The sequence below is a fragment of the Hordeum vulgare genome, chromosome 6H, assembly GCF_904849725.1.
Source record: "Hordeum vulgare subsp. vulgare chromosome 6H, MorexV3_pseudomolecules_assembly, whole genome shotgun sequence".
Lineage (NCBI taxonomy): Eukaryota > Viridiplantae > Streptophyta > Magnoliopsida > Poales > Poaceae > Hordeum > Hordeum vulgare.
Window position 1 is genome coordinate 166,898,262 of NC_058523.1, and position 144,179 is coordinate 167,042,440.

The following is a 144,179-nucleotide window of genomic DNA, read 5'->3' on the forward strand; positions in this document are numbered from 1 at the left end:
GCTAATGAATTCTCCATGAATGATCAAGGTGTTATGTTCTTCCAGAATGGTCTAGTGGTTCCTAAGAATCTACATCTAAGGCAGTTAATCCTTAAGGAAGCTCATGATTCTCCTCTCACCATTCATCCTGGTAGTACTAAGATGTATCAGGACCTACGCTAGAGGTTTTGGTGGACTAGGATGAAGAGAGAAATTGCTGAGTTCGTTGCTAACTGTGACGTTTGTCGTCGAGTTAAGGAAGAACATCAAAGGCCTACTGGCACCCTTCAACCCTTAGTTATTCCTGAATGGAAATGGGATAAATTCATTATGGATTTCATCACCGGATTTCCCAAGACCAAGAAAGGAAACAATGATATCTTTGTGGTCATTGACCGTCTTTCCAAAGTAGCTCATTTTCTTCCAGTTCGTGAGAGTATAACAGCTAGCCAGCTAGCAGAGTTTTATATCTCTCGAATAGTGTCTCTTCATGGTGTTCTTGTGGAGATTAACTCAGACCGTGGAAGTATCTTTACTTCTCGCTTCTGGGAAAGTTTTTAGAATGCTATGGGGACTCACTTATCTTTTAGCACTGCTTTCCATCCTCAATCAAGTGGTCAAGTAGAAAGAGTGAATCAAGTCCTAGAAGATATGCTCCGAGCTTGTGTTATATCGTTCGGTATGAATTGGGAGAAGTGCCTTCCATTCGCTGAATTTGCTTATAACAATAGTTATCAATCAAGCTTGGGCAAAGCTCCTTTTGAAGTTCTCTATGGACGAAGATGTCGAACACCTCTTAATTGGTCAGAAACCGGAGAGAGGCAACTCTTTGGCCCGGATATGATCCAGGATGCAGAAGAGCAGGTTCGCATTATTCGTGAAAAGTTGAAAACAGCCCAGTCTCGTCAAAAGAGCCAATATGATCGTCATTATGAGGCTGTGACCTTTGAAGTTGACGAGAAGGCTTACCTTCGGGTTACACCTTTGAAGGATACCCATCGATTCGGTGTCAAGGGCAAGTTGGCTCCTCGTTACATTGGTCCTTTTCGCATTCTTGCCAAACGAGGATAAGTTGCCTACCAGTTGGAACTTCCTCCACATCTTTCCAAGGTTCATGATGTTTTCCACGTCTCGCTACTCAGGCGTTGCTTTTCGGATCCTATCCGTGAAGTGGACCACGAAACGCTTGATCTCCAAGATAACCTTTCATACCGAGAATACCCTGTGCGTATTCTTGATCAAGCTGAGCGTACCACTCAACGTCGAAACCTCAAGTTTCTTAAAGTTCAATGGTCAAATCATTCCTAAAAGGAGGCAACATGGGAAAGAGAGGATCGTATCCGACTTGAGTATCCCGCGTTATTCCCGACGACTTCCAAATCTCGGGACAAGATTCTTTTGAGTGGGGGTGAGTTTTCACATCCCTTGATCCCTAACTAGGGTTTAGTATTTGTGCTCATGTCTTCTTCCATTGCATTCAAGAAGTTGAAACAAAATCAAAGGAAGTGGTGAAACTCAAACCAAAAACCCTAGCCACTTCTTATTCAAAGGAAATTCAAATCTTGCCAAAATCAATGAACCCAAAATGGCCTTCTTAAAGTTCAATATTTCTGATAAATATTGAAAACAAATTATCGGGGGAGAAAACTATTTTCAAAACACCCTTGGCATTTATTTTAATTCAGAAAGCCCCTGAATTCAAACTTAAATTTGAATTCAAAAACTTTCAAGTTTTCAAAAATGTTGCAAACTTTAGGAGTCGTTGGGAATATTCCAACTAACACTCAGGGCTATTCAAACTAATTTTTGAATTGATTTTTGAAACCCCACATGAACTATTTTTTCCAACTAACACTCAGGGCTAATCAAAGTTGTCAAAACTATTTAAAAATGCAAGTTGTCTAACCATGACTCAAATGCTCGCTTTCCGCATGAAACCCCACAATTCTTTATTGATACATTGCATGAGTAGATAGTTTATCCTAATGTCTTGCTGAGTACTTTTGTACTCACTTTGCTTAATAAATTGTTGTAGAGGTTGTTAATGACCCTAATGGGGAGTTCTACCTAGACATCGACGACGACGAGTAGCTGGTATCCCAGCTACGATCTGGCCCTAGGATGGGTCTGTAGATAGTCAGGCCATGTGCCTTTATCTTTCCATTTGTCTGTACTCAGACAGTTTTAAATCTTCCGCTGGCTTGTATGAATTGTGTGTATGACTTGTGATGATGGGTCGAGAGACCCCTACCTTTTGTAATATTATGTGTGTGGCTCTTCCGAGCCTTCTAAATAAAGTTTGAATGTTTATGGTTATGTTGTGATGCCATCGATGTATCTATACATATCGGTATGCCATGCGTATGTGTGTTGTACTTGATATGTATGGGGTTCGAATACCTAGCCGTAGACTTTAGTAGCACTCCTTACAGGGAAATGCCCCTTTGTGATTCCAATGAGCCATGGTAGTTCGCTACTGCTCCGGACACATTGGTTGACCGGCATGTGTCCTTCTTAGCTGTTATGTGTGTCCCGTTGGGGAAATGTCACGCGATGTAATGGATTCCTTGTAGCTTGCCACGACTCGTCTACATGCGCTGGTGACCGACAGCTGCTTTGTTGGGTCATGTATGTCTGTCCCTGTGCGGAACTGCCGCTTTGGTTTATGACTAGACATGTCGATACGGGTTCTTTGTCATTGGATTGCTAGCGACACAATTGCATACGCGAGTCAAAAGGCGCAAAAGGTCCCGGCTAAGGTAAGGCTGCAGCCGTGGGGATAACCGTGCGTGAGACTGCAAAGAGATGCGATGTGTTACAGGCTGGATTCCTATGGCTTAGGATCGGGGTCCCGACAGCATGGGTAGGAGAGATTGATTTGCTGGAAAGCGGTTTGGGGAGGCTAGAGATCAAGTTTCAAATGGTTCGATTGGAATATCTTGGTCTCAACACATGACTAGGCAGTTCTCTCGCAGAAAATGGATCTGGCAATGAAGTGTGTGTTCTGATTGCTATTCCCATGAGTGAGAGGTGGGTGAAGGGGTATATATAGGAAGCACACAAAATCCAACCGTTACACCTAAAGTGGCAAACTTGGTGATAGGGAAGTTACAAACTCGGTGTTACCAATTAGCACAAAAGGCAGAACTTTTGAATCTCGGTGGGACCGATATACACAACTCGGTGGCACCAAAAAGGTGGCTAACGGTCACATGGCCAAACTCAGTGGCACCGATACTCAAACTCATAAATTCGGATTTTGTATACCAAGGCAAGAGAATGTTGGTCACAGTAAACTCGGTAGCACCGATTTGGTAGGAATGGCTAGAGTTTCCGTATGAGGTCAAACTCGGTGGGTCCGAAATATGGAAGTTGGTGACACCGAATTTGAGTATGTGTAATTGGACAAAATTGTTACGTCGGAAAAATGACTGAGAATTTTGGTGGCTAACTTTGAGCAATTTTAGCAATGAGTTCATTTTACTACCTCACCCCCTTTTAATAGTATTGGCTTTCCTATGGACTCAAAAGTGATTTCTCACAAACATAAAATGAAGAGTCTTCTAGATTAAACCTTGGGCCAATCATATTCCTTTATTGCATCAATGGGCATCTCCACATAAACCTTTAGCCAAAGCTCTCCATGGACTATTGTAACACCCACAATTTTTAAATTTGATTTCTTGACTTTTGATTTGTTTCAAAATCGATTTAAGAAATTGGCTTTGATAAAAAGCTCTTGAAGTTCTTTGAAAACCTCTTTAAGAAAATCTTTGGAGGTTTCTTTTCTTTGACATGTCTAGTTTTAAAAGGATTCTTTTAGCCTCTTCTCAAAATGAATCGGTTTGGGAGAACCTTTTCTTTATTTTGCAAAACCTTGGGATTAATTTCCATAGGTTCATTTCTCAATCTCCTTCAATATTTATTTTCCTCCATCCTCTCTGATTTATAACTTATTGGTTTCTCAAAGTTTTAGAAGGGCTTGACATCCCTTCATATTTTATTTCTTCAAAAGTATTTTCTGTAATAACATTTGACCCCAGCAAATTTTCAAAGGAACTCATAGATTCCTTTGGTATTTGAGACCCAAACTCCTACCCTTAGAAGACCTTAGTAGCCTCAAACCATTTCACCAAAAACCTTGGGGTCACAAGTTTGAAAAATTCAAAGTTCATTTAACTCAAGTTTGACCAAAATAGTGTGTTTTTATTAAAAACCTGACTAAAACATTTTCAAAAATTCTGAAAATTTGTAGACAGTCTCTATACTCAATGAGAGACCATCCCACAAATTTGCAGCTCAAAATATTTTGTCCATGTGCCATTTTCATTTACTCGCACACCTAGCATGCACTATAGCACGTGTCTGTGAAACTGATTCAGTCAAGGTTTAGAGTCTTCAGTGGTTCGTCGTTTCAGTCTCTGCCGGTTCGTCAATTACCATAGTATCATCACGAGGAGCTCGTTCCTGTGCCTCGAGCTTATCCGCGCACCGCACGGTCCCTTGGAAGCTTGCTCGCGTCGGTGGTGAGCTGGCCCGAGCCAGCGAGCTCTGGCAGCAACACCTACAGCGGCTGCCGTGGCCACCGGGGCCCCCTTGCTGCAGCCCCGCGCCGTTCGGCACCGCCCCTTGCACCTGTAGGCGCCGCGTGTCCCTGTCCCTAGTGCGTGCCACGTTTGCCGTCGCCACGCCTTGGGCAGCGCACAACACGAACTCTGCTGCCTCCGTGCACAGGGAGAACCGAACCAGCTAGCCGCGTCGTGCGCCGATGGCTAGTCGATCTTTGACCGAAAATGGAACCCCCGTGCTGAGTAGGTACCGACCCAACCACCTAACCACCTGATTAAGCCCCTGGATCACCGGAATTGCTCACCAGAGTTAAGACCCACGGCACCCCTCTCTGGTCGATATAAATAGAGCCACCTCCGTGTTGCCGAACCCATCACCCACTCCCCTCCTTCCCTCCTCACTCCGAAGCATTGCCCAAGCCAGAGAAGGGCCTCGAAGAGGCCTTCCTCTCCGACTCCCGCCACTTCGATCCGCCACTGTTCTCGACGGTGTTCGAGGGAGGTGAGCGGACAAGTGAGCTCGAGCAACCCTCAAAAGCTTCCTAGTGATCCCTCCTTCTAAGCCCCCTCCAATTTGGTCGCACGCGAGCCCCTCGGTGAGATCCGGTGGTTCCCGAAGCCGTCGTCCGTCGAAGAAAGGTCGCCATCGATGTAGAGCCTCCCCCTCGACCCAATCCACCTCTCACCGACGCGCGGGAACTCGGTGAGTGCGTGCATGCCCTCGGTTTGCTCTCCCCCTTCGTCAGTCGCTGCCGACGACCACCGCACGCCTCTGGCGCCGGTGAGGTTCGAACCTGACACGGTGGGACTGCCTCGTCAATGTTTTTTTGGAACATTTTACTCGAAGGCGCTTTCGCTAGAAGTCGTCTTTGCTGCGGTTTGGCGTATTTTCTTTCGGACACTTTGAGTTTTCTCAAACTAGCCCGTGGCCAGATTCTGTTTTATTACAAAATGGTCCTTGGTTTTATTTTGCTAATTAATTTTGATCTATAAATGCTTTTTAAAAGATTCTTTTTGCAAAATATTATCTGAAGGTCTAGTTTATTTTCAAATTTATTTAAAAATTGATTGGGGACAGTAGCTAGGCCTTAGCTCTTACAATGGTATGTGTTGTGTGGTGTAGATTCCGACGAGGGAAACACTGACGTTTACTTCACCGAGCTCGATCCCGACTATGTGGAACCAGGCAAGCATGTTTGGACTTTTGATGTGTTGTTTGCTCACTAACAACATTAATATCCATCCATTGCAGTACTTAAGCATATTGCATCTTATTCAAACAAAGTTAATATATGTCTATGATGAGTTATGGTTGTGAGAGGCCATGGATAACCTAGTCACGTGGAACGTGATAGGTTGTGGCCTGGTCATGACAACTGCATAACAGTGACGGAAATAAATTGGATAACTTGAGTATCGACCTAGATCGAGTGTTGTCAGTGTCTACCTTTAGTATCGTGTTGCCACAGTTTCTTGAAAAGGATTCGGTATAGTCGGTCGTAGGCCTATTATCACTTACAGATCAAGTAGAGGGGTTGGGATGACGGTATCCATGGCCCTCGGCTAAATCCAGTCATCCGATTAGGGGCATGGGTTTTTCCGGTCTGGGACCGAGAGGGAGGGCACTCCCTTGTAGCGCGCGGTATAAATTTGATCCCATGCTAGTCGAGGTCGAAGCCTCCACGTTTTATGGTTTTTTCCTGGCAGCGTGGCCCGGGTGAAGCCAGTCTTCGCGGGGTAAAAACGGGTATGTACTCATTCTAAGCGTCTACTTGTAAATTGTCGTACACGGGATTAGTCCTAGTGACTATCTGAACCCGTGGGCTATGGGTAAAGAGTACACCCTCTGTAGAATCAAAACTATTCGACTAGCCGTGTCCATGGTCAAGGACGGTTGGTTGACAGGTCACGTCTCGGTCCCTGAAGCACAAGTGTGGTTAATAAAATGGTGTGGACCTCTAACGGTGTTGTGGAAAATTACTTATAAATAACCTGTTTCTAAGATTATCTTGAAGGTTGGTTGTACCACCCGGATAATCCTTTACTTTATTTATGCCCTTTCCGTAGTGTCGCTAAGACGCCAGACTGCGGCTTGTTATTTATTTTATGCCCTTTATGTGGTGTCACTAAGACGCCCGACTTCAGCTTGTTATTTATTTTATGCCCTTTCTATGGTGTCGCTAAGACGCCTGACTGCAGCCTATTATTTATTTTATGCCCTTTCTGTGGTGTCACTAAGATGCTTGACTGTGGCTTTTTTGATTACTTGATGTTGTGTATGAGGTGTTCCTTAGACGCCCGACGGTGGTGATTTATTTTCTTGTTAACCTTTCGAGGCGTCGCTTCAGACGCCCGATCGGTGCTCTTTATTTTCTATTTGGGTATTTCGAGAGGACTACCGCCCGACTTACCTACTAGCCTAAGTGTTACTAATATCTCTATCATGATCATTTATGACCCGAACCATGCATATTAAAAGTTTGCTGCGTGCATCTCATCTTTTGTGCAAACTAATTGTGAGTACTTTCTGAAGTACTCACTGGCTTGTTGATGTGGCCAGATATGGATGAAGGAGACCTCATGATGAAGAGTTCGATAGGGAGTCCGACGTCTAGAGGAGTCTCAATCAGTCTTGCGAACTTGGAGTCCACTGTTGTATTATTCCACCGCTTCCACCAAAATGAATAAATCGTCAAGCCTCAGTCTGATGCTTGGTGCATAGTAGTACTTGTCATGTCACATTACTCTGATGTGATGTGCCCCATTTGTTACGAGCAGTAGAGTTATCTCATGACCACTATAACATATCCGTCCATGTGAGACTTTGGACATGTTGTAATAATTTGTAGAGCGACCTCCTCTCTATTATGTTTAATATTAAGTATTACTGGTTTTCTGTATCAAGATGAGTCTATCGATGGGAGATACTTTTCTACGTTGGTGACATTCAGGGATGATGTACAATAAATCATTTTATTTGGAAACCGGTCGTGACAACCTTGGTATCACAGCCAGGTTGACTATAGGAAACCACAAGGTGCAATCACTAACTCGATTAGCTATTTTTATTATTCTAGTATTGTATATATTTTTCTATTGGTCAACATATATTTATGTTATGACTATATGGAAATTTTGTCTACTGTGTAGCTGGCTGGCAACGGTTGCCCGTCGCAGGTGTTCGCCAATGAGCCGGCGGGATTTTCGCGACTCCTCTCAGTCATTGCCAGGATCACGATTGGACTGACAACTCGCACCGATTACATGTTCTACCGTCACAAGATTAGCGACTCCGTGACTATGCATCAGGCGTCGGTGCATTTTATTGGAGGGCGAGCTAAGGCCGCTGTGTTTGCTTCGTCAGGAGAGCCATGCCGACGGAGGGGCTGGCTATTCAGATGTTAGTCAGGGAGGTGATTGGCAGTCTCCGGGACACCCTCCCAGTGATGAAGACTCGTCCTTATCACTACCTGTCGTTGCACACCAGTCACTATGCTTTTGCCTTCCCTAAAGGAGAGGAAGACGAGGCTATTGGGATGCTCGTGCAGTACCTCATGGCCTTGGAGTTAGCTTTCAGCGGTTTAGTGCATGACTTGGTGGCTGCTCGCATGGAGGCTCTTATTCGTCCTCACAGCAAGACTCAGCTCCTCCGTCCCACACCACCTCGTTCATGCCCATCTTCCTCCGCTTTGTGCACTCCGGCAGCCCAGCTTTGCCGACAGCTGCCTACGATCGAGGAGTTCAATCATGTTATTGCTCCTGCCCCCATTAGAGACGTATGCCTTCTAGTACATTTCATGCTTCGTCGTCTCGTGCACTCCGCCTAGAGCCCGTGCAGGAGGAAGTGGACTCCCCAGCCCCTCATCTGGGGCTTACCCTGGGCCAGTCGATCCATGTCCCTTCCGACTCCATCTAGAGATGGTGCAGCAGAACGTCTGTGCGTTTGTATGATATGTACGATTGTGTGCTCTTAGACTGAAGGGAAGTAGTCGTGTTGCGTCATGTAAGACCAGGAGAAGTGCACTAGCTTAAATAACAAGTCAGGCATACTAGAGTACGACCTGAGTGATATGTATAATTATGCACGATGTAAGATGCACCGTAGTCCTTCTCCAAACATGACGATTGTTTTATGGAAACTTTTCGGTGTGTTCCTTGGTAAGAATTTTTTTTACTTTTTATTTTATTCGGATTTCCCATTTGGTTTTTGTGACATTAACCCAGCCTTGAGAAATGAGCCTTCCCTAGACACGCTCCATGCCGAAACAGCAGGGAGGAAACAATTCTGTTGAGAGAGGAAATGATTTTGCTCAAGGACAGTCAAGCCAACACGAAAGCGACACAACATTTTCAGAAGTGTATCATCTTTATGACAAAAGCCGGCAAGAGCACCAAGAAATGATGAACTAGCGCATGAATATGGGAAATCAGCAAGGGCCACACCCATAGCACTCGAGACTAGCTGAGTTACATAAGACAAGTCCGCCAACTTTCTCGCACACTGATAAACATATGGAAGCCAATGATTGGCAACGTGATATTGAGAGAAAGCTTATTATTGCACAATGTTCCTCCATGCACCTCACTATCTGACTGGAGTCGCAGCCTCGTTGTGGGAAAATATCCTCCGCGTACATCCTGACGAGAGGAACATCACGTGGGCTGAATTCAAAGAGAGCTTTCGTGGGGCGCACATTCCAAATAGCGTTATGAAAATCAAGAAAAAGGAATTTGAAGACCTCAAACAAAGGAGTTCCACTGTAATGGAATACTTGGACCAATATAATCAGTTATCCCGTTATGCAAGTGAAGACTACAAGACAGAAGAGAAAGGAATGGAGAAATTCCTTGACGGACTCGCACCAGCATTAAAATGCCAGTTGGTTGTTCACACCTTTCGAGACTTAAATCACTGGTAGACAAGACCAACATGCTCGAGGCCGAACATCCTAGCCTGGACGAAATTTGCAAACGTCATCATAACAACTCAGCACCGACTCGCAACACCAAACCCAAGACCAAGGACACAAAGAATCCAGCTTCTCGTGCCCCAACCTCAATCAATCGGGTCAACAACCACTTTTACGCAAGGAACAAGGATTTTACTCCCTGTCCCGGTATTATCTGTTTCGCCTGCGGAGAAGTGGACACTTTGCCCAGAAGTGGACACTTTGCCCAGAACTGTCCAAACACCGGGAACGGTACAACTAAAACAAACCACCCCAGCAATGACTCAGCACCGAAGCGCAAGAACTTCAATCCCAACAACAATCACCAGAAGGGTCACATGAATCTTGTAGCCAAAGAAGATGCTATGAATGCACCACAGATAGTACTCGGTAAGTTCCCTGTCAACAAAATTCCTGCCATGGTATTTTTTGATTTTGGAGCTTCCCATTCGTTCATTTAGGAAAAATTTGCGTTGAAACATAACTTTTCAACCCTCCCCTTGGAAAATTCGATGACCATCAAGTCCGCGGGAGTACAACAGGTTACCCAAAAATATTGCAAGGATGTTACCATTGAGATTGAAGGTTTGAAATTTTGAGCAAATCTCATCGTGATCGAGAGCAATAATTTGGATGTTATTTTGGGTATGGATTGGCTAAATACCAACAAGGGATTTATTGACTGCTTCAATCGAACGGTCACACTCACCCATCAACATAGAAAAAGAGTGAAGGCTACATCCTTAGAAAGGAATAAACCAACTCAAGCGCGACTAAATAAAATAGAAGCCATTGAGATGAAGGATGTTCCAGTGGTCTGTGAATTTCCGGATGTGTTCCCTGAAGAACTACCAGGTATGCCACCAGACCGAGAAATAGAATTAGTTACTCATCTTGCACCTGGTACAACCCCAATATACAACAAACCATACCGCATTGCACCTACTGAATTGGTTGAGCTAAATAAACAAATCAAAGAACTGTTGGACAAAGGATATATCAGACCTAGCTCTTCACTGTGGGGATCGCCCGTATTATTTGCCAAAAAGAGAGATGGGACACTAAGTCTCTGTGTCGATTATCGAGCCCTCAAAATGGCCACCATCGAAAACAAGTATCCTTTGCCCACGATAAATGACATGTTTGACCAGTTAGCACAAGCAAAGGTATTCTCAAAAATTGATTTGCGGTCAGGATATCATCAGCTTAAGATACGTTCAGAAGACATTCCCAAAACATCATTTACGTCACGATACGGATTGTATGAGTTTACTCTGATGCCTTATGGACTGATAAATGCACCGGCTTATTTCGTGCATTTAATGAATAAGGTATTCATGAAGTACATGGATAAGTTTGTCGTAGTCTTCATCTACAACATACTGGTCTACTCCAAGAACCCTGATCAGCATTCAGAACACCTAAGGATTGTATTAGGCAAACTGCGTAAACATCAGTTGTATGCAAAATTCACAAATGTGAGTTCTGGCTAAAGAAAGTCGGATTTTTGGGCCACGTAATAACGCAAGGAGGCATAGCCGTGGATCCTGAAAAGGTCAAAGCTGTAAGTGAATGGCCGCAACCGGCTAACGTGACAGATATACGAAGTTTCCTCGGAATGGCGGGATACTACCGAAGAATTATTGAAAGTTTTTCCACTATTGCCAAGCCCATGACCCAGCTACTCAAAAAGGACAAGAAGCTTGAATGGACTGAAGCCTCTGAGAATAGCTTCCAAGAGTTGAAGAAGAGACTGACCACAACACCACTTTAATCATTCCAGACTTAAATAAAGATTTTGCGGTATATTATGACACCTCGAGGAAAGGCCTCAGATGCGTACTCATGTAGGAAGGGAAGGTCATGGCTTATGCCTCGAGACAATTACGTCAACACGAAGAAAATTATCTCACTCGTGATTTGGAATTGGCCGCCGTGATACACGCTCTCAAGGAATGGAGGCATTTTCTGCTTGGAAATTGATGTGAGATATACATCGATCATAAGAGTCTCAAATATACCTTCACGCAACCAGATCTCAACCTATGATCATGACGTTGGTTGGAATTGATCAAAAATTATGACGTGGGTATTCATTACCATCCTGGTAAGGCTAACGTGGTAGCTGATGCTCTCAGCATGAACCCCACCTCGGACAAAAGGCCATGTACCAAAGCTAAGACCCGAAATTGCCAAAGAGTTCGCTCTCCTAAACCTGCTTCTCGTTCCAGAAGGCACCGGGGCACAACTAGAGGTACATCACACTCTAGATGAGAATATCAAGAAGGCTCAGAAAGAGCACCCCAACATTGAAGGCATAAATAAAAAGGTGAACCTTGTAAAGGCCCCTAATTTATTATTGATGAACAAGCAAGATTATGGTACGGAGATCGACTATGCGTACCAGACCAAGAGGACCTCAAAGTTCAAATTTTGGAAGAAGATCCCAATGTGCCATACTCAATCCATCCTCGAGGTACAAAAATGTTCAAGGATCTACACGCAAAATATTGGTGGCACGGGATGAAAAGGGATATTGCTTCTTTCATTACCCGTTGAGCACAACATTTCACCCCCAAACTGGACGACAGACCAAGCGTGTGAAGCAAATTCTCGAGGACATGCTAAGGGCATGTGTACTAACCTATGGGAACAGTTGGGAGGACAGTTTGACTTATGCCAAGTTCTCATACAACAACAACTATCAGGCAAGTCTGTGAATGTCACCTTTTGAAGCTTTATATGTGCGAAGGTGACGTACACCCCTAAATTGGTCAGAGACCAGAGATAGCCATATCTTTGGACCGCAAATGCTTCAAGAGGCCGAGGACAAGGTAAGACTCATTAGAGACAGACTCAAGACAGCCCAAAGCCGTCAGAAGAGCTATTACGATCAAAAGCACCGTGACGTCAGTTTTGAGCTGAATGACCATGTTTATCTCAAGGTATCACCAATGAGAGGATTACAAAGGTTCAAGGTCAAGGGAAAGCTTGCACCCCGCTTCATTGGACCATTCCGGGTAATCCCTCGGAGCGGCCAAGTTGCCTATTAGCTCGACCTACCTGCAGAACTATCAGATGTACACAACGTGTTCCATATTTCTCAATGAAGAAAGTGTGTGAGGAATCCAGATCAATAGGTACCCCATGATAGTATAGAAGTGCAACCAAACCTCTCTTATCAGGAACACCCTGTAAGAATACTAGAGGAAGCACAAAGAAGGATACGACAAAAGGTCACCAAGCTATTCAAGATACAGTGGAGCAACCACTCAGAGGATGAGGCCACCTGGGAAAGGGAAGATTTTCTGTAGAAAGAACAACCATAACTTCTTGAAGACTGGCTGAAATCTCGGGGATGAGATTTTTCTTAAGGGGGTAGGTGTTGTAACACCCACAATTTTTAAATTTGATTTCTTGACTTTTGAGTTGTTTCAAATGGATTTAAAAAATTTGGCTTTGATAAAAATCTCTTGAAGTTCTTTGAAAAACTCTTTAAGAAAATATTTGGAGCTTTCTTTTCTCAACATATATGGTTTAAAAAGGATTCTTTTAGCCTCTTCTCAAAATGAATCGGTTTGGGAGGACCTTTTATTTTTTTTGCAAAACCTATATGTGGTAGACTTGAAGACTCCATTGTATGATGGTTGCGACCCTGATGTGACCCGCTTGAGTTGCACGCTCCAACTTCTAAAGACAAAGGCTAAAAAACAAATCGTCTGATAGAAGCCTTGACGAGCATCTCAAGTATCTAAAGAAGGTTCTTCCCATGGGGAATTTGTGTCCTACTAGTGTCGATGAGGCCAAGAAGATCGTGTGCCCTCTTGATCTTCCGCACATTAGATACCATGCATGCATCAACGATTGCATCATTTACCAGAACGAGTATGCAGAAAAAAGAGTTGCCGCCTATAGGTGTATTTTCAAAATGGTGCATGACATGAGATGAGTTGCTTATGTTTTGCCAAAAGGTCGATTTATTTACGTTTTGACGAACTTCGGGTAAATTGTGTGTGTCCTATTTTTAGGAAGGTCATGTCGAATCTTTGTATGACGCTGATGCATGCATGCATGCGTTTATAATCATTGTTCTTATTATACTGCATAGGCCATCATGAAGGTCAGTGGAATGATGGTGGAAATATGGTTGCCATCCGCAAAGTATGACATGAATGAAAATAACCGTAAGGATATTTTTTGTCGGTTTAAAGGCTCGCTTGCTCATGAATGGATTCATGGATGGCTATACTTGGTGGATAAGGGAAGATGATGATGATGAGTCAACCAATGACGACATGGGGCCAGACGAAGAGATGATCGATGATGGCACGGGAGAAGAGGCATGACATGGCGGCGGAGAAGAGGAAGGACATGGGGGTGGAGAAGAGGCTTGATATGATGGAGAAGACACGTACACATTGGAGCCTTCGTCGGTACTAAGTTTCATCATGCGCGACCCTCATGTTCTAGACCTGCTTTCCAAGAAGACAACTAGCAACGTAGTTTCTTCTAGAGAGGAGGCCAAGCTGGAGCAACAAGAGGTAGACTTGAAGACTCTATTGTATGATGGTTGCGATCCTGATGTGACCTGCTTGAGTTGCATGCTCCAACTTCTAAAGACAATGGCTAAAAAAGAAATCTTTTGATAGAAGCCTTGACGAGCATCTCAAGTATCTAAAGAATGTTCTTCCCATGGGGAATTTGTGTCCTACTAGTGTCGATGAAGCCAAGAAGATTGTGTGCCCTCTTGATCTTCCGCGCATTAGATACCATGCATGCATCAACGATTGCATCATTTATCGGAACGAGTATGCAGAAAAAAGAGATGTGTGATGTGCAATGCTTTTCTATACAAGGACAAAAAGAAATCTCCTTGGAAATTTGTATGGTACTTACCGATCACTCCCCCATGTGTAGCTCTATTTCGTAGATCCTAAGGAAGCAAAGCTCATCTGGTGGCACGCGGAGTGAGTGAAGCCCAACGATGCAGATGATCCTAAGCTAAGATACCTTTGAAAGCACAATTACTCCCTAAGGTGGTTCTCGTAATTAATAACAACATATGTATCATTAAAATGGTCTTACCCAAGTATATTTTAGAAAAGTTCAAAGATGCATTGGGTAAAGGATTGTGAGGAGAAACCCCTTGATGCAAGGAAAGGAATAGGATTGTCTCAATCTTCAAGCAAGGGGACCCTACATTTTCCATTTGTGGGAAATCACTTTTGAGCCCATAGGAAAGCTAATACTATTAAAAGGGGGTGCAATATTATGATGAATTGGTTTCTCAAGTGCTTAGATATAGCCACCAAAAATACTCAACATTTCTCTCACAAAAAATCTCCATCCCAAGCCAAAGTACCAGAATCGGTGCCACCAAGTTTTCCCACTCGGCACTACCGATTTTCCCAGTGACAGATCCTTTGCCAAACCCTAATATCTTGGTACCACCAAGTTTCACATCAGTGCTACCGAAGACAGTGACCAACTTTCTAGTATCTCTATTTCAAGAATAGGAATTTCCGAGATTTAAATTGGTTCCACCAAGATTGTAAACTTCCCTAGGTCATTGTATCGGTACCACCGGGATTCATATATCGGTCTCATCGACAATTCAAAAGTTGCCACATTTAGTGCAACTCGATACTATTGAGATTCAATTTGGTGTCACCGAGTTGGCAAATAATGTTGCAATGATTAGATTTTTGGGGATGCATATATATACCCCACCACCTCTTCTCTTTCGTAGAGGAAGAACTCAGAACACACACACACACTTGCCAGATCCATTTTTCTGAGAGAGAGACACCTACTCATGTGTTGAGATCAAAAGATTCCAATCCATCCATTTGAAACTTGATCTCTAGCCTCCCTGAGTTGCTTTCCACAAAATCAATCTCTCCTACCCATGCCAAATCTATGAGAGAGTGATTGAGTGTTGAGGAGACTATATTTTGAAGCACAAGAGCAAGGAGTTCATCGTTCTACCACATCTATTACCTTTTGGAGGGTGGTGCCTCCTAGATTGGTTAGGTGTCACTTGGCAGCCTCCTACTTCATGTTCTGGAGTTGAACCAAATAGTTCATACAGGCAAGGAGATCGCCTACTTCATGAAGATCTACCGTGAGTGAGGCTAGTCCTGTGTGGACGTAAGCCGTGGTGGAATACACAAGGTTGCTTCTTTGTGGACCCCTTGTGGGTGGAGCCCTCCATGGACTCTTGCATCTATTACCCTTCGTGGGTTGAAGTATCCACTAACGTGGACGTACGATAGTGCCACCTATCGGAACCATGCCAAAAATCGTCGTGTCAACCTTTGCGTTTTATCTTCCTTCCCTACCCTCTACATTACATTTGTGTGTCTTTACTTTCTGCTACTATACTCTTAGATATGCATGTGTACGGTGCACTTGACTAGTCATAATTGCTAAAACTGGCCCACAACTAAAATTTGGAAAAGGCTAAGTTTTTGTTTGGTCAAGTAGTGTAATCACCCCCGAGTAGGCATACTTTAGATCCTACAACCTCATAGATGCAAGCCAATGGAGAGCGTTCAATGCCGAATATCAATTTTTCGCAGGTGATCCAAGCAACATCGTGCTTCGCTTGAGTACCGATGGCATGAATCCGTTTGGCAACCAGAACACCAACCATTGCACATGGCCCTTGTTTGTATAGATGTACAAGCACCCCTAGAAGTGCATAAAGACAAAGTACGTAAAAATGGGCATTCTGATTCAAGGGCTGATACAACTCAAAAATAATATTAATCTATATCCGGGCTATTAAAAGAGAAGATAGATACGTTATGGACATTGGAAAGTGGCCAATGTAACATTGGCAAACCCTACAAATAAACATAAATAAATATGCATAGATCCACCTCGGCTAAATTGTTCTCAATTATGCATCACGTGGTGTGGATGAAAGATTTGAGTATTGGAACATGTCCACAACATTTGAGCACAAATGGATACACCTGGCAATGTAAGCTTGTTCAAATTTGAATCTCAACAGAATGGCTTTTGGGACACTTTTTGAACCACAACTATTTGGATTGAAATGAAACTCGGCAAGATCATCACATGAGTCATATGTGACTTGCTGGAAGTTGCCTTGACTTATTTGACATTATTTTCTATAAAGATACTTCAAATACTTTAAATATTGAAAGAGGGTTTTGGAGGATTTTGTCCAATAATTTGGTGATGACCATGTGTTGAAACTCATATATATGGAAAATATATGTCCACTGAGTTTCTCTAAATATCTCAAATATTTTTGGAACATAAAAATATTTTTCCTTATAAAAGACCATTTCTGGCCACCAAAAAAGGTATATAATTAAAATACAAAAATAACTTTTAAACTAATATTTTTTGATTTTGGGAAGTCTTATATATACTAGTTTTTAAATAAAATATTTGAAGAAAAATATTTTCCCTAATTTGAGGACTTGTAGTAAAACCTCAAGTCAGGGGGTTTTGAAAACCTAAATTAAATAAATGTTTTTTGGACAAAATATTTGTGTACCTAAATAGTTTTATAAACTATGCACATGGCATGGTCATTGGGCAAGGATTTGGATCAAGGAGATAAGTTTTGAGAGTACGAGGATTTTTATCAGTTAGGAGCACACTAAGACAAGCAATCAAATAGCAATCAAGTCAAGCACCACAAGCGAATAAAAAGTTTTTTGTTGGTCCTATATTTTTGAGCTCTATCAGCTTAGTCCTTTGAGGTAAAACATAGGATGTGATAGACCTACCCCACTTACAAGAATATTGTCCCCAAGATTCTGAGGCTAGGCGCTAAAGGGGTAATGAAATCTGGTCTGAGGTAGTCTTCGCGTTCCCATGTTGCTTCTTCTCTCATGTGGTTGCTCCATTAGATCTTGAAGTGCTTGATGATATAGCTTCGAGTGCATCGTTTAACTTTGTCCGAGATGTGAAGATAATATAGCAGTAAGTTAGGCCTGACTAAAGGTGAAGGGCTCGATGAATGAGGTTTGGGTAAGGATTTGACTTGTCTGTGTATTTCAAAGTCGTAATACATGAAAAATCCTTGTGTGTAAGTGATGGCCCTGGACCTACCCATGCTGGTTAGCGACATCATGATGTGTTGCATTAGTCTAGAAGGGTCATTGTCTTGGTGTAGCCTTCCGTCGAAGGGGGAATCATTGATTTCCTTTAACCAGATGATCTTCGATCGCACGTGGTCTTCATTTATGTGAGTGTTGAAGCTTGTCCATGTGGGCTTCTCATTGAGATCTTCTGCTTGACTAAGCTATCGTAGGACATTCTTCAGTCATACTTGGTCATTTTGTCTTTGTAGCCATAGACGCACATACTCAGTATGTCTCTGAGTGTTTGGTTCACTTGTTTTGTATCCCTTGGTCGCAAGGTTTGGGTTGAGTCTCGTCCCTAAGTTTTAACTTAGAGGTTTGGTAACAAAAACGGGTTCCTTTACCTAAGAAGATTCTTCAGGGGTTCTGAGTAAGATAAATATCGAAAAGTGTAAATTAGCCAACTACTCTTCATGGTCTGATGTTTGTACAGGTGGGGGAAGACTATCTTTGGCACGTGTCTCCATGATCTAGTTAGGGTTACATCCATGATTGGACGAAAAAAGGCTAGTAACAAAGTCATGATAAATACCCTCCTCCATTCCAGATTTTGAAGAGAGTAGGGAAGTCATGCACATCTTACTCCATCCAGGTGTGCGAGTCAGGGGGTGCTAGTAACTTCTCAGCTCCTCCCTAGTGAGGAACTAGAAAGTCACCCTTAAAACAAATAACTCTTTAATCTCTCTTGATGTCCGAGGGTTTCATTGTGCTTGAACATCAGGGCTGCTAAGTTAGCCGACAAGGTGGTAGTGGTTGACTTCTCAAGGTTTTTCATCTTCGTCGTGGTTTCCCAACTATAGTGGTTCTTCATATAGCTTTGGTAAGAATGTCTTCTGCAGTAGGGAGAGCACTCTAAGGATTCCAAGTTCATCAAGGTAAAACTTTACACTTGACATACTTGGCAATCAATGCTTTGTGTCTTATCCAGGGTAAGACTAGGGTGTTCCTTACTATCCTTGGATAAATAAGTATGTCATACGTGAGGGAAACGATGTATTTCTCCAAATATCACATAAGCGCTTTGCTTATGGGACATGTGACAGGAACGGACAGTTGTTCTGGGTGGTTACTAGTCCATGGGTTTGTGGTCCTTCATAATCTAGTTCTTTGTGTCCACCTTCCTTACACACAAGATAGGTGGTGGTCGAGGTGGAGTATTGTCCATAGCCTTTCAACTTAGAGCCAAAGCCTATGGTTATAATCCGATCATGTTAAGGCCCCACAAAGCTTAGAAGTTTCAAGGATTCTATGATGTGACTCATAGTTTATCATCTCATTCTTGAGCACAATTCTTCGATGCCAATAGTCTTACCTATCTCTATAACCAAAATCATCTTATTTCACAGAAACATCACTCTACATAAGTCAACTCCAAACATAACTCATGCTATTCATATATTTATGGCTCTTGAGATAACGACTAAACAAAATAAGTTGTGTCATCTATAACTTACCTGACATGTATCCCTATGCAAAAAAAATCCCCGGGTGGAGTCTACTTGAGTAAAACACTATAAATCCAAGTCCTTAGCTAACCTATCCAAGGACCAAGGTAACGCATCTCTACGATAAAGAACCATGTAATATACCAATCTAGGATCATGTTTCCTTCCTACGAATCTAATTCACCAGCCTACTAATCTTATCAACCAACTCATGATTCATAAATTCTACAAATCCAATCTTTCTTGTATTCCACGTAATCTTCTAGAGTTCCTATAATTCCATGCAGGGAAGTTGTGGCCATTTAGGGCAAGCTCCTCAAACTCTTTGGCAATCATCTTTGCCTACATGGGATAATTAATTTGCGGGTGGTAAACTAAAAACCATCATGGTCGTGTAATAAGAATGCAAAAAAATTATAGTCAATGAAAACATGAAAAATTCTTAACCTTAATTGTGTGAACATAACACAACGAAGATCACTTAGATCTCACACTAATGGACTACAATGACATTACCTTGTGTATGCTCCAATTCAGATATAGGAAATACACTTTGGAGGTAACCGCTTGTCGAGATTGAGAAAATGTAGACCTCATAGTAAGAGAGGATAGTCTGCAAATGAGCAGTAGATCCTAAATCATTACCTTGTGATTCCAAATATAATAAGGAAGAAAATATTAACAAATTTGATACACGAGAGAAGTTGATCTCAATCGCAAAAACATGTTAAAGAAGTAGTGGTAAACACATGGAACATGTCATTCTTCCCGGATGAAATCTGGTACTTTATTTATATTATCAAGCCATTGCACAATATAAACACAATAAAAATTACACAAGTCCTAACATAGAATAATTCAAGAACAGGACTAAATATAAGTAGCATTCAAACTATGTACGAAATAGTACTAAACAGAGTCTAAAACTGCAATATACAATAATTAGTACTACACTAATAATTAATAAAACAGAGACACTCCTCAGGTCGGCGCATAGCCGAGCGAACGAGGCCACCGAGTGCCTCAGCCTTTGGCCAACCCACTCCAGTCGCCGCATAACGGAGAGGGGAGGAATGACCGGCTATGGGATAAGACTACCCCACACCACCGACGACCACAAGTCTCACGACCACCTCGATGCGGTTGATTGGAGAATAAGCCGCATACGCCTCCTTGCTCCACTCCGGTCCGTCACCGACGAGCCACACGGGATTCTTCCTTGTCGGAGGAAGAGGCGACCACGACAGGGTCAAGGCACACGCCTCGCGGCAGTGCAGGGGCGAGGCTGAGACCCGCCAGATCCCACGAGACGGTGCGGCATCCGAGACGATGGTCCATGGTGGTGAAGGCGCGCTCAAAGAGGCAGCCAAAACGCCTCTCCAAGCAGATGCTGGAGCCCTTGGCCATCACTGGTGAGGCGGAGTGGCGGTGTCGATGCCCTCCATCCTGGCACCAACACAGACGATGCCAGAGGCGCTCGTCGGTGGTGATACAAAGGCGAGCACCTCCTCCATGTCCACGAAAGCGCGCATAGGCACAGGGACGTAGCCGGGCGGGTCGCGAATGGGGTCGAAGGCCTCAGCTGCGGGCGTTGGCGTCTGCAGCGGCAACCAGTGCGCTGGCGGAGGAGGGGCGGAGGCGTCTGCGGTGGCATCCATCGCACCGGTGGAGGAGGTGGCAGAGGTGGGTCTCCGGCTGCGGGTGCGGCAGCATCCGCATGCAGCATCGATGTGGCAAGGCCGGCGAGAAGCCACGGGTCAAGACCGACAGTGGTATACGCGGTGGCACCAAGGCCAATGGGAGCACCCTGAGTGGCGTCCACTGCGGCGTGCTGGCCACCCGTGCCATATCCAGGAATGCGGTAAGCACCCGTGGCAGCGTTACCAGTGGCATGCTGGTCTCGTTCAGTGGCACCCCGGCAGCCTCTAGTGGCACCCCCGGCCGGGTGCAGCGACACTCAGGCCGCAACCAGCGACGCCGAGGCATGTCTAGTAGCAGCACATCGGTGACGGCAATGAAACGGCTCCGATGGTTATCCTCACTCCTAAGGCGGAGGAAGAAGGAAGTGAGGGGCGACATCTCACCCGAGGCGAGTGCTCCTTCCCTTCTTCTCTTTCTCTGCTGCTTTTTTCTCTCATTGGTAGACTACGTGCATGATAACATGTTTAAAATCAACAATGATAGAGTTTCTTTCATCGATAATTACAAGGAGTATATATATCCCCTAGAGAGACGCGGTGATCTATAAGAGGCGCCTGTTCTAGGGGATAGAGGCGTCCGTGCGGGTGTAACCGCACGATGGTTGGTCAAGAGGGGATTTCCCCCTAATTACAATATGCAAATAATCCTAACACTCCCCCGAATCTATGCTTGACCATGTAGAATCATCCCTCAATTCTCCGTATAGTGCTATCAGCTCAAAAGGGTTCTCCCCCAAACAGTTCTTCATGAAAACTTGATGAGTACGTGAAACATAAACTCACAAAGAGATAGCACAAGGTGATGTCATCGAACAAGGATATCTCAAGAAAATACTCCCCCTGATACCTGCAAGTCCCTAAGTCGCCGCATACCAATTCCATAGACACATTTCTGGAATTTTGAGTTTGGTAGAGACTTAGTAAATAAATCAGCAGGGTTGTCGCATGATTTGACTTGCAAGATGCTTACTTCCCTGCTTCTCTGAAGATTTTGGGGGTGGACCACTTAGGAGAAATATGCTTAGTGATATTGCTCTTGATATATCGTGTTTGCATCTCTGCAACACACGCTGCATTATCCTCATAGATAATGGTGGGTGATCGTATCAAACCAATTCCACATGACTATTGTATGTGGTATATCATTCTACAAAGACATACACATTCACATGATAGTTGTTCAAATAATGAAATTATTTCAAAATGATTTGTAGATGTTGCCTTCAGATTCTATTTTGAAAATTCCATGATATAGTAGTACCACCATGTAGGAACACAAAGCTGGTCTGTTATCTCGCATTATGGGGATCAGACAAATAGCCGGCATCTGCATATCCAATCATATCAGAGTCCATATTTATATCGAACTGGAAAAATAGAGCAACATACTTTGTGCCTTAGATATATCGAAAGATATTCTTTACTCCAGACCAATGACGTTTGGTGGGAGTTGCGATGTGTTAAGCAAGTCGATTCACTGCAAATGCAATATCATGTCTCGTGCAATTTGTAAGATACATAAGCGCTCCAACGGCACTGAGGTATGAAACTTCAGGTCCCAACACCTCTTCTCCATCATCCCTTGTCCTGAACGGATCTTTCTTTAACCCTAGAGATCGAACCACCATAGGAGTCATAGATGGATAGGATTTGTCCATATTGAATTTCTCCAAAAAAAATGGATATACACAACTTGGTGTACCATGATTCCCGAGGGAAGGTGCTCAAGTTGGATACTGATACGTCTCCAACGTATCTACAATTTTTTATAGTTCCATGCTATATATTATCTGTTCTGGATGTTTTATATGCATTAATATGTTGTTTTATATTATTCTTGGCACTAACCTACTAATCTACTACGTAGAGCCAGTTTCTATTTTTCCTTGTTTTTGGATATTGCAGATACAGAATATTAAACGGAGTCCAAAAAGAATAAAATGTCTGGAATGTTTTTTCTTGGACCAGAAAAAACCCACCAAGCTTGGAGAGGGGACAGGACACCTGCCGGGAGGCCACAAGTCTGCAAGGCGCGCCATAGGGGGGACGCTTCACTGCCTTGTGGCCCCCCTGCAGATCTCCTAACCCTAATCTTTGTCCTATAAATTCCCAAATATTCCCCATTATTATAACGACACCAAAAAATACTTTTCCACCACCAGAAGCCTCAGTTTCCGTGAGATCCAATATGGGAGCCGTTTCTGGTAATCTACCAGAGGGGGATTCATCACGGAGGGCATCTACATCAACTCCATTGCTCCTCCAATGATGCTTGAGTAGTTTACCATAGACCTACGGGTCCATAGCTAGTAGCTAGATGGCTTCTTCTCTCTCTTTGATCTTCAATACCATGTTCTCTATGATCTTCATGGAGAACTATCCGATGTAATACTCTTCTGCGGTGTGTTTGTCGAGAACCAATGAATTGTGGGTTTATGTTCAGATTATCTATGAACATTATTTGAATCTTCTCTGAATTCTTAAATGCATGATTTCATATATTTGCAAGTCTCTTTGAGTTATTTGTTTGGTTTGGCCAACTAGATTAGTAATTCTTGCAATGGGAGAAGTGCTTAGTTTTGGGTTCAATATTGGAGTGTCCTCATCTAGTGACAAAGTAGGGGTAGCGAGGCACGTATTGCATTGTTTCCATCAAGGATAAAAAGATGGGGTTCTCATCATATTGTTTGAGTTTATCCCTCAAAATCATGTCATCTTACTTAATGTGTTACCCTATTCTTCATGAACTTAATACTCTAGATGCGTGTAGGAGTCGGTCGACGTGTGGAGTAATAGTAGTAGATGGAGAATCATTTCGGTCTACTTGACACGGATATGATGCCTATATGCATAATCATTTCCTTAGATATCTTCATGATTATTTGCATTTCTATCAATTGCTCGACAGTAATTTGTTCACCCACCGTATTATTTTCCTTCATGAGAGAAGCCTCTAGTGAAACCTATGGCCCCCGAGTCTATTTTCCCTATTATATGTTCAGATTTATTTTCCATCTATAAAGAAAAAATACCAAAAATATATTTTTGTTATTTATTTACTTTTAGTTCTATCTCTATCATATCTCATCCTTGCAAATAATCGTGAAGGGATTGACAACACCTTTGTTGCGTTGGGTGCAAGAGTTTGATTGTTTGTGTGGGTACTACCATTGGGGCGTTGCTTGTACCTCCTACTAGATTGATACCTTGGTTCTCAACAAACTAGGGAAAATACTTATCTACTTTTCTTCATCACCCTTTCCTATTCAAGGGGAAACCAACGCAAGCTCAAGAAGTACCAAGAAGGATTTCTAGTGTCGTTGCCGGGGAGGATACATAGCAAGACAAGACAAGAACGTTCTCGTCAACTTGCTAATTTCTGGCGCCGTTGCCGCGGAGGATACATAGCAAGATCCAGCTTACCAAGTACCCATCACAAACTCATCTCTTACATTTACATTATTTGCCTCTCGTTTCCTTCTCCCCCACCTCTAAAAAGATTTTTCAGAAAAACCAAAAACAAATTCAGATTTACTCGACTTTTTCTCGCCGAATCTCTTCTTGTCTGCTTGTGTTACCATGTGCCTTTTATTTATTTGCAAATTTTCTTGCTAAAAATCTATTGATATGGATCCTCATCCACTTGCTAATCTTTCCAAGAGATCCAATTATGATGAATCAATTGCTAATGAGCTGAGTGTACTTGAATATCTCTATGAAGTTTTGCTTGAGATTTGTGAATTTGAAAATTGTGATGAAGTGATTCACGATGTTTCCTTGAACGAAAAGCATGATTGCAATGATATTATTATAATTTCTATTAATATCAGTTGTGCTAATGATATCCAAACCCACAATCTTGGGGATGGTGTATTTGATGAGTTTGCCATGACCACTACTTATTGCAATGATCATGATTGGGGTGATAATGCTTCGTATGATCTTGATAATTTATTTAATACTCTTGATGAATATGATATTAAAACTGGGTTTGGAAGAGTGTCAACTTTAGGCATTATTGATCCCATTATTTTGGAGAGTGTTCAACCTTATGAAATTTTTGATAGAAGTGGGTTTCAAAAGGTCATGACTTTAGTTAATGATAATCTCACTATTTTGGAAGAGTGTCATCTTTCCATGCATGTGGACCATGAAGAGAAAATTTTATATGATAGTTATATTGTTGAATTACTTCATGATGCTACTGAAATTTATCATGAAGGAGGAACATATGCTTGTAGGGATTCCAATAATATCAAGGTTCCTCTCTATCTGTTTAAAGTTTTGAAGTTATGCTTGTTTTGCCTTCCTATGCTAGTTGATTCTTGTTCCCATAAATTGTTTGCTCAAAAAATACCTATGCATAGGAAGTGAGTTAGACATAAATGTGTTTTCCATTCTATTCATGATGCTCTTTTGCATATCTGAATTACTACTTTATGTGAGCATCACTGAATCGTTATGCCTAGCTAGGGGCGTTAAACAATAATGCTTGTTGGGAGGCAACCCAATTTTTTTTTGCTTCTGTTTTTTGAGTGTTGAACACATTATTACCTCTGTAATAATTGTGTTTTATTGTTTTAATTAGTGTTTGAGCCAAGTAAGACCTTTGGGATGGTCTACGGTGCTTGTGATTTCATTCTACTGAAAAACAGAAACTTTCACCCTCAGTCCAGGAATTTTTTAAATTTACTAGAACGTGATTTTGATCTGAATTTTTTACGCAAGATTGATTTACAAATTTCACAGATCTTACTATTGTTTCAGAAGTTTGGAGTTACAGAAGTATTCTAAGTATACAAATTTCTACAGACTGTTTCGTTTTTAACAGATTTTGTTTTCTTTGTGTTTTTGTTTATTTCGATGTATCTATGGGTTGTATAGGGGGGTATAAACCATGGAGAAGTTGGATTACAGTAAACATTACACCGATATAAATAAAGAATGACTTCACAACAGTACCTACGTCATGATTTATTTTTCTTATACTAACGGATCTCATGAGTTTTCTATTGAGTTTTGTGTTGTGAAGTTTTCAAGTTTTGGGTAAAGATTTGTTGAACTATGGAATAAGGAGTGGAAAGATCCTAAGCTTGGGGATGCCCAAGACACCCCAAGCCATATTCAACGATACCAAAGAGCCTAAGCCTTCAATCCATCGATAAATTTACTTGAGGCTATTTTTTTATTCATCACCTGATATGTGTTTTGCTTGGAGCGTCTTGTATGATAAGAGTATTTGCTTTTTAGTTTGCCACAATCATCCTTGCTGAACACATCTTTTGAGAGAGACATGCTGAATCATTAATTTATTAGAATACTCTATGTGCTTCACTTATATCTTTTGAGGTAGGCAATGTTGCTCTAGTGCTTCACTTATATATTTTTAGAGCACGCCAGTGTTTTATTTTGTAGAAATTATTGGACTCTCGTACCTCACTTATATTATTTTGAGAATCTTAAAACAACATAGTAATTGGTTTAGGTTATGAATTTAGTCATATTATAATAAGAATCCAAGAGGAATATAGTAAAAACATTCATATTAAGTGCATTCAATACGATGAAAAGTTTGATTCCTTGCATATAGTTATGAGATGTGAAGATGGTAATACGAGAGTCATGCTAGTATGTAATTGTGAATTGTAAGAAATACTAATGTTAAAGTTTGTGATTCCCATAGCATGCACGTATGGTGAACCGTTATGTGATGAAGTCGGAGCATGATTTGTTCAATGATTGTCAACCATTATGTGAGAGTCGGGATCGTGCGATGGTTAACTCCTACCAACCCTTCCCCTAGGAGCATGCGTCTAATACTTTGCTTCGATAACTAATAAACTTTTTCAATAAGTATGTGAGTTCTTTATGATTAATGTTGAGTCCATGGATTATACACACTCTCACCCTTCCACCATTGCTAGCCTCTCTAGTACCGTGCAACTTTCGTCACTGCATTAAACCCACCTTTCTCAAAACAGCCACCATATGTTTTCCTCAAAACAACCACCATACCTACCTATTATGACATTTCCATAGCCATTCCGAGATATATTGCCATGCAACTTGCACTGTTCCGTTTTTTTATGACACGCACGATCATTGTCATATTGCTTTTCATGATCGTAATATACCTAGCATGATATTTTCATGGTTTGTCCATTTTTTGATGTCATTGCTATACTAGATCATTGCACATCCCGGTACACCACCGGAGGCATGCATATAGAGTCATATTTATTCTAGGAATTGAGTTGTAATTTTTGAGTTGTAAGTAAATAAAAGTGTGATAATTTCATTATTAGAGCATTGTCCCATGTGATAAAAAGGATGATGGAAGCTATGACTCCCTCACAAGTTGGGATGAGTATCTGTAGTTTACAAAAAATAAAAGAGGCCAGTGAAGCCCATAAAAAATAAAAGAGGCCAAAGATGCCCACATAAAAAAAGAAAAAAAATTAAAAAAAAATGAGAGAAATTGAGAAGGGACAATGCTACTATCTTTTTCCACACTTGTGCTTCAAAGTAGCACCATGGTCTTCATAATAGAGAGACTCCTATTTTGTTAGTTTCATATACTAGTGGGAATTTTGCATTATAGAACTTGGATTGTATATTCCAATGATGGGCTTCCTCAAATTGCCCTTGGTCTTCATGAGCAAGCAAGTTGGATGCACACCCACTTAGTTTCTTTTTGAGCTTCCATACAATTATAGCTCTAGTGCATCCATTGCATGGCAATCCCTTCTCACTCACATTGATATCTATTGATTGGCATCTCCATAGCCCGTTGATACGCCTAGTTGATGTGAGACCATATTCTCCTTTTTCTTTGCAACCTCCACCATATTCTATTCCACCTATCGTGTTATATCCATGGCTCATGCTCATGTATTGCGTGAGAGTTGAAAAGTTTTGAGAACATAAAAGTGTGAAACAATTGCTTGACTTTCATCGGAGTTGTGAATGATTTAGATAATTTGTGTGGTGAAGATGGAGCATAGCCATACTATATGATTTTGTAGGGATAACTTTCTAAGGCCATGTTATTTCAAAAAGACACAAATGCACTATTAAGTATGCTTGAAGTATTACTGTTTTTATGTCAATATTAGATTTTTGTTTTGAATCTTATGGATCCGAATATTCATGCCACAATAAAGTATATTACATGGATAAATATGATAGGTAGCATTCCACATCAAAAATTCTGTTTTTATCACTTACCTACTCGAGGGCGAGAAGGAATTAAGCTTGGGGATGCTTGATACGTCTCCAATGTATCTATAATTTTTGATTGTTCCATGCTATTATATTATCTGTTTTGGGTATTTTATATGCATTAATATGTTGTCTTATATTATTTTTGGGACTAACCTATTAATCTAATGCCTAGAGCTAGTTTTTGTTTTTTCCTTGTTTTTGGATTTTGCACATACTGAATATTAAACGGAGTCCAAACGGAAAAAAACTCTGGAATGATTTTTCTTGGACGAGAAGAAACCCACCAAGCTTGGAGAGGGGGACAGGACACCTGTCGGGAGGCCACAAGCCTGCAGGGCGTGCCCTAGGGGGGCGCCCCACTGGCTTGTGGCCCCCTACAGGTCTCCTAACCCTAATCTTCATCCTATAAATTTCCAAATATTCCCCCATTATTAGAACTACACCAAAAAATACTTTTCCACCGCCAGAGGCCTCTGTTTCCATGAGATCCAATCTGTGAGCCCTTTCCGATAATCTACTAGAGGGGGAGCAATCACGGAGGGTATCTACGTCAACTCCATTGGTCATTCGATGATGCATGAGTAGTTTATCACACACCTACGGGTACATAGCTAGTAGCTAGATGGCTTCTTATCTCTCTCTGATCTTCAATACCATGTTCTCCATGATCTTCATGGAGATCTGTCCAATGTAATACTCTTTTACGGTGTGTTTGTCGAGATCCGATGAATTGTGGGTTTATCTTCAGATTATCTATGAACATTATTTGAATCTTCTCTGAATTCTTATATGCATGATTTCATATCTTTGCAAGTCTCTTCGAGTTATTTGTTTGGTTTGACCAACTAGATTAATAATTTTTGCAATGGGAGAAGTGCTTAGTTTTGGGTTCAATATTGTGGTGTCCTCACCCAGTGACAAAGTAGGGGTAGCGAGGCATGTATGGCATTGTTTCCATCAAGGATAAAAATACGGGGTTGTCATCATATTGCTTGAGTTTATCCATCTACATCATGTCATCTTACTTAATGTGTTACACTGTTCTTCATGAACTTAATACTCTAGATGCAGGAGTCGGTTGACGTGTGGAGTAATAGTAGTAGATGCAGAATCGTTTCGGTCTACTTGACACGAACGTGATGCCTATATGCATAATCATTGCCTTAGATATCTTCATGATTATTCGCTTTTCTATCAATTGCTCGATAGTAATTTGTTCATCCACCGTACTATTTTCCTTCATGAGAGAAGCCTCTAGTGAAACCTATGGCCCCTAAGTCTATTTTCCCTATTAGATTTTTAGATCTATTTTCCATATATAAACCAAAAATACCAAAAATATATTGCTGCTATTTATTTAATTTTAGTTCTATATCTATCACATCTCATCCTTGCAAATAACCGTGAAGGGATTGACAACCCCTTTGTTGCGTTGGGCGCAAGTGTTTGATTGTTTGTGCATGTACTACCATTGGGGTGTTGCTTGTACCTCCAACTAGATTGATACCTTGGTTCTCAACAAACTAAGGGAAATACTTATATACTTTGCGGCATCACCCTTTCCTCTTCAAGGGAAAACCAACGCAAGCTCAAGAAGTAGCAGATACCTAAGAAAAAGTTGGTTTTACCCAAATACTTCATCTCAAATTACATCTTTAGGTGATTGTGTGATTCATAAATGTCTGGTGTGTTGCCTATGATATTGAGATCATCAACAAACACACAAATGATGCAAGATCCTATAGAGGACTTCTTCATGAAGACACATGGGAAATCATCACTATTGGAGTAACCTTTCTGAAGAAGGAACTCACTTAGTAGGTTGTACCAGATCCGTCCCGACTCCCTTGAGCTATATAAATATTGATTCTACTTTACACAATATATGTTGCGACTTGCACTTTTATTCGAGATAGAGATTCTGTCAGGAACCTTCATATATATGTCCGAATCTAGTGACCTGTAAAGATATGCGGTCACGACGTCCGTCAACTGCAAGGATAGACAATTTTGCATTACCAAAGATATAAGATATTCGAAAGTGGTTCGACCCATTACTAGAGAGTATGTTTCATTGAAATCAATGTTGGTTTCTGCATGAAACCTTGTGCTACGATCCTTGCTTTATATCTCACCACCTCATTGTTCTCATTCCGTTTCTGGAGAAAAACCCATTTGAATCCCACAGGGAAAACATTGGAAGGTGTAGGTATTGCTTCAGTGAATACCTTTCTTTTGTTAAGAGAGGCAATTTGTGCTTGGATTGCATCCTTCCATTTAGGCTAGTGAGAGCGCCTTTGACACTCAACGATAGTCCTTGGATCATGATTAGTGAGAAGGGTATTTGCAATCTTTTCAGCAAAATATATGTCGACAATCGTAGTCTTACGGTCAAATGATTCTCTGGTATCAACATATTTGATGGAAATTTCCTGCACCCCTAGAGACTATTCGTGATTTCCCAATACGATTGAGTCTCGGTGTTCCGATGTTCCAGCCAGTTTGTGCACACTGGAGTTGGGTTGTGGAGGTTTCCCTTCCACTCGGTGTATGCTACCCATCAAGTGTTTGTCAACGCCGAGTTGACCTCAATTACTGACTCCAAGGTTTTTCTCCTCAATTTCCTTTGTTGCTTGTTAGAAACGTTTCCAGGTCAGAGGCTGTACTACTCCCCCTCTTTTCAGAAATAGGAAGTTGAGTGGTTTTTATTGATACATCCACTCTTTCTGGCGCGTTTCTGGCCAGATTTAAGGATTTTGTAACACCTTTCAGATTAGTAAATGAATCTGGCATATTATTTATAAGTTGCAAATTAATAATCTTCCAAACTTGAAGTTTGGTCTCATGGGTACGTGGATCACACGATGAAATGCATGACCATTCCAATCAAATTTTGGGCATTCTTTCTGGTACTTGAAATCTCCCCCTAATGCTGGAAAATGTTCCTCACTGAATATGCAATCAGCGTGACGGGTTGTGAACAGATCGCCCGTAAGGGGTTCCTGGTATTTAATAATCGACGACATTTTATACCCCACATAGGTCCCCAACTTTCTGTGTGGGCCCATAGATGTCCACTATGGTGGTGAGATCGGGATGTAAGCAGCACATCCTAACTTATGCAGATGGGAAATGCTAGGAGGATTTCCATGTACCAATTCCAGAGGGGAAGAAACATGATATGTAGTTGTCCTCAATTGTATCAAGTCAGCAACCTGTAAAACAGCGTGTCCCCAACAAGAGGTTGGCAAGTTGCAATTCGTCAACAAAGGTCTTCCAATGAATTTAATCCTCTTAATAAATGCTGCAGCCTAACCATTTTTTGTACGGACATATGGAATAGAGTGCTGAACTTCAAACCCAAAGCCATGCAGTAATCGTTGAAAGCACATGACGAGAATTCTGCGGTGTTGTCCATTCGAATTGACTTAATTTGACTTTAAGGATAATGCGCTTGCAACTGAATGACTTGCCTCATTATCTTGGCAAATGCATGGTTTCGTGTGGATAGAAGACACACATGTGAACTTCGTGTAGACGCGTCAATCAGAACCATGAAATACCTTAAAGGTCTAGATAATGCCTGAATGGGATCACAAATGTCTCCTTGAATACGTTCAAGGAACCGAAGTGGTTAAGCTTGTATTTTGAGATGTGAGGTTCTCAAAATTAGCTTTCCCGTGGCACAAGATGTGCACACAAAATCAGAAGATTGAGGAAATTTCGACTCAAGCAAATTATGAGCAATGGAATTGCTAGTAGTTTTTCTCATCATCCCGAATTCGGGATGAAATGTGTCAAAATTATGAAAAATTACTTTGTATGCAACATATTCCACGGGTTTGATGTACGTATAGTAGAAACCAGACGATAGAGCAGGAATTTTCTCATGTACCTTTTTGCCATATCCGTGATTTTTAGTAAAGAGTAGATACTCCTCTTTGTTGTCTTCATGGGTTTCAATATGAAAACCATTCTTACGGATATCTCAATAACTGATCAGGTTACGTGATGAGTCGGGATACAATAAAGCATCCTCAATTGTTACTTGTGTACCACTCGGGAGGGAGAATATGGCACATCCAGTACCAACAATCAATGTATCGCGTCCAGCGATAGTTAGAATATCTCCATTCATCTTTTTCAGAGTTTGGAAATATTTCATCTCCATCAGTATGGAGTTTGTGGTACCACTGTCCACAAGGCATAATTCATCTTCCATGAGATTGTTCCCTTAGAAAACTATATAAAACAAAAGAACCTAATGTTAATATATAGAATACAATCTTATTATATCAAATGTGCCGATACAATACAATCTGATACAAAGACAACAACAAACTTATGTTCTTATTACAATCATCACAAATGGACATAATTAAGTAGATCACTAAGGAGATCGAGGGACTAGTCAACTCGCCAAACATATTGTTTGAGGTATACTCAAGCAACATGGCCTCCGTTTTAGCAGGGTCCTCAAGAGGATAAGGAATCATGGCGTTGCTCGGTCTAGGAGGAACATTTGTTGGGGAACGTTGCATGGGAAACAAAAAATTTCCTACGCACACGAAGACCTATCATGGTGATGATCATCTACGAGAGGGAGATCGGATCTACATACCCTTGTAGATCACTAAGCAGGAAGCGTTAAGAAATGCGGTTTATGTAGTGGAACGTCTTCACGATCCAAATCGTCGCCGTCCCCCGATCTGTCCTGATCTAGCACCGAACAGACGGCACCTCCGCATTCACCACACGTACAGCTCGATGATGATCTTCGCCTTTTTGATCCAGCAAGAGAAACGGGGAAGTAGATGAGTTCTCCGGCAGCGTGACGGCGTGCCGGTGATGGTGGTGATCTATTCGTGCAGGGCTTCGCCTAAGCATCGCGGAAATCTGATCTAGAGGAAGAACTAGAAACTAGAGGAGAGGGTAGCACATGGGTGAAATTCTGTCTCAAAAACCCTCAAACCTCTAGTATATAGGAGGAAGGAGGGGCTAGGCTTGCGCATGAAGGGAGCCTCCCTTGGGCTCAGCCGAACGAGGAGAGGAGTCCTCGTCCAATCCTACTTCGATAGGACTCCTCCCCAAGTTGTACACCTCTTTTGGTTTTTCCACTTTTTACCTCATGGGCTTTCTTTGGTTGACTAGTCAGCCCATCAAGGGATGTTGCGCCACCATCAAGTCCACGTGGCCCCTTTGGGGAGTGGTGGGCCCACCTGGTGGACCCCCGGTACCCATTCGTCACTCCGAGTACACTGTCGGTAATGCCCGAAATCCTTCCAGAATCCAAATACCAACTTCCTATATATCAATGTTCGTTTCCGGACCATTCCGGAACTCCTCGTAACATCCGGGATCTCATCCGGGACTCCGAACAAAACTTCGGTCACCAGCACCTACAACTCAACTATACTAAAACGTCACCGAAACTGAAGTGTGCAGACCCTACGAGTTCGAGAACTATGTAGACATGACCTGAGACATTCTCCGCTCAATATACAATAGCGGGACATGGATGTCCATATTGGATCCTACATATTCTACGAAGATCTTATCGGTTGAACCTCTATGTCAAGGATTCATATAATCCCGTATACCATTCCCTTTGTCCTTCGGTATGTAACTTGCCCGAGATTTGATCGTCGGTATCTCCATACCTATTTGAATCTCATTACCGGCAAGTCTCTTTACTCGTTTCGTAATACAAGATCCCGTGACTAACTCTTTAGTCACATTGCTTGCAAGGCTTGTATGTGATGTTGTATTACCGAGTGGGCCCCGAGATACCTCTCCGTCACACGGAGTGACAAATCTCACTCTTGATCCATGCTAACTCAACGTACACATTTGGAGATACCTATAGAGTACCTTTATAGTCACCCAGCAACGTTGCAACGCTTGATACACACAAGGCATTCCTCAGGTGTCAGTGAGTTGCATGATCTCATGGTCATAGGAATGAATACTTGACATGTAGAAATCAATAGCAACAAAATGACACGATCATATGCTACGTTTATAGTCTGGGTCTTGTCCATCACATCATTCTCCTAATGATGGGATCCGGTAATCAAGTGACAACACTTGTCTATGGCCAGGAAACCTTAAACCATCCTTGATCAACAGGCTAGCAACTAGAGACTCACTAGGGACACAGTTTTGTCGATGTATCCACACATGCATTTATTTTTCCATTCAATACAGTTATAGCATGGATAATAAACGATTATCTTAAAACAGGAAATATAATAATAACTATTTTATTATTTCCTCTAGGGCATATTTCCAACAGTCTCCCACTTGCACTAGAGTCTTTAATCTAACCTCACATCTTCATGTGATTTACAATGTAATGAATCTAACACCCATACAGTTCTGGTGTTGTTCATGCTTTGCTCGTTGAAGAGGTTTAGTCAGCGGATCTGCAACATTCAGATCCGTGTGTACTTGGCAAAAAATTAAGTCTTCCTCCTTGATGTAATCGCGGATGGCATTGAAGCGTCGCTTTATGTGTCTGGTCCTCTTGTGAAACCTTGGTTCCTTGGCTAGAGCAATGGGACCATTGTTGTCACAGAACAGATTGATTGGATCCAGCGCACTTGGCACTACTCCAAGATCTGACATGAACTGCTTCATCCAGACACCCTCCTTGGCCGCCTCTGAGGCAGCTATGTACTCCACTTCGCATGTAGAATCAGCTACGACGCTTTGCTTGGAACTACACAAGCTTACCGCACCCGCGTTAAGAACAAATACGTATCCGGTTTGCAACTTAGAGTCATCCAGATCGGTGTCAAAGCTTGCATCGATGTAACCCTTTACGACGAGCTCTTCGTCACCCCCATAAACGAGAAATATTTCTTAGTCCTTTTCAGGTACTTCAGAATATTCTTAACCGCCGGCCAGTGTTCCACTTCAGGATCACTTTGAAACCTGTCTGCCATACTTATGGCTAGGCTGACATCCAGTCTTGTGCACAACATTGCATACATGATAGACCCTATGGCTAAAGCATAGGGGACAACACTCATATTTTCTCTATTTTCTGCGGTTACTGGACATGGAGTCTTACTCAACTTTATACCTTGTAACACACGCAAGACCCCTTCTTGGATTGTTCCATTTTGAACTTCTTCAAAACTTTATCAAGGTATGTGCTTTGTGAAAGAGCTATTAGGCGCCTCGACCTACTCTATAGATCTTTATGCCCAATATGTAAGCAGCTTCTCCTAGGTCTTTCATTGAAATTTTTTTATTCAAGTAATCCTTTACGCTTTCAAAAAACTCCACATTGTTTCCAATAAGCAATATGTCATCCACATATAATATCAGAAATGCTATAGAGCTCCCACTCACTTTCTTCTAAATACAAGCTTCTCCAAAAACTTGTATAAACCCAAACGCCTTGATCACCTCATCAAAGCACTGATTCCAACTCCGACATACTTTCACTAGTCCACAAATGGATCGCTGGAGCTTGCACACCTTGTCAGCATTATCTGGATCGACAAAACCTTCGGGTTGTATCATATACAACTCTTCCTCTTCCTTAAGAAACCCTTTAAGAAACGTCGTTTTGACATCCGTCTACCAGATTTCATAATCGAAGAATGCAGCTATTGCTATAATGATTCGGATGGACTTCAGCATCGCTAACGGTGAGAATGTCTCATCCTAGTCAACTCCTTCAACTTGTGAAAAACCCTTTGCCACAAGTCGAGCTTTATAAACGGTCATATTATCGTCCGCGTTCGTCTTCTTCTTAAAGATCCATTTGTTCTTAATAGCCTTGCGACCTTCAGGTAATACTTCCAAAGTCCACACTCTGTTTTCATACATAGATCCTATCTCGGATTTCATACATAGATCCTATCTCGGATTTCATGCCTTTTAACCATCTGTGGCCCTCCATCCCGGCACCAAGGAGGATGAAGTCGGAGGAGCCGGTCGGTGCTCAGACGAAGGTGAGCGCCTCCTCCACGTCCACGAAAGTGCGCATAGGCACGGGGGCATAGTCGGGGGGGGGGGGGGTGCTACTCGGGTGTCGACGTCAACGGTGGCAGCCAATGCCTCGACAGAGGAGTAGGTGGAGGCATCTACGGAGGTAGCCAGTGCTCCGATGGAGAAGGGAGCGGAGGTGGATCTCCGGCAGCGGGCGCGTGCTGCATCGGCACGGCAAGGTCGGCGAGAAGCCACTGGTCAAGACTGATGGGGGTATACTCGACGGACTAATGTCGACGGGAGCGCCTTGTGTGGCATCCAGTGCGGCGCGCTGGCCACCCACAGCATGTCGAGGAACGCGGTAACCGCCTAGGGCGATGTCACTAGCGGCATGCTGGCCGCATTCAGTGGCACCCCAGCCATGCCTAGTGGCGCCCCAGCCGGTTCCAATGATGCTCAGGCCACGACCAACGACGCCGAGGCCACGTCCAGCGCCAGCACATCAACGACGGGCAATGAAACGGCTCCAACGGTTGTCCTCACTAATGAGGCGGAGGAAGAAATAAGTGACGGGCGACATCTCAATGGAGGCGAGTGCTCCTTCCCTTTTCTCTTTCTGTGTTGCTTTTTTCTCTCGCTGGTAGACTATGTGCGTCATAACGTGTTTCCAATCAACAGTGATCGAGTTGCATTCATCGATGATTACAAGGAGTATATATATCCCCTGGAGAGACGCGGCGGTCTCGGAGAGGGACCTATTCGAGGGGAGAGAGGCGTCCGTGTGGGTGCAACCACATGACGGTTGGGCAAGGGGAGATTTCTCCCTAATTACAATATGTAATTAATCTTAACAGAAAGGACTATCTTATCAAAGTATATCCACCAATTTATGTTATCCTCTTCGAGTGAACTCCACTGTCGGGTGCATATAGATCCTTAAATCAACTCTAACAAACAATCCAATTTTCCTAGTTTATCATCCACCGAGAAAGATGATATCATGATCGATATCATCAGACTAAATCCAAATTACTCCGAACCATGTAGCCTCATTTATCATCAACACCCCATTAGGATCACCTATTTAGTCCAATCTCATGTCTAACGAGAATTCCTACTTGTCCATAGGACATACTGGAATGCCCGTGCCAAGGGCGCTGCACAACATACGCACGAGGAAGTTGGGTCATAATCAATCCCGAACCGGGAGAACGAGTGTCACTATATGACATGTGGCATGAATTGCAAAAAATCATTATATTTCGGACATGTGTTGTAAAATATAACTAGTCATTATATTATTGTAAAAAGCATCGCATATTCAGTAATCATTTTGTAAAAAGCACTAATTGAATTTTGACTGTTCGATCACTTCATGACAAGTGGGGCCGGATCGTAAGGTGTTAACTTAGCAAAAAAAAACATACAAAGACACCCTTAAATCTTAAATAAAAAACAATCAACCCCTCTCCTCCTATCCCCTGGCCTTCGCGGCCATCGTGCTTCTCCGGGCAGTCGCCGCAGCAAGCAGGAGCGCGAATCAGATCCACAAGGCGACCGTGGCCATCAACAGCAGCGTGCTGGGCGACATGGAGGTGCCGGAGTCATTCATGGCGCTACTCCTGAGGAGCGGCAAGGCGAGCGCGGGGGACGCGGTGTACCGCGCCATGCGCAGCAGCGACAAGTTCTCGCCGGACTACCTTCTGGACTACATGGACGTATCGTCACTGGCCGACCAGGTGAAGGCGGCCATGTACGTGTGGTGGTGCAAGGCAATGGCCAGCCATGACGCAGGGGAGGTCGGTCCAGTGAAGTGGGATCAAGGAGCTCAACGCGGCAGGGCCAGCAGGGTCGAGAGCCTACATCAAACACCGCTTCCCCGGTCTATCCCAGGCCACCCTTGACAGTAGCAAGATCTAGTTCAACAAGGTAGCCAATCCAATCAACAACAACATCCCACATCTATATTATCTGTATCTACCGCTCCTGCTCGCCGCCGCCGCTGCTCGCTTCCGCGGTGGGCCGAGGAAGCACGAATGCCGTGATGGCAAGGATATGAGGAGAGGAAGTTCATTGCTTTTCTATTTAAGGTCTAAGGATGTATTTATATATTTTTGCTAAGTTAACTCCTCACAATCTGGTCCCACTTGTTAGAAAATGATCAGACGTGCTAAATCACTCAATCAGTGCTTTTTGCAAGAAGTTTACTGAATATGCGGTGTTTTTGCAAGGAAAATGCTTGGCAACGGTGCATCGGCCGAACGATATGCCGGTTGCATCGCCACGTAAGCGTTCACGGCCGAACGATGTTTTCTTCTTCCTCTCATTTAGATTGAAATCTTCACACAGGCCCGCACAGATAAACGTAACCATGCTGCGTAGCCACAAGCTGCAGGGGGTGTGGCCAGTAACGCTGCAAGATGCAAAGCCAAGGGGCACCACTCGCATGGCCGCGCGACCACCTTCCTTTTCTGACCTCCCACAGTGTCGTGGCGACGATGGCCATGGGCAGGCCTAGGAGCTTGGTGGAGCAGCATCATCAGCTGTGAAATATTGGTTGTAGCAAATTCAATCATCGGCGGTAGCAAAAATCTACTACGACTGCGCAAAACGGCGTCATCGTCATCGTTGGTCGCAGCTGAGATAAGAAGTCTGGGGCTTTTTTCAATACGATTGTAACTTTTGAACTGCCTGTTGCAACTTTTTGTTTTTCGTCCATGGCTTCATCTTCACGGTTGAAACCTTTTTCATAGTTGAATGAAGCTTCTTTTTTGTCACCGGTTGTAACTTTTCTTGGTCATCCATAGCTCTCGTCGTATACTAGTTGAATCTTTTCCTGCCGCTAGTTGTAGTTTTTTTGTCGTTGGTTGTAGCACTGGGGACCTTCTCCGATGCTCGTTTTTTTGTTGCAAGCTGCACATCGAAGATGAGCGACGGAAAGCACCCCGGCGAGCATCACTCATCGCACTCGAAGCCACAACAGTTTCAATAAGAGCTTCAATCACAGGGTGTAGCTGTTGCACGGGGCGAAGCAACAAGGACGGCCGGCGGCGAGCTGCGGCAAGGGACAGCGAGCCGCGTCAGACGACGACGACAGCGAACGTGGATGACGCTGGGTGATGATGAAGCCATGCACGAGTGAGTTGTAGGAGGTTGTGCGCGTGCGAAATACGGAGTACAAGTTTTTCTATGATAGGAAGAAGGAATCAAACTGCTGGACGCTGCCAAATCGAACGCTCGGGTGCTGACCGGTGGAAAATTAGACCGTTACGCCGACGTCTAGCACTGGTTTTTTTTCAAACGATTAGTAGCCTCGTGGTTTTCTGCAACACATGTTCGAAATATGATGGTTTTCTGTAATTCACTCCCGGGGAACATATAAGAAAAAAATGGCGGAGAAGCACTTACGCTGATGATCTCCTGGATTTGGTGCTCCTCCAAATCTGTGAGTGGGGAAGGAGCGGTCGCTTCCATACCATGTGCCCACTTCTCGGCGAGCAGGTAGTTGAACTGGAAGGCAAACGCCATTCCTGCGAGTACTACGCAAGTACGCATGCATGCACATCAAGGAAGAATGTCGGCCGAGTCAATGTGAAATTGTGAATCGAACTCAATGCCTTGGCTTTCGAGGTCGACAATACATGGAGAGAGGCTTACTTGGAGAGCCGTCGTGACTTTCCCAAGAAGGACGGGCTCGACGCTGAAGGGGCAGGATGCGCCTCCCGATGAAGTCACCTACGACATGACTCGCCGTCAATCCCGACTCCTTCAGCTCGAGGATCCGGTTAAGCAATGCCTTGAGCTTCTTCGACGGCTCGGGCTCCGCGGACCAGTCCCGGCGAGAGACGGCCCGACGACCTCGGAAGCCGGGGTCGTCGGCGCCCTTCCGGGCGTAGAGCCATAACTTCCTCCAGGGCTTGAAGGATGACTTGAAGGAAGCCGGGAGGTACTTGGCTTGCCGGTTAGGCCTCATCCGGAAGCTTGAGCAGCCAGCGACTTCGACCCGCTTACCGTCTGATGTACGGAGCAAAAAGAAATGCCTGAAGGTGTCGAGGTCCGGCATGACCCCGACGAACGCCTCGCACAAGTGCGCGAAGGTCGACAGCATCAAGATCGAGTTGGGCGGAAGATTCGCCGACTCCACTTTGTAGAACTCGAGCACGGAGCGGAAGAAGGGGGAAAACGGAAGGCCGAGGCCGCACCGCAGGTGGTCGACGAAGACGACGGCCTCGCCCTCCACCGGTGCAGGCCACGGCTCCGATGGGAGTGGGACCCGGAGTACCAGATGCTGGCAAATGGCCCCGGACGACCGCAGGGCGGCGAGTTTCGCCTTGTTGATGATGGAGGCATCCCAGGCGTCCCGCAGGATGAGGTCGACGCCGTGCTCCTCGGCGGTGCATGGTATCCCGTCGCCAGTTTCAGGGGAGTCCGAGCCGGTTGGACCCTCGTAAGCCTCCTCTGACGAGACGCCGCTTGGGCACTGGTGTGTTTGGGAATCCTCGCTGCTGCAGCTCGCCATTGGAGAGGGTTTGGAGCTGCTTTGGGGGTGGAGTGGAGAACCAGGAGAAGGCGAGAAGGCGCTTGGGGCTTTGCGCTTGCCGTTGCTGGCACCGAGGCGAAAAGTGAAGAGCTCAAAGCTTCGAAACCGCAAACCAAATTTATGACTGCGCCAGTACTACTTGCGTGTTACGGCTACTCGGCTTCATGTGCACTACTAGGAGTAGAAACTAGAATTTCTAGCGGTTCGGATTTTGACGGTTATGCGGATACCACATAATCAAGAGTTAATTGCATAGAAATACTCTTAAAAAGTCGATAGCCATCGTCGTTATGGCGTTGTGGGAGGTGAGAAAAGAAAGGTGAGCGCGCGGCCATGAGAGGGGTGACCCTTGGCTTTGCACATTGCAGCGTAAGTGGCTACACCCCCTACGGCATGCGGCCACGCAACATGGTTACGGTGATCTGTGCGGGCCTGTGTGAAGATTTTGATGTAAGAGAAAGGAAGAAGAAAACATGTGATCGGGCTCTTTGAAGACAAAGAAAATATATGGATGGCCAAGAGATAATTACATAGAAATACGCCTTCGATAAAGCTGAGGTAAGCTATTGCGTACTCTCGAAAAGAAAAGTCACCCGAACGATCATATTTTTCTATCAGCCCCCTCCCGAATTATACAATCGGGATCATGTGCACCATTGAATTTGCTGTACTACCTCGGCTCCTCTGCCCCCTGAACACCACTTGCTATGTCGCTCCCGAACAGACGTCGGTCCATCGCATCACTGCTTGCAGCATCGACGCAGCTGACGTTGGGCACCCCGCGGCACCGCTAACAATAATGAAACACGACATTTGCAGCGCCATGCCACTCGCCTCCCTCGCAGAACTGCGTCAACCAATGTAATTCAATGGCCAGCCCTTCCCCCTGCAGTTGTACAAGGCAACATCCTATACATAGCAGTCTGGGAACCTGTCCGGACAATGTGATCTGAGCTAGTGGAGTGAGAATAACACTTGATACGTGGAGATCTTGGCCATTGTAGTTCATTTGATATAATTTACTGTTCATTCTTCTATGGTTAGGTCCTGACCAATGGAGGTATAACAAATTTTGCAATCTATCCATTTTAAATAGCATGTCTCTCATTTAACTTTCACAAACCATACACGCATGTCCTATGCCCAAATAATACGCATTCCATGTCCGGAGATAAATTGAAAAATAAGTCTAATAGCAGGTCTTCGATGCTGACCAAGATGGACATCCCATCGTGTCTCTAATTTGGGGTTCTACTTAGCCCTTTTTTGTTTGGTATGAATTTAGGTGGTCCACTCAACTTTTCATCTAAGCTCAATAAAACTGAGCCATCCATAGCCAGTCTTTCCATGGCCAATAGCAACTCTACGCAAAAATAGCTCATCCTAAACCGCAAAAGGATCAATTACCATCAGCGATGCATGTGAAAATACATCCCAAGTCCTAATTGTACATGGCTACTGAATATCCGAAAAGAAGAAAGCAACAAGGAAATGAAAAATTGATCTATTACATGGCAGCATGATCCATCTTCCCTCCCGTCCTTATCAATCTTGATTATTGGCAGCGAGAAACATCCGAGTTGCTTTCTTTGGTTTTCGGGTATAGACACTTGTAGTACACAACCTTCTTTAGCAAATTGTTCTAAATGAATTTGCTAACAAAACTCGACATTCAAGTAGGATTTACAACCAATCAACATTGTTTCAAAGCAAAAGAAATTGAGAAATTACAGAACGCATCAATTAATAACCATGATCGATTCTCTGTTCATAATAATACAGACAAACTTTCCAAACGCATATAGAAACGGTACAATCATGAACCATGGTGTATATATATAACAATGTGTGAGTTAAGATGATGAGCACTACAACAGGGGGAGCTAATTGACCTTAAATCACTTACATATGAATGTGTCTTCTCTAAATGTAGGCCATGGATGAGAAGCAAGACGGTTCTTGACGTTCAGTAACTAAAGACACAAACTTATCCACCAATTAATCCTTGAGCAACATATTTCGATAAGATAGTACTCCCTCCGAATCGAGCTTAACTTTTGCATGCTATGCTACTGCCATATTTGATACATCTCAAGGCAAGCCAGGTTTGCAACATGCCATTTTTGGTGTCAGCCAAAGATACCGGCTAGATGAAATATTGGTTTAAGGAAGTTATATCTCATAGTGGCTTATACATCTTGATCAAGAATCATCTAAGTATCTAGCATGAACCTATTCGTGAGAGGGACAAATGATCCACCTATTTCTTCATACATGTATGGATATTGTCATAACTTGATATACATCTCAGATAACATGAACATGATTCAGTACTTTCTGTGCGGGAAATTCAAATAAAAAGGGGAAGAGTAGTATTAATCAATAAAACTTTATTAGCAGGGTTTTGTCCTAGTCTTAGATTCAATAAAATGATGTTTCATCAATTAATTTTAATATCCATAGGAGAAAACAGATGGAACTGCCAAGTGATTCATTTTTCTATTATAATTGAGCTCAACTGCAAAATGTGTTGGAGAACGTCGCATGGGAAACAAAAATTTTCCTACGCGCACGAAGACCTATCATGGTGATGTCCATCTACGAGAGGGGATGAGTGATCTACGTACCCTTGTAGATCGTACAGCAGAAGTGTTAGTGAACGCGGTTGATGTAGTGGAACGTCCTCACGTCCCTCGATCCGCCCCGCGAACAATCCCGCGATCAGTCCCACGATCTAGTACCGAACGGACGGCACCTCCGCGTTCAGCACACGTACAGCTCGACGATGATCTCGGCCTTCTTGATCCAGCAAGAGAGACGGAGAGCTAGAAGAGTTCTCCGGCACCGTGACGGCGGTTGGTGATGACCTTGTCTCAGCAGGGCTCCGCCCGAGCTCCGCAGAAACGCGATCTAGAGGAAAAACCGTGGAGGTATGTGGTCGGGCTGCCGTGGAAAAGTCGTCTCAAATCAGCCCTAAAACCTCCGTATATATAGGTGGGAGGGAGGGGACCTTGCCTTAGGGCACAAGGAGCCCCAAGGGGGTCGGCCGAGTCCAAGGGGGGAGGACTCCCCCCCCCCAAACCGAGTTGGACTTGGTTTGGTGGGAGGGAGTCCCCCTTCCTTCCCACCTCCTCCTTATTTTTTCTTTTCTCTCTTGATTTTCTCTCCTTGGCGCATAGAGCCCTTTTGGGCTGTCCCACCAGCCCACTAAGGGCTGGTGTGCCACCCTCAAGGCCTATGGGCTTCCCCGGGGTGGGTTGCCCCCCCCGGTGAACTCCCGGAACCCATTCGTCATTCCCGGTACATTCCCGGTAACTCCGAAAACCTTCCCGTAATCAAATGAGGTCATCCTATATATCAATCTTCGTTTCCGGACCATTCCGGAAACCCTCGTGACGTCCGTGATCTCATCCGAGACTCCGAACAACATTCGGTAACCAACCATATAACTCAAATACGCATAAAACAACGTCGAACCTTAAGTGTGCAGACCCTGCGGGTTCGAGAACTATGTAGACATGACCCGAGAGACTCCTCGGTCAATATCCAATAGCGGGACCTGGATGCCCATATTGGATCCTACATATTCTACGAAGATCTTATCGTTTGAACCTCAGTGCCAAGGATTCATATAATCCCGTATGTCATTCCCTTTGTCCTTCGGTATGTTACTTGCCCGAGATTTGATCGTCAGTATCCGTATACCTATTTCAATCTCGTTTACCGGCAAGTCTCTTTACTCGTTCCGTAATACAAGATCCCGCAACTTACACTAAGTTACATTGCTTGCAAGGCTTGTGTGTGATGTTGTATTACCGAGTGGGCCCCGAGATACCTCTCCATCACACGGAGTGACAAAATCCCAGTCTTGATCCATACTAACTCAACTAGCACCTTCGGAGATACCTGTAGAGCATCTTTATAGTCACCCAGTTACGTTGCGACGTTTGATACACACAAAGCATTCATCCGGTGTCAGTGAGTTATATGATCTCATGGTCATAGGAATAAATACTTGACATGTAGAAAACAGTAGCAACAAAATGACACGATCAACATGCTACGTCTATTAGTTAGGGTCTAGTCCATCACGTGATTCTCCTAATGACGTGATCCAGTTATCAAGCAACAACACCTTGTTCATAATCAGAAGACACTGACTATCTTTGATCAACTGGCTAGCCAACTAGAGGCTTGCTAGGGACGGTGTTTTGTCTATGTATCCACACATGAAAATGAGTCTTCATTCAATACAGTTATAGCATGGATAATAAACGATTATCTTGATACAGGAATTATAATAATAACTATATTTATTATTGCCTCTAGGGCATAATTCCAACAGTCTCCCACTTGCACTAGAGTCAATAATCTAGCCCTCACATCACCATGTGAATTACATTGTAATAAATCTAACACCCATACAGTTCTGGTGTTGATCATGTTTTGGCTGTGGAAGAGGTTTAGTCAGCGGGTCTGCTACATTCAGATCCGTGTGCACTTTGCATATATTCACGTCCTCTCCCTCGACGTAGTCGCGGATGAGGTTGAAGCGTCGTTTGATGTGTCTGGTCTTCTTGTGAAACCGCGGTTCCTTTGCTAAGGCAATGGCACCAGTGTTCTCACAGAACAAGGTTATTGGATTCAGTGCGCTTGGCACCACTCCAAGATCCGTCATGAACTGCTTCATCCAGACACCCTCCTTAGCCGCCTCCGAGGCAACCATGTACTCCGCTTCACATGTAGAATCTGCTACGACGCTTTGCTTGGAACTGCACCAGCTTACTGCACCCCCATTAAGAATAAATACGTATCCGGTTTGCGACTTAGAGTCGTCCGGATCTGTGTCAAAGCTTGCATCGACGTAACCTTTTACGGCGAGCTCTTCGTCACCTCCATACACGAGAAACATCTCCTTAGTCCTTTTCAGGTACTTCAGGATATTCTTGACCGCTGTCAAGTGATCCACTCCTGGATTACTCTGGAACCTACCTGCCATACTTATGGCCAGGCTAACATCCGGTCTAGTGCACAGCATCGCATACATGATAGAACATATGGCTGAAGCATAGGGGACGGAGCGCATATGCTCTCTATCTTCATCAGTTGCTGGGCACTGAGTCTTACTCAATCTCGTACCTTGTAAAACTGGCAAGAACCCTTTCTTGGACTGTTCCATTTTGAACCTCTTCAAAACTTTATCAAGGTATGTGCTTTGTGAAAGTCCTATCAGGCGTTTTGATCTATCCCTATAGATCTTAATGCCTAGAATGTAACCAGCTTCTCCTAGGTCCTTCATAGAGAAACTTTTATTCAAGTAACCTTTTATGCTCTCCAAAAACTCTACGTTGTTTCCAATCAGTAATATGTCATCCACATATAATATTAGAAACGCCACAGAGCTCCCACTCACTTTCTTGTAAATACAAGATTCTCCAGCCACTTGTATAAACCCAAATGCTTTGATCACCTCATCAAAGCGTTTGTTCCAACTCCGAGATGCTTGCACCAGCCCATAAATGGATCGCTGGAGCTTGCACACCTTGTTAGCATTCTTAGGATCGACAAAACCTTCGGGTTGTATCATATACAATTCTTCTTTAAGGAATGCCGTTTTGACATCCATCTGCCAGATTTCATAATCGAAAAATGCAGCTATTGCTAACATGATTCTGACGGACTTAAGCATCGCTACGGGTGAGAAAGTCTCATCATAGTCAACTCCTTGAACTTGTGAAAAAAACCCTTTGCCACAAGTCGAGCTTTATAAACGGTCACATTACCGTCAGCGTCCGTCTTCCTCTTAAAGATCCATTTGTTCTGAATGGCCTTGCGGCCCTCAGGTAGTACCTCCAAAGTCCACACTTTGTTCTCATACATGGATCCTATCTCGGACTTCATGGCTTCCAGCCATTTGTTGGAATCTGGGCCCACCATTGCTTCTTCATAATTCGCAGGTTCATTGTTGTCTAACAACATGATTGATAAGACGGGATTACCGTACCACTCTGGAGCAGCACGTGGTCTCGTCGACCTGAGTGGTTCGACAGAAACTGGAACTGGAGTTTCATGATCATCATCATTAACTTCCTCCTCAACCGGCGTCGCAATGACAGAGGTTTCCCCTTGCCCTGCGCCACCATCCAGAGGGATGAGAGGTTCGACAACCTCATCAAGTTCCATCTTCCTCCCACTCAATTCTCTCGAGAGAAACTCCTTCTCGAGAAAAGCTTCGTTTTTAGCAACAAACACTTTGCCCTCGGATTTGAGATAGAAGGCGTACCCAACTGTCTCCTTTGGGTAACCTATGAAGACGCACTTTTCCGCTTTGGATTCCAGCTTTTCAGGCTGAAGCTTTTTGACATAAGCATCACATCCCCAAAATTTAAGAAACGACAACTTTGGCCTTTTGCCATACCACAGCTCGTATGGTGTTGTCTCAACGGATTTTGATGGTGCCCTATTTAAAGTGAATGCAGCTGTTTCTAATGCATAGCCCCAAAATGATAACGGCAAATCAGTAAGAGACATCATAGATCGCACCATCTCTAATAGAGTACGATTACGATGTTCGGACACACCATTACGCTGTGGTGTTCCAGGCGGTGTTAACTGTGAAACAATTCCACATTGTCTTAAGTGAGCACCAAACTCGAAACTCAGATATTCACCCCCACGATCAGACCGTAGGAACTTGATCTTCTTGTTACGATGATTTTCCACTTCACTCTGAAATTGCTTGAACTTTTCAAATGTTTCAGACTTGTGCTTCATCAAGTAGACATAACCATATCTACTTAAATCGTTAGTGAAGGTGAGAAAATAACGATATCCGCCGCGTGCCTCCACGCTCATCGGACCACACACATCGGTATGTATGATTTCCAACAAGTCACTTGCACGCTCCATTGTTCCGGAGAACGGAGTCTTAGTCATCTTGCCCATGAGGCATGGTTCGCATGTGTCAAGTGAATCAAAGTCAAGTGACTCCAAAAGCCCATCAGCATGGAGTTTCTTCATGCGCTTTACACCAATATGACCTAAGCGGCAGTGCCACAAAAATATGGCGCTATCATTGTTAACTCTAACTCTTTTGGTCTCAATGTTATGTATATGTGTATCGCTATCAAGATTCAATATGAACAATCCTCTCACATTCGGCGCATGACCATAAAAGATGTTACTCGTAGAAATAGAAAACCATTATTCTCTGACTTAAAAGTGTAACCGTATCGCAATAAACAAGATCCAGATATAATGTTCATGCTCAACGCAGGCACTAAATAACAATGATTTAAGTTCATCACTAATCCTGACGATAGCTGAAGTAACACTGTGCCGACGGCGATTGCATCAACCTTGGAACCATTTCCTACGCGCATCGTCACTTCATCTTTCGCCAGCCTTCGCCTATTCCGCAGTTCCTGTTTCGAGTTGCAAATATGAGCAATAGAACCGGTATCGAATACCCAGGCACTACTACGAGAGCCGGTTAAGTACACATCAATAACATGTATATCAAATATACCTGATTTTTCTTTGCCCGCCTTCTTATCTGCCAGATACTTGGGGCAATTGCGCTTCCAGTGACCCATACCCTTGCAATAGTAACACTCCGTTTCCGGCTTAGGTCCAGCTTTGGGTTTCTTCGTCGGATTGGCAACAGGCTTGCCGCTCTTCTTCGAATTGCCCTTCTTGCCTTTGCCATTTCTCTTGAAACTAGTGGTCTTATTCACCATCAACACTTGATGCTCTTTACGGAGTTCAGACTCTGCGACTTTCAGCATCGCAAACAACTCGCCGGGAGACTTGTTCATCCCTTGCATGTTGTAGTTCAACAGAAAGCCTTTATAGCTTGGCGGCAGTGATTGAAGGATTCTGTCAGTGATAGCTTCTTGCGGGAGTTCAATCCCCAGCTCAGCTAGACGGTTTGAGTACCCAGACATTTTGAGCACATGTTCACTGACAGACGAGTTTTCCTCCATCTTGCAAGCATAGAATTTATCGGAGGTCTCACACCTCTCGATCTGGGCGTTCTTCTGAAAGATAAACTCCAACTCCTGGAACATCTCAAATGCTCCATGACGCTCAAAGCGACGTTGAAGTCCCGGTTCTAAGCCATACAAGACTGCACATTGAACTATTGAGTAGTCCTCCTTACGCGCTAACCAAGCGTTCTTAACATCCTGATCAGCCGTAGCGGGTGGTTCATCTCCTAGCGCAGCATTAAGGACATAATCCTTCTTCCCAGCTTAAGATTACGAGCCCAGTCTACAAAGTTGCTTCCATCATCTTTCAACTTAGCTTTCTCTAGGAACGTATTACAATTCAGGATGACTGTCGCGTGAGCCATGATCTACAACACAAATATATTCAAAGTGGACTTAGACTATGTTCAAGATAATTTAGAGTTTAACTTAATCAAATTATTCGCTAAACTCCCACTCAAAAAGTACATCTCTCTAGTCATTTGAGTGGTTCATGATCCACTTACACTAGCTCAAGTCCGATCATCACGTGAGTTGAGTATAGTTTCAGTGGTAAGCATCCCTATGCTAATCACAACATCTATGTGATTCATGATCGACCTTTCGGTCTCATGTGTTCTGAGGCCATGTTTGCACATGCTAGGCTCATCAAGCTTAACCCGAGTGTTCCGCGTACGCAACTGTTTTGCACCCGTTGTATGTGAACGTTGAGTCTATCACACCCGATCATCACGTGGTGTCTCGAAACGACGAACTGTAGCAACGGTGCACAGTCGGGGAGAACACAATTTCGTCTTGAAATTTTAGTGAGAGATCACCTCATAATGCTGCCGTCGTTCTAAGCAAAATAAGGTGCATAAAAGGATTAACATCACATGCAATTCATAAGTGACATGATATGGCCATCATCACATGCTTATTGATCTCCATCACCAAAGCACCGGCACGATCTTCTTGTCACCGGCGCCACACCATGATCTCCATCAACGTGTTGCCATCGGGGTTGTCGTGCTACTCATGCTATTACTACTAAAGCTACATCCTAGCAAAATAGTAAACGCATCTGCAAGCACACACGTTAGTATAAAGACAACCCTATGGCTCCTGCCGGTTGCCGTACCATCGACGTGCAAGTCGATATTTCTATTACAACATGATCATCTCATACATCCAATATATCACATCACATCATTGGCCATATCACATCACAAGCATACCCTGCAAAAACAAGTTAGACGTCCTCTAATTTTGTTGTTGCATGTTTTACGTGGTGACCATGGGTATCTAGTAGGATCGCATCTTACTTACGCAAACACCACAACGGAGATATATGAGTTGCTATTTAACCTCATCCAAGGACCTCCTCGGTCAAATCCGATTCAACTAAAGTTGGAGAAACCGACACTTGCCAGTCATCTTTGAGCAACGGAGTTACTCGTAACGATGAAACCAGTCTCTCGTAAGCGTACGAGTAATGTCGGTCCAAGCCGCTTCAATCCAACAATACCGCGAAATCAAGAAAAGACTAAGGAGGGCAGAAAAATGCACATCACCGCCCACAAAAACTTTTGTGTTCTACTCGAGAAGACATCTACGCATGAACCTGGCTCACGATGCCACTGTTGGAGAACGTCGCATGGGAAACAAAAAATTTCCTACGCGCACGAAGACCTATCATGGTGATGTCCATCTACGAGAGGGGATGAGTGATCTACGTACCCTTGTAGATCGTACAGCAGAAGAGTTAGTGAACGCGGTTGATGTAGTGGAACGTCCTCACGTCCCTCGATCCGCCCCGCGAACAATCCCGCGATCAGTCCCACGATCTAGTACCGAACGGACGGCACCTCCGCGTTCAGCACACGTACAGCTCGACGATGATCTCGGCCTTCTTAATCCAGCAAGAGAGACGGAGAGGTAGAAGAGTTCTCCGGTAGCGTGACGGCGCTCCGGAGGTTGGTGATGACCTTGTCTCAGCAGGGCTCCGCCCGAGCTCCGCAGAAACGCGATCTAGAGGAAAAACCGTGGAGGTATGTGGTCGGGCTGCCGTGGAAAAGTCGTCTCAAATCAGCCCTAAAACCTCCGTATATATAGGTGGGAGGGAGGGGACCTTGCCTTGGGGCTCAAGGAGCCCCAAGGGGGTCGGCCGAGTCCAAGGGGGGAGGACTCCCCCCCCAAACCGAGTTGGACTTGGTTTGGTGGGAGGGAGTCCCCCTTCCTTCCCACCTCCTCCTTTTTTTTCTTTTCTCTCTTGATTTTCTCTCCTTGGCGCATAGAGCCCTTTTGGGCTGTCCCACCAGCCCACTAAGGGCTGGTGTGCCACCCTCAAGGCCTATGGGCTTCCCCGGGGTGGGTTGCCCCCCCCGGTGAACTCCCGGAACCCATTCGTCATTCCCGGTACATTCCCGGTAACTCCGAAAACCTTCCCGTAATCAAATGAGGTCATCCTATATATCAATCTTCGTTTCCGGACCATTCCGGAAACCCTCGTGACGTCCATGATCTTATCCGGGACTCCGAACAACATTCGGTAACCAACCATATAACTCAAATACGCATAAAACAACGTCGAACCTTAAGTGTGCAGACCCTGCGGGTTTGAGAACTATGTAGACATGACCCGAGAGACTCCTCGGTCAATATCCAATAGCGGGACCTGGATGCCCATATTGGATCCTACATATTCTACGAAGATCTTATCGTTTGAACCTCAGTGCCAAGGATTCATATAATCCCGTATGTCATTCCCTTTGTCCTTCGGTATGTTACTTGCCCGAGATTCGATCGTCAGTATCCGTATACCTATTTCAATCTCGTTTACCGGCAAGTCTCTTTACTCGTTCCGTAATACAAGATCCCGCAACTGACACTAAGTTACATTGCTTGCAAGGCTTGTGTGTGATGTTGTATTACCGAGTGGGCCCCGAGATACCTCTCCGTCACACGGAGTGACAAATCCCAGTCTTGATCCATACTAACTCAACTAACACCTTCGGAGATACCTGTAGAGCATCTTTATAGTCACCCAGTTACGTTGCGACGTTTGATACACACAAAGCATTCCTCCGGTGTCAGTGAGTTATATGATCTCATGGTCATAGGAATAAATACTTGACATGCAGAAAACAGTAGCAACAAAATGACACGATCAACATGCTACGTCTATTAGTTTTGGTCTAGTTCATCATGTGATTCTACTAATGACGTGATCCAGTTATCAAGCAACAACACCTTGTTCATAATCAGAAGACACTGACTATCTTTGATCAACTGGCTAGCCAACTAGAGGCTTGCTAGGGACGGTGTTTTGTCTATGTATCCACACATGTAAATGAGTCTTCATTCAATACAATTATAGCATGGATAATAAACGATTATCTTGATACAGGAATTATAATAATAACTATATTTATTATTGCCTGTAGGGCATAATTCCAACAAAATGTGGGGTGGGAAAAAGGAAGCTTATAGCCCAAGCTGAGATATATCCGACTTCTTCATGTTGGCAATCACCTGCTCCAGAGCAGCTTTGAACATCTCCTTCAGGCAGCCATGTGACATCCTGCTCCGACAAGTCCTCCAAAAACACCTACATGCACACAAATGGCTAAACGTGTACATATCTCTACAAGTGAGAGGCACATGTATATGGTTGGGGTTATAGCATAGATGATGCCAATGAAACCTCTACATCTCACACAAATCAACAAGGACAACACATGTGTTTCCGAAATTCCTAGGACCTGAAGAATTCATTGAAATCAAGCATGGGACCTCTTTAAACAAGGAAAACAATACTATTGAGAGAAACGGCAAAGGGAAAGCAAAAGGAGGGGAGATGCTAATTGTGGTTGTCAAATGTTCCTTGACTAGTAATTTTTTTTTGTGAAATCTGCTTGTGTGTATGTGAAGGGAAGCAAGCTTCCCTACAAAGAGAAAGAGGGTGAATAAACTCGTTAGACCCAACGTGACAACCAAGCCCTCCCGTGTCGCCCCCTCGGGCAACGGGGAGGGAACCCTAGCCGCCGCCAAGCATCACCTCCCTCCCGCCCCTCCCCTCCCCCATCGCCTTCACAGGGCGTTCCGAGTGTAGCTCGACCAACGCAGGCATCGGCATGACTTCTTGCCTCCTCACGTGTGGGGACTGGTGCGAGCCGGCTTCGATGGGCCTGGGCACCGCATTTTGGTGGGTCGCGGCGGCGTGGCGGAGCTTCTTCGGGCGACGGCGTCTGGTGGTCTCGATGGTGCGGCGGGCTGCCTGGTGGTGGGGCATGCCGGCGACGGTCGTGGCGACACCTTGAGCTCGGCTCAGATCTGGCGGACGTGTGCGGCTCGCAACACGGCTGTGGGCGGCATGGGATGGTGGTGAGACAACATCGGTATGGTGGTGGTGCGAGCAGATGGTCGGGGACGACGGCAGCGGTGGTCCGGCCAGACCTGACCTCGTGGCAGCGCGGCTGGGGCACAAGCCTCGCGTGGTTGGTGCTCCAGCTGTGGGCGGCGGCGGCGCGTCGAGGTCCGGCTTGGGCGCTGATGACTCACAAGTGTAGGGGATCAATTGTAGTCCTTTCGATAAGTAAGAATGTCGAACCCAACGAGGAGCAGAAGGTTGTGATAAACGGATTTCAGCAAGGTAATAACTGCAAGCACTGAAAGTAGAGGTAACAGGTGATTGTGTAGCGAGGTGAAACGTAGCAAGCAAAGAGTAACAAGTAACAAGTAGTAGCAACTGTGCAGCAAGTGGCCCAATCCCTTTTGTAGCAAGGGACAAGCCTGAACAAAGTCTTATAGAAGGAAAAACGCTCCCGAGGACACAGGGGAATTTCTGTCATGCTAGTTTCATCATGTTCATATGATTCGCGTTCGTTACTCTGATAGTTTGATATGTGGGTGGACCGGCGCTTGGGTACTGTCGTGGGTATAAGTCTGACAGTAGATGTGTAGGGTACGAAAGGATGGGCAGAGCCTTAGCTACGGCGAGGTTGTATGAGTTCAGGCCCCTCTACGGTGGAGGTAATAGCCCTACGTCTCAGTGCTCTGGGAGCTTGTTGTCGAGTGGAATATGGATTACTGTGAATTGCTAACCCCTGCACCAGTGGGGGAGGGTGGCTTATATAGAGTTCGCTGCCCTCCACAACGGTTCGGTGCACAGGGGTGGAGTAGTGGCGAATAAATGCCTACGTTACAGGTAACGTATGTCTTAAATGCTAATAAAGGCACATTGAAACGTATGACCGCTTCCCTCCAGGGGGGTTACGATGCACATAGTGGAATCCAGTCGGTTAGTTTAATATACTCCGAATGCTCGTCTCCGACTGGATGGTTGAGGATCTGTTACCGACCGGATGATGGGAACTCCTTAGTTCAGTCGGAACTGACTATGGGCCTTGTCCCTTATGAGGGGTAGTCCTTGGGTAGGACCTACAGGGCAGGCCTATGACCCTACCCTAGGACTATAACCCCATCATTAGTCCCCGAATGGATTGGGGTTGGAACGACGAAGTTATGCTTGAAGTATGGATCCGACTGGTACGGATGTGACTTTGGCGTTGCTTGCCTCGATCCATTTTATCTTTTCTGACCAACGATCCGAGTGGAAGTATTTGTGAAACAAACTGTCCGAAACCGAGTGCTTCCATGGTATCTTCTGACGTGACCAGTCCACTGACAGCGGCGGATTTTCCGGGATCCTCAAATTTTGGTTACCGCGCGCTCAGCGGGGATGACGACATCGCGCTCGAGTAGTACCTGACGCCTCGATTCCCGTGCCTTCATCTTCTCCACTGATATCGCCGCGACCGGTCGGGGGATAAGATTTCGGGGCCACTTGCCAGTGACCCAGTCGGAACCTTACTTAAACCTCAGCGGCGAGGGTTTTTTCGTTACACTCGCCGTATATCTTGCACTTGCCTGCTCCGCTCCTCTCGCCACCTCCTGCTCACCCCAAGCTCCTTCCTTCTCCTTCTCCCCCACGGATCCGCAGCTTCCGCCATGACCAAGGGGCAGACTAGCAAGCTGGATGCGAGGAAGAAGAAGGGGAAGGCGGCGGCTCCTGCTCAGCGGCGGCAGCGAACGTTATCGGCGGGGTGGATCCAGGGGGATTTACTCCCCTCCACGGTGACGGAGGAGAACCTGCTGGAGTTGGTAGAGCACGGGATGATCGCGCACAAGTCGTGGAGGTTGCCGGCGGAAGGCGAGACCGAGCCGGCGCCCCGGGAGGGGGAGCGCGTCTCGCTCCTCAGCCACGTGTACCGAGGTTTTTCTCTGCCTCCACACCCCTTCTTCAAAGGTATCATGAACCACTTAGGGGCGCAGCTCCACCACTTTCCTCCGAATGCCATTGCTCATCTCTCTGCCTTTGTTGTGTTGTGCGAGTGTTTTATTGGCTGTCCTCCCCATTGGGGGCTTTTCAAACATATCTTCTCTGCTAGATCCCAGACCATCAAACGGCTTAGCCAGTCGGATGACAAAACCCACCTTCTCCAGCTCTGCAGAGGCTTAGGCTTCCAAAAGAAGAGTAAAAGTAGCTATCCTGCTCTGCAATTGAGTGAATCTGTTAGGAACTGGCAGTCGACATGGTTCTACTACCAGGACGTTGCTTGCCCGAATGCTACCACTGGACTCCCTCCTTTTAGCTTGGACCGACCGGCTCCTCCTAGGCAGCTCGCGCTCACGAAGGCGGAGAAAATCGAGATCCAGCCTCTGGTCGACGCGCTTGTAGAGGTCGTCCGAAAGGGAGTCACCGACATAGATTTGCTGTAGGTTTTCCTGGGTCGACGTATCCAGCCTCTGCAAGCTCGACACCACGCCATGTGGCATTACACAGGGCCTGAGGACTCCACTCGGACCAACGTCGAGTGCGTGACCGGGGAGATGGTGGCGTCGTGGGTCCTCAACATCACCGGCGCCTGTGAAAACCCTAGAGGATCTCGGCGAGTGAAGGCCTTCCGGGCGGACAATCCTCCTCCAAACGCAGTGAGTACAACTTGCCGAGTGCACACAACTGTCTTAGATTTATTGCGTTCTTGAATCACCGTCTGACGTCTGATGTCGTCGACTGTATCTTGTGCAGGAGTGGACTAACTGGTTTTCTCCCGTCTTGAATGGGAATCCGGTCGAGGAGGAGGAAGGCAGCCAGGAGGGCAGCGTGGAGAGCGGCGAGTACGTCTCCGACAGTGGGGAGACGGAAGAGGAGTCCGCGGAAGAAGAAGAGGCAGACGAGGAGCAGAACTCGCCACCTCCACCGCCAGAGCCTCGGACTAAGCGCCGGCATGAACTTGTGACTCCTTCAGCTCCTCCAGCATCCTCGAGTGCGCCGCCAGCTGCTCCTGTGGTATCAAGTGCTTCGCCAGCCATTCCCGTGGCTCCGAGTGTTCGGAGCACAAAGAGGACCAGGGACTCTGCTGCTGAGCTCGCGGGCCAACCCTCCAAAGTGGCCAAACCGAGTGGATCTACGCCTCGGAAGGCCTTGCCGTGGATGAGGGTCACGGTTCCCGTCACCTTAACGTAAGTGCATTGTCTTTCTTTCTCCCTTCAGTATTTGATTGAAACTCCCGCTTATTGGTCGAATGTATTTTACCCGACAGAGTTGCCACCTCTGCCACCTCCCTGACACGCTAGGGGGATGATCCCATGGACATGGACAACGTTGCCACATCCCAGCCAGGTGCGTCGTAGTGACTCCGAGAGCCAACGTTATTGCGTCATCAATTCTGCCTTTGGTCTTGCCTTTTTCCTGTGGTCTCACGCCGTTCGGTCAGATTTCTCTCAGGGGTGATTTTTGTGGAGGACGACGACCAGGGGAGGTCTGAGCAAGCTGCGGTGCCTGTCCTTGAGGCTATTCTGCGGGTTACTACTCTCGCCATGGCCGTGCCGCCGACTGAGGTGATGCCGTCGACTGAAACGACGCTGATCGCTGCTGAACCGACTGGAGCGGGCCTTGGGATGCCCAAGGAGCCTCCTGTGATGCCAGGCCCGTCGACTGTCGAGTACAACGTCCATCGCCTCCCAGAAGATCAGGTGGGAGCTGCCAAGGGGGCCATGGTGCAGGCGGAGCTGATGGCGGGAGAGGCCAAGAAGGCGTACGACTCCATCGCGTCCTTGTACAAGCGAAGCTTGGAACTGCGGGACGATATCCGAGTAAGTGGGCTAGTAAGTATTTACTTTCCTCTTGTAACCCACTGGGTGTGCTCGGATATCGTATGATTTTTTGCAATGGGTTCACTCTTAGTGAACCCAGTGGGTGTAGTCCCCGAGACTTCTGTCGAGTGCTTGCACCGGTAGTTGTCTTTATACACATTTTCTTTAACTTGTTCAGATCAGAAATTAATCTGTTCGTATGCTAGCAGTGGGGGCACTCCGAATGCACCTACTGGATGAGTCCCCGAGAGTAATTTTACTCAGGTCGGGTAGTAGTAACCTCATAGGCTTGTTTGTTGTGATTTACTTCAAATAGGGTGGACCTGTTTGAGCTTCATGCCAGTGGGGTCACTCTTAGTGAACCCACTGGGTGTAGTCCCCGAGACCGATGTCGACTGCTTGCGTCGGCAGGGGTCTGAAGAACGTAGAATGTATATTGTTGTCCTTGTTGAATCTGTCTGATCTTCTCTTGGCGCTGACTTGCAGAAAACTTGCGAGATGGGAGCGGCGTACGAGGCTCTGCGGGCGGAAAAGGTGCAGTTCGCTGGTGAGCTTGATGCAGCGATGGTTGCAATGGCTCGTATGAAGGATGTTCTAGCGGAATGAGAAAAGTCCTTGGAGCAGGCCCGTGAGGCAAACAAGGCATTGACTGCTGAAGTGGAGAGAATGAAGGCGCAAAGGACCGAGCTGATGGGACAAATGAAAGTGCTGAACAGGCGGTGTATAGCACAGGAGAAATATGTCAGTGACTGGGCCCGGAAGATGATAGCGCTTTTGGGTGGTAAGTTCTGTTTTTCCGAGTGCTTGTGGTATGTGCATTTCACTCAGCGCTTATTGTTTGCTCGCCCTGTCTTTGCAGATTTTTGCATGGACGCTGAGGCTAAAGCAGCTGACGTTGAGCGGTCGATGCTTGAGAACATTCCACTCGGCGAGGACGGCAATCGGGATCTGCTCCGAGCGCACATTCGCTTGGGCAAAGTTGGACCTTTCATCGGTCGACTGAGAGAAGTCGTCGGCCAAATCGACAAGGAGCTTTGGCCTGAAGACGAGTCGCGACACGAGATGGAAGGCTTGATGACTCGGCCGGAGGAGGTCCCAAACCGAGTGCAGTCATGGAAGAAGTCTGCGGCTCGCTGTGGTGCGGACGTTGCTGTGTCTCTGGTCCGAGTGCATTGCAAGGAGGCTCGCGAGGAGAAGCTGAAGGCATTGCAGGTCGCCAACACGAAAAAGCTTCGATTCGAAGACTTCATGGAGACCTTTCTTGAGAGCACCACTCGCATCACCGACGGGATCGACCTCGACACATTCGTAGAGCCTGCCAGTCCCGGTGCCAGTTCTGACGTCGTTTGAGAAAACTTTTACCTCGGTATGCCGAGTGTTGATTGTAAGAAACTTTGGCCACTTCTGTTGGCCGTCACATTCTTGGGTCGGTGTGGATAAGCTTGATCTACACCGAGCCAACTATCCTTAGTTGAACTTTGAATTTGAATCGAATCTTTTGCTCTTCTTTTGCCAAAGAGTTGTTGAGACGATTTTGGCTCGTGTTTGTGTTTGGCGTTTCTTGGTGAAGCCAATGGAAATCATGCGGAGCATGTAATTGTCAGTTGTCTTGGCATCTGCATGAGCCGCACTGAGGGTCTGTAGAGTCTCCGAGTGGATCTGTAGGATACACTCGATGGCCATAGAGTACTTAGGCGATTCGTGATCGCGGCTGAGTCTTCGAGTGCGACTGTCAAGCCGTACTCGGAGCGAATTGTTACTCATGTAGTTGTCAGTGGTCTTGACATCCACATGAGCCTCAATGAGGTTCTGCTACTCATGTAACTATCAGTGGTCTTGACATCCACATGAGCTTCAATGAGGGTCTGGCAGTCATGTAATTGTCAGTGGTCTTGACATCCACATGAGCCTCAATGAGGTTCTGCTACTCATGTACTTGTCAGTGACCTTGACATCCACATGAGCCTCAATGAGGGTCTGCTAAGCCTCCGAGTGGATCTGTGAGATACACTCGAAGGAAGCTTTCTATTTAAGCGATTCTTGATCGCAGACAAGTCCTCAAGTGCAACGTTAAGTGCATGCTCGGAGAAAGTGTGTAGTTAGGCGATTCGTGATCGCGGCTATGTCCCCGAGTGCGACGTTAAGTGCACACTCGGAGAAAGTTAATACTTAGGCGATTCTGGATCGCAGCTAAGTCCCCGAGTGCGACGTTTAGTGCACACTCGAAGAAAGTTTGTACTTAGGCGATTCTGGATTGCAGCTAAGTCCCCGAGTGTGACGTTAACTGCACACTCGTGGAAAGTGAGTACTTAGGCGATTCTGGATCGCAGCTAAGTCCCTGAGTGCGACGTTAAGTGCACACTCAGAGAAATTCAGTACTTAGGCGATTCTGGATCGCAACTAAGTCTCCAAGTGCGACGTTAAGTGCACACTCGGAGAAAGTGAGTACTTAGGAGATTCTGGATCGCAGCTAAGTCCCCGAGTGCGACGTTAAGTGCACACTCGGAGAAAGTCAGTACTTAGGCGATTCTGGATCGCAGCTAAGTCCCCAAGTGCGACGTTAAGTGCACACTCGGAGAAAGTCAGTACTTAGGCGATTCTGGATCGTAGCTAAGTCTCCGAGTGCGACGTGAAGTGCACACTTGGAGAAAGTTAATACTTAGACGATTCTGGATCGCAACTAAGTTTTTTTTTGAGACCGGAGTCTGCGACCGCGGAAGAATTTTGAATCTGCAAAAAAAAATCTCGATCTGCTTTGTATTATTTCGCCAATACTTGTTCTTTACATTGCTTCAGTCGACGGTCACGTGTAGAAGCGCTTCAGGAGATCTCCGTTCCATGCTCGCGGCTCGTCCGTTTCCCTGTCGATGTTGTAGAGTCGGTATGCACCGTTGCTCAGCACCTTGGATATGATGAAGGGTCCTTCCCAGGCGGGAGCCAACTTATGCGGTCTCTCCTGATCCACTCGGAGCACCAGGTCGCCAGCTTGGAATGTACGACTCCTGACGTGTCGCGCGTGAAAGCGCTGCAGATCTTGTTGATAAATTGTTGAGCGAGTCAGTGCCATCTCGCGCTCCTCCTCTAGAAGATCCACTCCGTCTTGCCTTGCTTGTTCTGCTTCAGCTTCGGAGAAGAGTTCAACTCTTGGAGCGTTGTGAAGCAAGTCACTCGGAAGGACTGCCTCTGCTCCGTAAACGAGGAAGAACGGGGATCGCCCTGTAGATCTATTTAGGGTTGTGCGGAGACCCCAGAGCACCGAAGGTAGCTCGATGACCCATGCACTAGCAGCATGTCCCACCTCTCGCAGGAGTTGAGGCTTCAAACCTTGTAGAATAAGTCCATTCGCCCGCTCTGCTTGCCCGTTTGTTTGGGGATGTGCCACGGATGCGAAATCCACTCGGATACCTTGGCCTGTACAGAAACCTTTGAATCTGTCCGAGTCAAAGTTTGTTCCGTTGTCAGTGATTATGCTGTGAGGTACCCCGAATCTGGAAATGATGTCCCTGACAAACTTGATGGCCGTTAGAGCGTCGAGCTTCTTGATGGGCTTGGCTTCGATCCACTTTGTGAACTTGTCGACTGCCACCAACAGATGTGTGTATCCCCCTTGGCCTGTCCTGAATGGACCGACTGTATCTAATCCCCATACTGCAAATGGCCAAACAAGAGGGATTTTCTTCAACGCAGATGTTGGCTTGTGGGACTTTTTGGAGTAGAACTGACAGCCTTCACATCGGTCGACCATATCTTTAGCCATTTCGTTCGCCTGCAGCCAGAAGAAGCCAACTCTGAATGCTTTGGCGACGATTGCTCTTGAAGAGGCGTGATGACCGCAGGTTCCCGAGTGAATTTCTTCCAGGATCAACTGTCCCTCCTCAGGGGAGATGCATCGTTGAAGGACGCCTGAAATGCTTTCCTTGTACAACTAGCCGTCAATGACAGTGAACGACTTTGACCCGCGGACGATCTGTCTGGCTTGGACTTCGTCTTCCGGTAATTCTTGCCTCAGGATGTATGCAATGAAAGGCACAGTCCACTCGGGGATGACAACAAGAATCTCCATGATCAAATCAACCACGGCAGGTACTTCGACTTCAGTCGGGTCCGTCGAGCTCTTTGGTTGTACTGGTTCCTCTGTGAAGGGATCTTCTTTAACTGAGGGAAGGTGGAGGTGCTCGAGGCAGACGTCACTCGGGACTGGTCTCCGAGTGGATCCGAGTTTTGCCAACTCATCAGGTGCTTGGTTTTTCAGTCGCGGAACGTGGTGGAGTTCCAAACCTTCAAACTGTTTCTTGAGCTTCCTCACTGCATTGCAGTACGTGGTCATGGTGGGGTTCCTGATGTCCCACTCCTTCATCACTTGATTGACCACCAAATCCGAATCGCCATAGACCATCAGGCGACGGACACCGAGTGAGATGGCCATGCACAATCCGTAAAGGAGAGCTTCATACTCTGCCTCGTTGTTGGAGGAATCAAAGTGTATCTGCAGCACATACTTGAGTTTGTCGCCCTTTGGTGATATGATCACAACGCCAGCGCCGGAGCCGTTCAACATCTTGGACCCATCGAAGAACATTGTCCAATGAGCCGAGTAGATGTGGGTCGGTTGCTGTTGTTCTACCCATTCTGCTATGAAGTCAACCAGAGCTTGGGACTTTATAGCTTTCTTGGCCTCGAATTTGATGTCGCAGTACAACATCTCCATTGCCCACTTCGCCACTCGGCCTGATGCGTCCCGATTGTGGAGGATTTCCGACAACGGAGGATCAGAAACGATGGACACCCAGTGGTCTTGAAAATAGTGAGCCACCTTCTTCGCAGTCATGTAAATCCCGTAGATAAGTTTTTGATAGTGGGGATACCTCTGGTTGGAAGGAGTCAGGACTTCGGAGACGTAATACACTGTCCGCTGAACTTTGTATGCTTTGCGTTCTTCTTCTTGTTCGACTGTGAGAACAGTGCTGACGACTTGATTTGTAGCCGCGATGTACAGAAGAAGGGGCTCTTTACTGAGCAGAGCAGTAAGAACCGGCTGGGTGGAAAGTAGGACTTTGAGGTCGTCAAATGCGACTTGGGCTTTGTCTGTCCACTCGAAGGTATCTGATTTTTTCATGAGTCGGAACAGAGGAAGTGCCTTCTCGCTGAGTCGACTAATAAACCTGCTCAAAGCCGCTAGGAAACCTATGAGCCTTTGAACATTGTGTATTCTGACCGGCCGCTCCATTCGGACGATGGTCCCGATCTTTTCGGGGTTGACATCGATCCCTCGTTCAGAAACGAAGAAACCGAGTAACTTTCCGCTCGGAACACCGAATGAACACTTGGCTGGGTTGAGCTTGATATCGTACCTACGAAGGTTGGCGAATGTTTCTGCCAAGTCAGTCAGCAGGTCGGAACCTTTGCGTGACTTGACTACGATATCATCCATATACGCCTCCACATTCTGACCGATCTGGTTGAGAAGGCATTTTTGGATCATGCGCATAAAGGTTGCTCCTGCATTCTTCAAACCAAATGGCATAGTGATGTAGCAGAAGCACCCGAATGGGGTGATGAAGGCTGTTTTTAATTCACCGGGGTCATACAGACGGATCTGATGATAGCCCGAGTAGGCATCAAGAAATGACAAACGCTCGCAACCCACAGTCGAATCGACAATTTGATCGATGCGGGGGAGCGGAAAATGGTCTTTCGGGCAGACCTTATTGAGATGCTTGAAGTCGATGCACATTCGGAGTGACTTGTCCTTCTTGGGCACCATGACAACATTAGCGAGCCACTCGGAGTGGTGAACCTCGCGAATGAAGTTGGCTGCCAAAAGCTTGGCCACCTCTTCTCCGATTGCCTTCCTCTTGTGCGCGGCGGACCGGCGCAGGCGTTCTCGGACAGGCCGAGCGGCAGGATCCACATGTAGTTGGTGCTCAGCCAACTCCCTGGGTACACCTGGCATGTCAGAAGGCTTCCATGCGAAGATGTCCCAGTTCTCACGGAGGAATTGGATGAGCTCGGCTTCCTATTTAGGATCGAGGGTGGTGGAGATGTTCGTCGGGGCAGCGGTGTCGCCCGTCGGGTGGATGCTGACCTTCTTTGTCTCTCCTGCCGACTGGAATGCGGACTCCAAAGCTGGCTTCTTCGAACGCATCAAGTCAGCGGGGTCGACTGTTTTCTTGTAATCGTCAAGCTCGAGGACAGCCATCTGCTGATCAGCGATCCGTGATCCCTGCTGCAGACACTCTTCGGCCCGCTGTCGATTGCCTGTGATAGTGATCACACCTTTCGGGCCTGGCATCTTTAGCTTCAGGTACACGTAACATGGATGGACCATGAAATGTGCATACGCCGGGCGGCCCAGAATTGCGTGGTACGCGCTCTGGAAGTCCACCACCTCGAACGTCAGCTTTTCCTTGCGGAAGTTCTTGTCGGAGCCGAAAACGACATCCAACGCGATCTGGCCGAGTGACTTGGCCTTTCGTCCAGGGACGACTCCATGGAACTGCATGCTGCTCTCGTTGAGTTTGGACATCGGAATGCCCATCCCCTTGAGAGTGTCGGCGTACATGATGTTCAAGCCACTGTCGCCGTCCATGAGGACTTTGCGCAGTCGGACTCCTTCCACCACCGGGTTGACGACCAGAGCCTGTCTCCCTGGGGTGGGTACGTGTGCTGGATGATCCGACTGGTCAAAGGTGATCGCAGTCTGAGACCATCTGAGGAACTTGGGGTTGGTAGGGGTGGCCATGTTCACCTCCCTACTCACCAGCTTCAGTCGACTCTTGCTCTCAACGTGAGCAAAAATCATCAGTGTTGCATGGACTTGGGGGAACGGATCCTCCTTATCCTCCTCATCCTGTTCATTGTCCTTTTCACTCGGTTGCCCTTCGCCGAACCCCTGGATCAGGAGGCGACATTGCCGAGTGGTATGCTTCAGATATATGGCGTTGCCCTCTTCATCCATCTTCGTATGAATCGGACATGGCTGGTCCAGGATGGGATTATTGAACTGCTTCTTCTTGGGGGTGAACCTTGCCCTTAAACTTGGCATTAGTAACAGCTGCGGCTTCTGCCTGCGGGGTGGACGAAGCTTTCTGCTTCTGTTTCCGAGTGTTATTCCCATCTCCATCGGCGACTGTTTTATGCTTGCCGCTGCGGATGCAGTCCTCTTCTTCGCCATTTGCATAGCGTGCCGCTATCTCCATCATCTTGCTCATGGAGATATCGCCTGTTCGACCGAACTTCAGGTACAAATCTCTGTACCGCACGCCTGCCTTGAAGGCGCAGACAGCTTGGTGCTCTGTGACGTTCTCCACCGTGTGGTAGAGGATCGTCCAACGCTGAATGAAATCGCGCACGGGCTCATTCTGCTTCTGGACGCAGTGTTGGAGCTCCACGAGGCCAGCAGGGCGTTTGCACGTCCCTTCGAAGGTCCTGATGAATACTCGGGCCAGATCTGCCCAGCTGTAGATGCTTGAGGGGGCCAATTGGTTCAGCCACGCTCGCGCCGAGCCGTCGAGCATCAGAGGGAGGTGCTTCATGGCGACGTGGTCGTCTCCTCCTCCGATCTAGACTGCCACTCGGTAGTCATCCAGCCACGTTTCTGGCTTGGACTCTCCTGTAAACTTGCTGATCCCCATCGCCAATCGGAAATTGTGAGGGATGTCAGCCGAACGGATGGCTCGACTGAAACACTCGGGACCAGAAACGATGGTCCTGCTTCCACTCGGACGGTCAATATCGCTACCATCGCGGTGGGCTCGGCCCGTGTCGACCCTCCGCTGGGCGATATGCCCTCTCGCGTCGGGCCTTGGGTCGTAAGTATCACCGACTGATTGCCGATCATCATGATGTCGGGATCCGTAGGGCGCACCCCGCGGAGGGGTGCGTGAACGGCGACGATCTTCGGGATTTAGGGAACGGTTGCCTCCCCTGTGCCGCTGATGAGAACCAGGGCTCTGAACCGACTGATGCGTGTTCGCATGATCAGAACTATTGTGGATCCTGTGGTGCAACTGGGAGACTGCCGAATTTTGCTGCTGCGCCGTGTGCAACAGGGCGCGGATTTGCTCGATCCCCCTGCCAGCCTCTAAATCAGTCGGCTGAAGGGAATCGGCTATCTTGGTGGCGGCAGCCAAGTTGAGGATGGGTGTGCGGAACAGCTCCACGTTGCTCCGCCGAGTGTGCCGACTGGTAGAACGGCGAGGTGGACGGCGAGCGCCGGAGGTTTCGCCGATCTCGCGCTCATTTCGGCCAGTTTGGCGGGGACTTTCATGGGAGTTGGCCATGTGTACTTCTGTTGCAGGCCCGCGACCCACGCACTCGGAAGGAAACTCAGTCGGAACCGAGTCCGAGCGTTGGGATGGCGGGGCAACCACAACCGACTCTAGGACCGCCACTTGTGAAGACGTGTTCTGGCGCGCCTGGGCGTGTTGCACCCAACGCTAGAGCCGTGGACGGCGGGACCGCTTGTTGCGGCATGTGACGGCGGTGTAGGTCGACACCGGAGCCGACTGCTGGAGAAGAAGAATGCCGCGGGCGCCGGCACGAAAATGCGTAGCCCCGTGACGGGGAAGCGCCTCGACGTCGAGAGGGGCATCCCAAAGCCATGCTGAATCATCGACGATGAAGGAGAGAGTGCCGAAGAGGATCTCGTGACCCATGCTCGAATCTCCGCCGGATGACATGACGAAAAGATGTAGTCGCAAACTCGCCGGAAGTCACTTAGACGCCTGCCCCACAGTGGGCGCCAACTGTCGTGGGTATAAGTCTGACAGTAGATGTGTAGGGTACGAAAGGATGGGCAGATCCTTAGCTACGGCGAGGTTGTATGAGTTCAGGCCCCTCTACTGTGGAGGTAATAACCCTACGTCTCAGTGCTCTGGGAGCTTGGTGTCGAGTGGAATATGGATTACAGTGAATTGCTAACCCCTGCACCAGTGGGGGAGGGTGTCTTATATAGAGTGCGCTGCCCTCCACAATGGTTCGGTGCACGGGGTGGAGTAGTGGCGAATAAATGCCTATGTTACAGGTAATGTATGTCTTAAATGCTAATAAAGGCACATGGAAACGTATGACCGTTTCCCTCCAGGGGGGTTACGATGCACATAGTGGAATCTAGTCGGTTAGTTTGATATACTCCGAATGCTCGTCTCCGACTGGATGGTTGAGGATCTGTTATCGACTGGATGATGGGAACTCCTTAGTTCAGTCGGAACTGACTAAGGGCCTTATCCCTTATGAGGGGTAGTCCTTGGGTAGGACCTACAGGGCAGGCCTATGACCCTACCCTAGGACTATAACCCCATCAGGTACTGCCCTTACTTGGACAAGCATCCCACTTATGATAAACCTCTCTCGCAAGCATCCGCAACTACAAAAGAAGAATTAAGATAAAGTCTAACCATAGCATTAAACTATGGATCCAAATAAGCCCCTCACGAAGCAACACATAGACTGGGGTTTAAGCTTCTGTCACTCCAACAACCCATCATCTACTTACTACTCCCCAATGCCTTCCTCTAGGCCCAAATATGGTGAAGTGTTGTGTAGTCGACGTTCACATAACATCACTAGAGGAAAAACAACATACAACATATGTAAAAACCAAACGAATATCAAATTCACATGACTATTATTAACATGACTTATCCCATGTCCCCAGGAACAAAAGTAACTACTCACAAGACATAATCATAATCATGATCATAGGTGTAATGAATAGCATAAAGGATCTGAACATAAACTCTTCCACCAAGTAATCAAACTAGCATCAACTACAGAGTAATCAACACTACTAGCAACCTTACAAGTACCAATCGGAGTCACGAGACGAAGATTGGTTACAAGAGATGAACTAGGGATTGAAGAGGAGATGGTGCTGATGAAGATGTTGTTGAAGATGCCTCCCCTCCGACGAGAGGAGTGTTGGTGATGACGATGGCGACGATTTCCCCCTCCGGAAGGGAAGTTTCCCCGACAGGATCGTGGCTCTAGATTGGATCTGCACAAGTTCCGCCTCGTGGCGGCGGCGAAACCACGAAAAAGCTCCCTCTTGATTTTTTCCAGACCAGGACGCTTCATATAGCAAAAGAGGGGGGCTAGGGGGCCATCAGGCAGCCCACAAGCCTGCCCTGCGCCACCAGGGGGTGGTGGTGGTGGTGGGCAAGCTTGTGGAGCCCTCGTGGCCTCCTCGAGCAGTTCTTTCGCCCAGTATTTTTAATATATTCCAGAAAAAATCCACGTAAATTTTCAGGGCATTTGGAGATGTGCAGAATAGTGGACTAGGATTTGCTCCTTTTCCAGTCCAGATGAAAGGACATGGATGTCGCCTAGAGGGGGGGGGGTGAATAGGCGCTTTAAAATAATTAAGGTTTAGGCTTGAAAAAATGCGGAATAAAACTAACGTTTAATTTGTCAAGCACAAAACCTACAAACAACTAGGCTCACCTATGTGCACCAAGAACTTATGCTACACAAGATAAACAACTAAGTGATAGCAAGATATATTACAATAAACAATATGTCTATCACAAAGTAAAGTGCATAAGTAAAGGGTTCGGGTAAGAGATAACCGAGGCACGGGGAGACGATGATGTATCCCGAAGTTCACACCCTTGCGGATGCTAATCTCTGTTGGAGCGTTGTGGAGGCACAATGCTCCCCATGATGCCACTAGGGCCACCGTAATCTCCTCACGCCCCCGCACAATGCAAGATGCCGTGATTCCACTAAGGGACCCTTGAGGGCGGTCACCGAACCCGTACAAATGGCAAACCTTGGGGGTGGTCACCGAACCCGTACACGTGGCAACCCTTGGAGGCGGTTACCGGACCCGTACACGTGGCAACCCTTGGGGGCGGTTACCGGTACCCGTACAAATTGCTCGGGGCAATCTCCACAACCGAATTGGAGACCCCGACGCTTGCCCGGAGCTTCACACCAAAATGATTGAGCTACGAGACACCACCAAGCTTCTAGGACGCCAAAGCATCCACGAAGAACAATATCTAGGGTACTAAGTACCAAAGGTAGTAAGCTTCTCAACTTCCCACTTCCACGTATCACCGTGGAGAACTCAAACCGATGCAACTAATGCAATGGCAAGAACACACGAAGTGGTCAAGTCCCTCACACTCAAATCCCTCCACAACAACGAAAGCTATGCAGAAATATGAGAGGAAGAACAAGGAGCTCACAAAGAACTCCAAGATCTAGATCCAAGGGGTTCCCCTCACATAGAGGAGAAAGTGATTGCTGGAGATGTGGATCTAGATCTCCTCTCTCTTTTCCCTCAAGAACAAGCAAGAATCATTGGAGGGATTGAGAGTTAGCAAGCTCTAAGAATGTCAATAATGGAGGTAGAACAAGAGCTCAACAGATGGATAAGACCAAGGGGGAAGAAGACCCCCTTTATATAGTGGGGGAAGGAATCAGACCGTTACCCCCATTTACAGCCCGAGCGCAGCGGTACTACCGCTGGCTCCAGCGGTACTACCGCTGACCCTCCGGCGGTACTACCGCTGACCCTCCAGCGGTACTACCGCTGAGCCCATGGTAGCGCAAAGATAATACCGGGCCAACCACCGCCAAGAAAGTCTTCGCGAAAAGACCGACGTAGTACAACCGCAACGATGACGGTACTGAAGTCCTGGAGCAGTACTACCGCTGACTAGGGGCGGTACTACCACTTGGACAGCGGTACTACCGCCAGCTCTAGCGGTACTACCGCTAGGGCCAGCGGTACCACCGCCAACTCTAGCGGTACTACCGCTAGGTCCAGCGGTACTACCCCTAGGTCCAACGGTACTACCGCTCGCCACTGAAACAACCATAACTTTCTCATACGAGCTCCGAATCGAGCAAACCCAAGCTTGTTGGATTCAGGACGACAAGAGCTATCCAAACAACGATGTGAGTCCTCTATGAATGAAGAACCGGAAAAAAATCCAACATCGAAAACATCATAGTAGATGCATATGGACTCCGTTTTCGATGAACTCGAGCTTGTCATGAAGATGACCATAAGCTCTAAAACTCACAAAGAGAAACACCAAACAAGAACCAAGAAGTATGATGCAAGGATGCAAATGGTTTGAGCTCTGAACGAACGATACGATCAAGCTACTCACTTGAGAGCCCCCTTGACAGTACAACAATCTATCCTAAACAGAAAACCTATCAAGGCCAAACCTATACCTTGCACCTCGTCCTCTTGAGCTAGATGATGATGATCTTGGCTTCCTCAAGATGGACCACCTTTCTTGATTGTGTTGGCTTGATGAAGACTAGTTGATTGCTCCCCCATACTCACTATGGGTGAGCCACTCTTCAGCATATCTTCACAAGTCCATTGCCACCACAATGGACGGCAAGCTTCAAGCACGATATATTCGTGCTGATCCTGTTGAACTTGCACACCGCAATCTTGATGACGATCACCACTTGACGTCATCCTTCATGGGTTGCATGAGATCTTCCTTTTGACGCAAGCCCATGGAAACACACCTAAACCACACATAGAACTCTCACGAAGACCATGGGTTAGTACACAAACACGTAATGGACAATGCTTACCATACCATGTGATCACTTGATCCCTCTCGGTAAATCTTGTACGCTTTGTGTGTTGATCATCTTGATTTACTCTTTGTCTAAGATCTTGATCAACCTTGTGTCTCTATGACCATTCTTTGGATAATACCTTGAATACCATCTTGGTCATCATATAAACTCCTTGAACCCAACAGATGGACTTCAAGAAGTGCCTATGGACAAATCCTGTAAATATAACTTAAGGCAACCATTAGTCCATAGGAATTGTTATGAATTACCAAAATCACAGATGGAGATATATGCTCTAACACCAGAATTCCAGCTGCCTGAATTCTCCCTCTTCAAATAAACCTTGCAAAATAAGAGAGAAAAGGCATAAATATGGTACCACAAGTAATATAACAACCCAAAAATAAATAAATATCAACATGAAAGCATGATGCAAAATGGACGTATCAACTCCCCCAAGCTTAGACCTCGCTTCTCCTGAAGCGAAAACCAAGTTCCATAAACATGTCCACATGTTGAGGGACGAAGGTGTCGATAAAACATAATACAGACATGAGGGCATCATGATCACACATAGGACAGCAATATATCATAAAGATTCTTATGGGAAAGTAACAATTCCTTCACAAAGCAAAGCATGAAGGAAAAACCTTACCGAGAAGTAACCAACAATAGTCCATAGTCGTTGAAGCAATTGCAATTTATCACAACATCAGAAAGAGTCAAATAAGAGCTTGTAAGGCAAACCCACATACTCAATCATCTCTTTTTTTTCCACAATTGTTACAACTCACGTGGTACTCATGGTGTCAAAGTTTCAGCTGGACACAGAGGAAGATAGGGGCTTATAGTTTTGCCTCCCAACGGTTTACCTCAAGGGTAAAGTCAACAACAATAAAGCATAAGTACTCAGCTCCAAGTTGATATATGAATATAGATCTTTCCCAAACATGTGACGGAAGCCAAGACAAAGGCAAAAAGGGAATTGGTGAAGATCACCATGAATCTTACAAGGGTAAAAAGTAAAGGTACAAGATAGGCCCTTCGCAGAGGGAAGCAGAGGTTGCCATGCGCCTTTATGGTTTGAATGCGTGTCCTCTTAGTGCAGAGGAACGTCACTTTATATTGCCTCCTGTGATAAAGAACTTTATTATGCAGTCTGTCGCTTTTATGTCTTCCTCATCACAGGTTCGTACAAAGCTTATTTTCCACACACTAATAGATCATACATATTAGGGAGCAATTTTTATTGCTTGCACCGATGAAAACTTACTTGAAGGATCTTATTCAATCCATAGGTAGGTATCGTGGACTCTCATGGCAAAACTGGGTTGGAGGTTTATGGATGCACAAGTAGTATCTCTACTTGGTGCAGGAGTTTTGGCTAAAATGAGGTGGAAGCAATGTGACATGCTAAGGGATCTCTAATCATATAACATTGTTTGGAACCAAGCAAACACAATTCATTATGTTGTCTTCCTTGTCCAACATCTACTCCTAGGCATGTAATAGTTTGGTGAGTGCTCACAATTGTAAAAAGTGTCTAAGATGATATATTTATATGTGAACCTCTGTTTCCTTATTAATTCTTATTAATTGCAACAATGACTGAGGTCTATGTTGATGTATTCTCAACAAGTTTCAATCATCATACGTGTCATAAGTGAAGTTATCACTTTCCATAAGATCATCTCATGATCTTTCATGCTATCGTTCTTTTCATACTTTTGATCATGGCACAAAGCAAAGCCCTTGACTAAGAAACTCTTCATTATATAGCTCGTAAGATCGAATACATCGGGGAGAGACAAAAGCAAAAGACTCAAACTAAAAACTAAAGACTTATTAAAGCAAAAGCAAAGAGAAGAAATAAAAACTGAAAAGGAAAGAACTAAAACAAAGGTAAAAGCAAAAGATATAAAGGTGATACCATACCAGGGGAACTCCCCCAAGCTTGGCAGAAGCCAAGGGGATTGCCCATACCAATGCTTAGTTGTCTTCCTTTGGTGGTGATGGTGTTGTTGTTGTCGGAGTAGTCCGATCCTCCGTCTTCCAAGGCATAGGTGCTCCATCATGGCAGGATGAACGAGTCGCCGGAATCCTCAAATCTGCAGCCAACCTTATTGATTTAAATCTGTACTCATACTCACCGTTTTGATTCTGCAGGTCATAGATCTGGCCCTGAAGTTGGTCAACCCTATCGTAGAGCCTGGAGAGGTGTTTCCCAATATCAATGGCATCCATCTTGTAATTGCTAGTGAACTCCGTGATCATCGTGTGGTTGGCGTTGAGTCCACGCTCCACCATCCCTTGGCACTTGAAGACTCGTTGCTCCATTGCTTCGAGCCTCGTCTCCACGCTTCCGGTCTTCTTAGGCCCCTCAACATCACGGATGTGCAACATCCCCTCGCTCATCTTGATAGATTGAGGGTGTTTCAGCACTTCCGTGAGGTAGGGATTGACGACCTTCTCGAAGATCTTGTCCTTAGGAGTGTTTGTGGAAGTCATGATGATCTAGATCTGCGGCAGAAACAAGCTCGAAATGAAAACAGAGGAAAATTGCGCGATACGGAGATCAAAACCTTCGGGCGACTGTATATTGATTTTTTCTGGGCCAGAAGGAGTCCTCCGCAAGAAAACGGAGTCCGGGAGGCACACGAGGTGCCCACAAGCTTGCCCACCGCCACCAGGGGGGTGGTGGCGGAGTGGGGCCTTGTGGCTGCCTCGTTCACCCTCCGGACTACTTTTAATTTTTCTAATTTTCCAAAAATTCCAAAACGGAAGAAATTTCCTATTGGAAAAGTATCGGAGTCCAATTTCTTACCAAAACAGACACATCTTCGTTTTCAAGGTCTGAAACAGGCTGATAAACATCCCTTATGTACTCCTCTTGAGTTATGTGCTACTCCAACAAAAGACCTTCCAATGGCGACAGAAATAGGCACGTCGACGGGAGAATACTTGCCTTGATCCTTCTGCTGCAGCTATGCCTTAAGGGACTTCCTAGGCAAGTATGCAAAGGATTTCCCCCGTGGCCTTGGAGTGCAGCAAGGATGATTGTGACACAACAAAAAATAAAAGACTCCTACGATACAAGACGCTCCAAGCGAAAACACATAACATGCGGTGAATAAAAATATAGCCCCAAGTAACGTTACCGATGGATTGAAGACGAGAGAGGGGATGCCTTCCCGGGGCATCCCCAAGCTTAGGATTTTACGGCATCCTTGAATCTCTTGGGGTGCCTTGGGCATCCCCAAGCCTGAGCTCTTGCCACTCTTTATCTCTTTGTCCATAAGAACTTCACCCAAAACATGAAAACTTCACAACACGAAACTTAAACAGAAACTCATGATAACACTAGTACAAGAAAGCAAACCACCAATTCCTTAGGTACTGTAGCAAACTTATATTCTACTTGTGCTGATGTTGGGTTACTGTAGTTTCAATCTTCCATGGCTAATACCCCCGATACTATCCATAGTTTCATCAAAATAAGCAACCAACACAACAAAAAAACAGAATGTGTTAACAGCAGACAAGTCTGTAGCAATCTGTACATTTCGTATACCTCTGGTACTTCACAAATTCTGAAAAATTATGACAGTCTGAACAATTTGCGTAGAAATCAGCATAAAAAAGAATCAACTCAAAAGATCTTACAGAAAAAAACTGAAAATTCTTTTCGTGAGCAGAAAGTTTGTGTCTTTTCCAGCATGACCAAACGATCATCCCCAAGACTAATCATAACGGTTTTGCTTGGCACAAATGCAAAAAGAAACACAAAAAACACAATCATAACAGAATTATGAAAGTGTGGAAAACAAAAAACAGAAATAAAAAGGATAGATTCGTTGGGTTGCCTCCCAACAAGCGCTTTTGTTTAACGCCCTTAGCTAGGCGAAAGTGATGGAATCACGTATAGTCATCTTTGGTGCTCAAACCATAGGTAGCCCTCATCATAGATTCATAAGGCAATCTTATTTTCTTTCTAGGAAAGTGCTGCACGCCCTTCTTTAAAGGAAATTGAAATCTAATATTCCCTTCCTTCATATCGATGATAGCACCAATAGTCCTTAGGAAAGGTCTACCAAGAATAATGGGACATGAAGGATTGCAATCTATGTCAAGTACAATGAAATCCACGGGTACATAGTTCTTATTTGCAACAATAAGAACATCATCGAACCTTCCCATGGGTTTCTTGACAGTAGAATCCGGAAGATGCAAATTAAGAGAACACTCTTCAATCTCATGAAAACTAAGAATATCACATAAAGACTTTGGAATCGCGGAAACACTAGCTCCCAAATCACACAAAGCATTGCACTCATAGTTTTTGATCTTGATTTTGATAGTAGGTTCCCACTCATCATGAAGTTTGCTAGGTATAGAGACTTCTAGTTTGAGCTTCTCTTCAAGAGATTTCATCATAGCATCTACGATATGCGCGGTAAAGGCTTTGCTTTGGTTATAAGCATGTGGAGAGTTTGCAATGGATTGCATCAAAGAAATGCATTCAAAGAAGGAGCAATTATCATAATTGAATTCCTTGAAATCCAAAGTGGGAGTTTCATTACTACCCAAAATTTTGACTTCTTCTACTCCAGTCTCCACACATTTATCATCAAGATAGGTGGACTCCGAATCATTGGGGCGGTTTTCAACCAAAGTGGATTCATATCCAGCCCCTCCATAAGTAGGTTTGACATGCGAAATCAAAGATTCAAGAGGAGACACACCAAGCACTTTAAGATCTTCGTGATTTGCATCACTAGAACGCACCCTTTTAAACCATTCATGTCTAGCGCGAATTTGGGCGGTTCTTTCTTTGCTCTCATTCATGGAGATACACATAGCTTTCAAAGTTTCATCCAAGTTGATCTTGGGAGGAGCGCATCTAACTTTCAAAGCATCAATATCACAAGACATCCTATCAACGCCCTTAGGCAAATCGTCTATTTTGAGTAGTTTTTCCTCTATGGACGCATTAAAAATATTTTGAGAGTTGATGAACTCTTTGATATTACTCTCTAGATAAGAGGGTAATTTGTTGTGATTTCCATAAGTGTTGCCATACGAATTGCCATAATTATTAGAGGAGTTACTAGGAAAAGGCCTAGGAACATAGTTTCCTCTAAAAGCATTGTTGTTGCCAAAATTGTTCCTACCAACAAAATTCACGTCCAAACTAGTGTTGCTACTCTCAATCAAAGAAGATAGTGGCATGTCATTAGGATCTACGTTAGCGTTTCTACTAGCAACCAAATTCATCAACTCGTCCATCTTAGCACTATGAGAGTTAATCTCTTCTATAGCGTGCACTTTTTTGCTAGCAGTCGACCTTTCAGTGTGCCACTGAGAGTAGTTGGTCATGATATTGTCTAGGAGTTTTGTAGCGTCTCCTAATGTGATTTCCATGAACGTTCCACCTGAGGCGGAGTCCAAGATATTGCGAGAAGTGAAATTCAAGCCAGCATATTACATTTGTATAATCATCCACAAACTCAAGCCATGAGCAGGACAATTTCTAATCATAAGCTTCATCCTCTCCCAAGATTGTGCAACGTGTTCATGATCAAGTTGCATGAAATTCATGATATCGTTACGTAAGGAGACGATCTTAGCCGGCGGAAATACTTGGATATGTAAGCATGTTTGCACCTATCCCAAGAATCGATACTATTTTTAGGCAAAGAAGAAAACCAAGTTTTTGCGCGATCTCGCAACGAGAAAGGAAAAAGTTTCAACTTAATCACGTCATTATCCACATCTCTTTTCTTTTGCATATCGCAAAGATCAATGAAGGTATTGAGATGGGATGCGGCATCTTCACTAGGAAGGCCATAGAATTGCTCTTTCATAACAAGATTCGGCAAAGCTGCGTTGATTTCATACGATTCCGCACTAGTGGCGGGAGCAATCTGAGTACTAATAAAATCATTATTATTAGTTCTTGAGAAGTCGCAAAGTTTCGTGTTTTCAGACATGATGTCTTCAACAAACAAACAATCACACAGGCAAGAGAGAAACAGACAAAGGAAAACAACAAGGGCAAAAGAAAACAGCGAAGGAGAAAGGCGAATGAAAATGGAAAATGTGAAGTGGGGGAGAGGAAAACGAGAGGCAACTGGCAACAAAAGTAAATGCAAGAGAAGAGTTTGTGAGACCTACTTGGATAGATCTTGATTTCTCCACCCCGGCAACGACGCCAAAAATACTTCTGGTACTACAACAAAAGACCTTCCAATGGCGCTAGAAATAGGCACGTCGACGAGAGAATACTTGGCTTGATCCTTCTGCTGCGGCTACGCCTTAAGGGACTTCCTAGGCAAGTATGCAAAGGATTTCCTCCGTGGCCTTGGAGCCTTGCGTTGGTGTTCCCTCGAAGTGGAAAGGGTGATGTAGCATAGCGGTGGTAAGTACTTCCCTCAGTTTGAGAACCAAGGTATCAATCCAGTGGAGGAGTATCTCAAGATCCTGCACAAACACAAAAACTTGCTCCAACGCTATGAAGGGGTTGTCAATCCCTTATAGATTGTTTGCCAAGTGAGAATTGAAAGCAACAAAGTAACAAAGCAAAGTAAAAGCTGAGGTGTAAACGATGCATGTGAATAGACCCGGGGGCCGTAGTGTTTACTAGTGGCTTCTCTCATGAAAGCAAGTAGACGGTGGGTGAACAAATTACTGTCGAGCAATTGATAGAACCGCGCAAAGTCGTGACGATATCTATGCAATGATTGTTTCTATAGGCATCACGTACGAAACAAGTAGACCGATACTTTCTGCATCTACTACTATTACTCCACACGTCGACCGCTATCCAGCATGCATCTAGTGTATTAAGTCCATAAGAAGAGAGTAACGCCTTAAGCAAGATGACATGATGTAGAGGGATAATCTCAAACCAATGATAACAACCCCATCTTTTTACCCTTGATGGCAACTACTTGATGTGTGCCTTGCTGCCCGTACTGTCACTGGGAAAGGTCACCACATGGTAGAACCCAAAACCAAGCACTTCTCCCATTGCAAGAATCATAGATCTAGTTGGCCAAACAAAACCCAAGACTCGAAGAGACTTACAAGGATATCAAATCATGCATATAAGAAATCAGCAAAGACTCAAATATATATCATAGATAATCTGATCACAAATCCACAATTCATCGCATCTCGACAAACACACCGCCAAAGAAGATTACATCGGATAGATCTCCATGAATATCATGGAGAACTTTGTATTGAAGATCCAAGAGAGAGAAGAAGCCATCTACCTACTAACTACGGACCCGTAGGTCTGAAGTGAACTACTCACGAGTCATTGGAGGGGCGATGATGATGCTGAAGAAGCCCTCCAACTCCAAAGTCCCCTCCGGCACGGTGCCGGGAAGGGTCTCCAGATGAGATCTCGCGGAAACGGAAGCTTGCGGCGCGGAAAAGTATTTTCGAGGCTCCCCTGATTTTTTGCGGAATATTTGGGAATTTATAGGCCAAAGACCTAGGTCAGGGGGTGGCCAGGGAGGCCACAAGCCTGCCCACCGCCGCCTCCCCCTGGTGACGGAATGGGGGCTTGTGGGATCCTTGGAGCCCACCTGGCTTGGCCCAAAAGCCCCCTGGTCTTCTTCCGTTCGGGAAAAAATCATTTCGGGGTTTTTCTGCCGTTTGGACTCCATTCCAAAATCATATCTGAAAAGAGTCAAAAACACGGAAAAAACACGAACTAGCACTTGGCACTGAATTAATAAGTTAGTCCCAAAAAAGATATAAATGGTACATAAAACAACCAAAGAAGACAAGATAACAGCGTGAAACCATAAAAAATTATAGATACGTTTGAGACGTATCATTATGACATTGATGATATTGGTCTCAACATTTATGGGAGTACCAGAGATGTAATGCTTGATTCTTTGCCCATTTACCACTCTAGGAAAATTTCCTTCCACGTTATTGATTTTGATGGCACCGGAACAATATATTTCCTCGACAACATAGGGACCTTCCCATTTAGAGAGAAGCTTGCCTGCAAAGAATCTCAAACGAGAATTGTATAGCAAGACATAATTACCTACATTGAACTCTCGTTTTTGTATTCGTTTGTCGTGCCATCTCTTAACCTTTTGCTTGAACAACTTGGCATTCTCATATGCCTGGGCTCTCCATTCATCTAATGAGCTGATATCAAACAACCGCTTCTCACCGACAAGTTTGAAATCAAAGTTGAGCTCTTTGATTGTCCAATAACCTTTGTGTTCCAGCTCAAGAGGTAAATGACAGGCCTTACCGTAAACCATTTTATACGGTGACATGCCCATGGGATTCTTATAAGCAGTCCTATAAGCCCATAGTGCATCGTCAAGTTTGCTAGACCAGTTCTTTCGAGATCTATTGACGGTCTTTTGTAGGATCAACTTGATCTCCCTATTACTCAAATCCACTCGACCACTAGACTGAGGATGATAAGGAGATGCAACTCTATGGTTGACATAATACTTCGCTAGCATCTTGCGGAAAACACCATGAATGAAGTGTGAACCACCATCAGTCATCAAGTATCTAGGGACTCCAAATCTTGGGAATATGACTTCTTTAAGCATCTTAATAGAGGTGTGGTGATCCGCATTTTTAGTGGGGATAGCTTCTACCCACTTAGTAACGTAATCCACAGCAACTAAGATATGAGTGTACCGATTGGAACTCGGGAAGGGTCCCATATAATCAAAGCCCCAGACATCAAATGGTTCAATGACAAGTGAATAATTCATAGGCATCTCTTGACGCTTACTGATGTTCCCTATCCTTTGGCATTCGTCACAAGACAAGACAAACTTACGAGCATCCTTGAAGAGAGTGGGCCAATAGAAACCTAATTGCAATACCTTATGGGTAGTTCTATCTCCAGCATGGTGTCCTCCATAGGCTTCAGAATGACACTTCTGCAGGATCTGTCCCTGTTGATGTTCAGGCACACAATGTCTAATAACACCATCTACTCCTTCCTTATAAAGGTGAGGATCATCCCAAAAGTAGTGTCTCAAATCAAACAAGAACTACTTCTTTTGTTGATAGGTGAAACTGGATGGTATGTACTTGGCTACGATATAGTTTGCATAATCGGCATACCACGGTGCACTAAGTGAAGTGCGAATGACATTTAATTGCTCATGAGGAAAGCTGACATCAATTGGTAGTGGGTCATCAAGGACATTCTCTAGCCTAGACAAGTTATCCGCTACAGGGTTATCAGCACCCTTTCGGTCAACGACGTGCAAATCAAATTCCTGTAGCAGGAGAACCCATCTGATCAGCCTAGGCTTAGAGTCCTTCTTCTCCATGAGGTACTTAATAGCAGCATGACTAGAGTGAATAGTGACTTTGGAGTCAACTATGTAAGATCTGAACTTTTCACACGCAAACATGACTGCTAAAAATTCCTTCTCCGTAGTGGCATAGTTTCTTTGGGAACTGTCTAGAGTTTTACTAGCGTAGTGAATGCCATTCAACTTCTTGTCAACTCTTTGTCCTAGAACAGCACCAACAACATAATCACTAGCGTCACACATGATTTCAAAGGGCAAGTTCCAGTCAGGTGGTTGAACAATAGGTGTGGTTATCAAAGCCTTCTTAAGTATTTCGAAAGCTTCCTCACAATCCTCATCAAAAACAAAAGGAACATCCTTCTGCAAGAGGTTGGTAAGAGGCCTAGTAATCTTAGAGAAGTCTTCAATGAACCTTCTATAGAAACCAGCATGACCTAAGAAACTTCGTATACCTCTGATATCTATGGGGCAAGGCATTCTCTCAATTGCATCAACCTTATCCTTATCAACTTCAATGCCTCTCTCAGAAATTTTGTGTCCTAAGACGGTACCTTCATTAACCATAAAGTGGCACTTCTCCCAATTCAAGACGAGGTTGGTTTCTTCTCATCTCTGTAAGACTCGATCAAGGTTGGTGAGGCAATCATCAAAGGAAGACCCGTAAACGGAGAAGTCATCCATGAAAACCTCGTCAATCTTTTCACAAAAGTCAGAGAATATAGCCATCATACATCTTTGGAAGGTGGCAGGTGCATTACATAAGCCAAAAGGCATACGTCTATTGGCAAAGGTACCGAAAGGGCAGGTGAAAGTGGTTTTCTCTTGATCATATTGTGCAATAGGTATCTACGAGAAACCTGAATAACTGTCTAGAAAGCAGAAGTGTCTGTGTTTTGATAGCCTTTCTAGCATTTGGTCGATGAACGACAAAGGATAATGATCTTTCCTGGTTGCCTTGTTCAGTTTCCGTAAGTCTATCACCATCCTATAGCCGGTAATAATCCTTTGTGGGATTAGTTCATCCTTATCATTAGGAACGACAGTGATACCTCCCTTCTTAGGTACGCAATGTACTGGACTTACCCAATCACTATGAGCAACATGATAAATGATTCCTGCTTCCAGAAGCTTTAGTATTTCTTCACGACCTCTTTCATCTTAGGATTTAATCTCCTTTGATGATCAACAACTAGTTTAAAGTCAGGATCGGTTTTAATCTTGTGCTGACGTAGAGTAGGACTAATACCCTTAAGATCATCAAGAGTATATCCAATAGCAGCGCGGTGCTTCCTCAGGGTTTTTAGTAACTTCTTCTCTTCACGCTCTGAGAGGAGAGCACTAATAAAGACAGGATATATCTCCTTCTCATCAAGATAGACATACTTAAGAGTATCCGGCAACTGTTTAAGATCGAACACAGGATCACCCTTTGGTGGGGGAGGATCCCCAAGCAGTTCAACAAGCAGATTATTCTTGAGAATAGGATATTTCTCTAAGACAATTTTATCTATCTCATCTGTCTCCTCCATATGCATATCATTTTCATGCTCAAGAAGATATTGCTCTAAAGGACCCGTAGGAGGTACGACAATAGAGGCAAGAGCAATGATTTCATCTCTACCAGACGACTCTCTTTCATGAGGTTGTCTTCCAAACTTGGAGAAGTTAAATTCATGAGACACACCCTGGAAACTTACTGTGACAGTCTCCTTAATGCAATCAATGTGAGCATTGACAGTGTTAAGAAAGGGTCTACCGAATATGATGGGACAAAAGTTATCTTGTGCAGTACCAAGGACAAGGCAATCAGTAGGATACTTCGTCTTACCACACAGGACTTCTACGTCTCTCACAATTCCCAGAGGGCAGATAGTGTCTCGATTAGCTAGAGTATTAGTGACATCAATGGGTTCTAACTCAGCAGGTGCAATCTCATCTTTGATTTCATCATATAGAGAACGGGGTATTGCGCTAACACTAGCTCCCATATCACATAAACCATGATAACAACGATCTCCTATCTTAACAGAAACAACGGGCAGGCCAACTATAGGTCCGTGTTTGTCTTTCGCGTGAGGTTTAGCAATTCTAGCGGAGTCCTCACAGAATTTGATAACATGCCCATCTATGTCTTCGGTTAAGAGATCTTTGATAATAGCAACATTAGGTTCAACTCTAATCTCCTCAGGGGTTGCAAGTGGTCTAATGTAACCCCTACGTATCACAATTGGAGCTTTAGAATAATCCTTTATCCTAGCAGGGTATGGTGGTTTCTCAATGTAAGCACAAGGAACAACATGATCACTAAAAGCTATGATTTTGTAATCAACTAGATTGGTTTTGGCTATGTTGCTTTCTACAGGAGGATGATATTTAAACCACTTCTCTTTGGGAAGATCAACATGAGCAGCAAAAGATTCACATAGAGAAGCTAATATCTCAGAGTCAAGTCCATACTTAGCGCTAAAATCTCTAGAAGTGTTTGTCTCAACAAAAGATTTAACGCAATCAAACTGGAAATTCATACCTGACTCCTTACCTTCCTCCAGCTCCCAATCTTCAGAGTTGCGTTTTATTCTCTCCAATAAATTCCACTTGTGATCAATATCCTTCTTCATAAAAGAACCAGCACAAGAAGTGTCAAGCATGGTACGATCTTCATGAGAAAGCCGAGCATAAATTTTTTGAATGATGATTTATCTCGAGAGCTCATGATTGGGGCATGAATATAGAATTGATTTAAGCCTCCCCAAGCTTGAGCTATGCTTTCCCTGTCACGAGGCCAAAAGTTATAAATAAAGTTCCGATCACGATGTACTAAATGCATAGGATAGAACTTTTGATGAAATTCCAATTTCAACCGATTGTAGCCCCATGATCTAGTATCATCACATAGCCTATACCATGTCAACGCATTATCCTTCAAAGATAAAGGAAAGACTTTCTTATTTACATCATCCTCGGGCAAACCTGCAAGCTTAAATAAACCACAAACTTCATCTACAAAGATCAGATGCATGTCTGGATGTGAAGATCCATCTCGTGTGAAAGGATTAGCCAGCAGTTTCTCAAGCATACCCGAAGGAATTTCATAAAAGATATTTTCAGTAGGTACCTCAGGTTGAGGAGCAACTCCTCGTGCTTACGTTCGTGGTGAAGATACCCCGAACAAACTCCTGAAAGGAAGAGTTTCCATAGTGACAAGTGACAATGAATTTCAGCATAGTATATAAATGTTTCCTTACCAATTTCCACTTACCAAAGGCGCTTCACTCCCCGGCAACGGCGCCAGAAAAGAGTCTTGATTACCCACAAGTATAGGGGATCAATCGTAGTCCTTTCGATAAGTAAGAGTGTCGAACCCAACGAGTAGCAGAAGGCTCTGATAAACGGATTTCAGCAAGGTAATAACTGCAAGCACTGAAAGTAGCGGTAACAAGTGATTGTGTAGCGAGGTGAAACGTAGCAAGCAAAGAGTAACAAGTAACAAGTAGTAGCAACGGTGCAGCAAGTGGCCCAACCACTTTTGTAGCGAGGGAAAAGCCTGAACAAAGTCTTATAGGAGGAAAAACGCTCCCGAGGACACACGGGAATTTCTGTCATGCTAGTTTCATCATGTTCATATGATTCGCGTTCGTTACTTTGATAGTTTGATATGTGGGTGGACTGGCGCTTGGCTACTGCCCTTACTTGGACAAGCATCCCACTTATGATTAACCTCTCTTGCAAGCATGCGCAACTACAAAAGAAGAATTAAGACAAAGTCTAACCATACAATTAAACTAGTGGATCCAAATCAGCCCCTCACGAAGCAACGCATAGACTGGGGTTTAAGCTTTGTCACTCCAGCAACCCATCATCTACTTACTACTCCCCAATGCCTTCCTCTAGTCCCAAATATGGTGAAGTGTTATGTAGTCCACGTTCACATAACACCACTAGAGGAAAAACAACATACAACATATCAAAATACCGAACGAATATCAAATTCACATGACTATTATTAACATGACTTATCCCATGTCCTCAGGAACAAAAGTAACTACTCACAAGACATAATCATAATCATGATCAGAGGTGTAATGAATAGCATCAAGGATCTTAACATAAAATCTTCCATCAAGTAATCCAACTAGCATCAACTACAAAGAGTAATCAACACTACTAGCAACCTTACAAGTACCAATCGGAGTCGCGAGACGAAGATTGGTTACAAGAGATGAACTAGGGATTGGAGAGGAGATGGTGCTGATGAAGATGTTGATCAAGATGCCTCCCCTCCGATGAGAGGAGTGTTGGTGATGACGATGGCGACGATTTCCCCCTCCGGGAGGGAAGTTTCCCCGGTAGGATCGTCCTGCCGGAGCTCTAGATTGGATCTGCTCAAGTTCCGCCTTGTGGCGGCGGCGAAACCACGAAAAAGCTCCCTCTTGATTTTTTCCAGACCAGGACGCTTCATATAGCAAAAGAGGGGGGCTAGTGGGCCGTCAGGCAGCCCACAAGCCTGCCCTGCGCCACCAGGGGGGTGGTGGCGGTGGGCAAGCTTGTGGAGCCCTGGTGGGCCCCCTTCGGTAGTTCTTTCGCCCAGTATTTTTAATATATTCCAGAAAAAATCCACGTAAATTTTCAGGGCATTTGGAGATGTGCAGAATAGTGGACTAGGATGTGCTCCTTTTCCAGTCCAGAATTCCAGCTGCCTGAATTCTCCCTCTTCAAATAAACCTTGCAAAATAAGAGAGAAAAGGCATAAATATGGTACCGCAAGTAATATAACAGCCCAAAAAGCAATAAATATCAACATGAAAGCATGATGCAAAATATTAGGCGCTGCCCTTCTAGTCCCTCGGCGGCTTTGTCCGTGGTGACTGTCGGCTTACTCTAGCGTCAGCTCATCTACGGGCGGATCGTATCAATCCTCGCTTCACCCTCTCATCATATGTGTACTATGTGCATCGAAGATCTGGACCTCTCCCAGCTGCGGTCCATCTCTCGTCTCGTGTCCGGACCAGCACGAGTGAACTCGTCTCGCTCCCGGTGCTGCAGGACCGAGCTCCTCTCACGCCCGATGCAGCAGGACCGAGCTCGTATCGCGTATAGTGTTGTAGGACCAAGCATGTCTCGCGACCGGTACGGCAGGATGGGTCGATGGAGCCTAGTTTTGGCCTGCCTTTGGGTCTCAGCACTGGTGGTCCAAGGGTACAAAATGGGGCTCATTTCCCTCGCTTCTCTCGTTGGGGTAGCGATATTTCTCGAGTGTGGTGGTATCAGGGTCCTGGATGCCGGGGCGAGGGCCTGGGGGTGGTAGCACGGTGCTCATGGGCAGAGCCCATGCTCGGTATTTCCCCGTGACCATGGTCGCGTGGATAGCATGGTAGCCGGGGTGTGGCGTTCGACGGCGGTGTGTATTGGCCGGGGTGAAAACACGTTCTATCTTCGGATGGACCGCCGCCTGCGAAGCTTGTTCCCTTCTCGAAGGCGTCGCCACGGCTCTCATTGCCCGTTGTGGTGCCCCAAGGGAAACTCTGGTCCTCGGATCGGGCGATGGTGCCGCTGTGGTGTCGTAACCTTCCTGAAGGCGCCACTTTGGAGCCCATGGTTCCTCGTATGCGGCTTCATCTCTTTGCGGTGACGTGTTCACGGTTGAGTTCCCCTGTTGCTCTTATAGTGCTAGGGGTGGTGGTGTTGCACTCAACACCTCTATATCGTGCCTTGGGTGTGTGCATGTGTTGTGGTGGCGTGCGGTTGTACCGGCATGTTGATGGTAGTTGCTTTATATATAAAGTGGGGCGAAAGCATTTTTCGCCAAGGGAAGCAAGCTTGGATGCACTGAATGATCTATACACACCAAGTGCACCTCACTTTCAAAATAGCAAGCAACCCCATTCTAAGGTACGTTATCTTCACTTACAACCTTTTAAGAGTTTGATCCCCTCTTATGGTGATGCTTGATAAGTGGTGTTTATCAACGTGCTGTCTCAAAATACCAGTTTCTCCACCGCTTGATAATTGTATCTCTATATGCTTGTGTTGCAAACAACATAAGCAACTCGATGACCAGTTGGTTCATAAACTCAATCCATTGAACTTAGAACCTCTCCTTCCATAGCTGGTGTGTATCGTAGTTTTTGAAGCATGGTGTGTATCGTAGTTGGGTCGAAACAAATTGTGTAGTGGGTTTCTCCGCAGTGTGAATCTGTCAGAAAGAATTGATCACATATATGATTATACTTGTGACTGATGCATCATAAAGAACAGAGAAATGGACAACGGGTGATATGGCCACGGGTGTTAGCATTTGCACTAAAAATTCGTGACACAAACTGAAATATATATCAAAATCTAAGCACCTGTATGCCTTGCAATGGATAAAAAAGCATATATGCTGGTTAATCCATCCTGAAGATATTTGAACTACATTGGGAAACATGAATTTGCTGATTCACAAAACTATCATGTTCCAAATAGGGTCTCACAATACAGAAAGTACCTTTTAGAATTCTAGACGATTCTACTAATGAAATATATAAGATGCAACCCTGGTAAAAAAGGCAGAATAAATGATGCCACAAGTTGCATCATCGCCGATCCTAACTGTGCCCATTACAGAATGGTGGAAGGAAGTGTGTCTGGTAGCTACATGACTATAAAATTTACTCGGGTCGATGCTACCAGCAGCCATCAAGTCCTCGTACTACCGAATAGAAGGATTGCAAGCTTGTAGCTACAAAAAAACATTGTACAACAACATGTTTTATGTAATTCAGATCTATGCAAAAATATATGAACCTTTTATTAGTAAATGAGCTCTAACCTTGTGGGTAACAATCATGCCATCGACACCGACATTCTTGGCAATCAATTTGAGTGGGTAGTGGAGCGCCCTCCTCACTGTTTCAACTGCGATCAAGATAAGTGGGCATAACATCATGTAAACTGAAATGCTCAATGATTCAACATGATTGTTTGTGATCCACGTGCGGTGCATCGTGTTCACTGCGATTATTAGGAGCCTTGAGCAATGCCATTTGTTTCTTTTACCATATACAACCAGGGTATCCTTGCCATATCGACTTTAGCAGCCAATTTCAAAAGAGTGTACAGTCCACCAACAACAATACCTTCCTTGATGGCAGAGTGAGAAAAGAAGAGGAAATTCGTAAGGTTTAAGGAAGCACCAATCTAATGGACTTGATTCTTCTTCTTTGACAATTCATAAGGTTCATGGTTGCACACGAATAAATTTAACAATTAATTTTGTATCTTTGCAGCCCGAGGTACAATTTGTGGAAGTTAATGAGCGGTAACATCATTCGGACACTGCAGCTCATTTGCAACCACAGTTACGTGTAGAATCTATATTTTGTTATCTGTATGATGCTAAACATATGAGTAGCACTATAAAATGAATCATTGAATTGTTATTTCACAATGTTGCTCAAGCCATAACATCATTGAAAGCCGACAATAAATTTATAACCAGAACTACCTAGTATTACGTTACTGGCTTATGCTAAGCATCTGAGTAGGAGTAGTAAGAGTAATCATTAAATGGTTATTTGAAAAAGTTACTGAAACTGCAAAAGGTCATATTTTTTTAAGTGCTGGACCTCCATGGTGACACAAATAAATTGTAATTTCCTGATCTAGCATGAAATCTATATTTTCCATCAAGGATAACATAATGTAAATAAAAGACATTATGAGCATGCAATATATTGCTTGCTCACATCCCATGATTCTATCTCTTGAAACAATGAAACATGTGTTTTTTAATTAAAACTACAATGGGGAGGAAACTTAACAAAAAGCATTTCCTTCTTCTTATCTTATATTTTAACACCATGGCGTAGAAATTCTCATGCTAAAGGAAGCATTCGAAGGACCTCATCACCTGCACGAGGTGAACCTTTTATGAATCAGCAAAATACATAAAGCTTGTACCGGCTGCTCTGGAGCATAGTCTATCGATCCTCAGAAAAAAGGAACATAGTCTATATATATCATTATGAATAGATATAAGATTTACTACTTCTAGTTAAACATTCCTCTTAAGGACAGCGAGGGTCCTCATTCCTGAAGCCGTATGTGCAACATTTTTGTCGCTAGAGAAGATATGAAGATGGTACTGCCAACCAAAATGCACATGGCGTCTCTCCCAGAAATTCATACACGCACACAAGGTCCGCAATTCTCTATAGGTCGTAGAGACAGGTTTATGCAAACAGTCACATTTGCATCATTTTACTGATGAAACTAACGAGTCTTATTCTTTGTAGAAGGATGATGCATGCCCTTACATTCCACCACAAGGCAGAAACACATGTAATTAATTTGGTCTCTTTGCACATGCCGCTAGTTAGCCCGAACATGGCACTCGCACATCTCATGATCAAGAAGATAGCTGGCAAACTGAAACTAGGATAACTGATGAACCAAATCATTAGAGGAGGATGGATCGAGTAAATAAATACAAGAACACTCAAGTGTAAAACGTATGAAGAACACATATTTCATAGGTACATACAACATCAGTTTGTAGACTACAACCCATAGAATTAACGTGTGATAGGCAAGGGTCTTGTCATCATACCCTCATTGTGTTTGGGCCACACTGCAATTGCCATACCAGCCAAAGAGGCACTGGTCAACTTGAAGATAATTACCACGCATACTGGCCACCACATCCCGGAAAAGCAAAGGAACATTTCGTGCACCCTCGTGATGCCAAGCAAACGTAGGAAGTTAACACGGATGGAAGCAGGAAAAAATCGGACAAGTAGAGTAGTGGTTCGTGAGCACCTTGCTGGACGACGGTGAGGGTCATGTTGTAGGTAAGACGGGTGTGCGAGAGTTGGCGGTCCTATAGCCCTGCTCGTCGGCCCAACAAAACAAACAAAATCACGAGAGCAATTAGTTAACGAGCACTTCCTCATAAGCATTTCAACGATCACTTTCACACGCCGTCACTTGGCGCGTTCCCAGTCGCCGCCACGTGTCGCGCTTTGAGCATTTTCTTCGAATTTTTTTTTAATTTTTTCGCATGCGTTTTCACATTTTTTGAGTGTTTTTATGGATTTTTTTTGTGTTCCGGTTTTTCATCGGTCTTTCGTAGCTTTTGGACAAAAAAAAATTCAAACTTCTTTTTTTAGGAAAATCGCGTTTTCTATTTTTTTTCGAGAGGCACGGTTTTGCTTCGCAGGAGGCACGGTTTTGCCTTCACGAGAGGCACAGTCGTGCCTCTCGGAAAGGGAAAAACGCGTTTTCTGTTTTTTTTGCTAGAGGCACGGTTTTGCTTCCGCGAAAGGCACGATTTTGCCTTCGCGAGAAGCACGCCCATGCCTCTCGAAAAGGAAAAAACGCATTTTGTATTTTTTTGAGAGGCACGGTTTTGCTTCCGTGAAAGGTACGATTTTGCCTTCGCGAGAGGCACGCTCGTGCCTCTCCCAAAAGGGGAAAAACATGTTTTTTGTTTTTTTTGCGAGACGCACGATGAGGCACGCCCGCACCTCTCCTGAAAGGAGAAAAAACGTGTTTTCTGGGTTTTTTGTGTGAGAGGCACGATTTTGCTTCCGCGAAAGGCACGGTTTTGCTTCGCGAGAGGCACGCCCGTGCCTCTCTCGAAAGAAAAAACACGTTTTTTTGCTCTCAGTTTTTTCCGCGAGAGGCACGGTTTTGCCTTCGCGAGAGGCACGACCCGTACCTCTCGGAAAGAAAAAAAAACATATTTTCTGTTTTTTTTATCGCGTGATGCACTGTTTTTCGTCCGGTTTTTTATTTTGGTTTTTTTCATGAAAAAAAGTTCATCAAAACCTATCAACATGGATCTAGTTTTGAAGATATCATAGAGGAGTTCTCAGACTCAGAAGTCGTGATTACTTTGTGTCTCAAAGAGAAGGGTGTTAAGTCTTGTGGGTGTTCCTCACGTGTCACTATGTCTCTTGTAGTAGTTCGTTGAAAGGATCCATGTTGGAGCTGAAGAATTCTTGATAACGTCTCATCTAGTGAGATGACGGGGCAAAGGTGGTTTCTCGTGTGTGCCAGTAACTCGGTCTTCTATTGTCTTCTCAATGATGACAATCCCTATTGTATTGTAAGGGTTCGAGGGTTCCAGGTAGGCAATACTTTATGCAATGACATTGACAAGGCATAGTAGAGGTCCAACCTATCGGTTATGTTGATGACAACATAGACACCGAGAGCGGAGATGAAGAGAACCGTTTTCCTGCTCACTATGGTGAGGCAGACCAATTGGCGAGGTTCTCATCCACGTGTGGTTTCCAAGACAACAATAGCAAGGACATGGTCGCTCTATTAGAAATGTATATCATGATCTTGCATATCTTGCGCCCTGATCATGGTACGGCAAGGTTGCATCATCCTAGGGCAGTGTCCAAGTGTCACCATCTTCTGAATCTTAATATCATCATTCTTAGAGAAGGTATCTCTTGTTGGTGTTGTCTTCTAATGGTGTTGCCACCCTTGTGTTCAAAAGATGTGGCTGGACGTCTCGCAAGGAATCAAGTTGTGTGGGGCATAAGGGTACTAGCTGTCATTTGAAAAGTTATGGAAAAGCACATGAGGAGAGCCAAGATAAAAATGGTTGAAGTGCTAAGGCAAAACCCTTCGGTTTCTTTCAAAACTTAGAAGAGGTAAGAAATCTAGAAGTTTTCGTAAGTAGTCTAAAAGGTTTGGAAAAAATAGTTTCGTCCTAACTAACATCCATGCTAACTAAGGCTTCCTACAACCAGGATGGATCTGATACAAGCTCTATGAGGATCCCGACTCGTAATTCGAAGTCACCGTATGCACGTGTATAGTGATCCCAGATATCAATGCTCACTGAACACGCAAAAGCTGATTAACAAGAGTCTTAAATCTAATAGATACCGTCTTACACAAATTATGACCATTATGGTCAAGTCTCACATAGATAGGGCCATGGAGGCCAAACATCAAACGTGAACACGCAGCAGAAATCTTTAACAGTAGCACGAACCCATGCCATTTGCTTTAACCCTACAAGCATTTTGACTTGGAAGCGGACTAATTTGCATTTCATCACCAAGGTAGTCATCACCAAATTCATGTTCTTTCATGCGTGGACAATTAAATAACCACTGACAAGCCAATCAGTGCTTTGAATGTACTCACAAGCAACCCATGTTTTGTAACAAGGTAATCATGCATGATATAACACTAAGTAGGTACTTTTTGTGGAAAACTAGTTTTTAGTGCAATATCATGTCCTAACATTTTGTAATGCATGCATCATGAGGTTGCAGATATCAATATAAATAGAGTATGAGAAATTCTAGTTTAATCATCGAAACAAGTCATCTAACTTACTCAGGTATCTCTTGTCACACACACACACTAAGTTTTGTGAAAGCATTGGACGTAGTTTAAGCAACACCACCAACTGTCCATGACGGTGGACACGACTATTCGAATAGTTATACAATCTGCAGAGTTTGCATGCTTTACCCATAAGAATCGGGGAACTTCCGTGTCATCGATGACTCACGGTGCCTTACGTACCCAAGGTAAGCACCCGGACATTGATTTTCCCCTAATAAAACTAAACAAAGTGTCCACTCGTTGGACCACGTCCTCATGATGTACATCACAAGTACCATCCAAGATGTGATGCAACAGTGTGCCCGGTGTGTGTGAAAACAACCATAGTCATCCTTCCAAGCATGACACTGTATCGAGAGAGTAACTCAGAATCTCCCGCCACTAGTAATGCGGGCTCTCTGGTAGCATCGACCAAAGTAATCAACAAAGCCCAGCCTCATAAGGGTTAGTGTGGCTGCACATGTAAGGTTGGGATGATCAGCAGATCTTAAATCTCTCAATTTTTTCAAAAACACACACGCAACTTGCCTCAGTACATGACTTTATCAAGCGGTTACCTAGCACCACTTCTCCCTCGGGCATAGAAGCACCCGATTGGGTTTTCAAAAAGTCTTTGAAAACACTTTTGTTTCCTTCTCGATGGACAAACTCGTCCTACTTGCGAAGCATCTACAAGCATTGTATCTATTTAGCACCCATATAACTCTAAACAAAACATAGAGTCATCACATGCGAGTATCAACTAGGAAATGCAACAAAGTCAACCCAACAAGGTTGTCACCACATCATCATGCCTTTTGATGCAATAATTATAAGTGCTATAATGCTAAGCGAGAAACGGTTTCATCAACATGGTCAAAGGGTGCTTGCGTGGCTCAACAAAGTCTACCGGGTCTTCAAAAGCTTTTGCTCCAACTCCAAGCATTGTGTGTACTTCGTGAACTACCGTCGAAAACAACCATAATAAGCATACAACAAGGCAGAAAATAGAAGTGCTCTAAAATAGGAATTTTAATTTTCTCGGACACCTCTAGCCATAAGAAAAATAACCAAGGAAGGTGTAAATGGTGGGAATAATTATCCTATAAGAAGTCCGAAGAAGATATTTTTATAATAATGAGTGGATGCACTCTTCAAATAGGGCATGATTATGGAAGCATTTAGAAAGTGGTTACTCTCGTTTTTGAGTAGGGATAAATTTCCCAGGAGTTTTCTAAGATTGAACAAATGAAAAAGGGGACTATTAATGGATCCAACAGATACATAACATGGGAAAAATGTTCACCATTTCTAGACAAATAGGGCATCATGTATAGAGCACAAAGAAATTGGAATCATCGAATTTGGAGGTGTGACGAATGCTCTAGGATTTCCAAAGTGGCAGTTAATATGAGAGAAATGGAGAAACTAATGTTGGAGCAGAAAATGCTACTTGGAAAAATGTGCAATGCAAATAATTAGATAGGCCATGAATTTAGGGGCATCTAGGAATTTGAATCATCAAATTTGGAGCTCATATGCATTGCGTAGGATCGATTTTATATTTTGGAACACAGAAAAAGGAAAAGAATTATACCTAACTGTTGGGGAACGTTGCATGAGAAACAAAAAATTTCCTACGCACACGAAGACCTATCATGGTGATGTTCATCTACAAGAGGGAGATCGGATCCACAGACCCTTGTAGATCGCTAAGCGGAAGCATTAAGAAACGCGATTGATGTAGTGGTACAGCTTCGTGGTTCGAATCACCGTCGTCCCATGATCCGTTCCGATCTAGGGCCGAACGGACGGCACCTCCGCATTCAGAACACGTACAGCTCGATGACGATCTCCGCCTTCTAGATCCAGCAAGAGAGACGGGGAAGTGGAGGAGTTCTCTGACAGCGTGACGGCGCTCCAGTGATGGTGATGATCTATTCCTGCAGGGCTGTGCCCGAGCTCCGTAGAAAACAGATCTAGAGGCAGAACTACAAAATAGAGGTTTAGGGTTGCATGTGGCAAAGTTATGTCTCAAAAGCCCTAAACCTCTAGTATATATAGTGTTGGAAATATGCCCTAGAGGCAATCATAAATAGTTATTATTATATTTCCTGTTTAAAGATAATCGTTTATTATCCATGCTATAATTGTATTGAATGAAAACATAGATACATGTGTGGGTATATAGACAAAACAATGTCCCTAGCAAGCCTCTAATTGGCTAGTGAGTTGATTAATGATACTCAAGGTTTTCTGACTATATGCAAGTGTTGTTACTTGATAACTGGATCACATCATTAGGAGAATCATGTGATGGACTAGACCCAAACTATGAACGTAGCATATTGATCGTGTCGCTTTATTGCTATTGTTTTCTGCGTGTCAAGTATTTATTCCTATGACCATGAGATCATATAACTCGCTGGCACTAGAGGAATACCTTGTGTGCATGAAACATCGCGACGTAACTAGGTGACTATAAAGGTGCTCTACAGGTATCTCCGAAGGAGTTCGTTGACTTAGTATAGATCAAGACTGGGATTTGTCACTCCGTGTGACGGAGAGGTATCTCGGGGCCCACTCGGTAATACAACATCACACACAAGCCTTGCAAGCAATGTGACTAAGTGTAAGTCACGTGATCTTGTATTACGGAACGAGTAAAGGGATTTGCCGGTAACGAGATTGAAATTGGTATGCGGATACCGACGATCGAATCTCGGGCAAGTAACATACCGAAGGGCAAAGGGAATGACATACGGGATTATATGAATCCTTGACACTGAGGTTCAACCGATAAGATCTTCGGAGAATATGTAGGATCCAATATGGGCATCCAGGTCCCGCTATTGGATATTGACCGAGGAGTCTCTCGGGTCATGTCTACATAGTTCTCAAACCCGCAGGGCCTGCACACTTAAGGTTCGATGATGTTTTAGTATAGTTGAGTTATATGTGTGGTTAACGAATGTTGTTCGGAGTCTCGGATGAGATCACGGACGTCATGAGGGTTTCCGGAATGGTCCGAAAACAAAGATTGATATATAGGATGGTTTCATTTGGTCACCGGAAAGTTTCGGGCAATTCCGGCAGTGTACCGGGAGTGACGAATGGGTTCCGGGACTTCACCGGGAGGGGCCCACCCACTCGGGAGTGAGCCCAAGTCACTAGGGTGGCGCCACAAGTCCTTAGTGGGCTGGTGGAGTTAGCCCAAGAGGCCCATGGCGCCACATAAGAAAATAGCAAAAGAAAATAAAAGAAAAAGGGAAAGAGGGAGGTGGGAAGGAAGAGGAGGAGTCCTCCTTCCCAAACCGAATTGGAGGAGGAGTCCTCCTCCTCCCTTGGCCGGCGCACCCTTGAGGCCTTGTGCCTCAAGGCTAGCCCTCCCCCTCCCTCCTATATATATTGGTGGTTTAGGGCTGATTTGAGACACAACTTTGCCACGTGCAACTCAAACATATACCACGTAGTTTTACCTCTAGATCGGATTTCTGCGGAGCTCGGGCGGAGCCCTGCAGGAGTAGATCATCATCACCACGGAAGCGCCGTCATGCTGCCGGAGAACTCATCTACTTCTCCGTCTTTCTTGCTGGATCAAGAAGGCCGAGATCATCGTCGAGTTATACGTGTGCTGAACGCGGAGATGCCATACGTTCCGCGCTAGATCGGAACGGATCGTGGGACGGATCGCAGGGCGGTTCGTGGGATGGTTCGAGGGACGACGTGTTGGGGAACGTCGCATGGGAAACAAAAAATAAATTCGTACGCGCACGAAGACCTATCATGGTGATGTCCATCTATGAGAGGGCTTTTCCGATCTACGTACCCTTTTAGATCGCACAGCAGAAGCGTTAAGAAACGCGGTTGATGTAGTGGAACGTCCTCACGTCCCTCGATCCGCCCCGCGAACCGTCCCACGAACCGTCCCGTGATCCGTCCCACGATCCGCTCCGATCTAGTGCCGAACGGACGTCACCTCCGCGTTCAGCACACGTACAGCTCGACGATGATCTCGGCGTTCTTGATCCAGCAAGAGAGACGGAGAGGTAGATGAGTTCTCCGGCAGTGTGACGACGCTCCAGAGGTTGGTGATGATCTAATCTCAGTGCCACACATGCACTGTGTTCCAATCAATACAATTATAGCATGGATAATAAACGATTCTCATGAACAAAGAAATATAATAATAACTAATTTATTATTGCCTTTAGGGCATATTTCCAACAGTCTCCCACTTGCACTAGAGTCAATAATCTAGTTCACATCACCATGTGATTCCAACGAATCCAACACCCATATAGTTATGGGGTCTGATCACGTCTTGCTCGTGAGAGAGGTTTTAGTCAACGGTTCTGAAACTTTCAGATCCATGTGTTCTTTACAAATCTTTATGTCATCTTATACATGCTGCTACTATGTGCTATTTGGAAATACTCCAAACATCTACTCTACTATACGAATCCGTTTCACTACTCATAGTTATTCGGATTAGTGTCAAAGCTTGCATCGACGTAACCCTTTACGACGAAATCTTTAACCACCTCCATAATCGAGAAAAATTCCTTAGTCCATCAGTTACTAAAGATATATTTTGACCGCTGCTAGTGATTCAATCATGGATCACTCTCTGTACCTCTCAACAGACCTTGAGTCAAGGCACACATCAGGTGCGGTACCCAGCATGGCATACTTCAGATTGTACGGCCAAGGCATAGAAGACGACCTTCGTCTATTCTCTTTATTCTGCGGGGGTCGGGTTTTGAGTCTTACTCGAATTCACACCTTACAACGCAACCAAGAACTCCTTCTTTGCTGATCTATTTTGAACTCCTTCAAAAACTTGTCAACGCATGCATCTTGTTGAAACTTCTATTAAGCGCTTTCGATCTATCTCCATAGATCTTTGATGCTCAACGTTCAAGTAGCGCAATCCAGGTATTCCTTTGAAAACTCCTTTCAAACAACCTTGTATGCTTTACAGAAATTCTACATTACTTCTGATCCACAATATGTCAACCACATATACTTATCAGAAATTCTATAGTGCTCCCACTCACTTCTTTGGAAATACAAGTTTCTCATAAACCTTGTACAAACCCAAAATCTTTGATCATCTCATCAAAGTGTATATTCCAACTCCGAGATGCTTGCACCAGTCCGTTGAAGGATCGCTGGAGCTTGCATACTTGCTAGTATCTTTAGTATCGACAAAACCTCCTGGTTGTATCACATACAATGTTTGCTCAAGGAAACCGTCGAGGAAACAATGTTTTGACATCCTATGTGCAATATTTCATAAATAATGCAGCAACTACTAACATAATTCTAACAGACTTTTAGCATCGCTACGAGTGAGAAAGTCTCATCATAGTCAACTATTTGATCTTGTCGGAAACATCTTTGCGACAAGTCAAGCTTTTCTTAATAGTGACTTATCACCATCATCGTCTGTCTTCCTTTTAAAGATCCATCTTTACTCAATAGTCCTATGACCATCAAGTAGTTCTTCCAAAGTCTACACTTTGTTTTCATACATGGATCCTCTCTCAGAATTCATGGCTTCCAAGACAGGGTTACCGTACCACTCTGCAGTAGTACGCGACCTTGTCAACCTACGAGGTTTGTAGTAACTTGATTCGATGCTCGATGATCACCATCATCAGTTTTCACTTCAATTGGTGTAGGCGCCACAGGAACAACTTCCTGCGCCCTGCTACACACTGGTTGAAGTGATGGTTCAATAACCTCATCAAGTTCTACCACCCTCCCACTCAATTCTTTCGAGAGAAACCTTTCCTCGAGAAAGGATCCGTTTCTAGAAACAAACACTTTGCTTTCGAATCTGAGATAGGAGATGTACCCAACTGTTTGGGATATCCTATGAAGGTGCATTTATCCGCTTTGGGTTCGAGCTTATCAGACTGAAACTTTTTCACATAAGTGTCGAAGCCCCAAAATTTCAAGAAACAGCAGTTTAGATTTCTCTAAACCTCAGTCTATACTGTGTCATCTCAACGGAAATACGCGGTGCCCTATTTAAAGTGAATGCGGTTGTCTATAATGCATAACCCATAAACGATAGTGGTAACTCGATAAGAGACATCATAGCTTGCACCATACCAAATAGTGTGTGGCTATGACGTTCAGACACATCATCACACTATGATGTTCCAGGTGGCATGAACTGCGAAACAATTTCCACATTGTCTTCACTGCGTACCAAAACTTGTAACTCAGATATTCATTTCTATGATCATATCGTAGACAGTTTATCCTCTTGTTACAACAAACTTCACTCCGAAACAGAATTGAACTTTTCAATATTTTAGACTTGTAATTCATTAAGTAAATACTCTTGTATCTACTCAAATCATCTTTGAAGTAAGAACATAATGATATCCACTGCGTGCCTCAGCACCCATTGGACTGCATACATCAAAATGTATCACTTCCAACAAGTTACTTATCTTGTTTTCATCTCAATGAAAACACGGCCTTGCTCATGTGGTATAATTTGCACGTCACTAGTGATTCAAAATCAAGTGAGCATAAGGATCCATCAGCATGGAGCCTCTTCATGCAATTTATACCAACATTACCTCGTATATTTTGGCACAAGTAAGTGGTACTATCATCATTACCTCGTATCTTTTGGCACCAATATCATGAACATGTGTAACACTACGATCGAGATTCAATAAACCACTGAGGGTAATTATTCAAGCAAATAGAATAACTATTATTCTTTTAAATGAATAATCGTATTGCAACAAACACAATCCAATCATGTTCATGCTCAACGCAAACACCAAAAAACAATTATTTGGGTTTCACCACCAATCCCGATGATAGAGGGAGCGTGCGACGTTTGATCATATCAACCTTGGAAACACTTCCAACACGTATCGTCACCTCGCCTTTAGCTAGTCTCCGTTTATGTCGTAGCTTTCTCGTGTTACTAATCACTTAGCAACCGAACCGGTACCCAATACCCTCGTGCTACTAGGAGTACTAGTAAAGTACACATCAACATCATGTATATCAAATATACTTCTTTCGACTTTTGCCAGCCTTCTTATCTACCAAGTATCTAGAGTTGCTCCGCCTCAGTGACCGTTCCCCTCATAACAGAAGCACTTAGTCCGGGCTTGGGTTTAATCTGGGGTCTCTTCATTAGTGCAGCAACTGCTTTGCCGTTTCACGAAGTATCCCTTCTAGCCCTTGCCTTTCTCGAAACTTAGTGGTTTTACTAACCATCAATTATCGATGCTCCTTCTTGATTTCTACTTTCGAAGTGTCAAACATCGCAAATCGCTCAAGGATCATCGTATCTACCCTTGATATGTTATAGTTCATCACGAAGCTCTCACAGCTTGGCGGCAGTGACTTTGGAGAACCATCACTATCTTATCTGGAAGATCAACTCCCACTTGATTCAAGCGATTGTCGTACTCAGATAATCTGAGCACATGCTCAACGATTGAGCTTTTCTCCTTTACTTCGTGGACAAAGAATCTTGTCAGAGGTCTCATACCTCTTAACAAGGGCACAAGCATGAAATCACAATTTCATCTCTTTAGAACATCTCTTATGTTCCGTGACGTTTCAAAACGTCTTCTGCGCCTTGCTTCTAAGCCATTAAGTATTTTGTACTGAACTATCGTGTAGTCATGAGAAAAGTGTATGTCGGATGTTCATAACATCTACAGACGACGCTCGAGGTGCAGCACACCGAGTGGTGCATTAAGGACATAAGCCTTCTACGCAGCAACAAGGACAATCCTCGGCTTTACAGGCTCAGTCTGCAAAGTTTGCTACTATCAACTTTCAACTAAATTTTCTCTAGCTACATATAAAAACAGTAGAGCTATAGCGCAAGCTACATCGTAATTCGAAAAGACCATTAGACTATATTCATGACAATTAGTTCAATTAATCATATTACTTAAGAACTCCCACTCAAAAAGTACATCTCTCTAGTCATTTGAGTGGTACATGATCCAAATCCACTATCTCAAGTCCGATCATCACGTGAGTCGAGAATAGTTTCAGTGGTAAGCATCTCTATGCTAATCATATCAACTATATGATTCATGCTCGACCTTTCGGTCTCATGTGTTCCGAAGCCATGTCTGCACATGCTAGGCTTGTCAAGCTTAACCCGAGTGTTCCGCGTGTGCAACTGTTTTGCACCCGTTGTATGTGAACGTTGAGTCTATCACAACCGATCATCACGTGGTGTCTCGAAACGAAGAACTGTCGCAACGGTGCACAGTCGGGGAGAACACAATTTCGTCTTGAAATTTTAGTGAGAGATCACCTCATAATGCTACCGTCGTTCTAAGCAAGATAAGGTGCATAAAGGATTAACATCACATGCAATTCATAAGTGACATGATATGGCCATCATCATGTGCTTCTTGATCTCCATCACCAAAGCACCGTCACGATCTTCTTGTCACCGGCGTCACACCATGATCTCCATCATCATGATCTCCATCAAAGTGCTGCCATCGGGGTTGTCGTGCTACTCATGCTATTACTACTAAAGCTACGTCCTAGCAATATAGTAAACGCATCTGCAAGCACAAACGTTAGTTTAAGGACAACCCTATGGCTCCTGCCGGTTGCCGTACCATCGACGTGCAAGTCGATATTAACTATTACAACATGATCATCTCATATATCCAATATATCACATCACATCGTTGGCCATATCACATCACAAGCATACCCTGCAAAAACAAGTTAGACGTCCTCTAATTGTTGTTGCATGTTTTACGTGGTGACCATGGGTATCTAGTAGGATCGCATCTTACTTACGCAAACACCACAACGGAGATATATGAATTGCTATTTAACCTCATCCAAGGACCTCCTCGGTCAAATCCGAATCAACTAAAGTTGGAGAAACCGACACTCGCCGGTCATCTTTGAGCAACGGAGTTACTCGTAGCGATGAAACCAGTCTCTCGTAAGCGTACGAGTAATGTCGGTCCGAGCCGCTTCGATCCAACAATACCGCAGAATCAAGAAAAGACTAAGGAGGGCAGCAAAACGCACATCACCGCCCATAAAAACTTTTGTGTTTTACTCGAGAAGACATCTACGCATGAACCTAGCTCATGATGCCACTGATGGGGAACGTCGCATGGGAAACAAAAAAAAAATTCCTACGTGCACGAAGACCTATCATGGTGATGTCCATCTACGAGAGGGGATTTCCGATCTATGTACCCTTGTAGATCGCACAGAAAAAGCGTTAAGAAACACGGTTGATGTAGTGGAACGTCCTCACGTCCCTTGATCCGCCCCGCGAACCGTCCCACGAACCGTCCCGCGATCCGTCCCACGATCCGCTCCGATCTAGTACCGAACGGACGACACCTCCGCGTTCAGCACACATACAGCTCGGCGATGATCTCGGCCTTCTTGATCCAACAAGAGATACGGAGAGGTAGATGAGTTCTCCCGCAGCGTGACGGTGCTCTGGAGGTTGGTGGTGATCTAATCTCAGCAGGGCTCCGCCCGAGCTCCGCAGAAACGCGATCTAGAGGTAAAACCGTGGAGGTATGTGGTCGGGCTGCCGTGGCAAAAGTTTTCTCAAATCAGCCCTAATAGCTCCATATATATAGGAGGAGGGGAGGGGAGGCTTGCCTTGAGGCTCAAGGAGCCCCAAGGGCTGCGCCACCAAGGGAGGAGGAGTCCTACTCCAATCCTAGTCCAACTAGGATTGGAAGGTGGAGTCCTTCTCTCTTTTCCCACCTTTCCTTTTTTTTTCTTTCTCTTCTTTTGGTTTTTTCTTCCTCTCTTGCGCAAGACAGCCTTGGGCTGACCCCACCTACTTGGTGCGCCACCCCCAAGGTCCTTGGGCCCTCCCGGGTGGGTGGTCCCCCTCCCGGTGAAGATCCGGAACCCATTCGTCATTCCCGGTACATTACCGGTAATGGCCGAAAACCTTCCGGTAACCAAATGAAGTCATCCTATACATCAATCTTCGTTTCCGGAGCATTCCAGAAACCCTCGTGACGTCCGTGATCTCATCCTGGACTCCGAACAACATTCGGTAACCAACCATATAACTCAAATACGCATAAAACAACGCTGAACATTAAGTGTGCAGACCCTGCGGGTTCGAGAACTATGTAGACATGACCCGAGTGACTCCTCGGTCAATATCCAATAGCGGGACCTGGATGCCCATATTGGATACCACATATTCTACGAAGATCTTATCGTTTGAACCTCAGTGCCAAGGATTCATATAATCCCGTATGTCATTCCCTTTGTCCTTCGGTATGTTACTAGCCCGAGATTCGATCGTCAGTATCCTCATACCTATTTCAATCTCGTTTACCGGCAAGTCTCTTTACTCGTTCCGTAATACAAGATCCCGCAACTTACACTAAGTCACATTGCTTGCAAGGCTTGTGTGTGATGTTGTATTACCGAGTGGGCCCCGAGATACCTCTCCGTCACATGGATGACAAAGCCCAATCTCGATCCATACTAACTCAACGAACACCTTCGGAGATACCTGTAGAGCATCTTTATAGTCACCCAGTTATGTTGCGACGTTTGATACATACAAAGCATTCCTGCGGTGTCAATGAGTTATATGATCTCATGGTCATAGGAACAAATACTTGACACGCAGAAAACAGTAGCAACAAAATGACACGATCAACATGCTACGTCTATTAGTTTGGGTCTAGTCCATCACATGATTCTCCTAATGATGTGATCCCGTTTTCAAGTGACAACACTTGCCTATGGTCAGGAAACGTTGACCATCTTTGATCAACGAGCTAGTCAACTAGAGGCTTACTAGGGACAGTGTTTTGTCTATGTATCCACACATGCACTATGTTTCCAATCAATACAATTATAGCATGGATAATAATAGATTATCATGAACAAAGAAATATAATAATAACTAATTTATTATTGCCTCTAGGGCATATTTCCAACACGACGTTCCACTACATCAGCCGCATTTATTAAAAGCTTCTTGTTGGGCGATCTACAAGGGTACGTAGATCCAAATCTCCTCTCTTAGATGGACATCACTATGATAGGTTTTCGTGTGCGTAGGAAATTTTTTGTTTCCCAAGCAACGTTCCCCAATAGTGGCATCATGATCTAAGTTCATGCGTAGATGCTATCTCGAGTAGAACATGAAAGGTTTTTTGGACTATGATATTCGATTTGCTGCCCTCCTTAGTCTTTTCTCAATTCGGTGGTATTGTTGGATTGAAGCGGCCCGGACCAACATAACTCGTACGCTTACGAGAGACTGGTTTCATCGATTGACATGAAACCTCGTTGCACAAAGATGACTGGCGGGTGTCGGTTTCTTGAACTTTAGTTGAATTGGTTTTGACTGAGGTGGTCCTTAGAGAGGTTAAATAGCAATTTGCACATCTCCGTTGTGGTTTTTGCGTAAGTAAGATGAGATCATACGAGATACCCATAGCAGCCACGTAAAACATGCAACAACAAATTAGAGGACGTCTAACTTGTTTTTGCGGGGTATGATTGTGATATGATATGGCCAATGACGTGATGTGATATATTGGATATATGAGATGATCATGTTGTAATAGTTAATATCGACTTGCATGTCGATGCTACGGCAACCGGCAGGAGCCATAGGGTTGTCTTTAAACTAACGTTTGTGTTTGCAGATGCGTTTACTATATTGCTAGGTCGTAGCTTTAGTAGTAATAGCATAAGTAGCATGACAACCTCGATGGCGACACGTTGATGGAGATCATGGTGTGGCACCTGTGAAAAGAAGATTATGCTGGTCCTTTGGTGATGGAGATCAAGAAGCACAAGATGATGGCCATATCATGTCACTTATGAATTGCATGTGATGTTAATCCTTTTATGCACCATATTTTGCTTAGAATGGCGGTAGCATTATAAGGTGATCTCTCACTAAAATTTCAAGACGAAATTGTGTTCCCCCGACTGTGCACCGTTGCTATAGTTTGTTGTTTCGAGACACCACGTGATGATCGGGTGTGAAAGACTCAACGTTCACATACAACGGGTGCAAAATAGTTGCACACGCGGAACACTCGGGTTAAGCTTGACGAGCCTAGCATGTGCAGACATGGCCTCGGAACACATGAGACCGAAAGGTCGAGCATGAATCGTATAGTTGATATGATTAGCATACAGATGCTTACCACTGAAACTATTCTCAAGTCATGTGATGATCGGACTTGAGTTAGTGAATTTGGATCATGAACCACTCAAATGACTAGAGAGATGTACTTTTTGAGTGGGAGTTTAACAAGTAATTTGATTAGTTAAACTCTAATTATCTTGAACATAGTCTAAGTCCACTTTGAAATATTTGTGTTGTAGATCAATGGCTCACGCGGCAGTCACCCTGAATTTTAATATGTTCCTAGAGAAAGCTAAGTTTAAAGATGATGGAAGCAACTTTGTCGACTCGGCTCGTAATCTTAAGTTGCTCCTGCAAGCTTGGAAGAAGGATTATGTCCTTAATGCTGCGCTAGGAGAAGAACCACCCCCTACGGCTGACCAAGATGTTAAGAACGCTTGGTTAACACATATGGAGGACTACTCAGTAGTTCAATGTGCAGTCTTGTATGGCTTAGAGCCGGGACTTCAACGTCGCTTTGACCGTCATGGAGCATTTGAGATGTTCCAGGAGTTGAAGTTGATCTTTCAGAAGAACGCCCGGATTGAGAGGTATGAGACCTCCGATAAATTCTACGCTTGCAAGATGGAGGAGAATTTGTGTGTCAGTGAACATGTGCTCAAAATGTCTGGGTACTCAAACCGTCTAGCTGAGATGGGGATTGAACTCCCGCAAGAGGCTATCACTGACAGAATTCTTCAATCACTGCCACCAAGCTACAAGAGCTTTGTGTTGAACTATAACATGCAAGGGATGAACAAGTCACCCGGCGAGTTATTCGCGATGCTGAAAGTCGCAGAGTCAGAACTCCGTAAAGAGCATCAAGTATTGATGGTGAATAAGACCACTAGTTTCAAGAGAAACGGCAAAGGCAAGAAGGGTAACTCCAAGAAGAGCAGCAAACCTGTTGCCAATCCGACGAAGAAACTCAAGGCTGGACCTAAGCCTGAAACAGAGTGTTATTATTGCAAGGGTCTGGGTCACTCGAAGTGCAACTGCCCCAAGTATCTGGCTGATAAGAAGGCAGCCAAGGAAAAATCAGGTATATTCGTTATACATATTATTGATGTGTACTTAACCAAGTCTCGTAGTAGTGCGTGGGTATTCGATACCGGTTCTGTTGCTCATATTTGCAACTCGAAATAGGAATTGCGGAATAAATGAAGGTTGGCGAAAGATGAAGTGACGATGCGCGTAGGAAATGGTTCCAAGGTTGATGCAATCGCCGTCGGCACAGTTTCACTTCAGTTACCATCAGGATTAGTTGTGAACTTACATAATTGTTATTTAGTGCGTACGTTATGCCTGAACATTATATCTGGATCTTGTTTATTGCGAGACGGTTACTCGTTTAAGTCAAAGAATAATGGTTGTTCTATTTCTATGAGTAAAATCTTTTATGGTCATGCACCCAATGTGAGAGGACTGTTCATATTGAATCTTGATAGTGATGATACACATATACATAACATTGAGACCAAAAGAGTTAGAGTTAACAATGATAGCGCCATGTTTTTCTGGCACTGTCGCTTAGGTCATATTGGTGTAAAGCGCATGAAGAAACTCCATTCCGATGGACTTTTGGAGTTACATGACTGTGATTCACTTGACACGTGCGAACCATGCCTCATGGGAAAGATGACTAAGACTCTGTTCTCCGGAACAATGGAGCGTGCAAGTGACTTGTTGGAAATCATACATACCGATGTGTGCGGTCCGATGAGTGTGGAGGCATGCGGCGGATATCGTTATTTTCTCACCTTCACTGACGATTTGAGTAGATATGGTTATGCCTACTTGATGAAGCACAAGTCTGAAATGTTTGAGAAGTTCAAGCAATTCTAGAGTGAAATTGAAAATCATCATATCAAGAAGATCAAGTTCCTACGGTCTGATCATGGGGGTGAATATCCGAGTTCCGAGTTTGGTGCTCACTTAAGACAATGTGGAATTGTTTCACAGTTAATACCGCGTGGAACACCACAGCGTAATGGTGTGTCCAAACGTCGTAGTCGTACTTTATTGGAGATGGTGCGATCTATGATGTCTCTTACCGATTTGTCGTTATAGTTTTGGGGTTATGCATTAGAGACAGTTGCATTCACTCTAAATAGGGCACCATCAAAATCCTTTGAGACGACACCATACGAAATGTGGTATGGCAAAATACCAAAGTTGTCGTTTCTTAAAGTTTGGGGATGTGATGCTTATGTCAAAAAGCTTCAGCCCAAAAAGTTGGAACCCAAACCGGAAAAGTGCATCTTCCTAGGTTACCCAAAAGAGACAGTTGGGTATATCTTTTATCTCAAATCCGAGGGCAAAGTGTTTGTTGCTAAAAACAAAGCTTTTCTTGAGAAGGAGTTTCTCTCGAAAGAATTGAGTGGGAGGAAGATAGAACTTGATGAGGTTGTCGAACCTCTAATCCCTCTGGATGGTGGCGCAGGGCAAGGGGAAACCCGTGTCATTGCGACGCCAGTTGAGGAGGAAGTTGACGATGATGATCATGAAACTCCGGATCAAGTTCCCAGCGGACCTCGCAAGTCGACAAGATCACATACTGCTCCTGAGTGGTACGGTAATCCTGTCTTAACAATTATGCTGTTAGACAATAATGAACCTGCGAATTATGAAGAAGCAATGGTGTTCCCGGATTCCAACAAATGGCTGGATGCCATGAAGTCCGAGATAGGATCCATGTACGAGAACAAAGTGTGGGCTTTGGAAGTACTATCTGAAAGCCGCAAGGCTATTCAGAACAAAGTGGATCTTTAAGAAGAACACGGACGCAGACAGTGATGTGACTGTTTATAAAGCTCGACTTGTTGCAAAGGGTTTTTCACAAGTTCAAGGAGTTGACTACGATGAGACGTTCTCACCGGTAGCGATGCTTAAGTCCGTCCGAATCATGTTAGCAATACCTGCATTTTTCGATTATGAAATCTGGTAGATGGATGTCAAAATGGTGTTCCTTAAACGGTTTTCTTAAGGAAGAGTTGTATATGATGCAACCCAAAGGTTTTGTCGATCCAAAGAATGCTAACAAAGTGTGCAAGCTCCAGCGATCCATTTATGGACTGGTGTGATACGTCCATTTTGCATCATGTTTTCATGTTGATATTTATCGATTCTTGGGCTGTTATTCCACTTCACGGTACAATACTTATGCCTTTTCTCTCTTATTTTGCAAGGTTTACATGAAGAGGGAGAATGCTGGCAGCTAGAATTCTGGCATGAAATTGGAGCAAGTTTGAGATACCTATTCTGCACAACTCCAAACGCCGTAAGAATCAACGATGATTTTTTCCGGTTTTATAAATAATACTGGGCCGAAGAAGCGCCAGAGGGGTGCCAGCAGGTGGCCACAAGCCTGCTAGGTGCGGCCACCCCGTGGTTGCGCCTAGGGGGCTTGCGGACAGCCTGCTGGCCCACTGGCCCCCTCCTTCTGCTATATGAAGGGTTTCGTACAGGAAAAAAAATCAAGGAGGAGCTTTTTCGTGGATTCGCCGCCGCCACGAGGCGTAACTGGAGCAAAACCAATCTAGAGCTCTGACAGGACGATCCTGCCGGGGAAACTTCCCACCCAGAGGGGGAAATCGTCGCCATCGTCATCACCAACACTCCTCTCATCAGAGGGGACTCGTCACCATCAACATTTTCATCAGCACCATCTCATCTCCAAACCCTAGTTCATCTCTTGTAACCAATCTCCGTCTCGTGACTCCGATTGGTACTTGTAAGGTTGCTAGTAGTGTTGATTACTCTTTGTAGTTGATGCTAGTTGGATTACTTGGTGGAAGAGTTTATGTTCAGATCCCTGATGCTATTCATTACCTCTCTCGTCATGAATATGATTATGCTTTGTGAGTAGTTACTTTTGTTCCTCAGGACATGGGATAAGACATGCTAATAGTAGTCATGTGAATTTGGTATTCGTTCGATATTTTGATGTGTTGTATGTTGTTTTTCCTCTAGTGGTGTTATGTGAACCTCGACTACATAACACTTCACCATTATTTGGGCCTAGAGGAAGGCACTGGGAAGTAGTAAGTAGATGATGGGTTGCTAGAGTGACAGAAGCTTAAAGCCTAGTTTATGCGTTGCTTCGTAAGGGGCTGATTTGGATCCACTAGTTTAATGCTATGGTTAGACTTTGTCTTAATTCTTCTTTCGTAGTTGCGGATTCTTGCGAGAGGTGTTAATCATAAGTGGGATGCTTGTCCAAGTAAGGGCAGTACCCAAGCGCTGGTCCACCCACATATCAAACTATCAAAGTAACGAACGCGAATCATATGAACATGATGAAAACTAGCATGACAGAAATTCCCGCGTGTCCTCGGGAGCGTTTTTCCTCCTATAAGACTTTGTCCAGGCTTGTCCCTTGCTACAAAAGGGATTGGGCCACTTTGCTGCACCGTTGCTACTTTTGTTACTTGTTGCTTGCTACGAATCATCTCACAACACAATCACTTGTTACCGATAATTTCAGTACTTGGAGATTTTACCTTGCTGAAAACCACTTGTCAGATCCTTCTGGTCATCGTTGGGTTCGACACTCTTACTTATCGAAAGGACTACGATTGATCCCCTATACTTGTGGGTCATCAAGACTCTTTTCTGGCGCCGTTGCCGGGGAGTGAAGCGCCTTTGGTAAGTGGAACTTGGTAAGGAAACATTCATATAGTGTGCTGAAATTTATTGTCACTTGTCACTATGGATACTAGTCCTTTGAGGGGCTTGTTCGGGGTATATTCATCTCGAACGGAAGCACAGAAAGTTTCTCCTCAACGTGCTGCACCTACTGAAAATATTTGCTTTGAATTTCCTTCGGGTATGCTTGAGAAACTGCTGGCTAATCCTTTACAGGAGATGGAACATCACATCCAGACTTGCATCTAATCTATGTAGATGAAGTTTGTGGTTTATTTAAGCTTGCAGGTCTTCCCGAGGATGAGGTCAAGAAGAAGGTATTTCCTTTATCTTTGAAGTATAAGGCGTTGACATGGTATAGGCTATGTGATGATACTGGATCATGGGACTACAATCAGTTGAAATTGGAATTTTATCAAAAGTTTTATCCTATGCATTTAGTACATCGTGATCGGAATTATATTTATAATTTTGGCCTCGTGGTAGAGAAAGCATCGCTCAAGCTTGGGGGAGGCTTAAATCAATGCTATATTCATTCCCCAATCATTAGCTCTAGAGAGAAATTATCATTCAGAACTTCTATGCTCGGCTTTCTCATGATGATCGCACCATGCTTGACACTTCTTGTACCGGTTCTTTTATGAAGAGAGATATTGACTTCAGATGGAATTTATTGGAGAGAATTAAACGCAACTCTGAAGATTGGGAGCTTGAAGAAGGTAAGGAGTCAGGTATGAATTTCAAGTTTGATTGCGTTAAATCCTTTGTTGAAACAAATACTTTTTGTGACTTTAGCGCTAAGTATGGACTTGACTCTGAGATAGTAGCTTCACTGTGTGAATCCTTTGCTGCTCATATTGATCTCCCCAAAGAGAAGTGGTTTAAATATCATCCTCCTTTATAAGTCAATGTAGTTAAACCCACTCTAGTTGAAGAGAAAGTCATTGCCTATAATGATATTATGGTTCCTAGTGCTTACATTGAGAAACCACCTTTCCCTGTTAGGATAAAGGATCATTCTAAAGCTTCAACTGTGATATGTAGAGGCTATATTAGAACATCTACACCCCCTGACAAAATTAGAGTTGAACCTAGCATTGCTATTATCAAAGATCTCCTGTCCAACAATGTTGAGGGACATAATATTCACTTCTGTGAAGATGCTTCTAGAATTGCTAAACCTCATGCTAGAGACAAACATAGGCCTGTTGTTGGCACGCCTGTTGTTTCTGTTAAGAAAGGAGATCATTGTTACCATGGTTTATGTGACGTGGTGCTAGTGTTAGTGCAATACCTCAATCCTTATATGATGAAATTAAAGACGAGATGGCACCTGTCGAGATAGAGCCTATTGATGTCACTATTCAGCTTGCCAATAGAGATACTATCTGCCCTGTCGGAATTGTTAGGGATGTTGAAGTCTTGTGTGGTAAAATGAAGTATCCTGCTGATTTCCTCGTTCTTGCTACCGCACAAGATAGCTTTTGTCCCATCATATTTGGCAGACCCTTCCTCAATACCGTCAATGCTCATATTGATTGTGAGAAGCAAACTGTCACTGTTGGCTTTGAAGCTGTGTCACATGAGTTCAATTTCTCCAAGTTTGGTGGACAACCTCATGAAAAAGAGTTGCCTAGTAGGGATGAAACTATTGCCTTAGCTTTTATTGCCATGCCTCCTACTGATCCCTTAGAGCAATACTTGCCTGGGCATGAAAATGATATGCATATGGATGAAAGAGATGAGATAGATAGAGTTGTCTTAGAACAATATCATATCCTTAAGAATAATTTGCATGTTGAACTGCTTGGGGATCCACCTCCACCAAAGGGTGATCCTGTGTTCGAGTTAAACAGTTGCTAGATACTCTTAAGTATGCTTATCTTGATGAAAAAGAGATATATCCTGTTATTATTAGAGATAGCCTCTCAGAGCATGAAGAAAAGAAGTTACTAAAAACTCCGAGGAAGCACCATGCTGCTATTGGATATACTCTTGATGATCTTAAGGGCATTAGTCCCACTCTATGCCAGCACAAGATTAAAACTGATCCTGACTTCAAACTAGTTGCTGATCATCAAAGGAGATTAAATCCTAAGATGAAAGAAGTAGTAAGAAAAGAAATAATAAAGCTCCTGGAAGCGGGTATTATCTATCCTGTTGCTCATAGTGATTGTCTGAGTCCGGTGGATTGCGTTCCTAAGAAGGGAGGCATTACCGTTGTCCCTAATGATAATGATGAGTTGATCCCACAGAGGATTATTACTGGCTATAGGATGGTGATCGATTATAGGGAACTGAATAAAGCTACTAGGAAAAATAATTACCCTTTGCCTTTTATCGACCAAATGCTAGATAGGTTGTCTAAACACACACACTTCTGCTTTCTAGACGGTTATTCTGGTTTATCCCAAATACTAGTTGCACAAGCTGATCAGGAGAAAACCACTTTCACCTGCCCTTTCGGTACCTTTGCTTATAGACGTATGCCTTTTGGCTTATGTAGTGCACCTGCCACCTTTCAAAGATGTATGATCGCTATATTCTCTGACTTTCGTGAAAAGATTGTTGAGGTTTTCATGGATGACTTTTCCGTTTACGGGTCTTCTTTTGATGATTGCCTCAGCAACCTTGATCGAGTCTTACAGAGATGTAAAGACACCAATCTTGTCTTGAATTGGGAGAAGTGCCACTTTATGGTTAATGAAGTCATCATCTTAGGACATAAAATTTCTGAAAAAGGTATTGAAGATGATAAGGCTAAGGTTGATGCAATCGAGAAAATGCCATACCCCACAGATATCAAAGGCATAAGAAGTTTCCTTGGTCATGCTGGTTTCTATAGAAGGTTCATTAAAGACTTCTCTAAGATTTATAGGCCTCTTACCAATCTCTTGCAAAAGCATATTCCTTTTGTTTTTGACGATGATTGTGAGGAAGCCTTCGAAATACTTAAGAGGGCTTTGATAACTGCACCTATTGTTCAACCACCTGATTGGAACTTACCTTTTGAAATCATGTGTGATGCTAGCGATTATGCTGTTGGTGCTGTTCTAGGGCAAAGACTTGATAAGAAGTTGAATGTTATTCACTATGCTAGTAAAACTCTAGACAGTGCCCAAAGAAACTATGCTACTACGGAAAAGGAATTTTTAGGAGTCGTGTTTTCATGTGAAAAGTTCAGGTCTTACATAGTTGATTCTAAAGTCACTATTCGCACTGATGATGCTACTATTAAGTACCTTATGGAGAAGAAAGACGCTAAACCTAGACTTATCAGATGGGTTCTCTTGCTACAAGATTTTGATTTGCACGTTGTCGACAGGAAGGGTGCTGATAACCCCGTAGCAGATAACTTGTCTAGGTTGGAGAATGTTCTTGATGACCCACAACCTATTGATGATAGCTTTCCCGATGAGAAATTGAATGTCATCAATGCTTCACGTAGTGCACCGCGGTATGCTGATTATGCAAACTATATCGTTAACAAAAATATACCACCTAGTTTCACATACCAGCTAAAGAAGAAATTCTTATTTGACTTGAGACATTACTTCTGGGATGATCATCACCTTTATAAGTAAGGAGTAGATGGTGTTATTAGACGTTCTGTACCTGAACATGAACAGGGACATATCCTACAGAAGTGTCACTCCGAGGCCTACGGAGGACACCATGCGGGAGATAGAACTGCACACAAGGTATTTCAATCAGGTTTCTATTGGCCCACTCTCTTCAAGGATTCCCGTAAGTTTGTCTTGTCTTGTGAAGAATGTCAAAGAATAGGTAATATTAGAAAACGTCAGGAAATGCCTATGAACTATTCACTTGTCATTGAACCATTTGATGTTTGGGGCTTTGATTACATGGGACCCTTTCCAAAATCCAACGGGTATAATCATATCCTGGTTGCTGTTGATTACGTCACTAAGTGGGTAGAAGCTATCCCCACTAGTAGTGCTGATCACAACACCTCTATCAAGATGCTTAAAGAAGTTAGTTTCCCTAGATTTGGAGTCCCTAGATATCTAATGACCGACGGTGGTTCACATTTCATTCATGGTGCTTCCCGTAAAATGCTTGCTAAGTACGATGTCAACCATAGAATTGCGTCTCCCTATCACCCTTAGTGCAGTGGTCAAGTAGAGCTAAGCAATAGAGAGATGAAACTGATTCTGCAAAAGACTGTCAACAGGTCTAGAAAGAATTGGTCTAAGAAGCTCGATGATGCACTGTGGGCTTATAGAACTGCCTATAAGAATCCCGTGGGCATGTCTCCGTACAAAATGGTGTACGGTAAAGCATGTCATTTACCTCTTGAGCTAGAGCATAAAGCCTATTGGGCAATCAAAGAGCTCAACTTTGATTTCAAACATGCCGGTGAGAAGAGGTTATTTGACATTAGCTTGCTTGATGAATGGAGAACTCAGGCATATGAGAATGCCAAGTTGCTCAAAGAGAAGGTTAATAGGTGGCATGATAAGAGGATACAAAAGCGTGAGTTCAATGTAGGTGATTATGTCTTGCTATATAACTCTCGTTTAAGATTCTTTGCAGGCAAGCTTCTCTCTAAATGGGAAGGTCCCTATGTTGTTGAGGAAGTATATCGTTCTGGTGCTATCAAGATCAACAACAGAGAAGGTAATTGTCCGAGAGTTGTAAATGGGCAGAGAATCAAGCATTATATCTCAGGTACTCCCATAAATGTTGAAAGCAATATTATCAATACCATAACTCCGGAAGAATACCTAAGGGATATTTATCAGCCTGTTTCAGACCCCGAAAACGAAGAGGTATGTGATTCGGTAAGAAAACAGACTCCAAAACTTTTCCAGTAGGAATTTTTCTCCGTTTTGGAATATTTGAAAAAATAGAAAAATTGGAAGTATTCCAGAAAGCACGTGAGGAGGCGACAAGCCTGCCAAGCGCGGGCCCACCCCCTGGCCGTGTTGGGGAACGTCGCATGGGAAACAAAAATTTTCCTACACGCACGAAGACCTATCATGGTGATGTCCTTCTACGAGAGGGGATATTCGATCTACGTACCCTTGTAGATCGCACAGCAGAAGCGTTAAGAAACGCGGTTGATGTAGTGGAACGTCCTCACGTCCCTCGATCCGCCCCGCGAACCGTCCCGCGATCGGTCCCACGATCTAGTGCCGAACGGACGGCACCTCCGCGTTCAGCACACGTACAGCTCGATGATGATCTCGGCCTTCTTGATCCAGCAAGAGAGACGGAGAGGTAGATGAGTTCTCCGGCAGCATGACGGCGCTTCGGAGGTTGGTGGTGATCTAATCTCAGCAGGGCTCCGCCCGAGCTCCACAGAAACGCGATCTAGAGGTAAAACCGTGGAGATATGTGGTCGGGCTGCCGTGGCAAAGTTGTCTCAAATCAGCCCTAAAACCGCCGTATATATAGGGGGAAGAGGGGGAGCCTTGCCTTGGGGTCCAAGGACCCCCAAGGGGGTCGGCCGAGCCAAGGGGGGAGTCCTCCCCTTCCAAACTGAATCCAACTAGGTTTGGAAGGAGGAGTCCTTCCCCTTTTTCCCACCTCCTCCTTTTTTTTCTTTTCTCTTTGATATTCTTCCAATGGCGCATAGGTCCTTCTTGGGCTCTCCCACCAGCCTACTAAGGGCTGGTGCGCCACCCCCAAGGCCTATGGGCTTCCCCGGGGTGGGTTGCCCCCGCCCCCGGTGAATACCCGGAACCCATTCGTCATTCCCGGTACATTCCCGGTAACTCCGAAAACCTTCCGGTAATCAAATGAGGTCATCCTATATATCAATCTTCGTCTCTGAACCATTCCGGAAACCCTCGTGACGTCCGTGATCTCATCCAGGACTTCGAACAACATTCGGTAACCAACCATATAACTCAAATACGCATAAGACAGCGTCGAACCTTAAGTGTGCAGACCCTGCGGGTTCGAGAACTATGTAGACATGACCCGAGTGACTCCTCGGTCAATATCCAATAGTGCGACCTGGATGCCCATATTGGATCCCACATATTCTACGAATATCTTATCCTTTGAACCTTAGTGCCAATGATTCATATAATCCCGTATGTTATTCCCTTTGTCCTTCGGTATGTTACTTGCCCCAGATTCCATCGTCACTATCTGCATACCTATTTCAATCTCGTTTACCGGCAAGTCTCTTTACTCGTTCCGTAATACAAGATCCCGCAACTTACACTAAGTCACATTGCTTGCAAGGCTTGTGTGTGATGTTGTATTACCGAGTGGGCCCCGAGATACCTCTCCGTCATACGGAGTGACAAATCCCAGTATTGATCCATACTAACTCAACGAACACCTTCGGAGATACCTGTGGAGCATCTTTATAGTCACCAAGTTACGTTGCATCGTTTGATACACACAAAGCATTCCTCCGGTGTCAGTGAGTTATATGATCTCATGGTCAAAGGAACAAATACTTGACACGCAGAAAACAGTAGCAACAAAACGACACGATCAACATGCTACGTATATTAGTTTGGGTCTAGTCCATCACATGATTCTCCTAATGATGTGATCCCATTATCAAGTAACAACACTTGCCTATGGCCAGGAAACCTTGACCATCTTTGATCAACGAGCTAGTCAACTAGAGGCTTACTAGGGACAATGTTTTGTCTATGTATCCACACAAGTATTGTGTTTCCAATCAATACAATTATAACATGGATAATAAACGATTATCATGAACAAAGAAATATAATAATAACTAATTATTATTGCCTCTAGGGCATATTTCCAACAGTCTCCCACTTGCACTAGAGTCAATAATCCAGTTCACATCACCATGTGATTTGAACGAATCCAACACCCATATAGTTATGGGGTCTGATCACGTCTTGCTCGTGAGAGAGGTTTTAGTCGACGGTTCTGAAACTTTCAAATCTGTGTGTTCTTTACAAATCTTTATGTCATCATATAGATGTTGCTACTACGTGCTATTCGGAAATGCTGCAAATATCTACTCTACTATACGAATCCGTTTCACTACTCATAGTTATTCGGATTAGTGTCAAAGCTTGCATCGACGTAACCCTTTACGACGAACTCTTTAACCACCTCCATAATCAAGAAAAATTCCTTAGTCTATTTAGTTACTAAGGATAACTTTGACCGCTGATCAGTGATTCAATCCTGGATCACTGTGTGTACCTCTTAACATACTTGCTGCAAGGCACACATCAGGTGCGGTACTCAGCATGGCATACTTTAGAGTCTACGGCTAAGGCATAGAAGACGACCTTCGCCTATTCTCTTTATTCTGCCGTGGTCGGGTTTTGAGTCTTACTCAAATTCACACCTTACAACGCAACCAAGAACTCCTTCTTTGCTGATCTATTTTGAACTCCTTCAAAACTTGTCAAGGCATGCATCTTGTTGAAACTTCCATTAAGCGCTTTTGATCTATCTCCATAGATCTTTGATGCTCAACGTTCAAGTAGCGCAATCCAGGTATTCCTTTGAAAACTCCTCTCAAACAACCTTGTATGCTTTACAAAAATTCTACATTACTTCTGATCCACAATATGTTAACCACATATACTTATCAGAAATTCTATAGTGCTCCCACTCACTTCTTTGGAAATACAAGTTTCTCATAAACCTTGTACAAACCCAAAATCTTTGATCATCTCATCGAAGTGTATATTCCAACTCTGAGATGCTTGCACCAGTCCTTTGAAGGATCGCTGGAGCTTGCATACTTGCTAGTATCTTTAGGATCGAAAAAACCTCCTAGTTGTATCACATACAATGTTTGCTCAAGGAAACCATCGAGGAAACAATGTTTTGACATCCTATGTGCAATATTTCATAAATAATGCAGCAACTACTAACATAATTCTAACAGACTTTTAGCATCGTGAGAAAGTCTCATCATAGTCAACTGTTTGATCTTGTCGGAAACATCTTTGCGACAAGTCGAGCTTTTCTTAATAGTGACTTATCACCATCATCGTCTGTCTTCCTTTTAAAGATCCATCTTTACTCAATAGTCCTATGACCATCAAGTAATTCTTCCAAAGTCTACACTTTGTTTTCATACATGGATCCGCTCTCGGATTTCATGGCTTCCAGCCATTTGTTGGAATCCGGGCCCACCATTGCTTTCTCCTTAACTCGTAGGTTCACTGTTGCTCAACAACATGACCTCCAAGACAGGGTTACCATACCACTCTGCAGTAGTACGCGACCTTGTCAACCTACGAGGCTTGTAGTAACTTGATCGATGCTCGATGATCACCATCATCAGCTTTCACTTCAATTGGTGTAGGCACCACAGGAACAACTTCCTGCGCCCATCTACACACTGGTTGAAGTGATGGTTCAATGACCTCATCAAGTTATACCACCCTCTCACTCAATTCTTTCAAGAGAAACCTTTCCTCGAGAAAGGATCCGTTTCTAGAAACAAACACTTTGCTTTTGGATCTGAGATAGGAGATGTACCCAACTGTTTTGGATATCCTATGAAGATGCATTTATCCGCTTTGGATTTGAGATTATCAGACTGAAACTTTTTCACATAAGTGTCGAAGCCACAAACTTTCAAGAAACGACAGTTTATATTTCTCGAAACCTCAGTCTATACTGTGTCATCTCAACGGAAATACGCGGTGCCCTATTTAAAGTGAATGTGGTTGTCTCTAATGCATAACCCATAAAGGATAGTGGTAATTCGATAAGAGACATCATAGCATGCACCATACCAAATAGTGCGTGGTTATGACGTTCAGACACATCATCACACTATGATGTTCCAGGTGGCATGAACTGCGAAACAATTTCCACATTGTCTTAACTGTGTACCAAAACTCGTAACTCAGATTTTCATTTCTATGATCATATCGTAGACCGTTTATCCTCTTGTTACGACGAACTTCACTTCGAAACAAAATTGAACTTTGCAATATTTCAGACTTGTGATTCATTAAGTAAATACTCTTGTATCTACTCAAATCGTCATTGAAGTAAGAACATAATGATATCCACTGCGTGCCTGAGCACCCATTGGACTGCATACATCAAAATGTATCACTTCCAACAAGTTACTATCTTGTTTCATCTCAATGAAAACAAGGCCTTGCTCATGTGGTATGATTTGCATGTCACTAGTGATTCAAAATCAAGTTAGTATAAAGATCCATCAGTATGGGGCCTCTTCATGCAATTTATACCAACATGACTCAAGCGGCAGTGCCACAAGTAAGTGGTACTATCATCATTACCTCGTATCTTTTGGCACCAATATCATGAACATGTGTAACACTACGATTGAGATTCAATAAACCATTGAAGGTGATTATTCAAGCAAATAGAGTAACCATTATTCTCTTTAAATGAATAATCGTATTGCACTAAACACGATCCAATCATGTTCATGCTTAACGCAAGCACCAAATAACAATTATTTAGGTTTAACACCAATCCCGATGGTAGAGAGAGTGTGCGACGTTTGATCATATCAACCTTGGAAACACTTCCAACACGTATCGTCACCTCGCCTTTAGCTAGTCTCCGTTTATGCCGTAGCTTTCATTTCGTGTTACTAATCACTTAGCAGCCGAACTGGTATCCAATACCGGCGTGTTACTAGGAGTACTAGTAAAGTACATATCAATATCATGTATATCAAATATACTTCTTTCGACTTTTGCCAGCCTTCTTATCTACCAAGTATCTAGAGTTGCTCTACCTCAGTTACTGTTCCCCTCATTACAGAAGCACTTAGTCTCGGGTTTGGGTTTAATCTTGGGTCTCTTCATTAGTGCAGTAACGGTTTTGCCGTTTCACGAAGTATCCCTTCTAGCCCTTGCCTTTCTTGAAACTTAGTGGTTTTACTAACCATCAACTATTGATGCTCCTTCTTGATTTCTACTTTCGCAGTGTCAAACATCGAGAATCACTCAAGGATCATTGTATCTATCCTTGATATGTTATAGTTGATCACGAAGCTCTCACAGCTTGGTGGCAGTGACTTTTGAGAACCATCACTATCTCATCTGGAAGATTAACTCCCACTTGATTCAAGCGATTGTCGTACTCAGACAATCTGAGCACACGCTCAACGATTGAGCTTTTCTCCTTTACTTTGTGGACAAAGAATCTTGTCGGAGGTCTCGTACCTCTTAACAAGGGCACAAGCATGAAATCACAATTTCATCTCTTTAGAACATCACTTATGTTCCGTGACGTTTCAAAATGTCTTCGGCGCCTTGCTTTTAAGCCATTAAGTATTTTGCACTGAACTATCGTGTAGTCATCAGAAACGTGTATGTCGGATGTTCACAGCATCCACAGATGACGCTCGAGGTGCAGCACACCGAGTGGTGCATTAAGGACATAGGCCTTCTGTGCAGCAACGAGGACAATCCTCTGCAAAGTTTGCTACTATCAACTTTCAACTAAATTTTTCTCTAGGAACATATAAAAACAGTAGAGCTATAGCGCAATCTACATCATATTTCGCAAAGACCATTAGACTATGTTCATGACAATTAGCTCAATTAATCATATTACTTAAGAACTCCCACTCAAAAAGTACATCTCTCTAGTCATTTGAGTGGTACATGATCCAAATCCACTATCTCAAGTCCGATCATCACGTGAGTCGAGAATAGTTTCAGTGGTAAGAATCTCTATGCTAATCATATCAACTATACGATTCATTCTCGACCTTTCTGTCTCATGTGTTCCGAGGCCATGTCTGCACATGCTAGGCTCGTCAAGCTTAACCCGAGTGTTCCGCGTGTGCAACTGTTTTGCACCCGTTGTATGTGAACGTTGAGTCTATCACACCCGATCATCACGTGGTGTCTCGAAACGACGAACTGTAGCAATGGTGCATAGTCGGGGAGAACACAATTTCGTCTTGAAATTTTAGTGAGAGATCACCTCATAATGCTACCGTTGTTCTAAGCAAAATCAGGTGCATAAAAGGATTAACATCACATGCAATTCATAAGTGACATGATATGACCATCATCACGTGCTCCTTGATCTCCATCACCAAAGCACCGACACGATCTTCTTGTCACCGGCGCCACACCTTGATCCCTATCAACGTGTCGCCATCGGGGTTGTCGTGCTACTCATGCTATTACTACTAAAGCTACATCCTAGCAAAATAGTAAACGCATCTGCAAGCACAAACGTTAGTTTAAAGACAACCCTATGGCTTCTGCCGGTTGCCGTACCATCGACGTGCAAGTCAATATTATCTATTACAACATGATCATCTCATACATCCAATATATCACATCACATCGTTGGCCATATCACATCACAAGCATACCCTGCAAAAACAAGTTAGACATCCTCTAATTTTGTTGTTGCATGTTTTACGTGGTGACCATGGGTATCTAGTAGGATCGCATCTTACTTACGCAAACACCACAACGGAGATATATGAATTGCTCTTTAACCTTATACAAGGACCTCCTCGGTCAAATCCGATTCAACTAAACTTGAAGAAACTGACACTTGCCAGTCATCTTTGAGCAACGGGGTTACTCGTAGCGATGAAACCAGTCTCTCGTAAGCGTACGAGTAATGTCGGTCCAAGCCGCTTCAATCCAACAATACCGCGGAATCAAGAAAAGACTAAGGAGGGCAGCAAAACGCACATCACCTCCCACAAAAACTTTTGTGTTCTACTCGAGAAGACATCTACGCATGAACCTAGCTCATGATGCCACTGTTGGGGAACGTCGCATGGGGAAAAAAAATTCCTACGCGCACGAAGACCTATCATGGTGATGTCCATCTATGAGAGGGGATATTCGATCTACGTACCCTTGTAGATCACACAGCAGAAGCGTTAAGAAATGCGGTTGATGTAGTGGAACGTCCTCACGTCCCTCGATCTGCCCCACGAACCGTCGCGCGATCAGTCCAAAGATCTAGTGCCGAACAAACGGCACCTCCGCGTTCAACCCACGTACAGCTCGACGATTATCTCGGCCTTCTTGATCCAGCAAGATAGACGGAGAGGTAGATGAGTTCTCCGGTAGCGTCACGGCGCTCCGGAGGTTGGTGGTGATCTAAGCTCAGCAGGGCTCCGCCCGAGCTCCTAATGATGTGATGCCGTTATCAAGTAACAACACTTGCCTATGGCCAGGAAACCTTGACCATCTTTGATCAACGAGCTAGTCAACTAGAGGCTTACTAGGGACAGTGTTTTGTCTATGTATCCACACAAGTATTGTGTTTCCAATCAATACAATTATAGCATGGATAATAAACGATTATCATGAACAAAGAAATATAATAATAACTAATTATTATTGCCTCTAGGGCATATTTCCAACAGGCCGCGCCTGGGGGGCTTGTGGCCACCTCGTGTGCCTCCCGAACTCCGTTTTCGTGCGGAGTACTCCTTCTCGTTTGGAAAAAATCAATATATATTCTCCCGTTTGGTCTGACCCTCGTATCACGCAGATTTCTTCTGTTTTCGTTTCGAGCCTGTTTCTGTTGCAGATCTAGATCACTATGACTTCCCCAAAAGCTCCAAAGGACAAGATCTTCGAGAAGGTCATCAATCCCTGCCTCAAGGGTGTGCTACAACACCCTCAATCTATCGAGATGCGTGAGGGGATGTTGCACATCCGTGATGTTGAGGGGCCCAAGAGGACCGGAAGCGTGGAGACGAGGCTCGAAGCATTGGAGAAACAAGTCTTCAAGTGCCAAGGAATGGTGGAGCGTGGACTCAACGCCAACCACATGATGATCACGGAGTTCACCAACAAGCACATGATTGATGCGAATGACATTGGGAAGCACATCTCTAGGCTCTATGACAGGATTGATCAACTCCAGGCCCAGATCTATGACCTGCAGAACCAAAGCTGTGAGTATGAGTATAGATTTAAATCAATAAGGGTGGCTGCAGATTTGAGGATTCCGGAGATTCGTTCATCTTTCCATGATGGAGCACCTATGCCTTGGAAGACGGAGGATCAAACCCATGTTGCAACAACTCCACCACCATCACCTCCAAAGGAAGAGAACTAAACATGGGTATGGGCAACCCCCTTGGCTTGTGCCAAACTTGGGCGAGTTGCCCCCGTATCGTATCACCATCACATGTTTTGCCTTTACCTTTGTTTTAGTTTTCCTTTTCGGTTTTCTCTTTCTCTAGTAGATTTGAGGTCTTACTGTTTTAGTAATGAGTTTTGCTTTGTGTCACCCCTGATGTATTCGATCTCGTGAGCCATATAATAAAGGGTATCTTAGTTGAAGGGCTTTGCCTCATGCCATGATCATTAGATTGAGAAACGCGATCTAGAGGTAAAACCGTGGAGATATGTGGTCGGGCTGCCGTGGCAAAGTTGTCTCAAATCAGCCCTAAAACCTCCGTATATATAGGGGGAAGAGGGGGAGCCTTGCCTTGGGGTCCAAGGACCCCCAAGGGGGTTGGCCGAGCCAAGGGGGGCAGTCCTCCCCTTCCAAACCGAATCCAACTAGGTTTGGAAGGAGGAGTCCTTCCCCTTTTTCCCACCTCCTCCTTTTTTTTCTTTTCTCTTTGATTTTCTTCCTATGGTGCATAGGGCCTTCTTGGGCTGTCCCACCAGCCCACTAAGGGCTGGTGCGCCACCCCCAAGGCCTATGGGCTTCCCCGGGGTGGGTTGCCCCCCCCCCCCCCCCCCGGTGAACACCCGGAACCCATTCGTCATTCCCGGTACATTCCCGGTAACTCCGAAAACCTTCCGGTAATCAAATGAGGTCATCCTATATATCAATCTTCGTCTCCGAACCATTCCGGAAACCCTCGTGACGTCCGTGATCTCATCCGGGACTCCGAACAACATTCGGTAACCAACCATATAACTCAAATACGCATAAAACAACGTCGAACCTTCAGTGTGCAAACCCTGCGGGTTCGAGAACTATGTAGACATGACCCGAGTGACTCCTCGGTCAATATCCAATAGCGGGACCTGGATGCCCATATTGGATCCCACATATTCTACGAAGATCTTATCGTTTGAACCTCAGTGCCAAGGATTCATATAATCCCGTATGTTATTCCCTTTGTCCTTCGGTATGTTACTTGCCCGAGATTCGATCGTCAGTATCCGCATACCTATTTCAATCTCGTTTACCGGCAAGTCTCTTTACTCGTTCCGTAATACAAGATCCCGCAACTTACACTAAGTCACATTGCTTGCAAGGCTTGTGTGTGATGTTGTATTACCGAGTGGGCCCCGAGATACCTCTCCGTCATACGGAGTGACAAATCCCAGTCTTGATCCATACTAACTCAACGAACACCTTCGGAGATACCTGTAGAGCATCTTCATAGTCACCCAATTACGTTGCGACGTTTGATACGCACAAAGCATTCCTACGGTGTCAGTGAGTTATATGATCTCATGGTCATAGGAACAAATACTTTACACGCAGAAAACAGTAGCAACAAAATGACACGATCAACATGCTACGTCTATTAGTTTGGGTCTAGTCCATCACATGATTCTCCTAATGATGTGATCCCGTTATCAAGTAACAACACTTGCCTATGGCCAGGAAGCCTTGACCATCTTTGATCAACGAGCTAGTCAACTAGAGGCTTACTAGGGACAGTGTTTTGTCTATGTATCCACACAAGTATTGTGTTTCCAATCAATACAATTATAGCATGGATAATAAACAATTATCATGAAGAAAGAAATATAATAATAATTAATTATTATTGCCTCTAGGGCATATTTCCAACAGGCCGCGCCTTGGGGTCTTGTGGCCACCTCGTGTGGCTCCCGGACTCCGTTTTCGTGCGGAGTACTCCTTCTCGTCTGGAAAAAATCAATATATATTCTCCCGTTTGGTCTGACCCTCGTATCACGCAGATTTCTTCTGTTTTCGTTTCGAGCCTGTTTCTGTTGCAGATCTAGATCACTATGACTTCCCCAAAAGCTCCAAAGGACAAGCTCTTCGAGAAGGTCATCAATCCCTGCCTCAAGGGAGTGCTACAACACCCTCAATCTATCGAGATGCGTGAGGGGATGTTGCACATCCGTGATGTTGAGGGGCCCAAGAAGACCGGAAGCATGGAGACGAGGCTCGAAGCAATGGAGCAACAAGTCTTCAAGTGCCAAGGAATGGTGGAGCGTGGACTCAACGCCAACCACATGATTATCACGGACTTCACCAACAAGCACATGATTGATGTCAATGACATTGGGAAGCACATCTCCAGGCTCTATGACATGATTGATCAACTCCACGCCCAGATCTATGACCTGCAGAACCAAAGCTGTGAGTATGAGTATAGATTTAAATCAATAAGGTTGGCTGCAGATTTGAGGATTCCGGAGACTCGTTCATCTTTCCATGATGGAGCACCTATGCCTTGGAAGACGGAGGATCAAACCCATGTTGCAACAACTCCACCACCATCACCTCCAAAGGAAGACAACTAAACATGGGTATGGGCAACCCCCTTGGCTTGTGCCAAGCTTGGGGAAGTTGCCCCGGTATCGTATCACCATCACATGTTTTGCCTTTACCTTTGTTTTAGTTTTCCTTTTCAGTTTTCTCTTTCTCTAGTAGATTTGAGGTCTTAGTGTTTTAGTATTGAGTTTTGCTTTGTGTCACCCCCGATGTATTCGATCTCATGAGCCATATAATAAAGGGTGTCTTAGTTGAAGGGCTTTGCCTCATGCCATGATCATTAGATTGAGAAAGAACAAAAGCATGAAAGATCATGTAATGATCTTATGGGAAGTGATGGCTTCACATATAAAAAGAATGACGACTGAGACTTGTTGAGGGAAGACAACATAATGAATTGTGTTTGCTTGGTTCCAAACAATGTTATATGATTAGAGATCCCTTAGCATGTGACGATTGCTTCCACCTCATATTAGCCAAAACTCCCACACCAAGTAGAGATACTACTTGTGCATCCATAAACCTTCAACCTAGTTTTGCCATGAGTGTCCACCATACCTACCTATGGATTTAATAAGACCCCACAAGTAAGTTGTCATCGGTGCAGGCAATAAAAATTGCTCCCTAATATGTATGATCTATTAGTGTGTGGAAAATAAGCTTCGTACGAACCTGTGATGAGGAAGACATAAAAGCGACAGACTACATAATAAAGTTGTTTATCACAGGAGGCAATATAAAGTGACTTTCCTCCGCACTAAGAGGACACGCATCCAAACCTCAAAAGCACATGACAACCTTTGCTTCCCTCTACGAAGGGCCTATCTAGTACCTTTACTTTTTGCCCCTGAAAGAGTCATGGTGATCTTCACCAATTTTTTATCTCGCCTTTATCTTGGCTAACGTCATATGCTAGGGGAAGATCTATATTCATATGTCAACTTGGAGGTAAGCATTCATGAATTATTATTGTTGACATTACCCTTGAGGTAAGCAGTTGGGAGGCAAAACTATAAGCCCCTATCTTTCTCTGTGTCCAGCTGAAACTTTGATCTCATGAGTACCACGTGAGTTGTAGCAATTGTAGAGAACAAAAGGATGATTGAGTATGTGGATTTGCTTTACAAGCTCTTATTTGATTCTTTCTCATGTTGTGATAAATTGCAATTGCTTCAATGACTAAAGGCTATCGATTGTTACTTCTTGGTAAGGTTCTTGATCCATGCTTTACTTTGTGAAGGAATTGTCACTTTAGCATGAGAGATTATATGTTGGTATTGTTGTTCTGATCATGATCATGATCATGATGCCTGCATGTTCGTATCTTGTTTTGTCGACACCTCTCTCCCTAAACATGTGGAAATATTTATTGAGCTAGGCATTCACTTGAGGAGAAGTGAGGTCTAAGCTTGGGGGAGTTGTTACGTCCATTTTGCATCATGTTTTCATGTTGATATTTATCGCTTCTTGGCCTGTTATTTCACTTCACAGTACAATAATTATGCCTTTTCTCTCTTATTTTGCAAGGTTTACATGAAGAGGAAGAATGCCGGCAGCTGGAATTCTGGCCAGAAATTGGAGCAAGTTTGAGATACCTATTCTACGCAACTCCAAACGCCGTAAAAATCATCGATTTTTTTCCGGATTTATAAAATATACTCGGCCGAAGAAGCGCCAGAGGGGCGCCAGCAGGTGGCCACAAGCCTGCTAGGCGCGGCCACCCCCCTGGCTGCGCCTAGGGGGCTTGTGGGCAGCCTGCTGGCCCACTGGCCCCCCCTCTTCTGCTATATGAAGGGTTTCATCCAAGAAAAAAATCAAGGAGGTGCTTTTTCGTGGATTCGCCGCCGCCACGAGGCGGAACTTGAGCAAAACCAATCTAGAGCTCCGGCAGGACGATCGTGCCGAGGAAAAATCCCTCCCGGAGGGGGAAACCGTCGCCATCGTCATCACCAACACTCCTCTCATCTGAGGGGACTCATCAACATCAACATCTTCATCAACACCATCTCATCTCCAAACCCTAGTTCATCTCTTGTAAGCAATCTCCGTCTCGCGACTCCGATTGGTACTTCTAAGGTTGCTAGTAGTGTTGATTACTCTTTGTAGATGATGCTAGTTGGATTACTTGGTGGAAGAGTTTATGTTCAGATACTTGATGCTATTCATTACCTCTCTGGTCATGAATATGATTATGCTTTGTGAGTAGTTACTTTTGTTCATGAGGACATGGGATAAGTCATGCTAATAGTAGTCATGTGAATTTGGTATTCGTTCGATATTTTGATGTGTTGTATGTTGTTTTTCCTCTAGTGGTGTTATGTGAACGTCGACTACATAACACTTCACCATTATTTGGGCCTAGAGGAAGGCATTGGGAAGTAGTAAGTAGATGATGGGTTGCTAGAGTGACAGAAGCTTAAACCCTAGTTTATGCGTTCCTTCGTAAGGGTCTGATTTGGATCCACTAGTTTAATGCTACAGTTAGAATTTGTCTTAATTCTTCTTTCGTAGTTGTGGATGCTTGCGAGAGGGGTTAATCATAAGTGGGATGCTTGTCCAAGTAAGGGCATTACCCAAGCGTCGGTCCACCCACATATCAAACTATCAAAGTAACGAACGCGGATCATATGAACATGATGAAAACTAGCATGACAGAAATTCCCGCGTGTCCTCGGGAGCATTTTTCCTCCTGTAAGACTTTGTCCAGGCTTGTCCCTTGCTACAAAAGGGATTGGGCCACTTTGCTGCATCGTTGCTACTTGTGTTACTGTTTGCTTGCTACGAATCATCTCACCACAATCACTTGTTACCGATAATTTCAGTACTTGCAGATTTTACCTTGCTGAAAACAACTTGTCAGATCCTTCTGGTCATCGTTGGGTTCGACACTCTTACTTATCGAAAGGACTATCATTGACCCCCTATACTTGTGGGTCATCATGGTGCAAGCATATGAGAGTTGGAATAAGCGCTTTGATGAGGTGATCAAAGCATTTGGGTTTATACAAGTGGTTGGAGAATCTTGTATTTACAAGAAAGTGAGTGGGAGCTTTGTGGCATTTCTAATATTATATGTAGATGACACATTGCTGATTGGAAACAACGTGGAGATTTTGGAGAGCATAAAGGATTACTTGAATAAAAGTTCCTCTATGAAGGACCTAGGAGAAGCTGCTTACATTCTAGGCATTAAAATCTATACAGATAGATCGAGATGCGTGATAGGACTTTCACAAAGCACATACCTTGATAAAGTTTTGAAGAAGTTCAAAATGGATCAGTCCAAGAAAGGGTTCTTGCCAGTATTATAAGGTATAAAATTGAGTAAGACTCAGTGCCCAACAAATGTGGAAGATAGGGAACAAACGAGTTCCGTCCCCTATGCTTCAGCCTAGGTTCTATCATGTATGCAATGCTGTGCACTAGACCATACGTCAACTTGGCCATAAGTATGGCAGACAGATTTTAGAGTAATCCAGGAGTGGATCACCGGACGGCGGTCAAGAATATTCTGAAGTAACTGAAAAGGAATAAGGAAAGGTTTCTTGTTTATGGAGGTGACAAAGAGCTTGTCGTAAAAGGTTACGTCGACGCAAGCTTTGGCACCGATCTGGATGACTCTAAGTCACAAACCAAATACGTATTTATTCTTAATGGGGGTGCGGTAAGCTGGTGTAGTTTCAAGCAAAGTGTCGTAGCAGATTCTACATGTGAAGCGGAGTACATGGCTGCCTCAGAGGGAGCAAAAGAGGGTGTTTGGATGAAGCAGTTCATGACAGATCTTGAAGTTATGCCGAGCGCACTAAATCCAATAACTCTGTTATGTGAGAACACTGGTGCCATTGCCTTAGCAAAGGAACCAAGGTTCACAAGAAGCCCAGACACATGAAACGATGCTTCAACCTCATCCGCGGCTACGTCGAAGGAGAGGATGTGAATATTTGAAACTGCACACGGATCTGAATGTAGCAGACCCGCTAACTAAACCTCTTCCACAGGCAAAACATGATCAACACCAGAACTGTATGGGTGTTAGATTTATTACAATGTAAATCGCATGGCGATGTGAGGACTAGATTATTGACTCTAGTGAAAGTGGGAGACTGTTGGAAATATGCACTAGAGGCAATGATAAATAGTTATTATTATATTTCCTGTTTAAATATAATCGTTTATTATCCATGCTATAATTGTACTGAATGAAAACATAGATACATGTGTGGATATATAGACAAAACAATGTCCCTAGCAAGCCTCTAGTTGGCTAGCCAGTTGATTAATGATAGTCGAGGTTTTGTGACTATATGCAAGTGTTGTTACTTGATAACTGGATCACATTATTAGGAAAATCATGTGATGGACTAGACCCAAACTATGAACGTAGCATATAGATCGTGTCGTTTTATTGCTATTGTTTTCTGCGTGTCAAGTATTTATTCCTATGACCATGAGATCATATAACTCACTGGCAGCAGAGGAATACCTTGTGTGCATCAAACGTCGCAATGTAACTAGGTGACTATAAAGGTGCTCTACACGTATCTCCGAAGTAGTCCATTGAGTTAGTATGGATCAATACTGGGATTTGTCACTCCGTGTGACGGAGAGGTATCTCGGGGCCCACTCGGTAATACAACATCACACACAAGCCTTGCAAGCAATGTGACTAAGTATAAGTCACGGGATCTTGTATTACGGTACGAGTAAAGAGACTTGCCGGTAATGAGATTGAAATAGGTATGCGGATACCGACGATCGAATCTCGGGCAAGTAACACACCGAAGGACAAAGGGAATGACATACGGGATTATATGAATCCTTGACACTGAGGTTCGACCGATAAGATCTTCAGAGAATATGTAGGTTCCAATATGGGCATCCAGGTCCCGCTATTGGATATTGACCGAGGAGTGCCTCGGGGCATGTCTACATAATTCTCGAACCCGCAGGGTATGCACACTTAAGGTTCGATGATGTTTGAGTATATTTGAGTTATATGTGTGGTTACCGAATGTTGTTCGGAGACCCGGATGAGGTGACAGACGTCATGAGGGTTTCCGGAATGGTCCGGAAATAAAGATTGATATATAGGATGGTTTCGTTTGGTCACCGGAAAGTTCCGGACAATTCCGGCTGTGTACCGGGAGTGACGAATGGGTTCCGGGAGTTCACCGGGAGGGGCCCACCCATCCGGGAGTGAGCCCAAGGCACTAGGGTGGCTCCACAAGTCCTTAGTGGGCTGGTGGAGTCAGCCCAAGAGGCCCATGGCGCCACATAATAAAATACCAAAAGAAAATAAAAGAAAAAGGGAAAGAGGGAGGTGGGTAGGAAGAGGAGGACTCCTCCTTCCCAAATCGAATTGGAGGAAGAGTCCTCCTCCTCCCTTGGCCGGTGCACCCTTGAAGCCTTGTGCCTCAAGGCTAGCCCTCCCCCTCCCTCCTATATATATTGGTGGTTTAGGGCTGATTTGAGACACAACTTTGCCACGTGCAACTCAAACCTATACCACATAGTTTTACCTCTAGATCGGATTTATGTGGAGCTCGGGGGAGCCCTACAGGAGTAGATCATCACCACCACTGGAGCGCTATCACACTGCTAGGGAACTCATCTAGTTCTCCATCTTGTTTGCCGGATCAAGAAAGCCGAGATCATCGTCTAGCTGTACCTGTGCTGAACGCGGAGGTGCCGTCCGTTCGGCAATAGATCGGAACGGATCGTGGGGCGGATCGCGAGACGGTTCATGGGACGGTTCGAGGGACGTGAAGACGTTCCACTACATCAACCGCGTTTCTTAAACGCTTCCTGCTATGCGATCTACAAGGGTACGTAGATCCAAATCTCCTCTCGTAGATGGACATCACCATGATAGGTCTTCGTGTGCGTAGGAAATTTTTTGTTTCCCATCCAACATTCCCCAATATATAGGAGGATGGGGGAGGCATCCTTTGCGCGCCAAGGAAGGCCTCCTTGGGTTGGCCGAAGTGGGAAGGGCGGAGTCCTCCGTTAATCCCACTTGGATTAGGACTCCTTCCTTATTTTCCCTGTCTCTTTTGGATTTTCCACTTTTTCCTCATGGGCTTTCCTTGGATGACATTGTCATCCCATTATACATTATTGCGCATCCAACAAACCCACGTGGACACCTTGGGGCGTGGTGGGCCCACCCAGTGGGCCCCCGGAACCCATTCGTCACTCCTCATACACTGCCGGCAATGCTCAAAAACCTTCCGGAATCCAAACACCAACTTCGTATATATCAATCTTCGTTTCCGGACCATTAAGGAACTCCTCGTGACGTCTAGGATCTCATCCGAGTCTCCGAACAAAACTTCAGTCACCAACACATATAACTCAACTATACCGAAACGTCACCGAACCGTAAGTGTGCAGACTCTGCGGGTTCGAGAACTAGGCAGACATGACCTGAGACACTCTCTCGTCAATAACCAACAGCAGGACCTCGATGTCCATATTGGTTCCTACATAATCTATGAAGATCTCTGTCGGTTGAACCTCTATGTCAAGGATTCATATAATCCCATATACTATTCCCTTTGTCCTTCAGTATGTTACTTTCCCGAGATTCGATCGTCGGTATCTCTATGCCTTGGTCAATCTCGTTGTCGGCAAGTCTCTTTACTCGTTTTGTAATACAAGATCCCGTAACTAACTCCTTAGTCACATTGTTTGCAAGGCTTGTTGTGATGTTGTATTACCGAGTGGGCCCCGAGATACCTCTCCGTCACACGGCGTGACAAATCCCAGTCTTGATCCATGCCAACCCAACAGACACCGTTGGTAATACCTGTAGAGCACCTTTATAGTCAACCAGTTACATTGCGACGTTTGATAACCCACAAGGTATTCCTCCGGTGTCCGGGAGTTGCATGATCTCATGGTCATAGGAACAGATACATTGACATGCAAAAAACAGTAACAATAAACTGACACGATCATATGCTACGTTTATACTTTGGGTCTTTCCCATCACATGATTCTCCCAATGATGTGATCCCGTTATCAAGTGACAACACTTGCCTACGGCGAGGAAACCTTGACCAAGTTTGATCAACGAACTAGTCAACTAGATGCTCACTAGGGATAGTGTAATGTCTATGTATCCACACATGTATTTGAGTTTCCAATCAATACAATTCTAGCATGGATAATAAATGATTATTATGAACAAGGAAATATAATAATAACTAATTTATTATTGCCTCTAGGGCATATTTCCAACACTAACGGGCCGAACTAGTGGGCCACACAGAGCATCGGTGTGGAGCAACTACTAGGACGGTCGAGTAGCTCAGCCGTGCGGGGGGCATGTTTGACGTTGAAGGCGTATTCACTAGGGGTATGCCTCCTCAGCAAGAAGGTCGAATCGGGAGGGGCGCGTCCACTTAAGTGCCTATTCTCACCGGCGGGCCACTTACACGTGGGCCCCGCCTATCGGGTTCTTCTCCTTCCTCGCACGCTCATGCACGGTCGAGAAGAGAGGGTGGTCCCCATGACAATTACTGGTGAGTCCAGCCACCTCCAGTGGTGTTCTACCCACCGGTGGGCTTAGGAGACTTTTCCGCATCCATCCATGTGACAAACACATGCCGTAGAGGGCCCTAGCGGCAACGCACTTTATGGGGGTGGAGGGGACAGTCGGTCGTTGCTAGTTTCAGGCGCTCAGAATCCTCGGGAAGAATGGTAGCTTTTTGGGGGGGCTCAAGGTGGCTAGGATAGGATCCGAGTTTGCCACATGGCAATGAGAAGCTCTAGGCTGGTCACATTCGATCGAAGGCTGCCGGCGACGCTTTGCCATGGAGAGGGTTGGGTCATGGGAGGAAAAGGGACGGGTCGAGAGGATTTACGGGAGAGAGGGGGGTAGTATCCACGTGAGATTGAGCTCGGGGCACCTTTATGGCCAGGCCGACGCATACCATGGACAAAGTCCACGTGCGACGCTCGAGCGTGCCCAGTAGGGGAGGGAAGAGAGCACGTCAGGAGGCTTCCAACAACGTGGTGTGTTGAGGATGTGGAGGCGACCTCGGGAGACACGACCATGATGCCCAAGGTTTTTAGACACGTTAGGATGGGCTGGCTACAGTGCAGAGACGACTATAGCATGCTCTAGAGTGCTCAAATTGCATTCCACAACATGTCGTTGGCGTTTTGGGCGCGACACTTGTGCCCATCATTTCTAGTGGGGAGTAAACAAGGTGGAAATGCTTTGCAGGTTCTCGAAGGTCAAGGGAAGAGAAGAGAGGTTTAGGGAAAGAGAGAAAGGGGTTGTACACAGAGGAATCTTGGGGTTTTACCCCCATAAAAGATTGAGCAATGATGTGACGTCTTTACTGGAGGTAGTATGGAGAATAGTGGAGGAGGTGAAATTAGTAACACTTGAAAATCACCACAAGGTGTTTGATCTAGCTAAAATGATATACTGGACCTAAAATTTTACAGGAATGACAATGACCAATTGAACTTGCCCATAAAATTTTAGCTCACTTGGGGAAATTGGCCAATGTAACTTTGGCAAACCCTGGAATCAACAGAAAGAAACATGGATAGATCTACCTATCCTAAAATTATCTACTTTACTCACCACTTGGAGTGGATGCATGATTCAGTGTTGGAACATGTCCACAAACTTTTAGCACAAATGGAGACACTTGGAAATGTAAAGTAGTTCAAATTTGAATCTATTCAAAAAGGGTTTTGGGGCACTTTTGTGAACCAAAACTATTTGGATTTAAATGAAACTTGGCAAGATCATCACATGACTCATATGTGACTTGCTGGATTTTTTCTAGATTTTTGGAAATATTTCTTATAGAAATATTTCAAATACACTACTCGGAAAGGGCTTATAGGTGAACAGTAATAAGTGGCGGGAACGGTGGGGCACCGGCCACTGCCATAGCTAGGGTCGTTCCAGTGGCGGGCAATAATTCGTGGACGTAACACGTAGGTTCTTCCGAAATAGCCCACTGGCTCGACAATACACTGGCGGGCAGGTCGAAACCGCCCACCACTGGTTCTCCAATTTCTTAATATTTGCGGTGGTGGGTGCACTAGTTTGCTCGCCATATCTCTTCTCCCGCATCTATTTTCGGTTCCTCTCTGCGCTCAATGCTCACTCACTAAGTCAGTTCTTATTCCCCATCACTCGCGCAGTTATTCCCCCGCTATTGTGCACCTCGCTTGCCGTCGTAGGCGTGCCTCCGACCCACACTGTCGCTAGATCTACACGTGGGTCACCACACGAATGCCCTCCCCACCCGACGACCCTTCCTCGTCCTGGCCGTCCACTGCCGTCGCAAGGCCCCGCTGCCTCTCGCCGTCATCGACCCCATGTGCCGTTCCAATTCCTCTCCACTGTGAGTAGCCTTCGTCCTCTACCTCACTTCTTCTTTGGTTTAATTTCTAGGGTTCATATAGTAGATAGTTTATAGGTAGGATGATAATGGAAGCAAAGGTGTCCACTTTGTAGGGTTCATATGGTTAGATGTATGGATGGATGCATTTAGATGTATATTAGTACTTCATCGTGATAATATTGCTATGGAAAAATTTTGCGGCAGCGTAGGTCATTTTCTTAGTTCGTTACTCAATATATCTAATGTTAAAAGATGATGGTTCGGGTTATGTTTTAGTTATTTGTTGGGGATACTTGTGTGTATTTCAGTGAGGGACAAGACTGAATCCCGACTGTTGTTGTGCGGGTCGATTGTCCTTCTTTCTCATGTGCTAGACATTTTTCTAAAGCACTTGGGAACGAATGTACGAGCGACCATCACTGACAGTCATAATATCAATGTGAGGGAACACCCATCATATACACCACCTGAGATGAGAGTTTTTCAATGGAGATTCGACATACTGGAAGACAACCCATGTTGAACAATGATCAATTTGAAATGAAAATGTGAATTTGCACAAACACCCCCAGGTGGCCTATGTTTTGTGAGAGTGTTGATTCATTTCCGATCCCACAAATTTCAGGCGCTCGATATGTCCTTTTTTAGCAATAGTCATGCCGATTTTTCGTGGATTTCAGCATGACTTTTACTACAAAATAGGAAATATAAAGTTGGGTTGACTTTAAGTTTGTCCGAGCTGCCTCATGTGACTTATAGTATGTTCTTGATGGAGGAATCCCCACATTTATCATGGGCCTTGACAGACCGAAAGGCAACCCATGCTGAATATTTTCTAGGTAAAATCGCCATAGAATTTTAATCTTTGAATCTTGGACGTAGGAAATGTATGATGGCGAGGGGATCCCTGAGTGCTATATGTGCAACGACGACTGGGGTATATCCGACCGTTATCCCCACCTAGATAATCGTACGTCCTTCACTGTCAAGCTAAAGGAGGACATTGAAATCATTGCGGTATGTAAAGACAACATGTGTTTTTTGTAGTGAAGCATGCCATGTTTTTTTGCTTTAATTAACATGTAATTATCTTTCGTACAATTCGACTAGTGTGTTCCCTGCCATGCAGGACTCCATGTCTTAGACGAGTCCCATTTCAAAGAGACAGAGAGTACGGAGACTAAAGACGGATCTTTACACTTTTGTTGTTAAGGTAAAAAGTTAGTAGATCACACATATTTTGGTTGTTCTTCTTGGAGAGCATTTTGCAAGGCGTACGGGTTTGTGGAGGACATGAACATTACCTTTGATCTTGGTCATGACGATGATCATGATAGTAATATGGAAATTTGGGTGCATGCGGATGACTTGATTCCAGTTCTACCTCGTCCCGACCAAACTTATTTATATTGATTATTGAAAATTATTTGGTACTCGTCCCGACCAAAATTATTTATTTTTAATTATCAGCTTAATTCTTTGCTCCAAAAACTACCCGACACATAGTAGATCAGACCTACTATAGTTATGACCCCGAGCTTATTTGGTTGGAGAAAAATCGTATGATCTCATTTATTCATGATGTTGAGCATTATACGAACAATTACATGATTGGCAATAGTTATGATGGATATGTGCCACTAGTACACAAGTTGGAACATTCTAACATCACTTTAAACTACTTTGAAAGAATATTTTTACTATTGTCTCACTCGTACACCTTTTTCATACATTCTTCTTAAGCAAAACTAGTCTGCTAACTAGGTTATTATTACTTATATTCTTCAACAGGTACTCCCACGAGATACCATGCCTAAAGTGATATGTATGAAAGGTGGTTTGCATACGGTTAACTTACGACAAATCCCGATGAGTTACCCTCGTATATACATGATATGTCAAAGTGAAGAAACCATAAAAATCAAAGGATGGAGAAACGCAATAAGAGCATCCACGCTACCACTTGGTTATGAATATTTGTGCATCCTACAAGTTGGATATTGGATGATATGTATTCTTGGATGGGGAGATGTAGGAGTTCATATTTTTTTATGTTGTTATACGTAGAGAGAGCAGTAGTTAGTGTTGGTAACCTGTGATACTTTTGTAGCTTGTCATTTAACTTTGTATAACTTGGTCGCTTGCTAGTTTGTTGCTAGAATGATGAAGAGTTGTTTAACTAGTATTATAACAACTAGAATGATGAAGGGTTGTAAGCTTGCCATATTTTACAACTACTACTTTTCATTAATATGAAATCATTGTAATGTGGTGCATGTATGTGGATCAAGGATCAATCCAGGATTTATGTATCAAATGAAATATGATGATATGATCTAGTTCCAATATATTATAATTCAATCATGTCGGCCTGGAACAATAGCACTGGCCAACGGTAGACAATGACCGCCACATCGCAACGCAAAGCCTGCGGCGGGCAACATCGAGTGTTGTGGCGGGAACGATACATGACTCGCCACTGATCCAGGCCTAATATTTGTGGACGTCCACCCGCCACTGATGGCGTCCTAGTAGTGACAGGAGGTTGGTGGCAAGCGGACCTGAGAGACTTGCCCGCCACTTCTGGGCTTCTTCCACCCACCACTCCTAGGCATTCCTGTAGTAGTGATACTTGAAATATCCAGAGAGGGTTTTGTCCAATATTTTGATCATGACCATGCATTGAAACTCATATATATAGAAACTATATGTCCACTCAGTTTCCCTAAATTTTCTCAAATATTTTTTAAACATAAAAATAATTTTTCCTTCTAAAAGACCATTTCTCGTGTGAGAAAAAGGCATTTAATAAAATTATAAAATAACTTCTAAAATAATATTTTTGTGGTTTTTGGAAGACTTTTATATACTAGTTTTAAAATAAAAGATTTTAAGCAAAATATTTTCCCGAATATGAGGACTTGTAGTACAAACCTCAACTCAATGGGTTTTGAAAACCTAATTTAAATAAATGCTTTTTCGTCAAAGTATTTTTGTACATAAATAGTTTTATAAACAATACACCTGAAATTATCATTGGCTAATAATTTGGGTCAAGGAGATGAGTTTTGTGAGTAGGAGGATTTTTATCAATTAGGAGCACACTCACACAAGCAATCAACTAGCAATCAAATCACACACCACAAGCACACAAAAAGATTTTTGTTGGTCCTAATTTTTTTAGCTCTATAATCCTAGTCATGTGAGGAAAAACACATGGTGTGAAAATACAAAAGCCCAAGTTTGGGGATGCCCAAGGCTCCCCAATTAAATAAGTCAAGAAGACTCCAGCATCTAATCTTGGGGATGCTACGCATCCCACCTCTCTTCATCAACATATATTGGTTAGCCAGTGTTGATCCTAAGTTTTTGTTTGTTCACATGATATGTGATACTCTTGTAATGTATTTTTGTTCTATTTGTTATTTGAAATAAATTTTAGATCTGAAAATCTTTATTGAGAGAGAGTCCTCACATAACTACTTAATTGTTTGACTACTCATTGATATTCACTTATATCTTTTGAGAGTGGTTTAATGGCTACTCATGTGCTTCACTTATATCCTATGAGTAAATTATGAATGAACAAAATATCATAAATTTGAAATTGTCAATGTGCTTTATGTTTAGTGTTTCACATTTGGTTTAGAAAGTAAAATCTATTAAAGTTCGACAATCATAATATTCGTCATTCAAGCAATTCATAAATGACTAGTATAAGAAAGAGAACTTTCACAAAGAAATGTGTTATCTTGGACAGCTTTTATAATTGTGAATACCCATTAACTATTTGAAACTTGATCGAATGGTTGAAATTGGACAAGGAATACAACCTAATGGTTATGTTTGGGTATACTTGCATAGAAGGTATGTTGTTATGGATCCTCCAACATGTGTTGCTTGTTTAGAACCTTTTGCTAGCGAAAACATCGTACTAAGTATTGATACTACTTGTCCATCCAAATCCTTGAGCCAAGTTTCTTCCATGAGAGTCCATCATACCTACCTATATATGGTATTTCACTGCCTTTCCAAGTAAATTTGCATGTGCCATTTGTAAAACCTTCAAGTATATTGTTATGGAGCGATCGAGGCGGTCGGTTTCTTCCATGATAAGAGGGTTATTCTCATGATGGGTCTTTATTCACTTGTCATTCCACGAGATAGGTTGGTAAGAAGGATTCCCAATCTTGCATAATTCCAAATATATAAATAAGAACTTCCCCTAGATAGTTGATTGTTTGGAGGGCACCCGTGCATACAGCTTGCCATGGAAAGTGTTTGAATGGTTTAGGGGGAGTAAAATTACAATTCTGTTTGGGAACCGCCAATAATGTGATTGCATCAAAGATATTGAAATCCCTTGTCATAACGTTGACAGGAAAGGCACACCACCCAAAATATATTCATCTATATCTTAAGCAATGCGCTTTGGTCCATAAGAAAATACCCGCTTCCCTCTATGAAGGGACATTCTATTTACTTTTAGTTATATATTTTTCACGTTATTAAGTCAACTTCTTATTCCAACCTCAATCTATTAGTTGGCAAGCATCATGTGGTGGGGGAAGATCGAAACACATATATCGAGTTAAATATATTTGATCTTGATCCATTATTGTTGATAATTATAATTATGATAAGTGCATTGGGAGTTGAAACATTAAGGCCCTATCTTTCTCTGTGTTTGATGTATGATTTTTTTTCTCAAAATAAGCTTTGCGTATTATAAATCATAGAAGAATATATTATAATTGAGCATATGGATCTCTTACTTAGACTTGGTTGAAAATAGGATGCTTTAAAATTGTTTGGTAACTAAGAATATAGTATTTTAGGTTTCAAGAAAATGCATTGTTTGAACCAGAACATGTGAATTCATTGCAATCCTATCAAGATGAGTTTTATGAAAAAAGGTTGCTCTTTATGATGATAGAAAAAGTGATTGGAATTATCATTGATCAGACTTATAAGGAGAGAAGAGATAGAGGTTTTCCAAAATGCAGGAGAGTGCTAGGAAGGATGTGGAGCATGCTTTCTATAAGTTTCAGTCTCGATGGGGTATCATATCGTTTGAAACCCTGCATTAACATGGAGCACGCAGAAGCTTTGGGAAGTGATGATTTGTTGTGTGATCATGCACAATATGATTGTGCAGGATGAGCATGATGATAGCACTACGATCAAGGGTTTGATTTTCAAGGTGAAAATGATGAGCCTCAACAACCAGCTCGTGCAACCTTCGAACGGTTTGTGCATTTTCATCATGAACTGTGTGATTAGCATAGTGATGTCCATTTTCAGGATGACTTGGTTGAGCACATGTGGACTGACATTAGCAACGAGTAGATCTATCGATTTAATTTCTTTTCATGCAAACAAATTTCGATTGGGCTGTAAGACTATTTGATATTATGTTTATTTTGACTAGGTTGTAATAAGATTATTTATGATGTGGAAGTATTTTCTATGTTTGCTTCAAACTATTTTCTGCCTATTGATCCCGAGCAGACGAGATGCGGCCGAAATCTGTCCACGCGTTGGGCGCACGGCCCACACATCCATAAATCTAGGCGGCACGGCCCCATTGCCACCCCAAACGGACGGGAAGCGAATGAATCGGGAGCCCATTTGGGGTCATTTGTTGGAGTTGGCCTAACCTCTCTTCATCGCCGAGTTTAAAATCATAGTTAAGTTCTTTAACTGCCCAATAAGCATTATGTTCTAATTCTAGAAGTAAATGGCAAGCTTTCCCATAAACAATTTATAGGGGGCCATACCCATAAGATTTTTATAAGTAATTCTATATGCCCACATTGCATCATCAAGTTTCTTTGACTAATTCTTCCTACATCTATTAACACTATTTTGCAAAATTAATTTTATTTCTCTATTTCTCACTTGAACTTGACTGCTAGATTGAGGATGATATAGAAAAGAAATCCTATGATTAACATCATATTTAGCTACGAGTTTACGAAATGCACCATGAATAAATTATGAACCACCATTAGTCATTAAATATCTAGGGACTCCAATCCTCAAAAAGATAACTTATTTAAGCATTTTAATAGATGTGTCACGATCAACACTACTAGTTGGAATATCTTCTACCCCCTTAGTGACATAATCGACATCAACTAAAATATGAGTGTACCCATTAGAGGAAGGAAAAGGTCCCGTATAATCAAAGCCCCAAACATCAAATGGTTCAGTAATGAGTGAATAATGCATATGCATTTCCTATTGACTACCAATATTGCCAATTTTTTGACATTCATAACAGGAAAGGACAAACTTGTGTGTGTTCTTGAAGAGAGTAGGCCAAGAAAAAGCATACTCTAATAACTTATGTGCAGTTCTGTCTCCAGCATGGTGTCCTTCATATGCTTTGGAATGTCACTTCTGAAGGATTTATTCCTCTTCATGCTCAGGCACACATCACCTAATAATGCCATCTACTCGTTCTTTATATAAATGGGGGTCATCCCAAAAGTAATGTCTTAGGTTAAAGAAGAACTTTTTCTTTTGCTGGTATGTGAAATTATGTGGTATCTACTTAACAACAATGTAATTAGCATAATCTACATACAAGGAATATTGCGAGAAGTCGAAGGATTTATATAGCTAATTGCTCATCAGTAAAACTATCATCAATAGGCACTGGGTCATCAAGAACATTGTCCATCCTAGACAATTTATCTGCTAGAGGTTCTTTAACTCCTTTTCTATGAACTATATGTGAATCGAACTCTTGTAATAAAAGAACCCACCTAATCAGTCTAGGTTTGTAATTGCATCTATGTGGCGCTCCGCCTGATTACCACTGTAGCCAGACGGTCGTCGCACATGCCAGCCCAGGAAATCACTCTGGCATGCACGGTTACAAGAGGTATCATGAACATAGGCATTTCTATTAATGAATATAAGAGTTTTACAATATGAGCTATAAGGGTGATGGCAGCACAAAAGCTCTATCTAAGGCAGCATGGTCTTGATGCAGCTCCAATCCATAGGGATCTGACTCAGTTACGCTCCTAGCCAGCGAACACTTTGTCTCCTCGCGTACGAGGATCCTTATGTGAACCTGGCCACGTTAAAAGGCGCGAGTACTTTTGAATGTACTTGCAAGCAAACCAAACTAACATATACACTAAGCAAGGCAATCCATGGCACTCAAGCATGTATTTGTTATTAGAACAATATTAATCATCATGACATAGCATACCTATCTAGCAATGTTAATTATCATGGTATAACAGGGTTATCTAGCAAGATAACTTCTAAAGTTAATGCGATAAAGTAAAGCACCTGAATTACACTCCAACTACTCTCATGATCCAGTCTGAATCTGATCCAAATCCAATCCAACTCATGTGGTCATCCGACCACTCATCTCATAGCCATCCCATGGCTAACTTGTCATATACCGTACATCTTCCGATGTCTACACCAGACGAGTTCTTCCATCAATATCATCACTCTTACGGTTGATCACCTACTGAGATCCGGTCGGGCTGTCCAATACCGTGGACTCGGCTATTCAAATAGATTTGACACTCTGCAGAGGTTGCGCACTTTACCCACACCCTGGAGCACTGACCTCGTGATCCCATTCGGGTGGACCAGTATTACTCCAATGAAACTTGCCTAAACCGTGACCCTCTCATCATACCACGGGCAACCACTCTCCTCTGGAGTCTTGCCCTGGGTGGCCATGTGTCCTCATGACACCTGCCATCGTCGTGGCCAAACTAAACTGTCCCAATCGGGGACGGGCCCTAACATGTCAACTGGGCTCACAGGGTTATCACCGCCTACCTGATCAGGGTAGCACGCATGCATAACCCTCCCTCTTTGGAGGTATCGGTGAGAGCGATCACGCGAATAGCTCAAGTCACGGCCATCCCATATCGGCAAATGTGGTTGCACGGATAAGCCCAGACAGGTGACTCGAGATCAACCCATTAGGTTTGGTTTAAAAACATAGTTATCAAGCATGGTTATTGACAACAATGACTTAAGATCATGATGATTATGCATGAAATAACAACGGTAGAAACACCACAACCTATCTCTATATTATGAGTCATTAATAAGACCGTATGTAAATGACAAGTTATTACTCTACAAGCTCTGACTGTAAAGTAGACCCTCGGAACCCTCGCATAAAACCGATAATTAAATCGGTAGCCACCAGAACGGTCTTTACAACACAGATCTGGGATGTTACCGGAATAACTGAACCCCGACTCAAGACGGCTGGAAAGCAGCTCACAGCATGAGGCGGTGTTGACAAGAAGAATGTAGCAGTTCCCTAAGACGGCCAAAGATCAGCTCATAGCATAGGGTCACTGCCACGGAAACAAATTCAACAGCTGCCCGCGACGGCCGAAAAGCAGATGAGAACACGGGTCAGCGGCTGACAAGAGAATTATAAAGTTGGCATGCACCCCGGACGACCGAAAGCAGCTCAGACTCAGGCGTGGTGCCATCATCGAAGAAAATGCGAGCAAGGGTTCGTCAGCATCTCATACATCACATTACTATTCTGACATAAGCATATTGAAATAAATATGCGAGAACATCACAGAGCAAAGCTTGAGGGCATATATTAGATGGTCGGCTTGCCTGGGGTCGGAGAATACTCCTGGAAGAGGTGCCGAAAGTCCACAGAAAGGATCGCCGGACACTGCTCTCTCTCAAAGGGGGTTGATTGGAGTCAAGGGCAAAAGGGTCATTTTCATAGTGTCACCACCTTGTGAAAATGTTACGAACATGAGGGGCTCAACGAGACGAAGACGTGAGCGTTGGTTTCACGCCAATCGGAGTCACGAGCAAAAAGATACAAGCCTTTTCCTGTGAGGGACCTATTTGCAAAAACAAATAATTCCAAAAGGGTCCCTGGCAGCCCAGCGAGTCGCGCACTTTGGAAGAGTACGCTTTCCCTTAGGGAAATCGTAATCCTTGCCGGGACGTTTCCACTTAATCCAGCTGGCGGTTGCTCTCTCACCGACAGGTGGGGTAAGGGCCCACCTATCGGGTCCCTTCTCTCTACTTATGCCTTCTTCTTGCTCCAGATCGCCGCAGGACAGAGAGGAGGCGTCGGCAACGGGGTCGAGGGAGAGGCACCAGCGGTCTCGGGGCAAAGCGCCGCCTCCATTCCCGCAGGACCCGCGAGCCAAGGAGAACGAGAGACGCGGCGCGACGACGAGACTGGGAGCTCCGTCGGAGCTCGATGCCAGCGACGGCCACGGCGACTCTGGCTCACAATTAGAGGGGGCGGCGGTGCACAGGCACCTAGGGGAGGGCAGAGGTGAGGTTGGAGAGGAGGGAGAGGGCCCGGACGCTGAAATCGTCCAAGGGGAAACGGCGGCGGATGGCTCGGCCAAAGGAGAGGAGCAGAGAGCTCTGGCTTGAGCCGAGGGACAGGGGGGCGAGGAGGCTGCTAGAGAGGGAGGGGGACTCGGGAAGCACCTTAAGAAGGCTCGAGAGAAGGCTCTAGACATCTCTCGCCGACGACCGAAGCTCCACGGAGATTGGCATTGCTCCACTGGGCGGCAGACACATCCATGGCGAGGAACAGAGGGGGGGGGAGACCGCACGAGCACGGGATAGCTAATGGACATGGATGGGACGCGAGAGGAGGAGGAAACGGACGAGGCTGAGGGCCTAAATGCACAGAGCTTGCATTTGGCGTGCTCAGCCGGTGATCACCACGTGCACATCCAGATTTGACACCTCCTGCGTGTCCAATCATGTCCAACAGCTCCCTCACTGCTCCAGAAGATAGGAATGGGGGTTGGAACCTGCTAGGTGGCTGTGGGAAGAAGAAACTTGCCAAAACAGATTCTGACAGCAAGGTGTTTGTAGTTGTCTCTGGAGAGATGGATGAAGGAAAGGAGCTGAATCTTTGTCACAATGAAATATGGTAGGAAGGAGAATATGCTTGCCAAATTTGAAGTCATTTAGACCCAATTTGCATACACTTCCTTCATAAACCAACAATTGGTCCAAAAACTAGAATTTTAGGCTGGGCCCAAATGGCTACATGGATTTGGCTCAAATTTTGTGGAGATGGTTAATTTGAATATGTGGAGATGGTGGAACAAATTCAGCTCATTTGGGAATGCCCACATGGTTCTTCCTTCACAAAGCTTCCAAATAGGCAGAAACTTAGGAGAATTTCTTGGACAACATTAAAGAAAGGTATGGAGCTGATTTTTTTATTCCCTAATGATTTATCAATGTAAACCACCATGAAAAGTTTCAGCTCAAGGAGATCAACGAATAGAGCACTTCATTTGCAAATTTCCCAACTGCACAGAATTTGCAATTTGATGCGGTGCTCAAAATTTGAACTATGGATCTTGGGATCTTGATGGAATTGGGCAAGATATGGATAGGAGAAGCTCCACAATTTATTTGGGATTTTTCCTAGCTACCAAAATGGTAGTTCCTTTAGAAAGTTCCCAAAATGCAATATTGGCATAAAATAGGAAAATGCAATTTTCCTTTATTCTATGATGGCCAATATTTGATTGGAGCTCAATATGATCACCAAGAGTATCTCTACAAGTTTTCATAAGCTTTGGAGATGGATAGCTATTTTCCTGGATTTAATTCCTTCAACTGGCAGAAAAAGGCATTAATTCTAAATCAAAAATATTGCAAATGACTTGGCAATATTTTTTCATATCCAGGGTTTAAAGATAGGGGATGATCATTGGGAAAAGGTTTGGGAGGCAACAGGGCAAAAGACATTGGTGTTCCTTTCAAACAGGAGAGATCCGGGTTTCCCTTCCGGCTAAACCCCGAGAAGATATCTTGGGTGGAAAGGCTAGACTGGGGAGAATCTTGGGAAGGCAAGGCTAGATGACCATCTTCACATTCCCAGGGTGAAAGAAATCCGATAACACCGAGAAAAAGACGGGGGTTAAATCCCGCAAATCAAAAAAAATCAGGGAGCGAGAACCAGGGTGTTACAATCTAGTGCCCTTTATTGATTTTGGTGTATTGAAGACAAATGTATTAAGGGACTAATATGTTTGTGAGTGTACACAGGTATTATTGACCTTGAGGGGTTTGTTTTAACCGATGAAAGATGACCCCTAAGGATGTATGTCTTCATTTGAAGACTTTGGTGCTCTTCTTGAAGACTTTGAAAATGAGGAATTTGGTGTGACCTTGAAGATATTGATGCGAGGACTATGAAGCATGAAGACTTTATTTTCATAGTTTATTTATTCCTTTTGATTTGTAGGAAACAATGTACTGTTAAAGGGGGCATAGATATTACTAAGTAAAATTTCCAAGTGATTCCCATCTGAAATCCTACACATACCCAATCCTCCGAGTGAAGCCTTTCAAAATCTCTTACAAATCAGTCAAATTCTTCCGTGACAAAGACGAAGTTCTTCTTGTCTCTCAGGACATTGGTCTGACTAAGGAGTTAGGATTTGGCCAATGCGAATTACCTAACATGATGAAATTGATAACCCCAAGGAATTTGAGAATTTAGATTGCCAACCGTTATTGTGCTTAGTGCGAGCTATCCAAAGGATCTTATCCTTACAACGGTCATATCATTAGGGACATTTCTGTCTTATCATGTGAGGTCGCACTCTCGCTATAAATAGCCGCACCTACAACCACTAGCTGGTTGGCTGCTCCAAGGGAGATCGACAAGTATCATTTAGAGCAACCCATCCTCCGATGACTTTGAGAGAATCATATGTGAGAAAAAAACCAAAACATCCAAAGCCACAAACTGATTGAGCATGAGTGATGAGATTATCTTGTGCGTAACCGATGCTTCTTACCTTTGAAGAGTGGGTATCTTCGAGACTGTTAGGCGTCATGGTCTAGAGCATCCAAGAGTGATTGTGGATCGCCGGGCGACCGAATTTGTGAAGGTTTTGAAGTCTACCATGAATACATACCACGAGCGATTGGGTGGAGTCTGCATGACTCTAGCTCAAGGAGAATAGAGTAAGAATGGTGTATCATGGGACTCCGTGTCCTTTGGTGTAAATACCAAGATGCTCCAAGCCAGACGTATGACTGTCCCAATAGTTGGAACTAGTAGACCAAATCATTGTCATCAATCAACAACTAGTTTTATTTCCTCAACCCTTCCATTTTATCATTTACTTGTTGATGAAATTTATCCTTACTATTTGAAGACTTTGACTCAAGACTTTCTCAATTCCCTCAATCCAAATTCTTCAGTCACCTTGTCTTCCATCTTCTTATCATATCTACGCGCCACTTGTACTTTGTGTATGCTTCATTTCATCATGAAGATTTTGATACTGCCATGTTATGCATGCACTTGAGTACTTTATCTTCTACTTGTATTTTGTCCTTCTGATAATTCCTCAACTAGTAATTCCTCAGTGACGACTCTGTAGAAATCACACAATCGCCCCCTTTAGTCGATATAACACACTTTCAAGGTTTATCATCTTCCATTTTCATGAGATATCTATAGTGGAATGGTCAGTGTGAATTATTACTTTAGAATCAACAATGTAGGATCTGAATTTATCACATGCAAACACGATAGCTAGAAATTCTTTCTAAGTAGTAGTATAGTTATTTTGAGCATTGTCTAGGGTTTTACTAGCGTAATTGATATCATTCAATTTTCTTATCAACTCTTTTTCCTCTATCTACGCACTCTTTTGTAAATCCATGGATATACACACTCTCACCTCTCAATAATTGCTAGCCTGTTTGAT